At 41.1% G+C, this 144179-nt stretch overlaps 3 protein-coding genes across 5 annotated transcripts in view; 2 read left to right on the top strand and 1 right to left on the bottom strand.

The window, feature by feature from the left end:
* The window catches only part of LOC311601735 (uncharacterized protein), an 18001-nt gene extending 2978 nt beyond the window's left edge, over window positions 1–15023 (top strand). Inside the window, exons 2-8 of the mRNA XM_084789425.1 lie at window positions 136–191; window positions 1572–1714; window positions 3579–3653; window positions 5940–6044; window positions 8079–9516; window positions 11336–11475; window positions 13655–15023. Of these exons, the coding sequence (XP_084645551.1) occupies window positions 1706–1714; window positions 3579–3653; window positions 5940–6044; window positions 8079–9516; window positions 11336–11475; window positions 13655–13804 (1917 nt within the window). The 5' untranslated portion in view covers window positions 136–191; window positions 1572–1705 and the 3' untranslated portion in view covers window positions 13805–15023. The remainder of the gene's footprint in view (window positions 1–135; window positions 192–1571; window positions 1715–3578; window positions 3654–5939; window positions 6045–8078; window positions 9517–11335; window positions 11476–13654) is intronic.
* A 45689-nt stretch (window positions 15024–60712) lies between these two features.
* On the bottom strand, window positions 60713–125979 carry RAI2 (retinoic acid induced 2). 3 transcript variants are annotated; one of them, XM_084788980.1, is made up of 2 exons: window positions 125734–125979; window positions 60713–62677 (listed from the first exon to the last, which is right to left on the bottom strand). In XM_084788980.1, the coding sequence occupies exon 2, from the start codon at window positions 62651–62653 to the stop codon at window positions 61064–61066; it is 1590 nt and encodes a 529-aa protein (XP_084645106.1). In that variant the 5' UTR covers window positions 62654–62677; window positions 125734–125979; the 3' UTR covers window positions 60713–61063. The 3 variants fall into 3 exon arrangements, with proteins under 3 accessions (XP_084645106.1, XP_084645105.1, XP_084645104.1); XM_084788979.1 differs by having other exon boundaries at window positions 125714–125838; XM_084788978.1 differs by lacking the exon at window positions 125734–125979 and adding an exon at window positions 125142–125281.
* Window positions 125156–140476, top strand: LOC311601497 (uncharacterized protein; the record flags this gene model as incomplete). The annotated part of the gene is made up of 2 exons (XM_084788981.1): window positions 125156–125780; window positions 138150–140476. 2 exons carry the CDS (start codon window positions 125156–125158, stop codon window positions 138353–138355), a joined length of 831 nt encoding a protein of 276 aa, XP_084645107.1. The 3' UTR covers window positions 138356–140476.
* Window positions 140477–144179: the final 3703 nt, after the last annotated feature.

Genomic DNA, 144179 nt, shown 5'->3' with positions numbered 1-144179 from the left:
CAACATTGTATTATGTTGTGGAACAATTGGCTGACTTCAACAGTCCTCTTTAGTTGGGCTATTTAGAAACAGTGAAGGACTTTCAAATGAGTAAATTCTGTTTTCTCACTTTTCACCCATTGTTTCTTTTTCTAGGAACTTTTCTTCTAGAACTACTTGTACCAATGCAAGACTGTTCTACATTACTCACTGTAAGAGTAAAACAATGTAGTAGAATTTATATGTCAAATCAAGGTGTATTACAGTTTGAAAATTTTATACAATATTGATCTGCATTTGTCTTACTTGAGAGTTAATGCTTCCATCTTAATCTCCTTTTGAATTTTGTCCTTAGGGCCTCTGGTCACTAATAGGAAGGAGATGAAACCCTGATCCTTTTATTGTTTCTCTCCCTGATGCTCTGTCTCAAGATGGATACAGTTAATTAAATTTTGCACTAGAGTGCCCCTCCAGTGACTATGTGGCAGAAATTCAAAATAGACATCTGATACAAGCTAGAGAATCATACCTAGTTGTAGTTTCATATTAAATGACTCAGAACTGTAATCCAGCCTTGAGAATTCTAGAATGTTCAGCTTATATTCCACATGCATTTATTTAGGTTTAATGTTAAATTCTGACAAATAAAGCAATCGTGATTTGGGGGCTGCTGTGGGCCCCAGAGATATGAACCTCAGAAGGGTTTACAGGGCAGGTGAGGAGGCAGAGTCTCTGTGGTTACTCTGCTCACATTGCAGCAGCTACAATACCACCACCAGTAGCAGCATTGCCAGCTGCAGCAGCAGTAATAGAGGCACCAGAGATGGAGACAAAGTGTCAGTGACAACAGCAGTGGTGGCAAAGACAGTAGTGATCAAGGCAACAGTGGCAGTAGCATTATGTCAAAGGTGGCAGGGGCGGTGTAGTGGCAGCTGCCTTTGGATCAAAACAGATTCTTGGATCAGAGTTCAGCAGCATCATTAGTGTCAAAGGTAGCAGTGCCAGTGTTAGCTGCCTTCACATCAGAACAGATTCTTTTTAAAAAATACTTATTTATTAATTATGTACACAGTGTTCTGTCTACATGTGTGCCTGTGCACCAAAAGAGGGCACCAGGTCGCATTATAGATGGTTGTGAGTCACCATGTGGTTGCTGGGAACTGAACCCGGGACCTCTCGAAGAGCATCCAGTGCTCTTAATCTCTGAGCCATCTCTCTAGCCCCAGAACAGATTCTTGGGGCAGAGTTTGGTGGCATTCTGCCTCCCTAGGCAAAAAGTTCCTTGAAGACCCTTTACAAAGGGTTAGATGTATATTCTTTTGTTCAATGACTTGCATCACTTTCTTTGTAGACTGTACACAGATTGTACTTGCTTTTAACATCATTGTGAGTTCTCAATCATGGATTTTGTTTTTTATAGCTTTTCTATGCATAAAGATTGATTCTAGTGCTGGGATTATAGCTTAGTGGTAAGGCACTTGCCTAGCATGGATAAGATTCTAGGTTCCACGCTTAGCCTCATAAAGTCATCCATGTTAAGTTGATTTAGATATTAGGTGCATTAAGTAACATTTTCATGCATTTCTTTTTAGGTGTAGAAGGTTGCCTCTTAGATGACTAAGCAGTTTCACAAGTAAACCTTCCAGCAAGTCTAATAGTAAAAGACTCAACTGGGAGGAAATAGCGTGTCTCCTGTTGCACAATAAGGACATCTATCACCAGTGAAATGAATAGGGTTTGTATTTTAAATTGATAATCTCTGTTCTTTTAGTTGTGCTATAGATTTTGTGAAACTGAGTTAAATTACATAAAGTGAAATAAAAAGGTAATAAGTGCAATTTTGATAATGCTCTATAAAATTTCTATGAGCATTTGTATATAAATTTAAGAACATACACTTAGCATTTCTCCTGGGTACTCTGAAATTGAATTGCAGAAGTGTAGAGTTTATAGAAAACTCAACTTTATGAGAATCTGACAAACAGCATTTCAAATAATTTGCCTTTTAAAACTTTCCATTGTATTCTGCTTAATCGTTCAAGTTTACACAAATGTAAATTATTAAACTATATACAATTTGGCCTGTCATTGACCACATTTAGCCTTGCTAGGACATGCATATTAATGTCATTGGGTAATCTAAGCAACTTTCAACTTCTATGAACTGTGATATTTTCACCACTGGAGGCAATACTCACTATCAATTATTGAGAGTCATTTTGGGGAATATTTATACGCTACCATATGAAGGCAAACTACTATATTTTTGTAAGGGGTATTATATAATCTATTTCTATGTTATTTTAGTAACCTAATCAGTAGAGGCTAATTTAGGTTATCTGTATCACATATTTTAAAACAAACATGTACAGAGCTACCAAGTTTGTTGACTTTAAATTTTACTCATGTCATAATTTATTCTTAGAATAATTATTTTGAAGAAATATAACAGTTATTTATGATAGCTTATTAATACCCTGTCTTATTTCAATAATGCTTTAAAAATTAATATACCAAGAATAAGAATTGCTTAAGCATTTCCTAATTTAGCCACATGGTGGCACTATTGGATTGCTTAGGAATCAAAACTTGGCCTAATGCTCTGATCATGGTTAGTTTTTGTTATTGTTGGTTTTTTGTTTGTTTGGTTTGGTTTGGTTTTGGCTTTAGAATCAATTTAAATATTGAAGACTAATGCCTCTGCCCTGAAGTACAGAAAATGTTAAAGCTCGATGGAAAAGGAGGGCTCTGATGTAGCTGTACTAATGAGAGCATACTTCTGCAGATGTAGCTGTACTAATGAGAGCATACTTCTGCAAGCATCTGTTTTCCTTTGTTTACTGAGACAATGTCTTTGGCCTACACAAGATGTCTTGAACTCACCATCCTCCTGTCTTAACTTCCTGAGTTTTTGCTATTAAAGGGATGTGTTACCATGCCTGACTTTTCCACATAGGCATGATATTTTAAATATGCAAACCTGATAATTCAGCAGGTTTTTAAAACTTCTGAGAAGTGAAATTAAAGTCCTCAGGGTTTTTTTTTGTTGTTGTTGTTATTTTATCTTTCTTTTTAATTTACTAAGAAGTTTTCTCCTACATGGATATGAATATCTCCTTAGGATGGTAATGCTAATATGCTTTATGGCTATGGACCAAAGACTGCACATTTCAGTAATGTAATATTAAGCAATTTGTTGCCCAGCATATCACTATTTACCATTTTAAAGAAAAAGGTTTAAATTCCAAATGCATTATGGAGTTCCTATAAACTTACACTGAAGATCTTGACTCTCTTTAGACAGTGAGATCTTAACCATTTTACATTTTCCTTTTCCTTAAGTCACCATTCTGGGTGACTTTTTACTGGAATTTTAAGCCTAATCTCTTCTGGTAAAGTCTTTGCTTTCTCCTTCACTTGACTGGAAACCATTTCCATTCCTCATAACTTGAATTTTTATTTCATCTTTGCTTTAATTAAGACTTTTGAAAGATTGGTGAAAAATAAAAATTTAAATAAAGTATGATCACTAATCATACTTATGCGTGGCTATTATGGAAATAAAGTATTAACTACTTGTGTTGTAAAAACTATTCTAGAAACCGCCTTACCCATCTGAAGTTTCTGAAATGGAAGGACCAAAAGCCATTGCGACTATCCTGAACTATTGTCAGGTATGCTACTTCCCTTTTTTCAGTGTGTTTTCCTAGAATGTCAGATTGTGAACACTTCTTATATAAAGGAGAATTGTAAACTTAATTGAAATTTTGCTATATCAGATTACTTTTTATTATTCACCTCACTGTGATTATTTATGACAATATCTCCTTAGAATTGTATTTTCAGTGAAAAAATAAAATATCAATAGGTGTGTTTTAAAACATTATTAATTTAAAAGCTGTATTTATGTCTTTTCCATCTGTATTGTCTAATATTAATTTCTACTATTAAACTTTTTTTGTTTTTGATTTTTGTTTTTTTTTAACTATTAAACTTTTAAAGAAAAATAGGTGATTTGGATATAGTTTTAGTATGTGCCTATATAATTACATATTAAGATAGCCTGCTAATGTTTAACAAGCAATTTATCTTATATAAATTTAAGGAAAAACAGTAAAAATAAACTTATGGTTAGAGACTGATAGAAGTTTGTAATTATTGTGGATTTTGTGAGCTTTATACCCCAGAGGCAATGGAAGTTCATTAAAATGGTTTATTTCCCATAAGGTTTGCAGAATAGAGTGAACTGACACAGTTTGAAAAGTGTGTGTGTGTGTGTGTGTGTGTGTGTGTGTGTGTGTGTGTGTACACGTGATCTTTTGGACTGACACTAGTGAGGACAGAAGCCATACTGACAGATCTTGGTCTTAAGATTGTGTAGGAATCTTAAGAGGAAGCTGGAAAAGGCTTCCTGACCTGCAGTGTCCAAATATTGGCAACCTTGAAGCCTAGGGTGTAGTGTTCAGCTGGGAACCAGTGATTATGCAAGTTGAATGAGATATAGCATTACAAATGAGCAGTGCCTAGGTTCCCAAGCTGCGCCACTAAGGGACGCTTGAAAATCCTCTCACTTCACTTTACTGAATTTGATGACATGCCTTCCTTACCTGCTTAATATATGATAATAGTAATAACAATATATAATATCAGTACTTTTGAAGACAGAGGCAGGAGGATTGCCACCAGTGTAAGGCCAGCTTGATCTATATCGTTAGTTTAAAGCCATCTGGAGCTAAAAACAGAAACAAAGGAGTCTATTACTATTACTATTACTATTCAGTGAAAATGTTAACTCTCTTCCCTGGGGAAGACTATTTTTCAGACTCTCAGCATTCCTTAGTTGCCTGTAGTTCTTTGTGCAGGGTTGAGCCCTCATGAGCTTCCCCGCATCCATTTTGGCATGTCTATTACTGTCCTTTTGCTAGGCTGATGTTTAGGTAGTCATGTTGGTGAGACTTTATGGCTGTAGCTTCTGCCATTACTAGGAGACACAATATCACAACAAACTTGTTGGTCCTCTGGATCTTAAATTTTTTCTGCCTCATTTTTCACACCGTTCCCTGAGCCTTACGTACAGGGGTTATTTTATAGATGTATCTATCTGGACTGGTCTCCCTAGAGCACATTTTGAGAATCACTGTTCCAGATTGTTGGCTCTGCAGAAATGGTCATTGTGCTTTCAGCTCTCTCCAGATAAGATGGGCATTTCTCTAGGACAGTTTTCTTTTGTAGATTTTTTAAACTGATATTTGTTTGTTTGCTTGATTGCTTCTTTTCTGATTTTTTAAGGTTCATGTTCCTAGCACCTAACAAAGCAGTTCTGACAGGAGGAAGGCATTCATACTTGAATGAAAAAATATTTTTGGTCTTTTATAAATATGTTCCCTAAAATTCATGAGCATTTCAAGAAAACCCTCAGCATACTATCAGTGGTGTTTGCCATTTGTATGGTATGTAACGTATACTCAATGACATTGTGAGATCGTTGCTAGCTGTTTAACTTTAGAATAGTTTGGAGCCCAATATCACATGTTTCATTTGACTTTATATTACTCTTAGAGTAGAACACTCACCATTTCTTTGCAAGCTGTGGTGTGGAAGGTAACTCTTACTGTTAGCAGATTTCAATACTTCTCTCCTAAGTTAGTACCCTCTTCAATAGGAAGTGGCTGCAGCACACATGGGTGGGATGTTGTTAGGACCTGTGATGCAATCGCCTTCTGGCTCTGAAGATCCTTCCATTTGTGCATGAATCAGCTTGTGCAGTGGCATGTGGAGATTCAGCATCCCAGCCAGTGTCCTGTATCCTTTAAAACCAGGCTTCAAATAGAAAGCATGATGTTTCTGACTAATGGAGAACTTCCATTTTGCCTAGCAGTTAACTCTTGGCTTCGTGTATTTTCATACCTGTTGTTACTTTATTTTGAAATAGTAACTACTAATACAATTTGTTACAACAGGCACTATATAAAACTGTTGAAAGACTGGAAAAGAAGTTTGACAACATTGATGAAAAAGTAACAAAAATTTGTCACTCTCGTGCCAGATCATACTGGCATTATCCTGTAAGTGTTCAAAGACATTATCACAACTTTGATAAATATAAAGATACTAGTCAGTTCAAAGTGATAAAGAACTAATAAATGTGGGATTAGCAAGGTTTATCTGTACTTGCTGGAGGAGGAGATGGGGAATTCAAGTCTTTTTGAAAGAATTCTCAAGTTTACAATTAATGAATGTAGGACAATGAAGGGTTTGATTCTTCTTTTTCTTTTGTTATTAATTTATTCTTGTTACATCTCAATGGTTATCCCATCCCTTGTATCCTCCCATTCTTCCCTCCCTCCCATTTTCCCCTTATTCCCCTCCCCCTATGACTGTTCCTGAGGGGGATTACCTCCCCCTGTATATGCTCATAGGGTATCAAGTCTCTTCTTGGTAACCTGCTGTCCTTCCTCTGAGTGCCACCAGGTCTCCCCCTCCAGGGGACATGGTCAAATGTGAGGCACCAGAGTATGTGAGAAAGTCATATCCCACTCTCCACTCAACTGTTGAGAATGTTCTGCCCATTGGCTAGATCTGGGTAGGGGTTTAAAGTTTACAGCCTGTATTGTCCTTGGCTGGTGCTTTAGTTTAAGCGGGACCCCTGGGCCCAAATCTGCCTCCAGCACACAACAAGAAAATTTGCTCAACCATGTTCATAGCAGCCTTATTCATAATAGCCAGAACATGGAAACAGCCTAGCTGTCCATCAGTAGAAGAATGGATAAAGAAACTATGGTACATATACACTATGGAATACTATTCAGCTATTAAAAACAAGGAATTCCCGAAATTTGTGGATAAATGGATTGAGCTAGAAATGATCATAATGAGTGAGTTAACCCAGAAGCAGAAAGACTCAAATGGTATATACTCACTTATATCTGCATGTTAGCCCAAGGGGCATGTCCCACGAAAGCCTTCACTTACCAGGAAACTGGGACAGAGGGGAGGACATCCTAATGGGACTCTAGATGAGAGAAACATGGGAGAATGACAAAGTTGAAGGACCCAGAGGATCCTAGAAGGGTTTGATTCTTTGTGAGTTTCACATCATGCACCACAGTCCCACTCATCTCCCTCTTCCTTAGTATCCACCCTCTGCCCTTGCAATCTACCCCTAAGAGAAAATAAAAAACAAAACTAAAAAAGTAAACAAAGCATAGAAAACATTTCATTGTGGAAGCTGTAGTGTGTCACAGTGTACCCCACAGTATACCCCTTTGCCCACACATCTTTACTTGCAAATGTTCTTTGCAATGAGTTATTGGTCTGGTTCCAGGCCTCTGGCTTCTGCTACATCATTAATACTGGATCCTCACCAGGACTTTTCTTGGTTATCCTGTTGTTCTCCTGTGTCTTGGAGATCCCGCAGATTTGGATCTGCAGGACCGACCCTTTCACAAGCTCCAGCTGTTCATAGATGAGGTAGATTTGGGAGGTGGGCCAACTCAGAGCCCTGGATCTAGGTTGATCTCCCTACCAGATCTCTCATACCTGCACTACCAGGGCAAGCTCTCCAGTACTGTCCTAACTAGCTCACTCAATGCTGCTGCTGGAAAGGGGCAGGGTCAGCTCTCTAGTGTTTGTACTCTCTGTGCTGGCTCACCTGCACCTGCACAATTGGTGGCAGGGGTATGGGTAAGCCACCCCTCCAAGTACATGAGCTCAGTAGAGCTGTCCCAGCCACTCATCTGCTGTAAAGTGGCATGGCCATCGGGTTGGTCCCCTCCACACCTCACCCCCTGTTAGTAGATGGGAGAACTAGCCCCAAGGTCTTGAGAGCAGGAGAGGTGTCCCTGTCTCTCACTGGCTGCAGTATTCAGAAGAGTGGGCCCCCACATCTCAACTGGACAGCATAGTAGAGCTTCTGTAGTGACAATGAGTATTTTTATATTTATACCTATAATGTATACATCAAATTAGAATGTAGGTCAGAAAATGAACAAAAAAATCACATGATCAAAATAGAACACCATTTTCCTAACGTAATATAATGTTGCATAGATATTGTAAAATGTCCTCATTTCTTTTTTTTTTTTTTTTTGATTATGCAGCCTTTTGCATCTGTATCCAGAAAATACAATTACCTGATGTTTAAAAGACTTAAACTCCAGAGGCTGAGACAATTTATTCATGAAAATTCCTTCTCTTATCCTCGGAGTCATAGTCCAACTTCACCTGTTCGTGGGGTAGCAGAAAATAGTCAAGATATGGAAAACACCAAGACTAATGATTACACCCAGTCTTACGAGTATGCCAATTCTACTGACAACACCCAGACTTTCCAGTACACAGATGCTAGTGACAACACTCAGTCTTTCCAGTACAATAATACTATTGACAAAACCAGGACTTTCCAGTACAATAATCCTATTGACAATTCCCAGACTTTCCAGTACAATAATACTATTGACAACTCGCGGACTTTCCAGTACAATAATACTATTGACAAAACCAGGACTTTCCAGTACAATAATCCTATTGACAATTCCCAGACTTTCCAGTACAATAATACTATTGACAAAACCAGGACTTTCCAGTACAATAATCCTATTGACAATTCCCAGACTTTCCAGTACAATAATACTATTGACAACTCGCGGACTTTCCAGTACAATAATACTATTGACAAAACCAGGACTTTCCAGTACAATAATCCTATTGACAATTCCCAGACTTTCCAGTACAATAATACTATTGACAACTCGCGGACTTTCCAGTACAATAATACTATTGACAACACCCAGACTTTCCAGTACAATAATACTATTGACAACACCCAGACTTTCCAGTACAATAATACTGTTGACAACTCGCGGACTTTCCAGTACAATAATACTATTGACAACACCCAGACTTTCCAGTACACTGGTACTGTTGACAACACTCAGCCTTTCCAGTACAATAATACTATTGACAACACACAGACTTACCTGTACAATAATACTATCGGCAACATACAGACTTACTACAATAATACTATTAGCAACACACAGACATTCCGGTACAATGATACTATTGACAACACACGGACTGTACAGTACAATAATACTATTGACAATACACAGACTTTACAGTACACTGATACTATCAACAACACACAGGCTTTTCAGTACATGGATTCTATCTACAACACTGAGGGTATCCAGAACACTGAGAACAATGCTGTTTTCCATTCTAAAGATTCCCAGGCAATAGTATTTGCTAGGTCTTCACGAGAGAGGGAGTATCAAGAAACTCCACCAAGTCCTATATATACTGCCCAAACCTACCAGCAGAATTACAAATTTAGAAATGTGCCTGGCTCTTCTACAATGACCTACTACAGTGACTTCGAAAATCCTAATAGGGGCACCATTACTTCTGCCACTTCTGCAAGGGAGACAAGTACACTCCCTCCACAGGAGCGCATCCCCATACAGAATTTCAAAATGAGGCAGTTGGCCTTGCTGGAAGCTCAACGAGCACCTGTGATTAATCATAACACTTTTGGTGAGTTTGGAATGGTACCAATGATTAATATTCTCTAAGCAAGCTAGTGGAAGTTTCTTGTTTCTTATTTTTATGGTGATCTGTAGTTATGTGTATAATGGTGACTATTGTTTATTGAATAGTTATTATGGGTTAGATAGCATGCTAATCAACTTATATGTCTTTTTCTGGTGATCTTTATGATGACACCATTGTGATACTAAAAGTGAGTTCGAGGCCAGCCTGGTCTAGAAAGCGAGTCCGGGACAGCCAAGACTAACACAGAAAGACCCTGTCTCGAAAAACCAAAAATAAAAAATAAATAACTAAATAAATCTATTTTCTTTACCTTTCCCCATTGTAAATACTCAAAATGATGATTATTGTTTTTAAAAAGGTCAAGCATTCAATTTTACCAATAAAGACTCAGGAGACAGATGCTGGGGTGAAAACCTGGTAGTGCAGAAAGGCAGAAAAAATACCCAGCTGACCTTCCTCAGCCGCCCTTTCTCAGCTGATGTCCCAAAAGGAGGAAGCCTCATTCCCCACACCATCTAAAAAACCTTCAACTGGATGTACCTCCCTTCTACTTCCTGTGCATCTCTCTATTCATCCTCTTGGATTTGTCTTACTCTCTATGTTTTTTTTTCCTACGTTCACTCACTGTCAACTGGTTGCTTATTCTGCCTCTTGACCTTTGGTTGACTTTATTTAATCTGTTTACAATAAGCAGAAAGCTTGTTGTAATTTAGAGCAGAAAGCTCTTAGATTAAAGGTGTATGCTAGGGCTGAGCCACACAACAACTAGAAACAGGTTTTTCCAGTAAATAACAATCTTGGCACTCACAGTGTGATCAAATATCCTGCAAGAAATCATGAGGTGATAAGAGAAAAATGATGTACTTTTGCCTAATTAATACACAAACCAAATTTCTATTGCCTCTCTTTGGTTAGAAAAAAGATCCTCCTAGCAAATTACCAAGCCCCTTTTATTGGTCATAATACACTAACAATAGGGAGTCAGACATTCTGCTTAAGGTAATATTTTAACACAAAGAAGATTCTGTATAACTTAGTGAATAGCACAGCTAAAACTGCTGTGATGTGGGCACTTACATTGTTTCATGTATTGTTTATTTAACATATTCAACCAAAACATTTATTGCTACACAGTTAAACATGAAAGAATAATTGCCTAAAATGTCAAAATTACTACTGAGTAGACTAATCAAAAATATTTTTAAATTCAAATTAACTTTTAAGACACAAAGGATGGGAATTTAAAGAGTAAAGGTGAATCTGAAAATGACAATATTTCATTTAAGGGAGAGAGTTGATTCCAAGAACTAAGCTTGTGACCTAGGATAATTGTGATTATTAAAATTTGGTATAACTAAAAAATAAGCAGTTATAAAGTGTAGACTAGAGGGATATATATAGTACTTAGTACAATAAACCTAATTTAGAGAAAGACATTTAAGAGATTTCACTGAACCTCTTAAAGTAAGAAAGAATTCTAAGCTCAGATTGTCTTAATTTAACCCAAATAATACCATTTCCTGCACTTGCTTGTTGCTGAAGAGGCCTTCTCTGTTTCATGAACATTGAAGCTTTAAGGCACCTTCTGAAGCTGCCCCTGCTCTTTGGACGAGGTCTATTGGGACATTATTATGCAGCACTCCTCAGGTAATCTTCATTCAGGCATTTTACAGTTGGAGTGTTGAGTCCTTACATAGATACTTAAGAGAAAGTTCCAGGAATGAGACCCTACCCAGCATCTCTTATTTTTAAGATGCTGATCAAGTTTTTTTTAAATTTTTTCCTCTCATTGTAACTGCAGGTTCATCACCAGAATGTAATAATGCTGTTGTGAGACATCTTGGAAAGCCTATAAACTGGTCTGTGAATGATGTATTAACATTTCTGAACCGTTTAGATCCTCCATTGGCCGACCAACTCTACCCCACCATCAGAAAACATGTAATGTACTTTTAAATCCTGTTTCTCTGCTACCCTAACATCTATGATGTACTCTGCACTTTCAGTTGGATACTGAATTGTATGGATGGCAGAGGAATCCTATTATCTGATTTAATTTTTGTTTGTGAAAAAGGTTGTCTTGGCCATCATTCTATGTTTAAATGGAAGGTTAACTACCTGTTCTTCATATGGGCATCTAAATATATAATACACTAAACAGCCTTAACTTCTCCGAAGACAGTGGCTCAGGATTATAAATCTGAAGATCTCCCTCCTTTCAAGGACAAATACATAAATCCTTCCCAAACTAGCTCCCTGTTCCACTCTAGGACCCTAAGTAGGAGCGGTTTACCCACAATACATACCAGAGTAGCATTATTATAACAAGTTCCTCCTGTTATGAGATCCAAACTTAATTCCAGCTCGGTCACTTCTGTTTACCTTATGTGATTATTGATGATTTGTGATGTTAATGACTATTTACAAAGCAACATCATGTTTAATATTTTTCTTTTTTCCTAGTATTTTCTTAAGTTTCTTTCTTTGGTGACTTAAAATTTTGATTGTCTTCGACTTTTTTTTGCTTGGATTATTCCTAGGTACCTTTAAAATTTTTGTGAACATTTTTTTCCCTTCTGATTCCTTTCTTGCCAAGTTCGTTTTTATTTGTGTATATAGAAAAGCTACCACTTAAAAATGAGAATATAAGTTATTTCTATTCTGATTTGAGAATTTCCCTACAGATGTCTACCTCTTCTGAGTCTTAGATTCACTTTGTCATCTCTTCCAAGATAATTTCAGAGCCTTGGGTGGCAGGGTGGCAGCATGGGGAATTCCTGCGTGTTGAGCAGTTGTGGGTCTCTGTATTACTCAATATGTCCTGGAAAAAGAAGCTTTTCTGTTGAGGGCCAAGAAATGCACTAATCTATTGTATAAAGGTAGGGGCAGATTATTGATATATTCATTTAGAAGAAGAGTAATAGTAAGTTATATCCTAGGGCATATGACATATTCAGCCATAGGTTTTTAGATGAATTCTGTCTTGTGGATCAGGCTTTAAGTCCAATCAGAAAGTGGTTGGCTACTCCCATAGCACATATGCCAAACATATCTATAGTTCAAACTATGTGGGAGGCTGAAGTAGGAGGATCACTTGAATGCTCCTATGCCCACTCGGTGTCCATACTAAGTTGGGTATCAGTATGATGACCTCCTGTGAGTGGGGAATTACTGGTTATCTTAGGAAGAGTGAAGTGACCCAGGTAGAAAGCTACTTGGGTTCGCATGTCAATTTTGTATACTATGACTACTGAAAGTATTTATCAGATCTAAAAGTTTTATGCTGGCATCTCTAGGATTTTTGAGTAAAGGATCATATGACTGAAATAGAGATAATTTAACTTCTCCTTTCTTACTTGTATTCTACTTGAGTTCTTTCTTTTATCTTGTTATCATGAGCTGAATTTTAATCAGTTCTACTTCCTTTCCTTTCTAATTTTACTTACTTTGTAAGAGATTTTGGGTCTTCTTAGACAAGACTGTGTGATTAAATGACTTTTTATTTTATGCTGGAACTTAAAAAAAATAATATGCTTTAGAAGCATAAGGTGATAGTTAAGGCAAAGAACTTTTGTAAAGATGCCCCATGGCTATCAAATAGTAGAGTGTCTACACACCACATGTACTATTTTCAGTACAGAAAGAAAACCAATAATTTTCTTAACATCTAATTAGCTTCAGACAAGTAGCTCTCTTTCATATAAAGATAACACTATTGAGCACATTTATAGTTTGCATTGATGTTGCTATATCCCCAACCTGTGTCTGAATGTTAATAGCCATGAAGTTCATGTCTCTTATTCTTTCTTTTTACTTTCATCATAGATACACAATATTTTATTCTTCACACTCTATTTACAATTTAGGTCATTTGGTTCAGTTAATTTCAAATTATTAAATTAAATTTGGTTTTTCCTAAAAAATGATATGAATATATAAGCTTCAATATGATGAATTGCTATGCAGTGATATTTTTCATAGTTTATTCAGGAGATACATATTCAGGGACTTTATAACTATAATGAGAGGATTTACTTTTACATGTTCTTATATACATAGAAACAACTGCTTATCAAATATAACAGTATTGTTAATTATTTTAAACTTCTTCTCTCTATAGAATATTGATGGGAAGGCCCTGATGATGATCAATAATGATACAATGATAAAATATTTGGGGATGAAGGTGGAAGTAGCCATGAAGTTTGACAACTACATTAGAAAGCTTAAAGAAGAAGTAAACTTTGACCAGCAAACCAATTGTTTGTAGAACTTTAAGTGCTCTCATAAACTCATTATGCTCATTAGTTTTTGTTTTAAGAAGATTCTCCTAAAATATGTTATAAATAGAATTGAAAATATAGTCAACATCTGGTTCAAGATACATTTAACATTAATATTAGCATAAAGAGGCTGGAAGTTTATTCAGTCTTCTTTAGATTTTTAACTTTATAGATTACAAATATGCTTCGTGCAAGAAACAAAAAAGCTACCTTTTATTTTGGTTTACTTTTATACATATTTTAAAGCAACTAAAGAGGAAATATAAGAAACTAATAACTCACATAAGTAAAGTGGTAAAATTTTTTCAGAGAAGATAAGTTAAAGGACAATATATAGTTATCATCCTTGGATATTTTATCTATACAATACTGTAGTATGTTTTTCATGTTCTACCAGTTTTCAGTTAAAATAAAAAACAACCAAAGGCCATATAATTTACTCTCCTCTGTTCAGATTTAGAAGGAGAAAATAAAACTTATAAAGTGTTGGCTGATCTTTAGTCAACTAATGTTCTCACAAATTTTTAGATAAATTTTAGGATATATAGAATGATTATTCATTTTATCTAAGAATTGTACCTGAAGAGTAATTTGGAAGAAGTCTGACTACAGTTTAAGGTGCATATTTACTATTCTAAACCTTTCACATTTTTATCAATGTGTCTCTTTGAAGATACTCATACTGTGTGTGTGCCATTTACTCTTACTAGTCCTCAGTTTAGCCTTCAGAGAGTTAGAAACAGTGCAGAGGATGATTTTTGCATATGGAAATGCTCTGTCTTGTACCATGTTTTCAGACAGCTAGGATGTTCACTATTGAAAGATACACTAGTCTGACATGTTTGGAACTTTATAAAACTTTTTCATAGAAACATGGACCATTACTCTTGTTATTAAATATTGCGTTGTATAACTTATGACATAATATAAACCATGAGGATTGATGCTAATAATATTATTTATTGAAAATAGTAATGAAATGTTTGCCAAAGGCAAGAATTTAATTCTATCTTTAGAAAACAAACTGTACTAGCTACTGAACATAGGCGGTTTAAAGTATTGTTGCATTTGTATTCCTGCTTGTGTGATAAGACATTCTAACTTCATACTTTTCAAATTGAATAAAAATGCTATGCATAGCTGAACATGATTCATATGTTTAAAAAACATCATTCTATAATTTTCAGATTTTAAGATATAATAAAGCTAGATAACTGCAACAATTAATACCAATGTCTCAATTTTAATTGAAAATCCATAGAATATATTCTGATTATGTTTTCCCTTCCCCTCTCCTTCCAGATCCTCTTTGCTTACACACCCATCCAAACCCTTGCCTTCTCTCTCTCTTTAGAAAATAAGTATGTAAATACAAAAGTGAACAAAACAGGATCAGAAACAACAGCAAAAACGTGTACAAAGCGCGCGAGTGCACACACACACACACACACACACACACACACACACACACACACCATAAAAATGGAAACCATATTATACAAGCAAAAGACCAGTGGGATAAAAAAAGAAACCAAACAAAGCAATATTAGGAAAAAGATCTACAGAAACACCATTGAGCTTGTTTTGTGTTAACCATCTACTGCTGGGTATGGGGCCTACCCTTATGTGTGATTTATAAAAACCAGTGAGAAAACTGGAGAAATTTGGAGAAAACTGATTTTCTTTTGCAAGTGGTCGTCAATTGAAGATGCCTTTTTTGGTATTATAACATTTTTATTAATTCATTCATATTGCATCTCAATTGTTATCGCATCCCGTGTATTCCCCCCATTCCTCCCTCCCTCCCACCTTCACCCTATTCCCCTCCCCTATGACTGTGACTGAGGGGGACCTCCTCCCTCCTGTATATGCTCATAGGGTGTCAAGTCTCTTCTTGGTAGCCTGCTATTTTTTTCTCTGAGTGCCACCGGGCCTTCCCACCAAGGGAACATGGTCAAATATGGGGCACCAGAGTACGTCTGAAAGTCAGTCCCCACTCTCCACTTAACTGTGGAGAATGTCCTGTCCATTGACTAGATCTGGGTAGGGGTTCAATGCTCACTGGACATATTGTCATTGGTTGGTGCCATAATTTGAGCAGAATCCCTGGGCCCAGATCCACCTGTCATAGTGTTCTTCTTGTAGGTTTCTAGGACCCTCTGGATCCTTCTATTTCCCCATTATCCCATGCTTCTCTCACCTAGAGTCCCAGTAGGATGTCCTCACCTCTGTCCCACTTTCCTGGTAAGTGAAGACTTTCATAGGACATGCCCCTTGGGCTAGTGTCCTGATATAAGTGAGCATATACCATTTGAGTCTTTCTGCTTCTGGGTTAACTCACTCATTATGATCATTTCTAGTTCAATCCATTTACCCACAAATTTCTAGATTTCCTTGTTTTTAATAGCTGAGTAGTATTCCACAGTGTAAATGTACCACAGTTTCTTTATCCGTTCTTCTACTGGTGGACCCTTAGGCTGTTTCCATGTTCTGGCTATTATGAATAAGGCCGCTATGAACATGGTTGAGTATTTGTCCTTGTGGCATGCTGGAGCAGAAGATGCCTTTTTTAGGGGTGAAAAATTGTCTCCACTTCCCCTTTTCAGCACTGGATCTGTCTGGCTTGAACTTATGCACTCAATGTGCATGCTACCACAGTCTGTATGAGTTCATATACCAGCTCTATTGCGTATAGAAGATACTATTTTCTTCACCCATCTTTTCTGGCTCTTACAATCTTTCTGCTTCTTGTTCCACATAGCTCCCTGGGCATCCCACTTAATACTGTGTTTCCCAAGGTCTCTCACTCTACATATTTTCCAGCTGTGGGTCTCCGTATTAGTTCCTATCTACTGCAAGAGGAAGTTTCTCTGAGGATGGTTGAGCAAGGCACTGGTCTATTGCTACAGCAAAATGTCATTAGGAGTCATTTTATTGTTGTGATGCTTTAGCAGAATAATAGCATTTGGTTTTCCCTTAGAATAATGACCTATCTACTCTCAGGTTCTTGGATACCCAAGCAGTGCCAGGCATAGGTTCCATCTCATGGAGTGGGCCTTAAATCCCATCAGATAGTGGCCGATTACCCCCTACAATGTTTGTGCCACTATTGCACCAGTATATCCTGCAGACAAGTGTTGTACATAGTTTTCTCTAAGATGGAAGCATCTGATTCTAAGTGACAGGGCATCTCAGAAGTAGAAATAGTCTCATATAAAAAGAATCTTGACCATTGTCAGAGTATTACCCTTCTGAGTATCAAAGTCTTCTACCCATATTGAGAAGATGTCTACAAATACTAATAGATACTTATACCTAGCAAGAGGAGGCTTGATTCATCTCTGTGAAGTCATCTTCCCATTACTCATCAGGGTCTAGTTCCTCCATTGACTTGGATTGACCTGCGTGTAGGAGAGACATTGTAAGGCATCCTGAGTGGCCATCTCAGAGCTTTTGAACCTGGTATCTGGAAGACAACAACTCAGTTAGTCTAGTGGTACCCAGATGGATGGTCTGGTGTAGTTGATGCACCCAAAATTAACTGAGAGCTGCAGGGAGTATAATTCATGAATCTGGCAAAATTCACCATCCAGTTGGATCTTGTTTCACCTTTTGAGAGTGGGCTTTACCCTCTTCTTGGGAGTAGGTGAGTTGCCAGGGGATAGAGTACTGTGTGTGTGTGTGTGTGTGTGTGTGTGTGTGTGTGTGTGTGTGTGTGTGTGTGTGTCTATAAACCCGGGAAGGCAATGTACAAGACGGGTTCCCTAGGCATCTCTACTGCTTGATGGGCCACCTGATCTACCCTCCAATTTTTTTTATTATCTTCAGGTGTGTTGACTGCTTGGTGCCCCTTGATGGAAAATATCTACCTCCTTGGGGATCCACATCACTTCAAGGAGAGAGAGTTTCCTTTTTGTGTTTAACAGTTTTCCCCTCAGTAGTTAATAGGCCTCTTTCCTTATACATCATGGCATGGACATGAAAGGCAGTAGGGACATACTTTCTGTCTGTATAAATATTTATTTGTTTGGCCTTTGCCCAGCATAGGGCTTTAGTGAAAGCAATTAACTCTGTCCGTTGTACCCATGTGCTCTGTGGCAAGGCTTGTACCCATATGGTTACCCATTGGGTAGTTACTGCTGCCCTGGTTATCCTGACTCCGGTGACGACAAGTCTGTTTCCAAAGGTAAACAGACAAATCTCTGCCTCAGTCAGGAAAGTGTCCAGGAGGCCCGGGCAATTGGCTGAGAAATATCCAGCAAATCCTCACAGTCATGAACAGGACTCTAGCATCATCACCAGGCATCACTGTCATGGGACTGGGACTCTGTACAGCAGTAAAAATGAGACAGGACTGATCAGGTAACAGACTCTTTATTTGGAATGATGTTGCCATTTGACATCCCCTGGTCATTTTCCCTCATGGGAGGATTTCCACAGAATGGGGAGCCATTAGAGTCAGATCCCAGGGTGAGCTTGTCAGCTTCCCTCAGTATAGTAGTGGTTGTTATGGCATGCAAACAGGATGTCCAATGGGAGGCCATACTTGGACAGATATGTTACAGGTCTCAGCCAAGGTCCCAGAGTCTGAGTTAACATTCATTTTGAAATGCCCTAAAATTTATGGATGAAAAGGTCGAACAGTTTATTAACATCTGGTAGAGCCAAAGCTGGAGCTCTGCTTAGAGCCTGCTTTAGTTCCTGGAAAGCTTGTTCCTCTGCTTTAGTCTAATTTAAAGGCTGGTCTTCCACAACAGGAGAATAATGGGGCTGGAAAGCCAGGAATCCAGAGATATTTCACCACTTCCAGGAAGTCACATAACTGCTTCTTAGTCTGTGGAGTGGGGATGCAGAGGATGGCTTCCTTCCGGACAACATTAAGAGTTCTACCTTGAACAAGCTTTTATTGCAAAGAGGAGACCTCTCTCTGGCAGGGCTAAGCCTGCCAGGTGCAATATTCCAATGTCTGAAGCAGCTGGAGAAAGTCCTTTGTGTCTATGTAGAGTGCTATCAGTAAAAGATCATCAATATACTGGAAGAAAATGGAGTCAGGTTATGGCACCCTAAATATTCTTCAGTCTTTTTTGTTAATGTTTTCCTAAAGGGTGGAAAAGGGAATTTTTGAACCCTTAGGGTAGTCATGTCCAGTTTAGCTGACTAATGTCATTGGGCATTGGATCAGTTCATTCAAAGGCAAATATGGATTGTTTTACTGGTGGCAAGGGAATGAAAAAGAAAGCATCTTTAGGGTCTAGGACTATATAGACCTGGTGCTCCAGCAGGGAGGAAACTCAGCAGAGTATATGTATTTAGAACAGTAGAGTGAATGATGTCAGTCTATTTGCTTCACCGAGATCCGGGACTGGCCAATAATCTGAGGTCTTTATTTTATGGACAGGCAAGAAAGACATATTCCAAGCCAACTAGCATGGGATAAGGATATTACCTCCAATACCGTCTTAATATGAGAATAATTCCAAGTCTAGTCTTTTGGTTCATAGGATGTTGCTAGACCCTTATCTTTGAGGCTGTAGTCAAGAAGCTTAGCACAACTGGTGGATCATTGTAATGGAGGTTTTGGGTTCTTTTTGAACTCAGTTATGTTATGTAAATATGTTTTTTTTCTTTTTTTTTCTCCTTTATTAATTTATTCTTGTTACATCTCAATGGTTATTCCATCCCTTGTATCCTCCCATTCTTCCCTCCCTCCCATTTTCCCCTTATTCCCCTCCCCTATGTCTGTTCCTGAGGGGGATTTCCTCCCCCTGTATATGTTCATAGGGTATCAAGTCTCTTCTTGGTAACCTGCTGTCCTTCCTCTGAGTGCCACCAGGTCTCCCCCTCCAGGGGACATGGTCAAAGGTGAGGCACCAGAGTATGTGAGAAAGTAATATAACTGTGGTACATATACTCTATGGAATACTATTCAGCTATTAAAAACAAGTAAATATGTTTTTGTTTTAATCCCAAGTGTGGGATTTTAGTTGGGGCGCTAGTTGGTTCACAGCTGGTAATTACCTCATGCAGGGGCATGGACTTTGCCAGATGGAGTTAGTTGAATTCTGAAGATTCTGAGAGGTATAAAAAAGAGAGACAATAGGGAGAGTGGCAGCATTTTGAAGGAGACTGGGGAAGACTTTCTACTGCATTTGCTGTTGACAGGTGAGATTGGCATTGCCACTAAAAGAGCCTGATGACCCCACCCAGCCAGAAGAAGAAAAGAGGTCTATGTCCCCTGTTTTCCTCCTTCTAACCTTCATTCTCTCCTACCTAGGGTGGGGGCGGGGGTTGGAAAGGCAGTAAAGGTGTTTAAGAACCCTAATCTAAGCCTACAGGCCACTGGGATTCTACAAAGACTGAAGGATTTGTCTCACCTCATACCTTAGGAGACTGTCATTGCAAATCCTGGAGCAGGATCCCTGGTTCTGGACTTGCTTCCTCTGTAGAGTCTGGAAGAGCTAGACGACATTCTTCAGACAGAGGGGCAGTTAAACTAAGTTGGTAGGCAGCTGCAAAGGAAATTATAGGGTTGTTTTAGGAGTAAAGGTCATAAAGGCCGTGGTGGTTTCTTATTTTAAAAGAGGATCTCTGCCTAGGAGGAGGAGAGGGGAAAAATAGAATGACCATGAAGTAGTGCATCACCTGTCTATAGCCCAAGCTAATCACTCTTTCTCATGTGAGGTGATTGTCCTTAATCATGACCATGTCTTACTGTACTGGCTTATTTTTATTTGTAATCAACCCCATTGGGGTTTTTAAAATAGAAATATCTGCTCAGTGTCTAATAAAAATTTGATTTGGTGTTCCTCTATTGACAATGGTTATGCAAGGGATATTGAAGGAGTAAGAGTGGAGAGCCTCAGGCCCCTCAATTCTGACTCACTATCCATCTCTCTTGTGGTCAAGGAGAGTCATGTCATTGCTCTCCTGGGTTTGGGTTGACTCAAGCGTTCATTCTTTCTGTGTCCTCTTTCCTTACAGTAAGTACATTGATCCCTTTTCAGAAGGGACCTCACCATCCTCCCCACTTTTGATTTGGAGGATCTATCCTCTGGACACAATCAGTAGAGAGCTTACGCTTAGTTGACTGGAAAGCAAGCCACCATAATATTTGTTTATAGCTTAATCAGAAGCCAGGGCAGTTTATATCTGTTTTTTTAAAAGTACCTGTTATTGAAAACCTTCTGGGCCACTTCAGTGAGCTGGAAGGTAATCATTCCAGCAAAAGCCTCTAGCTTTTAGAATTTGTTTTGTGAATATCCTGGGCTTATTGGATGACAAAAGGCATAATTAATTAGTGTCCTAGTCTTTTCCAGAGCCAGTAGGTCAAGAGTGGTAAAGTAAAGTTAGAAAGCTTTTTGTGTGATGGAGTTTATGGCTCCTGGGAAAAAGATCATAGCTTCAATCCAGATTATAATTTGTTACATTTATTATAAAGCTGCTAGCAGAACAACAATCTCTGAGCCAAACTTGAGATTGCCATTCAAAAGGAGGAATGGAGTACATTTTTAAAGACAAAAACCACAAGAGGAATTTTGTATCTGCACAAGCAAGTCAAGAGCTGTTCTGCTTTGCCATAATTAGGTAGTCAAGGTGACCTCAAAATAGTCCTTGAATATCTGCATAATCAAGGTTATGGAAGCCAAAAAAGCAACTAATCATAATGAGTACAGAGTCATAGCCATATATGTCTTTATTAGTTCTTGGATGCATAAATAAATAAAGGCCATTTCTTCTGTTGCCAGCTGCCTGTGCTTGGGGTTCACTTATAGGCTTCCTGGCCAATGGATGTGATAGAATAAGTTCAAATGCAGTTTTAAAGTTATCTTATACTGCTCTACTGTATTGCTAGCTGTGGAATTTGGGATCTATTAATTCTGGAGACATTCATTTGTTTACAGAATTAAAACTTGATTATTACGCCCTACCTTCACTCTCAAAAGGTTAAAAATCACTGCCTTAGCCGGGCATGGAAGTGCATGCCTTTAATCCCAGCACTCAGGAGGCAGAGGCAGGCAGATCTCTGTAAGTTCGAGGCCAGCCTGGTCTACATAGTGAGTCCAGGACAGCCAAGGCTACACAGAGAAACCCTGTCTCAAAAAAAAAAAAAAAACAAAAAAATCACTGCCTTAGAAATATGTGTAGCTTTGTTTTCTAAATATGATAATATTATTAACATTAATATAGCCTTAGACTTTTATTAGCTATGGACTAAAACATATGGGAAACTGGTAATGCTCCATAGTGCTATACATAAGAAGATCAAAAAGTTCCCAATGTTTTTATGGACTATGTTTATGATTTTAAAGTCTCCAGTCTAACAGGGCTGAAACCTACAGTCCTAGTATTTAATGATTAATATGTTATAAATGATCAAATCCTTTAACCTATTTAGAAATATTTTTAGTCATGTTAAGGACCAATGTGATTGATTGTAAGATTAAACTTTATTTACCATCCTGTACGTATCTTCAAAGTTAAACAAAAAGTAACTAAAGAAACAAAGTTCATCTAATTAGATAATCTTGAGATAAACACAGTCTCATTGCCATCTTAACTAAAGGGCTGAGTCTGGTCACTGAACCCCCAAAGAGGACTTGAAAAAATTGGTTCTTAAAGTCTTTAAAGCCCAAGAGGAGCCTTGCTGATAGGCTTAGCTACAGCAGAAAAACTATGCTCCAGGCCCAGGCCTTGGCCATTGCCGTAATGCTATTGGCATTCCCACAGAGGAAACTGAGGTCTGCAATACCCCCTCCCGCCAAGGTCCAGTCTGAGCCAACTCTGCCCAGGACCTATTTCAAATGCAGCAAGAAGAGACACTGGTCCCATGACTGCCTCAAAAAGCCATGCTCTGCATGCTAGCCGACTGGCCTCTGAAAGGTAAAATGCTTCCATGCAGGCTAACCATCCATGCCCAGACAAGGAGGCCTAGTCAGCACAAGCACCATAGACACCTCCACCCTTTGAGTTCCTTGGCCCTGGCAGAGGACTGAGAGCTCCCAGATTCTGAGCCCAGGGTGAAGCTACAGGTCTGTTTTTATTTCATCCTCGGGTCCCACGGTCACATTGCCAACTTCTGTCATGGGAGGCTTCAGATGCCTTCTAAGTACTCTTCATTTTGTCACTCCTAGAGCTATAACTGTGAGGTCTAGATACAGACACCCTTGTTACCAGACTTTTAAAAAAAGACAGGTCTCAGATGCAAAGTTTATCTAAAGGACAGTGAGCAGTCTCACCTGTCTCATGGTGAATAGGAAAAAGGCCTACATATCCAGAAGCTTAAGGTATGAGGACCTAAACAAGTATCTAACTCTGGTAAAAACAAATCACTATCTTATTCATTATCATAGTTTCAAACTCAAGATTTTAAATTTCTTTTGGTTTGTCTTTAAGTATAGACTTTAAATTGTTTCTCATTGAGCTTGACTTCTGTATAGATGGAAAAAAACCCTCTTTCATGATGTGTACTCATGCTGAAAATTAAGATCAAATGAGATTTTGCCCTTCTGCTTGTTTTACAGGAGGTTTCTGTTCTATCCACATTACCATTTCACAGATGTCAGGAAGATCTGTAAGGATTCTGTCTTTCCTAAGCTCACCTTAAAGAGTATTCATGCTTTTAACCCAAGGCTTTTCCCCAAGGCTCTGCTATGCTATAACAGACAAAAAATTGTATGTCTACTACTTTTTTACTGCAATGTATTTCTCCCCCAATACCTAAACCATGGGTCAAAAAGTTTCAAATGTGCACCTAAACATTTTTTCTCTCTAACCTACTCAGTTTTGTCTTCTGACCTCATACATGTCCCAGTACCCTGACAGGTCCAGGTACCTTCTACATCCAGGATAGTACCAAAGCTCCAGTCTAACCTTGCAGACTGTGTCAGCTGGCCCTGGACTTTCTACATCCCCACCTCCATTTTCTTATGGTCCCTTAAAGATGCCTTTGCCCCCAAGTCAACAGGAAGCAACCATTTTTACCTTCAAACACAACGCCCTCACTCTCACCTTGCCACTCCTCCCTTAGCTCCTCTTTTTTTTTTTAATTATCAGAAAATGGAGGAATGTTAGTTCTCAAACTGATCCTCTAGCCCACTCCTAGGTTTCCTAGCAACCTGACATCATCACATGCCACTGCCAGGTGTGTATGCTACAGCAGCACACCAGATATAAAGAACCAACCTGCAACCTGTCACTGTGTTCTCTCACTGCCTGGGTTTCTCTTCCCCTCCCTGTGTCTGGAGTGCCCCTTCCCCATCTCCCTCTCTTTCTGTCTTTCTATGTCTCTCTTTCTCTGTCTGTCTGTCTGTCTGTCTGTCTGTCTCTCTCTCTCTCTCTCTCTCTCTCTCTCTCTCTCTCTCTCTGCCTTTATACAAGAAATTTCTTCATACCAGATCTGTTGTGTGGCCTCTCTCTATATAATAAATAATAGCTTATGAGAATTTCTTTCATTAATATAAAAAATCTAAACTTTTGAAGTCTTAATATAGAATTAAGAGGGAAAGAAATTTTAAAACTTTAAAAAAATTTATTAAATAAAATTAAATCATTTTAGACCTTTACAACTTACATTTACATTATCTTAAATCACTTTCTCAAACCCTCATAACTTACTTAAACTTTCATAGCCTAAGATCTTTATAAATTATGTTTATATACTTTAAACTACCTTTTTTAGATATTAATAACTTAAGTTTCATATCCTTAGATCTTCACAATTTGCACTCTAAATCATTTTTCTAGGCCTTCATAACTTTTATAAACTACAAATATTTTTATAAAGTTATTTACTATGAGATATAGGTGGTTGATTATTGGGGGCAGTCATTGAAAAGTAAGGGGGTTTGGTTTGGTTTGGTTTAAGTAAAGAAATACTAAATGTTACACTGAAACTTGTTTTGTGAGTTTAAAATAAAGCCTGTCAGTTTTGTGAGTTTTAGCATAAAGCCTGTCAGCAAGGTAACCTACCTAAGCCTTCTTTTTTCAGAAAACCTAGTAGCTCTAGAAAAAGCAAGGCCTGATTCTACATATGAAATGTAGTGACAAGGCAGCTGCAGCCATCTGGGGAGAAGCGGAGTATTTGCAGGTGTTAAACTGTTAAAAGCACAGTTAGCCTTCAACACCATCAGAGGTCTGAAAAGGATAAATGTGAATAAGAAATAGAATCCAAATGACTTCTGCATCACTTAAAATGGAAGAGACTTACTTAGTACACAAACAATTACCCTAAGCTCCTCCATGGTAATCTTGATGTTTTTGTTAGGGGAAGAGTTCCTAGAGTGATGTCAGAGGTCAGGGCAGCATCATTCTTCAGTGGTCACACAGAGCAGCATTAATTCTTTGGCTGCCATATAGGGGAGCATTAGCTTTTGGCCACCAGATCCAAAGATCTGAGAGACTTTCTTATGGGTGAGGAACTTGGGAGACTTGCCTACCTTGGCGAGGCAAGTTGATTCTTCAGTGTCCTTCTTGTTGACAGTTCAGGCAGGGTCCTGGTAATAAGTAAGGCATAGGGTCAGTTCTTTTCACAGTGGTTAGCATTACCATCATCCAGGTAGAGTTGTTTGTATTCCATCTTATTCTTTGGAAGAAACATGAGGGCTGTCTCTAGGAGTAGACATTTTATCTAACATGGGAAGCTTTTTAAATTATATCTTTTAAATGCCATATTTAGCAGGTCTATGAGGAGTTTGAAGACCATTATTTAATTTATTAAGCATACCTAGTTTTAAACAAACTCTGTTTTTATTTACTTGTTTCAGGCTTAACCTGACAATAGATAAAAAGAACTATATAAATGGAGGTATAGATTGGTATTTTCTTCCAAGTTTCTTTGTGTAAATGAATTACATTTGTACTTAGCATGACTATAAACATAGTTTTGAGCATATTATAACATTTGATCATTTATAAGCTGATTGATCATTAACTTGCATGACTTATCTTTAATAGTTTACAATAAGTTAGTAGCTTTTAAAGAAATGATTTTTACTGTTTTTTAAATTCTTGCTAAATGTTAGTCTTAAAATTTTGAATTAAAGATTTAATTAAGAATAATTTAATTATTTAATTAATTAGTTATTTAATTAATTGAGAAACATAAACATGTAAACCACAAATACAGTCCATAGAGGGACAGGCAACCTTAGATATCCATAAATACAGCCCACAGGGAGGCTAGAAACCTCCTGATTTTTTCCTGATTCTTTTATAGTGCACCATTACCTACATCCAACAAAGGTCTAATATTCAAAATATATAAAGAACTCAAGAAATTAAACACCAAAAAGTTGAATAACCCAATTAAAAATGGGGTACTGAGATAAACAGAATTCTCAACAGAGGATTATCAAATGGCTAAGAAACACTTAAAAAAATGCTCAATGTCCTTAGTCATCAGAGTGGCTAAGATAAAAAACTCAAATGACACCACATGCTGTCAAGGATGTGGAGAAAGGGGAACACTCCTGCATTGCTAGTGGGAGTGCAAACTTGTACAACCACTTTGGAAATCAATCTGTTGCTTTCTCAGAAAATTGGGGAAAATTCTACCTCAAAGACCTAGCTGGGCATATACCCAAAAGTTGTTCCACCATTTAACAAGGACATTTGCTCAACTATATTTCTAGCAGCTTTATTCATAATAGCCAGAATCTGGAAACAACCTAGATGTCCCTCAATCAAAGAATGGATAAAGAAACGGTGGTACATGTACACAATGAAATACTACTCAGCTATCAAAATCAAGGAAATCTTGAAATCTGCAGGGATGGAACTAGAAAAGATCATCCTGAGTGAGGTAACCCAAACCCAGAAAGACACACATGGTATATACTCACTCATAAGCAGATATTAGCTACATAATACAGGATAACCACACTATAAAACAGAGACTAATGCACCACCTAAGGACCATGTATGATGTGGACCTAGACCCTCTGCTCAGATGTAGCTGATAGGCAGCACAGTCTCCTTGTGAGTCCCACAATTTGGGGAGTAGGGACTACTTCTGACATGGACTCTGACCTCCCGATGTTGATCACTTACCCCTGGCAGGGCTGCCTTGCTAGATCACAGAGGAAGAGGACACAGGTACTACAGATAAGACTTGATAGGCTGAGGTCAGATATTAGGAGAGGTCTCCCCTTTCTGAGGACTAGGGTAAGGAGGAAGAGGGGATGAAGGGGGGGGCCTATAATCTGGATGTAAAGAATTTAAACTGCAGAACAAGCAAGTAACTTATACTGCTAATCCTACTACATGGGAATAGCTCTGAGACTGGCTGAGACATGAATGTCTAGGCATAGACAATGCTTCTTGTTGGCTACAGAATCCATGTGACTTATTATTAAATGCCATTCTTAGTATGGGATGGATGAAGATTAACAGATGTCTTTATTCTGATCATACAAAGAGCAGAGAACCAGCCTTAATTGTTCTGTGCATTCCACACACCTCATACATTTATAATTTTAGGACTGTATAATGCTTGCGAGAAATTATATGTTTTCAGAACAAAAGAACCAGACACTGATGCTGGATCAGATCTGACAGGTTTCATACTTCCTAGCATGCTGGACACTGACATCCTGCATCCTTCATGTTCCAGCCACAAGTGTTTCAGTTGTTTTCTTCATCAGAACAAGACAGCTCCCAGGTCATGTTTGAAGAAAGCTTCCAATCCCAATTGGTCCAGCATTTCAGACAAGCCTGGAATTTCCCAACATTTAGAAACTGGACCACAAATGTTACTCATAGCTTGTTTAACCATTTCCTTCAATTTTATGTGGGCCCCTACAAAGGTATTATTTGCCCCAAATCAGCCAGAAAGATACCTTAATAGAAACCCTATTACCCCTAAGGGGGGTTGGGTAAGTTTTTGGGGCTACAGATGTTTATTTTCATTGGGAGTTGGTTATAAATTATTATTGGTCTTATTCAGAGAGAAAATGAGGTTGGACTCAGGGATGTCACCTCTCTTTTCCTTTTTCTTTTGTAGGTGTGGAGATAGGGGCTGAAAATAAAAAAGGGGGAATATAATAATATATAGGGATGATAGGACAAAAAGTTATTCACAAATAAGGTTATTTTTAATTCATGGTATACAATTTTGCATATTGATGCAAAACAAGTTTAGTTTTGATATGTTGTTATAGAATTCAAATTTAAGATTATTCTTCACATACATTATATATAGTCCTACTCTAGTATGAGGTACTGTACCCATTCATATAGAATACAAGGTTTACTTCCAATACTTTCAAAGTGCTTTTTTCAGGCTATTTAGGGTAGTAAATTATACAACTTAATTGTTAGTTGATCAAATCATGGTCATGTCAATTACTAGTCTATTTTTATCACAAGAATATACATCCTAGGCTTAAAAGATAGATATATTCTATAGATATATAAGGTAAAATAGTTAGATAAGGCCTTCAAAAACCTCAGAGACCTACAGAATATAGCATTTAAATATGGTTTTACTATTATAAAAATTCATTGACAACAAGACAAGTTAACTCCTGGCAACACCCAGCCTACCTCAAAGAAGATGATGAGCATCAAAGAACCTCCTTATGGAGATGGCTCACATATGGCAAACAAGCCACTGGGGAAAATGTCCTTGCTTTGACCACCGACAGAATTCTGCCTAAAAACGGGCAAGCCTGGATGCAGGCAGAGTCGACGGCCAAATTCTGCCAAGACAGACAGGGTAAGCAAGCCCTCAATAGTTTCTGCCTCACAAATATGTCTGTCAGATATACTGGGTCAGAAGGCTGAAGAAGATGCTCCAACATTATAGAGTTTAGGGTGACTGTTCAGGTAGAAAACTGTCTCTGTCATCTTCTCATTTGGGAAGCTGCTAACCTGCACTTCCTGTATATTCAGGTAATTAATTTTATTCCTTTTCAAGTCTCTGATGGGGTTGAAGACCAGATAGTTTAGTTTTACAGTTAAGCTTAGTTTGTTAAGGGTTAAGATGTTTTTAGGTCTAGATAGATGTTTTAAGTTGATAGACATGAGATATGATGATATTGATTTACATTCAGCATTTTAGACTCACCAAAATAGGAAAGATGTTTTTTACAAGGTTGCCAAATTCAAATAGCCAAAATATTATGAATGTAACATTTATATAATTCCTGATTGTTTTGTGGTTCTTCTTGCTGTATGTAGTTAATTGCATAAATGTGTAATAATATAAATGTATATGTTAAAAAGAAAAATAATAGTAAATAAATAAATAAGGAGCAATTAAAAGGAAAAAACCAAACAAACAAATAGTTCAAATATTCTGGAAAAGGGAAGTGGGCTGACAGGATACAGTTTGTATAAGCTAGAGTCTTACATGCTAGAGGCATTTTTGCTTTACAGATCTCTTAAGCAGTGTAATTTAAACTTTAATGTTTACCCTCGCAGTCTTTAAGTCAATTTTTGTTAAGCTGAGCCGACCTTAGGAATTTATAAACCTTATTTACCAAATATGTCTTATTTATTAGATGTATGCTGTTTTTATTTTTTAAAAATTTAGGAAAAAATCATCATATAAAATTTTATCCCAATTCAAAATATCTTAGAGATCTGTTTTTGCCTCCTTAGTTAACAAAAGTTGATTGTAAGTTACATATAGCACACACTAACAAATTAATATTAATTAAGTACAGATTTTTAACTGTTACCTTTTGTTACAAGTTTTATAGATCCTCAGAGGAGGAAAGCTTACATTTCAGCAAGAGCTTTGAATATCCATAACCTTGAGTCGGGAGTACATTGCTTTTTTGGAAGCAAGAACCAAGAAAGGGGGAAGTTAAAGAGTTAGATATCTGTAATTGCATTTAGCTATCTTAATTTTATATAAATCCTTTTTGATTAAAAAAATTTTAAATAACATGAGACATAAAAGTAAGATACACCTACTATTTGCTGTATGAAAAATTTTTAAGTGGCGTTTAGACAATATATGGAATCATTACCCACTATATATAACAGTTTTCCCATTGTTGAATAGGTGGACCCCCCCTTTTATTTTTAACTTTATCCTGTAGTTTTATTTCTACAGAAAACCATGAGGTCTCATGCAATTAGTGCTTAATAGCATAGAAGCAGCTGGGAGGAGTGACTGGGTACTCAGGTAAAGGTCCAAAGACCTTGACTAGCTCTTCCCCTTATTGAAGGAATCGTGGCTTTTATCAAGCTGAGCTCTAAGTATTTTAAGCAGGCATATCTGTGGTTATTATTGAGAGATTTTAGACAGAGATTTCATTTTATTTATAAGCATTTTGTGTGTGCATGTGTGTGCAGGTGGAGGCAGACAACCTGAAAAGCTTAATAAGTATTTTTTTTCTTACAAAATGATTAAGTTGCAGAACAATACACGTATCTATAACCTAGAAGCCATTAGACAGATGACTATAAAAATCAGACATCTATAAGAACTCAGACAATGTTGACATCAAATTGTTTTTATTTTCTTTACAGACTTTTTAACTGTATAACTGTATCTAATAAGGTTACAAATCTTCAGGAACAAAAAGTACATACAATAGCCTTTAAAATCTTGAGATAAGTTTATATCTTAGCAAAAGTTTTAGAGAGTTAAATAAAACCTAGAAAATGAGTATGAGGTAAGCAAAACTATTTCCTGGTGGGAGTAGTCTACATTATTTAGCTGTCTTAAAGCACCTAGTGTCTTTCCTTGGGCTGCTTTGTTTTGCTCTCTTTCTTTCTGTCCTAGAGCTAGATGATCTTTTGACCTAGAAGAGAGATTCTGGGGGAGAGTTTTAAACAATCATGCTTGGGTTGGGGGAGGAGAGGCCATAAACCAACTCCAGAGGCAGATTTTTAATTAAGTAGAACAGCATAAAACAATATTTCAATTTTATCCATACCCCAAAGATACTTGAATCCTTGCAACACTGAATCCAGTGACCAGAGGCAGGGGACAGAGCAAGTAGAGAACAAAGAAAGCTCAGAGATAACAATCTGTGAGAAACCATCCTGGACTTAATCAGCAGGCTCCAGTGAGCCAATGAAAGATCCAGCGAGGAACTAGCCGGGAGGCAGCCAGGAGAAGTCTGCCTTGCCTGGCAGGGGACCAGACAAGCACAGACATGTCCACCTTCATTCATAAACCAGAACCAGGACAGAAGGATGCCTACTTTGTCCCTGATACCGGGTCTATGAATGCGTCTGATGTCCTCCATGTTTCTCTAAATGTTCAGACTCCAAAACAGAACAGAACAACTCGCAAATCGGTCTGAGTTTCAGATGCATGTTGGCCAGCAAATCTTTCATTTTATTTTCAACTTGCAAATTTATGCTGGTTGCAGTCTGGGTTCTCCAGGGCCTCTCAAATCCGTGTTGGCCTTGCTCCCACTTGGTACCCTAACTAGTGACCATTAATCTGTGGCAGCCATGATCTCAGGCTCCCCAGGGGTATCAAATCAACCTTGGGTTTGCTCAAATGTGGGGCCTATTCTAGACCCCTTGGCCCTGAGTCTGGGGTCTCCCAGGGATCACTCTGGGGCCTCCAAATGTTATGGGATTTGTGACCCTTGAGAAAAAAGCCTCATTATAATTACATCCAGATTATAATTAGTTAAACTTATTAAATCTGCTAACCAGCAATCATCTCTGAGCCAGACTTAAGATTGCCATGCAAAAGGGGAAAGGGAGGCTGTTTGAGTCAGGGCTTTACTGCTGTCAAGGGACAACATGACCATGACAACTCTTATAAAGGAAAACGTTTAATTGGGCCTGGCTTACAGTTTCAGAGGTTTATTTCATTGTCATCATAGCAGGAAGCATGGTAGCATGCAGGTAAACATGTTGCTAGAGAGGTAACTGAGAATTCTACACATTGATCTACAGGTATCAGGAAAAGACTGAGCTACTAGGCCTTACTTGAGCTTCTGAGACCTCAAAAGCCACCCTACTAGCGACACACTTCTTCCAACAAGGCCACACCTACTTCAACAAGGCCATATGTTTGAATAGTGCCATTCCTTATGGGCCAAGCATTCAAGTACATGAGTCCATGGTGGCCATTCCTGTTCAGACCACCTCAGGGGCATTTTAAAAGGCAAACACCACAAGAAGGCCTTGAGTATCTTCACAAGCAAGCCAAGAGCTGTTCTACTCTAGGATGAGATAGACAAGGTGACCTTAAAATAGTCCTTGAATGTCTGCATAAGCAGGTTACAGAAGCTAAAAAGCAGTTAGTCATATTATAAGGAGCAGATGTCACAGCTGTATAGTTTTGGGTGGGGTCACGGTGTCAGGGTTACTGGGAACTTGTGTTCCAGGGACTGGAGTCAGAGACAAATGCCTAGTGGGTACCAGGATGGATGTGTAGCATGAAATGGAATTCTTATAGCCATCTATCATGCACTCACTCAAGAAATGCCTTGGGCCTCCTCTGGGTCCTGGAGAACATCAGTAGTATTAGACAAATTAGTGAATGTTCAAGCTGTGCCCCAAATTGCAGTCATAAGGTACTGGTAGTTCCCAGAGCCTAAAACCTGGGGAATGAATTGGGGTCCCAATCAGGGCACTTACATGCTTCAGCAATCTGTACCAGTGGCTGAGGTCAAAAAGGCCTTTTCTGCCTCTGCCTCAGTATGTTTCCTTTCTTCTGCAGTAAACAGAATCAGAAGCAGTTCTGACAGTCATCTCAGGAGGGGTGATGGCTATGAAGGACAGATTCCAGGAGGGTGGTTAGAGCTTGGGGCTTGGTAGAAAAGGGAGGACTGGCTTTCCAGTTATACAAATCTGAAGGAGAGAAAGAGGAGTTAGACTAAGAAAAGATGGTGCCCCTTCCCTAAGTTTCTGCCCCCACCTCCAGGAGGGAGTGGCCTCTAGCAAGGGGAAGACAGAAGCTGGCACCTGATTCAAATCTGGAGCATGGGAGGCCCTCAAGCAGGATACCAAATGTGTCAAAGGAAGTACAGAGGAGGGGGACAAGAGGGGGTCTCCATCAGGAGGCATTGTGATAGCTGCAGAGGGAAAGGGGGAAGAAAGTGGAGGTATAGAGCCAGATGGGAAGTAGGGATGGAGTAGAAGGCAGAGAAGGATGCAGTAGGGTCGGTCAAAATAGAGGAGCCTCAAGTCAGGGGAATTTTTTTAGAAACCAAAACAATAGGCTAATTGCTAAAGATCCTGTGACCTTGAGCCAGACCTTTTTTTTTTTTTTTAAACAAAGGCTGGGCCTATAGGAGGGCCAGTTAATCTCATAAAAAGCACACAGCTTTTCCTTCAAGAGTGAACCCCTATAGTCTTCCTCCAAATACTTGAGAGACATTCTTTACCATACTTCAAAGAAGAGAGAGTTTAGATTTTGTGGTTGCCCATGTTAGAAGGAAAATTTACATGACTCAGTGAAGTAGAAGATTTCACAGGACCAACACAGAAGCACTGGCAATGAAGAGAAGACAAAGCAGTGGAAGACTTGTCAGAGGTCCCATGTAGGAGCAAGTGAGAAGCCTAGTCAAGAAGGCAGTTCCAAGAGCAGTTCAGTATGATGGGATTTCCTATTTTAGAGGGGAAAGGGGACAAAGACCAAAGAAACAGTGACATACAAAGGATGTTGCCATGTGGTGGAATCTAGAGAAGCTTTTAGGAGCCCCTGGGAGAGTTTTTTTATTAAATCAGAGTGAATGTGGGGAACAGTTCTGCTCCCCTCTTCCTAGGACCAACAAAAGAAGAGGGGCAGGGCAGCATGAAAAGACAAAATAGAAACACCAACAGCAATAAATAAATAAATAAATAAATAAATAAATAAATAAATAAATTAAATAAGCCCCTGGGCCAAACTTGTCCAGTATGCCTTCAATCTCTCACACAGCTGGCTGGTCATTCTTTGAAACAAACTGAAACCAGATCTCTCATAAAAGGCAGAACTAGAAAACTGTATCTTTTGCTATTGGAGTCCCAACTTAGTGTGAGAAGACTGGGGAAAACTCTTCATCAGGCAAATCCTCCATTCAGAAAAGGGCTCCACCAAAAGTTAACCCTCTTATCCAGAAGAAGGCTCTCCAGAAAGGGCCTATCCATCTTAATTAGAAGGCTCCTCATGGGGTTTGTCCTCCTCGAACAGAACCAGAACTGAATTCAGTATACATACTTACCCCTTAGGAGAGTCAGAAGGGCTCTCTTTTGATGTCCAGGGACATGGAAGTCATTCCAGACCTTTCTGGACTCAGAGAGAGGAGCGGGGCCCTGGACCATTTGTCATGGGGCACCTGTCCTGTTAGCCCTCTCTGGCCAGAAAGGCCCAGAGCAAGGCTGAGTTCAGGAGGCATGGGACATCTTACTGACCTCCAAGTGAAGTGATCCACAAGAGATAGCTACACAGAGCCACACTAATTAAGCCAATTGTGAGTATAAGTATCCTTCAATAGTGGCCAAAGAATAGGCTAATACATTTTGTTGTTGTAGTGTGGACTTTCCCTCTCTTTTCATTTACTGGTTTTGGATTATTTCTTGTGTTCTCTGGGATGACCTCTTCAGATTGAAGTTTTTCTTCTAGCACCTTTTGTAGATAGGAACTTGTAGATGGATACTGTTTAATTTTCATTTTATTATGGAATTTTTTTTCTTTCTCTCACTTTTATGATTAAAATTTTTCTGTATAGTAACGTAGTAAAGTAGTCAGGGCTGGCATCCTTGGTCTCTTAGAGTCTGTACAATATCTGTCCAGATCCTTCTGGGCTTTAGAGTCTCTATCACGAAGTTAGGTGTTATTCTAATGGGTCTGCCTTTTTATGTTACTTGGTCTTCTTCATTTGTAGCCTTTAATATTTTTCTTTGCTCCTTACATTTAGTGTTTTGATTATTATGTATCATGACATACTTCTGGTACCTTGATAAACACCTCCTTTAGGTTTGGGAAATCTACTTCTATGATTCTGTTTACTATAATTTCTGTGCTTCTGACCTGTGTTTTTTGGTTTTGACCATCATTAATCTAATAGTTATATAATACTCAAAGTAATTGATTTTGTTATATCATTTTATATACTTTTTGTTGATTCTCTTCCTCTACTCTTCATCTTCACCCCCATCTCCTCTTACTGGTCCCCTTCTTCCAATAGTTTCCCTTTTGCTTTCAAGTCACATGTACTTTATTACTGTTTTCCATTCCCTACTTACAATCTCATTTTCCCTCTCATGATCCTGTACCTTTTCTAGTTTCATACCACCCCCACACAAATATAAGATCCTGTCTGATGGTTTTGACTACTGTGATAAAACAACATGTCCAAAGCAACTTAGGGAGGACGAGCTTTGTTTCAACTTACAGTTGTAGTCCAGTATGAAGGGATGTCATGTTAGGAATTTACAATAGAAACCTGAAGGCAGAATCTGAAGCGGAAGGTATGGAGAAACACTGCTTATTGGCTTGTAGCACCTTGATTTCTTTCTTTCTTTCTTTCTTTCTTTCTTTCTTTCTTTCTTTCTTTCTTTTTTAAGATTTCCTAATTTATTATTATGTATACAGAACTCTGCCTGCATATACACATGCATGCCAGAAGAGGGCAGCAGATCCCATTATAAATGGTCGTCAGCCACCATTGATTGTGGGGAATTGAACTCCTGACCTCTGGAAGAGCAGGCAGTGCTCTTAACCACTGAGCTCTCTCTCCAGCCCCAGGCACCTTGATTTCTTATATAGACCAGGGCTACCTTCTCAGTGTTTGTAACAATCAACTCTGTCCTAGGCCCTTCCATATCAATCATTAATCAAGAAAATGCCTGGCAGATTTGCCTATAGACCAATCTTATGGATGTATTTTCTTAATTAATGTTCTGTCTTTTCAAGTGACCCTAGTTTGTGTTAACATAAAACTAAGCAGCATAGGTCTCTGCATATTAAAATAACACACAGTGTTTGTATTTCTGTGTAATACAATTTCTAGTTTCATCTCTTTTCTTACAAATATCATGATTGCATTTTTCTTTATAGCTCTCTGAAGAAATAGAAATGTCTAATAAATACTTGGAAAAGTGTCCAACATACTTAGTTCTCAGAGAGGTTCAAATTAAAATTATTTAGAGTGTTATCTCAGCCCAATAAGAATGACTAATATAAAAAAAAAATAAAATGACAACGAATGCTGTTCAGGATGTGTTGAAAAAGGAACCTTGTTTGCTGGAGGTATAAACTATTGTAGTCCCTACTGTGGAGTTTTCTCACAAAAACTCAAGAAAGAATTAATTGTTTATGACTCATATATACCACTCCTGGGTAAATATCTAATGATATTTGCAGATCCATGTTTAATGTTTCACTGTTCATCAGAACTATGATATGGAAATAGCCTAGATAGCTGTAAACAAATGAATAATGAAAATATCGTCTACATGAACAACTAATTCAGTTTTAAAGCATGTTAAGATTCTACTGGTAGATGCCTTGGAGAAAAGCATGATAGTCTTTTACCTCATCTAATGTTGCACTATACTGCTTATTTTTTGTTAGAGTCCAGGAGGCTCACAATAAAAAGAGAGTGTTATTTGTGTTCAGAATACTTGTTGCTAACAATAGAAGGTATTTTTGAGGATGTTATAAAATGGCAGTGTCTACCACATGCCCTATCCTGTATAAATTCGTGTGTTTGCCAGCAGCTTTTTCACCACTGTGGCCAAAAGCCACATCCTTGATACACCTGCTGTCCTCTCTGCTTTCAGATGGTCCCACTTACCACTGAGTAGCCATTAGCCTGTCCATATTCATGCCACCACACACCCCAACAGATAGTGTCATTGCTGCTTCTTCCAGAAAACATGACCTGTTAGTTGGGGACAAGTTGTTGGAGATAAGGGAGCCCTGCTAGAGGATCCATTGTCCATGTTTAATGGGCTGAAATGGGGCTATCTACTTGAATGTCTGTCCTGAAGCTTGAGTTACACTTGTTTTTTTTTTTTTAATCTGTTTGCACAATTTCATTCAGGGACTAGTTTTCAGTGGTTTTCAGACTTCTACAAATTATCTTTTCTATATCTTTGTATCTCAGTCCATCATTTGAACACATAGACAAAAGAATTATGAAACCTAAGCTCTGATCATTCTAAGAGCATCAAGAGTTTGCTTTCATTTGTCATTGGGATGGTTTCTAATAATTAGAATGTCTTATAGATCAGGTTCTAAAGTGGGATTGGCCTAACTTCTAAATTTAGGCCTCCCCTTGTAAGCATATAAGCATTATGCTCTTCTGAAATATTCAAAATTAAAACCAAACCTCAAACTGCTCACACTGTGGCTATTACATGTGTAGTTTGGAAGATACCCATTGTATTTTCATGCTATCAAAGAGGCTATAGTTCCTGAGTAAATGAAGCAAGTGGGGGGGCAGATCTTTCTACAGGCCAATACTGTTGCTTTCTTAAAATTCCCTCTAGGTTGATCTAGGCAACAAGGAACACCATACAGTAGTAAGTACCCGCAACAAATGCCCCACTTTAGAATGCATGGCAGTTCTTTGAGATGGAACATGAAGCATATGCATTTACTTCATAGGCAGGTAATGCACCCAAAGTAGACGCTGAAGGGGGGAAAAATCCCTGATAGGAGCAATGAATGCACTGTGTAATTTTTTACTATGTCAAAGAACTAGAGCAGGATAGGAAAAAAAAAGCTCCAGAAAAGCATTAACTAATCTCACACAGTCAACATCTAGGAGTAAAGTTATGGAAGCTGGAAGCAACTGACCTCTGGAAGCATACAGTCTGTCTGGGAAGACAACAATAAAACCAGACACCTAATCCTTTGTAAGTATGCAAAATAAGACAAAAGTGAAGTGACCATGAAAGACACAGTAGGCAGCTTTTGCCTGGAGAGAGGATTGCAAGAGAACTGCTTCCACTAAGCCCTGGAGGATGACAAGCAAAGAAAGTATGCATAAAAGGTGCTGAGCAAGAGTGTGTTTCTCTTAGAACACCTTGAATCTCCTGTAAAAGGCATGTGGGCTTATTTTTAAGATATCATAAATACACTTACTTATTACTTTATTAGAAATATGTTGCTTTCCCTATGCTTAACTGACGTCATTAATCAAATAATCCATCTTGCTCTAATGGATAAAATGAATCCCCTTTATTACATATCAATTCACATATTTATTATTTGTATGGAAGAATTGTCCCCAAACTTTGCAGCTTAAAGCAACAGGTATTTGTGATTTCACAATATTTCCGATGGTTAGAAATCTTTGAAAGCCTTAGTTGGGTGGTTATTCTTTGGGATCTTTATAAAAAGTCACATATAAGATGTTAGCTAGTACTGCAGTCACCTAAAGGCTTGACTAGGACTGATGATCTACCTAAACTATAAGTCCTTCACAATTTGCCTAGGATGGTTACTGGTATTAAGCACAATAAAATAAGATAAAATAAAATAAAATAAAATAAAATAAAATAAAATAAATTGCATGCCTTAGCTAACCTTTCTGTCTCAGGGTGGATGGTCATCCTGCACACACATATGCAAGTTGATGAAAATCTCAGCATTCCACTCATGGATGGCATTCTTCTCATAGAACTGCTCCTAGGCTGAAAGCCGATTCACTCAACAATTGAGGCAGAAAGGAATCAGAAGTAACCCCAAAGAGAATTAAAACATTAATGAATTTTTTATAAAGATGAGTGTACATTCAATTACAAAGAACATACAATTTACACAGATTGAAATTGTCTTCTATAATTTCATATCAGGAGCAATAGATGGTTACATCTGCTGTGTTCTATTGACCATACAGACCAGATCTGATATACTTTAGAAGAAAATTACATGGGGTATAGCTACGAGGGATCAGGAGCTATTGGGAATTAGCTTGGTTGCTGATGTCACAGATAACAAATGTTGAACTTGGACTGGCGAGAAAAATCAGCAAGTAAAGGTACTGGCTGATAAGCCAGGAGACCTGAGTTTAATCCTCACTCAGGACCCACATTGTAGAAGGAGAGAGTCGACTCCTAGTGGTTGTTCTCTAACCTCTACAGGCACACTGTTCTGTGCATAACTTCCTACAACATGCACACAAAATATAAATAATATGAAATTTTAAGTGGTAAATTTAAGCAGTAAACAAAGTAAAGCTGGTAAAATAGCTCAGCTCAGTGTTTAATATGCTTGTCTTGTAAACACAAGAAATTGACTTGAATATCCAGACATCCCCCCCCCCCACTATGTATGTGTGCAGAATAAGGTGAATGTGGTGGCACACACCTATAGTTCTAGGGGCTGAGTGACAGATAGATGGATTGTGATCGCTGTGACTTATTGGAAAGCAAACATGGGGTGTATTCAAAGTCTTGAGAAACCTTGTTGCAAGACAAGGTCAATGGCACATGAGGACTAACTTTCAAGGTTGTCCTGTGACCTCCGTATACATATGCATGCCCCCTCACATACACAGACATATGCAAATGCATGCACACGCCCAAAGAAATTCAAAGTAAAACAAGATTGTTCTTTCCCATCGATACCTTTCACGAAGACTCAAAACTATAGTAAATATTCTTTGTGATGTGACATAAATTTGGTGTAACACATCCAGAAGTGAATTTGTCATTACATGTAAGCACCTGATGAAAATGCTTATTGACTTACCAATTTCACTTTTTAAATTTTATCCCCCACCCAAAATACTCACCTGCTTAGAGATTAAAGTTATAACAGGCCTATACATCACAGTAGTGTTCATAATAACAAAGAGTTCATACAGGGGGTTCACAATAGAGAAACTGTTATATATAGTAAAAAAAAACTTGTATAGAGAAAAGTTACTTACATGGGATGGGGGGAAGGGATATTCAGATGATGTAAAGTTCCAAACAGGTCACAGATGAGAATTTTAGCCTTATTCTATAAGGATGTATGCTGTATATTTATGAACAGATACATCAACATCTCTTGAAGAGGTTCTGGAAGATACACCCAAACCTGTTTATTATATGTGCCCTGGATGAGTGGTATTCTGGCATTTTGCTTATCTCTATGTTCTCATTTCTCAGCAGCATATTTTTTATAATAAAGGTTTAGTTGGAAGAACAGCCACATCATGTCCAGATCATAATGAGAGATAAAAGGATAAAAAACACGGCCAATTAGCAGGCATCAGAAAGAGTAGAAACATAAGGAAAACAATATAGCATGTAATAGAAGACTAATTTGATGATGATTTTATATATATAATATATTATGAACATGAAAGCAATTTCAAGGTTGCTTTCTAAAAACAATCATTTTACCAGTTGTTTTAAACACAGAACAATTCTGCAAAATGGTCAGCAGTCAAGCAAAAAATAGGGCACACTAATACTATTGATCTAAACAAGGTAGAACGGCAGGCAGAAAAGCACTTAGTACATCAGAACTGATTACATGATAAAAGTCTCAAGTGCATATCATGAGGTCGTGCATGAAGGCACACATAGAATCAGAAAGTAAAAAGCAAAATCAAGGAGACCATATGGAGAATTTAATATAAATACAAGAGCTCATGGAAGAGTTTATCTTTCAGCATCTGATGGTAGCAAAATTAAACAATAGATATTAATATAAATGAGAAGCACCTCCAAGATGCTAGAGCAGGGTGGGGGTGGTCACTGGTTCTGAGCCCATCTAGACTACAAGCTGAGTCCATGCCTTCCTAAAAGGAAATGACTCTTTTCCACGAATCCATCAAACTTACACAAAATTGAGAATCGAGAGCTTATTTTTTAAATGCCACTCTGGATTACAGAACACTCAGTTAATATAGGGTGCAGTCTAGGACATACAGTTAGAATCTAATGAAGGTCAGCTGAGATACAAACAACAAATTGATAGTGACCACCACTACTTTTCTAGCCTCAGATCCCTTCCTGAGCCTCTACCTTAGGCTTACTCATTGACTTATATATCTACCCACATGCCTTCAGGTGTTTCATAGACACCATCGTTTAGTTATTTCCTGTCTTCACTTTGATAGCCTATCCTCTTGCCAGTTCCTGTTCTGTTAATTAATAGTACCCTCAATCACTCAGAAACCCAGTCTTCCTCTGCCCCCCAAAAGTACTTTGGGCAGCTCCCACTCCATAGTATTGAGGTTTTCAGGGTACAGGCATTCCTCCTATCACGGATTCTTCCTGATTTCCATCTCTGGTTGGTTCTTACTAGAGCTTGCAGCTAGGTCAACTTCAGAAATGCCAGGCCCTTTCTTGTGAGCACTCTCAGTTTTCAGGTTCTATTGCTTTATTCTCCTGGGAGCAACCATTTGTCCTTATTGTTTTATAGTCTACTCCAAGATATTACACATTATAAACCTAAAACTATTTTATGTCATCTGAATACCATATTTTTTGGACCATAAGATGTACTTCCCTCCCCAAAAAGTATGTGTGGGGGGAATTAGGGTGCACCTTATAATTTGATTACTGTTTTTACTGTTTTTCTTGTGTTACTGCTCTAAAAATTAGGTGTGACTTGCCAGGCGTGGTGGCACATGCCTTTAATCCCAGCACTAGGGAGGCACAGGCAGGCGGATCACTGTGAGTTTGAGGCCAGCCTGGTCTACAGAGTGAGTCCAGGACAGCCAAGGCTACACAAAGAAACCCTGTCTCAAAAAACTGAAAAAAAAAATGGGAGCATCTTATAGTCCAAAAAATATGGTACATAGTTTTAACCATGGTACTTTGGTACTCTAAGATGACATCTTAGTTCCTGAGATGACCCTGATTCTTTTTCATTTCCTGCTGCATGACAGCCCAACAAATGACAAGAGATCTTTCCATATTCTTTTTTTAAATTTTATTAATTTATTCAGATTATAACTAAATTGTTATCCCATCACTTGTATGTTCCCATTCCTCCCTCCCTCCTGCTTTCACCCTATTCCCCTCCTCTAGCTCTAAGACCGAGGGGGACCTCCTCCCCCTCTATATGGTCATAGGATATCAAGTCTCACCTTGGTAGCCTGCTTATTCTTTCTTTGTGTGCCTCCAGGCCTCCCCACCAAGGGGAGGTGGTCAAATATGGGGCACCAGAGTTCATGTCAGAGTCAGTCCCAGCTCTCCACATAACTATGGAGAATGTCCTGTCCATTGGGTAGATCAGAGTAGAGGTTTGATGTTTACTGCTTGTATTGTCCTTGGTTGGTGCAATAGTTTGTACAGACACTCCCTGGGCCTCAATCCATCCATCACGATGTTCTTCTTTTCTTGTATGACCTCAAATCCTTTCCATTTTCTAAACTCAGATCTTCCTCTCACTTAAAAACACACGAGCTCTTTTCTCCCATTTTAAAGATGCCCCCAATGCCTCCCTGGTGTCCACACCCCTGAATAATTCCCTCTATTGAGTGTGAGCTGAACTTACTAATTTCTTTTAATGGACAAAGTCATGAGATAGAAATTTTAGATTAGGCTTCAAAAGCTTTAGATCTGTCTTGGTAATTCTTTCAAATTGTTTTCTCAAGGAGAAGCCAGCTGCCATGCCATGATGCAGTCTTTGAAAGGCCACACATAAGAGGTTGCTGGTCTGCCTACAACATCTGAATTGTGCTTGGAAGTGGATTCCTACTTTACCCATTCACTGTAAATTTGTGAAAGTTCCTGTACTAGGATAATCTAGCTGCATCAGAGTTAGATTCCTGACATTGAAAAGTTTATTGATACATAGCAATGTATAACTGAAACAATGGGCTTCTGATTTTTCTGCCTTGTTTTTAAAGGCAAACTTATTATATGATTATCACTTTCTTTTCTCTAAACATCACTGCCAAATCATTTACCCTGCTTACTTCTCTCACTGGTAATAACCACAAAATCTTGTGGACAGCTATCTGTTGCTTATGTAGAATGAGAAATTCTTGACAACTGGATCATGGTTAAAGTCTTGATCTCTCAAGTCTGAACTTCGGGCATCTTTACCTAAAATTTCAATGGTCTTTGGAAGATGTGAATGTATTTACTTGAAAAGAAAACTATACAAATGTTCTAGCACTTGTTTTTAAATCTCTGTTCCTAGGGAGTGCCTAGACTGTGTTTTCACCTTCCAAACTTTACCTATGACTGAATGAGATAATTTCCAAGGAAGAATAGAATGGGAGAGAGTTACATGGACATGTGTTGTCTTTTCTTCATTCTTTAAAAATATTTTTTCTTACTGTTCACTTTTTCTACTCATGAATGAAATGAAATTGATAATTTCTGCAGGGAAAGATTCTATATAATTTATAATTAGTTTATGAGTGTTAGAAGTATTCATTGATCAAGCATTCCTAGCTGTTAATATTGTGTCTAGTTTTATGAGCTGATATACATCTCAGAAGTTAGCATACACACTTGTGAAACCAACAGCGATGATTCTTTTAGAAAAATTGCAAATACCGAAGAAATTACTGTAGTCAGAAAATAATGCCTTGGTATAAGACTTTTCTGAGATCTTTGAGGAAGCTAGTGTTGTGTTAATATCTTTCTACTGGGACAGTGTTAAAAGGCACAGTTTGAGGTGGGTATTTCCACTCCAGATATTGCCAAATATTTGTATTATCTGTTAAATTTATACATTCATAATGACATTGTAAAAGACATTCAGTCTTAATATTATGTAATAGTAAGTTAAACTTCCTGACAAAAGTGAGCTAGCTGTTGGTCAACATGCTAATATTAGGTAGGATAAACTATGCTATGCTTCAGTAACAAACCCTGAAGTCTCCATGGCTTTGTTCCTTCTCTCAAGAAAAATCTTTCTACCTACTACTTCTTTTTTTGTGCCTCTAAATTTCTGTAGCTCCCAATATCATTACATGAAGGGAAGTGAGAAGTTGGAAAGCAGGTCAGAGACTTTTTGTTGCTTCAGTCTTGAGCTCTTTGTAGAATTAGTTACATACTTAGATAAAGTCTAGAGAGTTGGTAAGGCTCACTGCCAAAAGAAGAAAGAAATCACCGTATCTAATGATGGACACATCTAGTTTCTGCTAAAAGGCTTGACATCTTTTTCAGTTTAAAGTGATTGCAGACATGGCTTTTTGTTTGTCTACTTTTGATTTTCTTTCTGTTTTGTGTTTTTGGTTTGCTTGGTGCTATGTATTATATCCAGAGCCTTGTATACAGTAAGCATATGTTCTATCATTGATTGCCTCAAGCCTGGTAGACAAGCTTCTGAGGTGTGCCAGTTTGGTGGCTTGAGGAAAGCTATGTGTAGTGCATAGGTGTGCACAGGTGTCTAGAGGAGACTGGGCCTAGTTGGAGTTCATCTTTTGTGCCTAAAGAAGGTAATAATCCTTCTACTTTTTGCCATGCAAGATTTTGAGCCTTATGTTACTGATCTTTCAAATTTTCAAAAGAAAGTAGAACTGTACATTTAAATGTCAAACTCCTCAATTTAAAATTTTATCTTAAACATATGAAAAATATATACCAAACGAAATATTCTTGCAAGACCAACTTACCCTTTATAACACCTATGTGAGCTTTGTAGCCGAGGAACTTGAGGTCTTGAATGGCACTTTATCAGTGAAATGAAACAAACATAAGATTTCTCAGCAGAACCTCGGATCTTCCTAAGATTCCATCAGTCTACCTTGGTTCAGGTTCAAGTACATAAGGACAATACATACAATTCAACACAGACTTGCCATATTCCAGACCACTGTCAGGATTTGAAATCTAGAAGCATTTGGGAGACTAGAAAGTGTTAAGAGTAATTAGAACGTAGGGTGGTGGGAGCTTATGACTTAGAGAGCTTAACAAGGCTTTGACCTGGAAGGATCTTCTCTTCCTTTTGAATGGAGCTGCAAACACTATGGGAAGCAGTTAAAGAATTATAAGAGCTGCCTACTGTACCGATCATTCTGGTAATGGCTGAAGTATGGGCTGTGTGACAGCTATTCTTGGTTGTCAACTTAACTACATCTGTAATTAACTAAAAATATAATTTAAAAAGCACACTTTTAGTTAATTGGACCATTTGAGGTACGAAGACCCAATTTAAATCTCTATCACTTGAGGTCAGAAGACTCGCCTTTAATCTAGGTCATACCTTCTCTTGGTGGTCTATATAAAGGACAAGGAAGAAAGCTTTTGTTCTCTGACTGGATTGCTCTCACTCTCACATCATTGATATTAGAACCTATTTTGGGATTCCAACGTATAGCTAAGTATAAATGAGACACTCACCCTCATAGATTCTTGGACTTTCCATTGAGAGACAGCATTATTAGGGTGGCTAGACCACAGCCTATAAGTCATTCTAATAAAGCTCACCTCATACACATTACTCATTCTGTCAGTTCTCCAGAGAACCCTGACTAATACAGATTTTGGTACCAGGAGTGGTGTCTTACCCTGAGGGTACAATTCAATTTATTCCAGTTTGAATCAGGCCCTTTCTTTAAACTTTTTATGTCCTTGAGCACAGGACTTGGCTTCAACATAACATTTCCTGATGCTCACTTTTTCCCTCAAACTATACATTTTGGATTTCTCTTTGTATTGTTTGCTTTTTTTTTTTTTCATTGTGATCTTCATAAGAGTGGTTTAAACTGTCAATACTAGGCTCTATTGAAATCTCCTCTGCTGACACCGCTAATTCAAAACTCTTAAAATTAGCCTCCAGAAATTTTTTAGGAAAAGGACAAGAAGTAGTCACATTCTTGACAAAATATCACAAGAATCATCTCTAGGCCACTTAATAATATTTTCTCCTCTGAAGCCATTATTTTCCCAGCCTCGTAATGTATATACTTATAACTAGGCAGAATTCTCACATTGGTCCCCTGACCTGTGGAATAAGGACAATTATGGTTGGAATGGCTAAATGGAAGCCTTTAAAGTTGTCTCTGCTAAGGAAAATGGTAAATCAAAACCAGTATCGCATCCACGGGAAAAAAATGCAGAAATTCGTGTTGCCACGAAAGATCTGAAAGATGCAGGGGTGGTTTTTCCCACCACATCTTCTTTTGACTTTCCTATCTGGCCAGTGTAGGAGACAGATATATAGTAGGGAATGACAGTTGACTATTCAAAACTTATTTAAGTAGTCACTCTGATTGCAGATGCTGTACCAGATATAATGTCCTTATTTGAGCAGATTAACACATCCCCTGCTATGCTGTATATAGCTGTTAATCTAGTAAATGCAAATCAAGGAGAGACCCAGGCTCCAACCCCAGAAAGTAGAACTTGGCAGCTTGGGCCATGTGATTCTGAATTTAGAATCAAGAAGGATGTAGGAAAGAGATTATGGAATCTTCCTCCACGTTTAATGCAAGGCCCTGAAGCCAGTTGTTTAGTGGGGTAGTCAGTACCTGTATGGAATTACAGAGAGGCCATTGTGTGAAGCTGTAAAGGCGAAGCCTGGATTGCACTGGAGACCACAAGATGTTGGAAATGTCAGGGTCATGGAATACCTTCCCAGGAGAGCCACTAATGGGATGTAGAACCAGTCCAAGAGAGAGAAGTAAGTCACTTTCAACAAAGCTGAAAGGAGTTGGAGACTTGGAAAGTGCTTTAATATCAGGCATGTAGTTACAGAATTTGAAGATTGCCTTACTGGGTCTTGGTCTTGTTTTGGTACAGTATTTGCTCACTATCTTCCCTTTCCTCTTTTTTGGGATGGAAATACATATTCTATGCCATTGTGTGTTGGAAGTATGTGATCTGCTTCCTGCTTTTGATTTTATAGAGGGTTACAGTTACAGTTAAGGGATTGCCTTGAGTGTCAAAAGAGTGTTGAGATTGTGAATGACTATGTGGACTTGTCAAGTAGGGCTAAATGCATTTTGCACTGTGATATGGCTACAAGCCTATGGAGGCCAGGGAGTGGAATGTAGTAGTTTTGATGAAAATGGCCCCCACGGGCTCAAATATTTGCTTGCTTAGTCCCCAGTTGATGAACTGTTTGGAAAGGATTAGTAGGTGTGGCATAGTGGAGAAGGTGTGTCACTGGGAGTGGACTTTGATGTTTCAAAAGCCCATTCAGTCTCTCTCTCTCTCTCTCTCTCTCTCTCTCTCTCTCTCTCTCTCTCTCTCTCTCTCTCTCTCTCTCTCTCTCTGCCTGTTGCCTGTGGAACAAGATGTAAAGCTCTCAGCTACTGTTCTAGCATCATGCCTGTCTCCTTCCCACCATAATAATAATGAACTAAACTTCTAAAACTCTAAGCAAGTTCTCACTCTAAATACTTTGTCTTATAACAGTTGACTTGGTCCTAGTGTCTCTTTACAGCTATAAAATAGTAACTGAGATAGGCTGCAAGCTCTCAGGAAGCAGGAGCCGATCAGTAGCTTGATGCAGTACCTGGGATGCACACTCCTCTTATTTTCCTTGAGATCATCCTTGGGTTTTTTTTTTGTTGTTGTTGTTGTTGTTGTTTTTGGTGCAGATTTGTCCTCTGATGTTAGTGCAGGTTGTGGTACTGATCCCAGTAAGCAAACAATTCCTTGTTAACTTCCTCTTCCTTTTACAATGAGAGAATAAATTGAAGATTGTTTGAGGTGTGACATGCTTAGCTTTTTGCAATGGTCTTCCTGTAGGAGTTGGGCAGATATTTTTGATGACTACCTTTCTTGTTTTCTTTCCCAGGATGGAAATATCTAGGTTAAAGATCCACAAAGGTATCAGAAGCCTGTGCTGCTTGCTATCTGGATTTGGGCCCGCAGAGTCCCTGGTTACAGATCAGAATGTTCTGGGCCTGGCAAGATGCCAGAGTTCTGGGAAGCTTGCATTTTGGGAGATTCAAAAAGGTAGGGATGAAGACTGTCCCCCACCTAGACTCCTGAGGAGATTGGACACACAGTCAGGAAGCCAAGTGAGGTATATATACTTCCCCTCCAGAAACAAAATAAGTGAGAAGCTGGTTTAGGAGATGTGTGCCTGGGAGCCATTAATGTTGTCTGATACTATAGGAGGGCATGACAGTCATCTTTGAGCCTCAGATCTCTCCTGATCCTGTCTCCTGAGGCCACATGTGGCACTCTCTATAAGGTGTTCAGCACTAGATTTACCTGGGACAAATGGCAATTTACATGCAAGTTGTCTTCCACCAGAGGCCATCTGTAGGTAAAACAAAAATGGGGAGGTAGCATCCCAGCCTCATCACAAAGGCACTGCTCCACCAGTCCCTCCATACTCCTCTTGTTGGTGAAGCAATGTGACTCAGTTTCACAGACCCTAGGACACAGTTTCAATGTGTACTTTGACCTCTTCTAGGCCTTTCCCTGTTTTGGCAAAGAAAATGTAAGCTTGTTCAAGTTTTTCCCTTGCTTACCCTGTTTCCAGTTTCCTCTCTACCTTAGATAGGCCCTTTGACCCATTCCACTTCCTCAAAGCCGACAAAGCTCCTGAACCCAAAACTTAAAACAAAATAAAGCAAAAATCTCAACAACAAAAACAAAAACAAAACCCCAAATCCCAAACGCCTCAAACAGAAAACCAGAGAGCAGCAATACAGAGAGAATACTGGTGAGGGAGTGTGGCCAAGTGCAGGGGTTGTTAATTTATCTGTGGGCTTCACAGCATCAGGTCAAGGACTACCTGGTGGCAGGTGGTGACTCTTAGTGCCTAGCACAATCGACACCCACCCCTTGATTGCTGTTGTTTGGTTTGGTTGTTGTTGGTTGGCTTGGTGCTTTCTGTGCCAGGGTCTATCTTTGTGGACCATGTTAGTCCCAAATTCCCTAAGATCCACCTGCCTTTTGCCTTTAGAACTGGAATAAAAAGTGAGCTGCCACCATGTTCAGATCTGATGTGATATTTTTGTTGCAGGAAGCAGAAGCAGTGGCAGCTCTGCCCCTGTGGTTGGCGGGACCAGGGCTTTGTGGGCCCACAGCCCTGGTACAAACTCTGCCTTGCTATGCTGCCTGCACATTTCAAAGACACTGCACCCTCTTCTGGCCTTCTCACCTCAGCAACAGACAGCCTGGTTTGTCTGGACTTACCTGGCTGCTGGGGCACAGAGCGCCTTGACATGCAAATGCTCTTTTGCAGCATAAAGTGACTGAAAGACAGCTCTTGGCCTGGCTGTCTGGGACTGTCTATCCCTTGAGCATTTTAGTGCTGGTGCCCAGCTTCTCCACCTAGGGCCTCAGGAGTTGCATGGCCAATGCCTGACATCGCGGGTTTTCACAGCCTCCCCAGTGATCTCGTGCAACCAATGTGGAAAAGCAGCCATCAGACAATAACTGCTGCCAATTGTGGTCCACCTCTCCAGGCAAGGTCAGTAACACCAGTCTGGACTGGTGCTCCCAGGAGCTGCCTGTGCTCCTCCAGCTCCTCCAAGGCCCTATTGTCCCTAGATGCCTATGCCTTTTACCCATCCTTGCTTCCTTGGCCTCAGAAACCTGGATGCCCTGTCTGGAGCGATACATACTTCAGTGTGAGATGTCCCCAGCTTGTACTTTAAGCCAAGGGGAGAAGGCATCGCAGCAACAAACCAGCAAGCCTATCTCCAAAGCATAGTCTGCCTGGCTTTACTTTAATAATAGATGAAGGACTTCATTGCTAAACACTGGGATTTTCTGTCTGGATGGGTTGTCTTAAGATGCAGATTAGCTTCTTTTAGGGGGTCAAAGTCACTGGCCTCCTGTCTGTGTCAGGACCACTAAACTGGAAAGTTTCCAGTGGCTGTTGCTGAGTTCTACCAGCATGGGGCACTGTCTGCCAGCACAGATCAAGCTGACAGAGAAAGCTTTCTCCCTGGCTGCTGAGTAGAGAGAGGAGTGGCTGGTTTGACTTTTGGAGAATTCCTTTGCTGCCAAGGGGCATCCTCTTTCCGTGGTGGAGAGGTTGGTGGCTCTTCAACGAGATGGGCAAGGCTCATTTCACCAACGGTTTTGTAGTTATTTCAAGTACAGGCACCTCCCATTTCCAGAGCTCGTGTGTTCCCACGGAACTACCCATAGAACAGAGGTGTGTTAAAACTGCATTTGAGAGGCTTCCTCATTAAAAAAGAAGAAGAAGAAGAAAGAAAGAAAGAAAGAAAGAAAGAAAGAAAGAAAGAAAGAAAGAAAGAAAAATACCTCTCTCCCATGTAAAGCAGACTTTATATGTCTAGTTCAAATAACTTTGTATGTGTTAAGATACTAGATTCTTCTAAGAAGGGTTTGGTGAAAGGGAGTTCTGTGTAGTCGGCTTCCAGGAGAGCTCCAGGGTCTTTAGTCACTAGGCTGCAGGCTTCTGAGAATGAGGAGCATCCCAATGCCTCAAGAGTGCTGTCCTTAGGGATGAGGGAGCACTAAAATAGGGCCCCGAGGTAGTCAGTAGCTTGTGGACAAGCTCCTGCCCCTGGCTTTGGAAGCCAGAAGGTTCTACCCGTGGTTGGGGCCTACCCACCATCCACAAAGGGTAGTGGGTGGAACACGTCCTGCTTCCAGTCCTGCTTCATGTGCTTGTCTCACCAGTCTCACTGAGGGAGATCATAGTGGGCTTCGAGATCATGCATGACCAATGAGTTTCTTCACCCCCTTTTCCAATTAGCCCATTTTCTTTCTTTCTTTCTTTCTTTCTTTCTTTCTTTCTTCCTTCCTTCCTTTCTTTCTTTCTTTCTTTCTTTCTTTCTTTCTTTTTTTCTTCCCATTTTCTTTCTGATGGCCCAGTGATCAACCTCAGGCCAACAAGAAAGAAAGAAAGTAAAATGACATTTACGTGGTAAATGAAAGGTGGGCATGAAAGAGGCAGGCTGGAAAGTCACCTTGGTGGAGCCAAGAGGAATCTAATAGTCTACTGGCTAGGATGAAACCTTTTTGAAAATCATAGATTTGGCTGGCCTTTCTTGACCTTGCCCACTAGTGCTATCTATAAACAAAGTATAATTTGGTATGAACAGAGTTGCTCAACATACATCATGGACTTAAATTTTGAGTCCTCTGTTTCTGGTATCCCAGATAAATTAACCCACGGTCCTAATGTTATTTTATTACCTCTGTTGTATAGATGAGGAAACAGAGGCAGAGAAATTAAATGACTGGCACAAGCTCACCCAATTAGAAAGAAGCAAAGATGATAAGCTGAGATTCCTGTAGCACTGGTTCTCTTAACTTGCACTCATGGTCTCTCAGCCACCTCTTTGTCGGGTGGAGTGGGCAAAATGGCTTTTGACGCAGGAACATCTCCTGCATCTGTACTGTCTGTACTTTAAAACAAAAGAATGCTTCCCTCTATATGAGGTTCTAAATTTATATTCAGCTGCTTGAAAGATTTAGAATACTTTCATTTCATTGTTACCTCATGGGATGCATAAGATGATGGACCGGAGTACAGAAAGAAAATATTGAACCTATTTAATACTGGGTTCATCCTTTCAAATTTTTGATTTTGCATATATTTTATAATGTATATATTTGCTCTGGAGTCCATGCATGTAATTTATTTTTTAAAAATTCACAAACTCTGGAAAGGCAAATATTCAAACACTTTCTTTGTGTTCCAGTGACAAGATTTTCCCACTATTTCTTGCTTGGTTTTTTTTAATGTATATTCTTGTTTAAGAATTCAGAAATAGATGGGTGGTTGGTTGTGCTGCGTGCTTATAATCCCAGCACCTGAGAATTGGAGGTAGCAGGCTCAAGAGTTTAAGGAGCCTCCTATGGCTGCAACAGTATGCTCACGGTCAGTCTGAACTGGAAGAGAGCTTTTCCAAAGAAGCCAATAAAGATGCAGGAGACATATTTGAAAAATGCCTTCTGTTTAGAAAGCACTGTGATGTATCTCTTTCGTATGGATGGATTGCCATGTACTGAATTGTATGCGTACAAGGGGTACTTTCTCCATTGGTTCAGTTGAGCCAACATTTAACAAGGGTCTCCCGAATTCCAGTTCTCTGCTAGACATGTAAGATACAATAATTGTGCCTTTCACCCTAGAGGGTGCCATGCTTTGACTTGAATGACTTTGGAAAGGTGATATCATTGGGCACATGTTTCAATGGGTGAAAATGCTTTTACCGTATCCTGAAATGTCCATGGAAGGTCTCTAGAGGAGGAATTATTTTTGAACTACACCCGGAGGGAGTGGCCAGATTAAGGAGGTGGGAAAGGGTGTTGGGAAAAGGGCACTCAGGAGTGAGAGACATATCCTGGGAACACATAACCATTCTGTATTCCTGGAGTTTACCCATGAGGAAAGAAGAGAATTGTGAACACAAGCCTGGGTTGGGGCCTGACCTTAGAATGCCTGCCCGCACATGAGGCCACAGAGTATGGGTCAAGCACAACCACATGGTAAGAATTATCGATCACCAGAAGGATTCTGGTGCCAGTATGTAGAAAAGAGGCAGGAAGAGTTGAGGTACTGCCCTCATTTCCTCTCTGAGCTTAATGTAACAGTCTTGGCAGGGACTGGTATGGGCTGGGTCAAGAAAAGTATGAAAAAAAAAGATAGATTTGAGGAAAATTGAAGAGTCTACATAAGGAAGGAAGAGCCTAAGAAATGGAGATGAAAGTGAAACATGGGGAACAGATCTATGTGTCCTCTTGGGTAACAAGGAAGAAGGTGACAGGAGCATGTGAATACTGAAGCTGGGAAGGGACGATAAGGGGAGCTGTCTGGGCTGGGTTTAGCTTAGCTTATGACGAATATGAAGTCCTACCCTGTGGAGAGAGCGGGTTGGAAGGCCTGTAGGAGAGAAGCCAGAAGTGAGCAAACATAGCAAAGATGTTGATGGCTGTTATGAGAGTGTATGAGGTCGCCTGAAAGGAACATACAGTATGGGAGTGAGTACGGGTGTGTATGAGTGTGGGTAGAGTGTGAGTATGGGTGTGTATGAGTGTGGGTAGAGTGTGAGCATGGGTGTGTATGAGTGTGGGTAGAGTGTGAGCATGGGTGTGTATGAGTGTGGGTAGAGTGTGAGCATGGGTGTGTATGAGTGTGGGTAGAGTGTGAGCATGGGTGTGTATGAGTGTGGGTAGAGTGTGAGCATGGGTGTGTATGAGTGTGGGTAGAGTGTGAGCATGGGTGTGTATGAGTGTGGGTAGAGTGTGAGCATGGGTGTGTATGAGTGTGGGTAGAGTGTGAGCATGGGTGTGTATGAGTGTGGGTAGAGTGTGAGTATGGGTGTGTATGAGTGTGGGTAGAGTGTGAGTATGGGTGTGCATGAGTGTGGGTAGAGTGTGAGTATGGGTGTGTATGAGTGTGGGTAGAGTGTGAGTATGGATAGAGCCTACAAGGGAAAGAGGGAAAGAAAATAGAGGAAGAGCTATGGCATTAGCATCACATTTGAAGAGGGCAAAGCAATGAGAAGAGAGATATGGTCAGAAAGGTACAACCTGTCTGAGAGAAAATCAGGACGCCTTTAAGTAACTATTGTCATTTTTTAAAAATTAAGTAGTAGCAGTGTTGGGGGTGTTTGCAGCATACTAAAAATAAACAGGGAAGTAAGAGAAAAAGAAGAGGTAAGAGAGAGAGACTTTATTCAATGAACCACTAACAAAACATATATAATTTGGAATTTTTATTGATTTTTTTAACCCTGGTGTTTTCGTCAAGGAAAATAGAAAGGATGAGCTATGAATGAAACGTGTAAAGTACAGCATGCCTTTCATCTGGTGCTTGTACAGATACCTTTGACCTGGATTCAGAACAAGCCCAAATTAGAAAGGCCAGACAGAGCCTAGGGCAGGGCTGATATAGCTATGTGACACCTTTGAAAGCAGAGAAGGGGCTGTGCTCAGCAATTCTTGAGGCTTAAGCAGCTACTGTGAACTGTGGAGCAAGAGTCGAAGACACAGAGCTCAGTCTTACTGTGCAGGCTTACTGTAGGGAGTTTTACCACCTAAGGGACAGACACTGGCTCAGTAAAATGGAAGATGCTATCCTTTGTCATGCCCACCCCAGAGAAAGTGAGGGAAGAGGCCCTTAGCCTCAGCAGACCTCCCACATACTGAGTGAAGAGGAGGTACTCACAAGGGAACAAGGGCCATTTCATGCTGTGGGTCAACCTGTGGATAAGAGCCAGTTGGTTAGTGATGACAGTCGTGGAAGTTGAGAAGGGGGTGATGCAAAGAGAGTTTTGAAACAACATATGCACACACACACACACACACACACACACAGAGAGAGAGAGAGAGAGAGAGAGAGAGAGAGAGAGAGAGAGAGAGAGAGAGAGAGAGGGAGGGAGGGAGGGAGAGAGAGAGAGAGAGAGAGAGAGAGAGAGAGAGAGAGAGAGAGAGAGAAAGACAGAGACAGAGACAGAGACAGAGACAGAGAAGAAAAACACTAGTGGGGAATGGGCACTGGGGTCAGAGACCCCACCTGGAGACAGCACCCCACCGCATGTAGCTTGGAGGGCATCATGTCCTCACCGCATGTAGCTTGGAGGGCATCATGTCCTCACCACATGTAGCTTGGAGGGCATCATGTCCTCTCAGCTTAGACCTATCTTCACTGTCCATAACAATGGCTGAGTTTAAAAAAAAAAAAGGTTCCCCATGCCAAAACATTAATGCATCTTTGAAAAGATTCTCATTGAAAACAGTTGCAATAAAAGGGTTCAGAGCTTAAAGAATTAGCCCTCCATTATCTAGGTCTCCCACGGCTTAGTGAGTAGCATTTCCCAGCCACACAAAGAAAATAGAGTGTTCTCACCCACTGTCAAGTACCTCAGGAGTACCCATTCATTCAAGCATAGTTGATACCCTCTTTCCAAATAATGTTATCTCTGTGTTAATACAATTCCCACAAGGGCTTCTGTCAAGCAAGACCTTGTTAGTCTGTTTCCATCAGTACTTGAAATCATAAAGATGTGTTAAAAAAAAAAACATCACTTGCTAACAAGAAATTGTTAACCTTGTATGCTGGCCCTGGCAACCCAAGCACTGAATTCTTGACACACTGAAGACTTTTCAATGCCCTGCAATGCTAGCGCAACTACCTTCTAGAATGATAGCTGCTAAAGTCGCATAATTGATATAGGGCAATGTCCTTTGTTTTGTGGGAACAGTACTTCACCTTTGATTGTTATTCCGTGTCCCAGACTACATTCAGGGCAGGGAAAATGGTGATGGGAACCCGTTCCTAATTCTGAGCCTCTAAGTTGTTAGGACTTACATGCCCAAAATGGTTCTTTTATGACTGTGACAAATTAGAAAAAGTGCATGCCCATGAGCCCTAATAGAGACATTGCCTACAAGGTGGCATAAAACGTGAGTGTCTGGGTAAGTATAATGCCATTATCATGAGGGAACTTTTCTCAACCACACGTGCAGACGTTACAGGATGCGGAGCAGACTGTGAGACTCCATTGCAGTCTCGTTTTGGCTTCACAACTTCTTTAATACAGTCTTCTTCTTCATGATGATTTGCTTCAGTTGGGAAACCTGTGGCCACATGCAATTTTAATCCTGATAAACACATGGGAGGGCCCAAGCTGAAACTCTGTAAAGGTCTGCTTAGGGAAAACCACCTAGGCAAGATGATTCCAAATGCCAAGAAATGAGGTATGGGGGAGGATATGCAAAGTTAAATTCATCTGTGTGGAGTCCAAAGAAAAGTGAGAGAATAAGTAGTTAAAGATTGTGGGACCCCATGGAATGTAAGGGTATGCTAACATGTTTGTTACTGACCAAAGACAGAGAGCCACTGTGCAGTTCCAGGAGGCTTTGCTGGAAGCCATAATCAGTTCTCGATTTCTCTCTGGGGATATTTTAGTGATTTTTTTAAAATTATAACTTTATTGAAATATAATTAACATACCATACATTTAACCCATTTGACAGTGTACAATTCAAAGATTTTAAAAGTATTTTCACAGAATTGTACAAATATCACCACAATCGACTTCAGACCATTTCATCCCTTGCCTGGAGTTCTTGATTCTATATAGTGGCTGGAGGAACTGGGGTAAGGCAATCTGGATGGTATTATAAGGTAGAAACTCAAAGGAAAAGAAAGATGGGACTCCTGCATCTAAGAGGAAAAGGCTACAAAACTATCTGGTGCTTACAGCATAGACAAAAAAAGAGAGACAGAATTGGCTTTGGTTTCCATTAAAGACAGATCAGTAGGCTCAATGACAGCAAAAAAGGACTTAGGGAAATTAAAATAGGTAAACAACTAACTTCCTTGTAGTGCTTGTGAATTCCTGGGTTACATTATCATTGGGAAACACATGGTGAGCTTCAAAAACTGGATCCCTCTAGGTTCAAGCTGAGAGTAAAATACTGTTTCCCATGAGGATTGGCGGAGTCAGCTCTGTCAAGTGGAGTACTCCTGCTGAGCCTTCTTTGCCTGGGAGAAGCTTCATTTCTAGTATGCTTGGTGAGTGACAACTCTTTGGGTAGGAAAACAATTATACCAAGTAATAGTTGCTGTTTAGATCAGCCTCATAGTACGAAGCCAGAAAATATGAGCGGGATGTCAGAGAACATCTCCCTGACTGATTGAGTACACTCAGTAAGGGTGATCTGAGCTTCCAATATGGGTCAGGTGTCAGACAGACCTATCTCACCCTGTGAGTCATAGCTCTGTTGGATATTGAAGGACCCTTTCACATGGGTCACGTGTCAGATATCTTGTGTATCAGAGATTTACATTGTGAACCATACCAAGCAGAAACATTAGTTATGAAGTAACAATGAAAATAATTTTATGGTTGGGAGTCACCACAACATGAGGAGCTGTACTAAAGGGTCCCTGCATTAGGAAGGTTGAGGAAAAGCAGAGGTTCTAGATTGGGGGTGGCTTTATCCTCTAGGAAACACTTGGCAGTGTCTGGAGAGCTTTTTGTAATCTGGTGGGAAGGGGTCAAAAACACTGCTGAATAAATATCCTGCAAGTCACCATTTCCCCTCCTTCTGCCTCCTCAACAACAGGAAGACATAAAGCCGTGACAGTTCCAAGGTTGAGAACCCTTAGTAAGACTCAGTGTCTGCTCCCTAGAACTTGAGTTTGCCCACTGTAGTACTTCTTCCTCTCTCCTGAAATGTGTCCTAGAGAAAAATCAAGGGCTGTATCTGAGGAGACCATAAAGAAAAACCCATGGCATCATTAGTGTAGTAAGGACATGTTATGTTATTAGTTGCCTGGGCTGGTAAACCTTAGCTTTGAAAATTTAGCAGAGGAGGGAGTGTTTCCAGGTGACCTTCACAGTCTTTGTCAGTAGAGGGAGCCTAGTTTTGTCTGTATGTGCATAAAGAACAGAATTGAGGGAGAAATAGTCTACAAATTCATTTAATATGGTAATCCTCAGCAGTTTATCTTTTTTTGAATTAGAATTACTCATAAGCTTAGCAACACATAACTAATATCTCAGTCGGCTTGGAAATCCCTGGGTCTATAACAACGGAAGGTGGATTTGCAATGTTTGGGAATTAGCTCTTCCAAGCATTTACATGTTCTACTCATATCAAACCAACCAATATGTTTAATAAGTGATAGATTTATTAGGGTGGCATCCTAAGGCTTTCCAATACACCCTGTTTTGTCTCACTGATGTGGGAGGTCAGTTATTTGACCTGGTGGAAGTGAGTGTTGTGGAAAACTGCCTTTTTCATTTAATGAGGAGTAAAGTCTGCCAGAATGACCTCTATCATTTTTTGCCTGCTGTAAACGTTTTCAGCTTAGCAGCTTTTAAGTGTGGCTTTTACAGGCTTGGCATCTACACCCTTCAGCTTGAAGTCTCCCCTTAAATATTGTGCCAAGAGCTCTGAGCATTCCAGCTAGATGGATTGGTCTCTAGAATGATTGAAAAAGAATCTTTAACTCAGAATCATCACTAATTCATACTGGGTTTTGCCCCCAGAGTCCAAATTCCTGTGGTTTCATTGGGTTTAAGACCCAATATTTAAGAATAACCCAAAGTACATATTTTTGAGTTGTTGATGCCTAAAAACTAAAAGCAGAAAGCTCATTTGAGCCTCGATTTCCTCTCTTGTAAAATGGAGTCTAAATCATTTCCTGCTGTTCTATTAATTATGCTGTTTATGAAGATAATGAGGGTATTGACATATTCTCTCAGTAATATTCTCTCCTTTCCCTCTCACCTTCCCTCCCTTTCCTCATTTACTCCTTCTTCCCTTTCTGCTCCCCACCGCACACTTTTGGTTTGGATTTTTGAGCATTGCAGACTTATCATCCTGCTTAAATTGTGATAGTTTTGCCTTTAAGTCTTAACAAAACTTTTTTTTACCACATTTTTGAATTTTCTATTTATTGGCAAGGACTTCCTTGGGTAAGATAATAGGTGTATCTTACTCCTGTATTTTCTTTAAATAAATGAGGGTTTACACTACAAGAGGATTTCTGCCTCAAAAATATGGACCTTTGTGATCTTCTTTTAAAAAGAAATCAGTTCTGAACTGAAGCCAGCTGAAGCCTTCTTTATAAGTATTAGCAAATATCGACATTCCCAAAGACTAATCATGTTTTTTTTAACAAACCACAAAACCCCAAAAGCTGAAAAGCTGATCTTTCTCCTAGTTGGTTCAAAACATGTGTGAGAAGAGACAGAAAATGAAGTCAGTAGGGAAGCTGATGGAAATCTTTCATGGCTGAAACCTCAAAGTAGGTTACCTGGATGCTGTAGTGATGCTGCACACCCAACACTGACTGTAGGGCTAAACTGAACAGGAAAAAATGACGTGGCTGAAGAGTTTGCTGGCTTTCCACTCGGGAATCCCCATGGGGATCATAGTCCTCAGACAAGGAACCAGAGTCCAGGCCACTAGCCCTAAAGGATGGTGTGAAAATTTGCCAACTTCTGACTTGGGAAGGGATATTGAATTAAATTAATGGGCTTACTCCATCCACAACAATGGATCCTGTCCTTTTTCCTGATTTTCTGGCTATCAGGTACCAAAATGGATTAGATTCCAGTTTTCATCAAAGGCTGGGAAGAGAAAACAGGTAGAGCGTTCCTGCTGCAGTAGTAGAGCACAATAAATATTCTGTGCAAGGATCTCAATGGGCAGGTCTTCCAGTGCTACCACAATGTACACAAGCACCCATAACAACACACACTTCCCCCACCTCTGCTCACCCCCCCCCCAATTGAACAGCAAGGACCACACACCAGGTATGGCTCAATTGGGGAAGGCCTGTTCCAGGAATTGAACCAGGGCTCCCGTTGTCTCAGCATCTAGAGATGGAGTTGCCCTCCTCACCAAAGCAGAGCTTCTATTTGAAGACAGAAGAGGTTCCCTTCCAACCATGAGAAATGTGTGGTTTGAGGTTTTTAAGGTAATTGCAGTCTACAAATGCCATCCTTTGCACTTGTATGTCTATCACTTGTTTCTAACAGCAAATTGTAAGCTTTGATCCCCAAATCTAGATAACCAGTTGAAATCCATTGAATACCTGGGCCCCCCTGGGTGGAAGAGAAAGCCTATGCAGTGCTGCATGGCAGCAAAAATGACCCAAAGCCTAGGGAGAAACAATTGCAAACAAATGGGCAACATTAGTCCCCAAGCACACTTCTGTTTTATTTGAAACTATAATGCATACTGTGCTTAGAAAACATGGCCAGAAATTCATTCTGGGAAGAAGAACAGAGGGTGGGGCGATTGTGCCATGTAAATCCTGAAAAGACAGTGTCAGCTGAGAAACAGCTAATTGGTCATACTTTGTAAAAATAAATGTCAATGGCAAAGAAAAATGATGCAGGACAAAAAAAAAAATCTACTCTAGTTGTATGGTACAGGACCAGCTAAAACTGTAACCTTTTCCACAGAGGGATTGGTAATAAAAGAACAGTCTTACAACTGTTTATCCTCCTGTTCGTGTTCACAGTAACAGCTGGATACATACTAATTGCAAGAAGTGAAAGAAAGAGCTTTAAGTTTTAAAGCATGCGTGCTCTAATCGGTCTCTCGCCAGCACAGTTTCAGACACAAGTGTGATGTGCCACCTAGCAGGTCTATTTTAGACACTCGCTCACAGTTCCTCATTTGTGTGGGTGGCTTTATGTTGTCACAGAAGAGCAACACACTGTTCTCTCCTTCCAAATGCATTGCTTAGCCAGGGCTTCACAGCCTCGGCATAGTTGTCATTGCGGCTCAGGCTATTCTTTGTTGGGAGTGGGGTTATCTTGTGCATCCTAAGTTGTGCAGATGTAACAGTGTGCCTGGTCTACCTCCTAGATGACAGTAAGAAGACCCTCCCCCAGTTGTGACAAGCCAAAGTCATCCTTAAGCATTGCCAGACATTGCCAGATGTCTCCTGGTCGGGCGTGGGGGCAACACACAATCACCCTCATTTGAGAACTACTGAGTTTATCCAACAAAGACTGGCTTTCTCTTCCTTGCGGTCTTAATTCATATGAAGTCGACCTCCCTCTGGTTTTGAGTGGCCTGCAATAACACTTGATTCACAAGATTTTTCAAGTGGTTAAAAACAATGCGGGTATTGCCTTGCCAAAAGGGCAGCCATTCCCAGCTGAACTCTGAGGTTCCAGGAGAGAAGTAGGCTACTTTTGCCTTTTTTTTTAATGACAAGGTCCAGCTATAGGGTCCAGCTATGAAGCTCAGGCCAGCCTTCAGCTTACAACCCTCTAGCCTTAGCCTCCAGACTACAGGAAAGGACCGCCATGCTAGGCAAAGGCACTTTTTTTTTCTTTTACAGCCATTTGTTTTTAGCATGTGGGAAGTCTAAGAAGAAAATTCAACACACTTAAGAACTAAGTGAGCTGAGAGATGCCTTAAGTATTGGAAACTCATTTCTCTGCACCCCTGCCCACAGTTCCTTTGCCACATTAAAAAACAAAACAAAACAAAACAAAACAAGGCCCATAGAAAAAAGTGATTTTCTAGAGACCATACACACTCTGAATCCTCCTTCTGTGGGGCACAAGGCAATATTTCCCAACATGCTTGAAGAGCTTAGGTCTCTAAACAGTCATAAATTAGACACTTTACAAGCAAGAGTTTAGGCCAACCATGCCGGTTGAGAAATGTAAATTTTACAAATGACAGAATACTGCAACTAATTAGTGCAAACAAACATTTATTGTGAAATATTCATCCTACCCTTTATTAGGTATTACATCATCAAAGCACTTTGTGGCAATGAAAATAGCTTTTACCCCTCTGATTCACCCAATATTCCATTAAAGCTGCAAAAAAATGTGCAATCTGCTTGAAAAATAGGTTGCTCTTATTTACTCATTTGTGAAAATTCAAAAATTAAAAAAGAAAATGATACTAGCTAATTTGCCTTTCTGCCTCCCACTTATGCCCCCAAAATAATTAACAAAGATAATTTGTTTTAGATGCCTTTTTAAAAAAACCAATGCACCTTTCCCCATGTCATAATCATAAAAATGTTTTAAAGTCCTTATTTACTTTCGTGGGAAAAAGGTGGCCAGCCGTTGTTTTTTAATTGGGAGCATGTGTATTTCCTGGGAGTTCACTTTCTTTAACTTTATGCTCCGGTTTTTGATGGGTTTCCTAAGGGGCTCAGCATTTCCCAGGGAGTCTTCTCCTTGGCTGTTGATGTCATAACCCTGAAGCACAGAGTCTTCTCTTTTGAAGGAGAAGTTTTTGGTGGACACCCCTGAGAGGCCTTTAATCTTGCCACAGAAGATGGTAGGCACGGCGTCTTCAACTGAGACAATAACCTTGGCTGCCTGGGACTCACTCACAATCTCAATGTTATTTTCAGCCTTCATTTCACCGCTGGGGTGGCTTGGCTGGCTGACCATCTCTGTGCCATGGTTGCCACTGATGTGGCTATCCATCATGGCCGAGGCCTCGCGAGACTTGGCCGGGGCAAAGGACATTTCCATACCACTGGGAAGTTTCTCCAGCACAGTGTGACCCTGGCTGTCTGCCGACCCACTGCTGTCATACAGTGTCTCTGGGGGAGCCTCAGCTTTTCGGTGGGCTGCCAGAGACAGGTCTAGGGCTGCATCCTCTTGGAAGAGCGGGGGACTAGCTTCGCCAGCTTTGAGCCAGGGCATTGACTTCATGGAGAGATCCAGGGCCTCATTTTCACTCCCCATCTTGATGACTGTGTGGCGGCTAAGCTGGAAATACTCCTTTGGCGGGAGGATGTCTAAGGGCTTCAGTCCGTCCTTTTCCAGAGTGTTCTGGGTGCCTTTAAAGGAGTGCAGGCTGAAGGAAGATGGTGCCTTGGGGAAACCGGGGCTCAGCTTGGACTCCGAACTCTGAGGCACTGGGACAGGGATGGGGATGGGCACTGGCACTGGCAAGGGGACGATCACAGGATAGGGCACCAAGAGGGTAGCTGGTGGGACTAGAGGGGACAAGGGAGAGTTAAAGGGCTGGGGAGGCACTGGAGCATAGGCAGGAGGAGGCTGGCAGGGTGGAGGGCCCAGAGAGCCTTGGGTAGGAAATAAATTCTGAAGTACAGCTTCAAATGGCAATGTGGGCTCCTGTGGCTGGCTTGGGATCCTCAGGTCCAGGAGCTGAGGCTGGGCCTCAGAGTCCTCAGCCCCCTGGAAGAGGTTGTTGTGGATAGCATTAGAGGAGCAGGGGGCCTCCGGTGGCAGGACCAGAGGGGAGTTGAGGTGCTGGAAAACATGCTGCTCCAATACCACCGGCAGCTGCACAGGGCCTTGTGTCGTCATAACATAGGTAGCATTGCCGTTGGGGTTTAGCTCTGGCGCGGAGCTTCCCTCCACCTGCATGTGAATGGGCATCACCACCGGGCTTTCCCCAAGGCACAGGGGCTGCAACACGGTGGCGGCAACCTTCAGAGCCATGCCACTCTGAGACTCAGCTGGGGGGTTCAGAATGGATGGGGCCGGCACGGTCACCAGGGCCTTCTTTACCAGGTCAGTGGAGTTGATGTTCCAGGCCTCGGTAGTTATCAGCTGGGCCATGCCATTCTCCAGTCTGTTATTGGCCAAAGTGGGAGGGGAGTCAGTCATGTCCATGGAAAGGTTCTGGGACTGCAGGTCATCCATCACTTGGCTCTGGTGCCACGTGGCCTGCAACACAGAACACACGATATGAATCTTTCTTAAGGGGCTATTTATAACTGCCTTACGAGATCTCTCCAGTCCCAAAATAGTTTCCATAGCTTAGTTAACTGGGCAGCACAACGCAGCTCTCTATGTATACATATGCATTATAGATATTTCCTAATATACACGAACACACCCACATCATCAGCTGTGCTTATAAAGACCCAATTTAACAGGCGATTAAGTTATAAACACACATGATGTAATCTCTAAATAGCCAAGTGATGTTAAACAGGCTATTTTTAAGCCTAATGCTCAGCTTATATCTTCAGCCTTCAACAAAAACAAAGTTTCATTCCACATTGCTCTGTCAGACAGTTAAGAAAGGCAGAGATTTGAACTAGTTCACATTCGAAAACGCAGTAGACTTCCTTTCCCTTAAGGAAAAACAAAGCCTTGTCGCATTTGAACATTCTGTAACTATGGAATGGGGCATTAAAAACACTTCCTAGATGTAATTATGAAATTATAGAATTTTGAAATTATGGGAAATTTTAGAAAGCATTTAAAAAAAACTCTATAGCAATAATTTTCCCAAGAAGTTTGGAGATTGAAAGAGCACTGTCTCCTGCTAGCCAATCACATTCCCTTTCCTGTGATAATAGAAAACCCACTCCTCAGAGCAAACAGAAGATGGAATGGTCTCCACGGATGGTCATCAAGGCCATCAGGCTCACTTGTCTAACTTTCTGACGTGTGGCCCCTCTCGTCATCCAGTTACTGAGAGGAAGGAGTGCTGATGGGTCTAGGTCTGGGGGAAACAAAATATATGTTGGAAACAAAAATTTTCAACGGTGAAAGACATGGTCTTGATGTCTTAGATACCTCCTGAACACTGAAGGCCACTTCCTAAGGGGCCAAAGAAGCCCAGAGAGGATGCTTCCTGGAGGAAGCAGGGCTGCAGCTGTGGTGTGGCTCTCCATGGAAACGCTTCCATATTTAGCCTTGTTACCATGGAGAAAGCAGGCAGGCCCTGGAGTGTGGTTGGGCTCGATAATAATTCAATAATCCTCCATTTCACTGGAAAAGCCTGAGGCAAAACAAGGTTCTTGACCTCACCTGTCTTACCTATGTGAACTTTCGTGGTCACTATGTCCTTATCCTCTCACCATTAAACTGTCATCATAATCTCTCAAACAAAAGAGTCAGGTGGCCCAGCACAGCATGGTGTTAGATATATAGTCTCCCTATAGGAATTCAGCTGGAATAAATGAGCATTTCCATGACATTTTCAAGCCATCAAAATGTGTCAAATGCACAAAACAAGGAATTGCTTTGAGAAAGGAGGGGGTGGGGGAAAGTGAAGGATGCTGTGCAAACAGCTCTCTGGAGTAAAACTGGTGTGTCATGCCTTTGTCAAGACACATTGCAGTCATTCCAAGGAAGGACCCTAGAGCCTGTGTCCCTGTGTACAACATTCCCTCTGGAAACTACAAGTTGACCCAGTATGCTGGCAAGAAACTACTTAGGGCAGTTGGGAAGCAGCCTGCTTCTAGAAAGGCTGAGGGCACTCACCCTAGCCAAAGGGTCTAGTTTTTCCTGAGGAGATTGGTCCTTATTTCAGCCCAGAAAACATCATGCTTTCAAAATGACAGTCATTCTCACACGCACACATTAATTCACTCATGTAACCAATTTATTCTATAAACACTTACTGCATTCTGAGGACTAGAGTTTAAGCCATAAGTGAGAGACGATGCTCCTATTTTCACAGAGATTATAGTCTAGTGAAGCTATGTGTCTTCCATCAGACAAGACTGAAGCATGAACAGGGTGAAGAGCACACCAGAAGGGGCAGCAACAACAGAAAGATAAATATCTGTGCTACAGTAATACCGTCTGTGGAGACTCTATGAATCTAAGATTTTTTCACAAGGCTACAACTTGTCCCTCCCATGAAAAGATGAGGAAAAGATGAAGAGAAGCTTAGGTGGGATTGATAAAGACAAAGACAACAACTATCAGAGAGGCCATCCATGGTCACCCATCCAAGAAACTCTGATGACTAAGAGGCCACTCAGCAGAAATCAAGACATGGTCTGTGCCATCTTTGCATGTTCTGTACTTCCTAATGATGACTGCATCTAGTTACACTTACACTTCCGCAAGTGGGAGTCTCCCTCCCCGTGCCCTACCCTCTTTCAGCTGCCCTCCACACACTCCCAAAGGAAAAAGACAATTTTTTGGTAACCCTTCCTTCACCTGTTACTTGCACAAATCTTCAGCTCAATTGCTAGCCCTCACTGTTTCCTGGGAAACCTCCCCTGCTCCCTCTACCTGGCCCTGATCTAGGCCTGCTACCTCTTCCAGAATGCTCCTGATCAAGGTACGAGGAGGTGGACTTTGCCAGGGTAAGGTACTTCGCAGAGGCCTCTCTCGAGCATATTCCTGATCAGGACACCTGGAAGGGACCTTTTGAGGATTGGGTGCCTCCCTTTCTACTCCTCCCAAGGACAGAAAGATAGGACTGCTTGCACATTTGCTTTGTTTCACCCAATCAATGCATGGCTGTCTGTTCAGCCCTTGGGATGACCTTTTCAGAGGATTAAAAGTACACTAATTTTGTCAACAGGGAGATTAATTGCACAGTGAAATCAAATAGCTAGCTTAAGGGTACACCGAGACTAGAATTAGAATTCCAGGCCAGTCCTAGGTATCCTCCTTGTATTCTGATCTCTGGCAAGAATCATCCCTGTACCGTTCACTTCAACATGGAGTAGTATAGCACATGGTTTGCTGAGGAGTGCTGCAGCAAAGACTACATGAGAATAGGACCTAGTCAAAGTAGAGGCCAGGTGTTTCCCAACGAATTTATAAATCTGTCATCGGGCTAGTTTCTCCACTGGGGCTCTGCTCTAGTGCCTCCTTACTGGAGTTTCTGCCCTTGGGGAGTGAGCCTGAAATGGCTATGATGATGCTACTAGAGGACTAGAGGACCGATGGCAGGGCACCTTTCAGTCTACTACCCAATAGCCACCTGTCCTCAGGTCACAGAAGTGATGGGGTGGGGGAGGCATTCGCAGGTCCCTTTCCATAGTCTGCTTATTTCTGAAAACAGATATGACAAGCTAAATGTCATGCAGGCCTTGCCAGAATGCAGGCTCCTCCTGCACTTTCCTCCAGGAAGAAATATGCAGTAATGCAGGAGCAGAAAGAAAGAAGAGAAAGAAAGGACGAAAAAAAGGAAAGAAAGAAAGAAAGAGAAAAGAAAGAAAGACCACTGGCCAAAGTCTTCCACCCTGTCCATAAGAGCTCTCAGCCAAAGATCGCCTGGGGATAACTCCATCTGCCTCTCTGAAGGGCTGTTTCTTCCACTTCATCTCTACTAGGTATAACACTGTTCTCAGGGATGTCCAGATTAAGAAACTACAAAGACTCTCCACCAAACACCTTTCCACATTCTAGAAAGGCTCTTTCCCTTGTATTTCCCTCCCCCTATCCATCCTGCCAACTGACACCATCCTACAGCTCTGGGTCAGCAGTGGACAAGGCCTGGGTGATAAAGTGTGATGCCTGGGGCATTGCTGCTACAGGAGATTGTATTAGGAGCCCTGGCCATGCAGGCAGGGAGAATAAAAATAGCAGCTCACCAATTGAGGGTTCAAAGGGCAAGTCCTTGCCCCCCTCCCCCCTCCGGGGACAGCCCAGAAGGTAGTTAATGACTTTGGAGAAGGCAGAGGCCCATCCTCCCCACTCAGCTAAGCCGCTGATTAGTGTGGACAGAGGGCTTTTCTAAATCAAAGAGTATCACAGCAGCCACCAACTTCAGCTCAAGCAGACCAGGCAAGGGGTCCTTCAGAGGTAGCAGGGAACGCTGTCTTGTGTTTGGGTTTTGTAAAACTTCACTTTCAAATGGGTTTAAATGAAGCCACCAATCATTTTGCTTATGCCCATTATCACTGTGGTGGGGGTGGAAGGTGAGAAATAAAGAAAAGACACACATACACACACAGACACACAGACACACACACACACACACACACACACAGAGAGAGAGAGAGAGAGAGAGAGAGAGAGAGAGAGAGAGAGAGAGAGAGAGAGAGAGAAAGAGACAGACAGACAGACAGACAGACAGACAGACAGACAGACTGACTGACTGACACAGAGACAGAGACAGGGACAGAGAGACACAGAGAGGAATGGGGGGAAAGAGATATCAAACTCTAGTAAATAATGGCTGTATGGGCTGGTAGAACATGGACAATCTGTACCTACCTGTTGTTAAAGGCTTTCATTCTCTCCACCCTCAGCCAGTTGCTAGGGCCTCAACTCTAGTCCACATGTCTCTCAGATGTAGACTTTGGGAGAAATGGGATACAAGGTGGTGGGAAAGGAAGGTATGAGATCATAGCTGGGCCAAAATACTTCTAGAGCCACAGACTTGCTATATTGCAAACATCAAAAGACTGGTTCTGCCCCTCAGCCCAGAGCCCTCTCTTGCCTTTGTCTTCACCCAGTTTACTTCTGCTTATGGGTTAGATGTTGGGGGCTCAGCTAAAAAGTAACTTCCTCCATTCTCACTGATATTCCACAGGACTCTGATTTAACTTTGTCTATTCGACTCCGCCCTCATACTGGCCTTGTTTCTCCTTGGAGCTGGCACTGTACCTTGTGAATAGTAGGTACTTAGGAAATGCTTTCTGGATGAATTGGTACATAAATGAATATTCAAGCCTTTCTAGGCCTGGTATTGTTATCCTTGTCTTCTGACCACAAGCCAGTCATTCGTAGAATCATCGTGAAGTGGGGCATTAAACTTTATAACCATTTCTTTACCCAATGGTTCTCAGCCTTCCTTATGCTGTGACACATTAATACAGCCCCTCATGTTGTGGTGACTCCCAACCATAAAATGATTTTTGTTGCTACTTCAGAACTGTAATTTGCTACTACTATAAATCATAATGTAAATATCTGTGTTTTCCCATGGTTAGGTGACCCTTGTAAAAGGGTTGCTTGACCCCCAAGAAGGTCAAAACCCACAGGTTGAGAATCTTTGCTCTAGCCTGTTCCAGACACTCTGGCAGGTGGAGAGACTAGGACCTAGAGTGGCCAATGTTCCTTAAGACCAGTTACTAGCACTCATAATGGCCAACATTCACCATGACCAATTACTACAGAGGTATCTGAACTTTGGGGAAGAGTACAAGGTAGGGCCATTAGTGTTATAGGATAGCATAATGGTGGTCACTGCCTCCACTGTAAGGGAATCCCATGAGACAGCATATTTGTGAAAGTATTTTTTGGACTAAGGATATGGAGTCATCCTCTGTTTCCCTGTCACAGTCAGAAAAAGAAACTCATAATGACTACTTACTTTATAAGGAACTTCATATATGAAGAAGGTGGTCTCAGGCACATCTCCCAGAAGGTTAGTCAGTGACCTGAACCACACTTATACCCTGCTGGGTATCCATAGAAGCCATCTTGTTTCTCTGGCTGTCTCTTCTATAACTTTGCACAAGAATCTACATTAAGCTGACATACTTGGATACAAATAATACCTTTATGAGGAGGCTTCATTTATGGCTTAATTTAAAAAGCAAACTACTTAATTACCACTGCTCAGATAATTTAGACATTCTCCAGGTATTAAAACTTCATCTATTTCCTAATATTGCAGTTATTTAGCACTAAGTCACACACACACACACACACACACACACACACACACACACACACACACAATATCCCACTACTTTCACCTAATGTCCTCAGCCAACATCCTAACTCATATCATTGAGAGCACTCCTGCAGACCCTACACCAGTTCAAACTAAAGGAATCTAAGCACATGCTATGAATTTTAGTGACAAAGTCCCTGACTCTGGCCAAGCCTGACTTTTGAGCCAAGAATTTAGATGGTAAACTAGGAGCCCAGATCACCATCTAGATAAAGGGTTAATTGTATTTTGTGAATTAAAAGCATCTTCACCACAGAAACTAGTCTAAAGATTTTCACAGGGTGCCAGGTCTGACGAATCAAGCAACTCTAAGCGAAGACTATAGGAGTGGCTACTTCTGTGTGGAAAGCAAGCAGAGAGAGATTTATTTCAAAGCAACTTGAGCCAAAAACGGCTGTTACTTTGAAGGCCCTGCAAAGCCCTTGAGGTTACTGGACTGAGGTCACTCAGAAAGTACACTTAGCTTCAGGGAAAACAATTTTAATGATCTGCACTAGTCTCGGGGCATATTCTGGGGTAAGGGACTTAAGCAAAGGTTTAAAAGTTCCCTTCGAGCCTATGGCCCTTTTGAGGTGTTCTGGAGGAACCAAAGCCTATTGCTACTCCTGGTGATGCTCTCTTCATCACAACCAGGCTGCAAATGTGACTCAATCTCCTGTTCTACCAAGTTAAGTCTCATCTAGATTCTCTTCCCTAATCAACACAAGTTTCCTCCTTAAAGCAATCATTCTGTAAATGATTGCCATGTGCCACTTAATGGCAGTGACACACACTGAGATCCATAGTGTTGGTCAATTTTGTCAGTTGTAAGCACAACAGTGTGACTGTCAAATGGAATGTGGTTATGATATTACTTGGTGATACGATCATGTGGAATAACCATTGTACTGCATGCAGTCCATCATCGATTGGAACATTGTTACGTGGCACGTGGCTGTACGTTCTGCAAGTTTCCTAAGAAATATTTTTCCCAGTGGTAACATATCAACAGTCTCAGTTTATATGGTGCATGTACCAGCTATCAATTATGCCTGGTTTGCAGGACTGTCTACATCCTTGTTGCAAGCGAAGCCCTTGGAACAGTTACAGCAGCAGCACTCACAAAGCTTGTTTGTAATAATGAATCTTAAGCCATAACTCAGACCCACCGATTCAGGATCTGCATGTCAACAAGATCCTTGGGTGAGGGGTTGGAGAGGTGGCTCAGCAGTTAAGGACATTGGCTGCTCCTTCAGAGGACTGGGGTTCAATTCCTATCACCTATAAGGCAGCTCACAACTTTGTAATTTCAGTTCCAGGTAATCTAATGCCCTCACACAGGCATACATGCAGGCAAAACTAAGGCACATGAAATAAAAATAAAGATTCTTGGGCAATCTGTGTGCATATTAAGGATTGAAAAGCCCTGGCTTCTTACTCGTTCTCAAATTGAGCTGTGCATTGGAATTGCTTGAGATCTATTTAAAAAATACAATACCTGTCCTACTGCCAAGACTGATTCAGCTTGTCTAGGATGCAGCTTGGGCCCTGTAGTATATAAAGTTCACCAGGTGATTCTAATATGCAATCAGGTTTGTGACCCTAAACCTGAACACAATTAATAATTTGCCTTTGCTAGTGGCTGACTTCCCTTTTTTATGTCACAGAAAATCCTGAAACCATTATCACCCCAAACTCTCTCAACCTCCACCTGGCCCTCATATTGTCTTCCTATGTACTCCAGTCCCATAAATAGTTGAGAAGTCCTTCCCTCTTGCAAGGCTGGTTTGCTAGAGACCTCTATTATAATTCTGCTCCCTTTCTTATTCTTAGTCTATTTTGCGCTTTTGACTAGGGCTTACATGACATCCTCAATGAATGACCTAATTTTGTTTTTAAAATCAGTCGCCATTAACTGTGAGTCAGAAGAGAAAATCATATTGTGTCTTTTAATACTGTATACACATATGGCTTCATCATTTAGGACCCAGGGTGCACTATCTAAGAAGCAACCCCAACTGGGATCACAAATGGGTTTTCTCTCCCCACAGGGTGTAGTAATTGTCAATTATTTGCCCCAGCAATTGAATTTTCTGAGCTTTAAACATCAGCAAAAGGCCCTTTTATTTTCACAAAGCTGTGAACATAATTACTACTTGAATGTATTCCCAAATTGGTTACAATATAAAAAATAACACAAAATAATCACTCACCTCACATTTGGTTGTACTCTACATGCAGAGACTTATACAGTATTCCAAAAGGCACGCGATAATCCAAATTAATTTTGGAAATAAGTTATCCAACCCACTACTTAAGTTATTAAGACTGTGGTGGTCATACAAATTTCAGCAGAGATCAACCTTGCTGAGGTTAGGCATTAGCTATGGAAAATCCTATGGTCCCATCAGAAAGGAAGTCAAATCATGAAATCTTCTGTCATGTTGGTTTAAAAAAATACAGAAGGGGCTGGAAAGATGGCTCAGAGGTTAAGAGCTCTGACTGCTCTGCTGTTCTTCCGAAGGTCCTGAGTTCAATTCCCAGTAACCACATGGTGGCTTACAACCATCTATAATGGGATCTGATACCCTCTTCTGGTCTGCAGGCATACAGGCAGGCAGAGTACTGTATACATAATCTTTAAAAAAGAAATACAGAGGAGGCCAAGATACAGTGCCATTAACTGGCAATTGCTGGCAACAGTTTGAAAATCATCTTGAGGAAAGGAGAGAAATGCATGTCCTGGGATGCTACAAAAGTTATGGTATATTCAGCTTATCATCTCATCCTTTGTATTCTTGTTTTCTTCTTTTTGAGGTGCATGTAATACCAAAACATAAGAACACACACACACTGTGTGTGTGTGTGTGTGTGTGTGTGTGTGTGTGTGTGTGTGTGTGTGCCCAATATTCTCTGGTAGGAGCATAAGATTGAAATGATACCACTCAGCAAGAGAGATAAATCTCTTAGGCAGGGCCCAACTCGATTTCTAGAGCACTTCTGTCTAAATAAGTTTAGATTGCTTACCAGCCCAATCCACCCTTCCTGTGTTACACTCAGAGGTCAAGTGGCTTGTTCAAGTTCCCACAGCAGAGTGTACCCTGACTCTCAAAACTGTGCTTTCCACCCCAAGCCCAAATGCTAAAGGACACCTAGGAACATGTAGGTCAAACATAATTGAAGAGAGGGAACCTCCAAGTTCTCAGGCCTGATTTTTCAAGTCTTTTATTGACTCTAGAAAGCTCAATCGGTTTCTAGGACCTTCTGGATCCTTCTATTTCCCCATTCTCCCATGCTTCTCTCACCTAGAGACCCAATAGGATGTCCTCCCCTCTGACCCACTTTCCTGATAAGTGAAGACATTCATGGGACATGCCCCTTGGGCTAATGTCTAGATATAAGTGGGTATATACCATTTGACTCTTTCTGCTTCTGGGTGAACTCACTCATTATGATCAGTTGTAGTTGAATCCATTTATCCACAAATTTCTGGAATTCCTTGTTTTTAATAGGTGAGTAGCATTCCATAGTGTAAATGTACCACAGTTTCTTTATCTATTCTTCTACTGAGGGACACTTAGGCTGTTTCCAGGTTCTGGCTATTATGAATGAGGCTGCTATGAACATGGTTGAGCAAATGTTCTTACTGTGTGCTGGAGCAGATCTAGCCAATGGACAGGACATTCTCCACAGTTGAGTGGAGAGTGAGGACTGACTTTCACACGAACTCTGGTGCCCCATATTTGACCATGTCCCCTGGATGGGGAGACCTGGTGGCACTCAGAGGAAGGATAGCAGGCTACCAAGAAGAGACTTGATACCCTATGAGCACATACAGGGGGAGGAAGTCCCCCTCAGTTACAGTCATAGGGGAGGGGAATAAGGGGAAAATGGGAGGGAGGGAGGAATGGGAGGATACAAGGGAGGGGATAACCATTGAGATGTAATATGAATAAATTAACAAAATATTTTTAAAAAGAAAGCTTGATCGGAATCTGGGGGGGGGGTCATTCTGCCTCCTTTCTCTTTCTGGTAAATAATGCTATATGCTTCTGCATTTATTTTCTCATTTACTATCCTAACAGTCTTCAGCCTGCCTCGTAAGGACTGCAGATGGCCCTTGGAGTCATAAGGCAGGAGTAGGAAACCAGATTTGTGTCCATGTATTTATTCATTCTTTCAAAAATGAACTGGATACCTAATGTGTGCTAGGCCTGTATTTCCTATTCCTTTACTTTCTCTAAAAGGACATTGCCTTCTTTATTGGTGTAGTTCTTAAGACAGAAACCAAATGCTCCTTCTCCCTGGGTTATCTGCTTTTTCCAGGACTCTTTTTTTAAATATTTATTTTTATTTTATATGCATTGGTGCTTTGACTGCATGTATGGCTGTGTGAGAGTGTCAGATCTTGGAGTTACAGACAGTTGCAAGCTTCCATGTGGGTGCTGGGAACTGAACTCTGGTCCTCTGGGAGGACAGTCACTGTTTTTAACCACTGACACATTTCTCCAGCCCCAGTTATGGCTCTTTCAAGGCTCGTTTTTCTTTTTCTTTTTTTTTTCATATTTTTTATTTAATTAATTTATTCAGATGATATCTCAATTGTTTTCCCTCACTTGTATCCCTCACTTTTTCTTAGTGCCACTATGCCTCCCCACCACAGGGAAGTGCTTAAATAGGGGGCACCAGAATTCATGTCAGAGTCAGTCCCTGCTCTCCATACAACTATGGAGAATGTCCTGTCCCTTGGCTAGATCTGAAAAGGGGTTTGATGTTTACTGCATGTATTGTCCTTGGCTGATGCAGTAGTTTGACCAGACACCCCTGGGTCCAGATCCGCCCATCATGATGTTCTAGGACCCTCTGGATTCTTCTAGAGATAAAGGCCTACATTTCTAATGGATAAATGCCAGTCCCTGGAAACTGTGGGAACTGCCATATAAGGGCAAGGACCTATCTAAGGTAGAGGGTAGGGTTTATTTTATAAAGAGGACTGCCCCTGACATCGAAAGGAAAGACATGTTCTCCTCACATCACGATGAGCTACAGTAGAAGGTCAGCAGAGTGCCTCGGCATCCCAGGAAACAATAAGGAAGAACTGTTGGGGTGCCAAGTGGACAGTGGACTTCCATGAACTACCAACTACTGATCCCTGAATTCAGCTTTCCACCAGACACCTAGTCTCTAAATATCCTCAGATACCTGAGCTATAAGGGAAGTTTTCACAGAAGCACAAGTCACATACATCTAGACCCTCAGGCCAGGTCTATCATCTTGAAGAACAATGGTTTGAAAACATTTTGTGGCAACAAAGAAACCTTTTAAATTTGGAACGAAGATGGGGGAAAACCTGCCTTCCGGAAGAGAAAATATTTCTAGTCAGATTGAGATACAAAGGTTAAATTTTGTTCTGGGAAAAAAGATTGTTTATAATCCTGTGTCATTAGAAGGACATTTTCCAGAAACCACTATGCCAGAAATAGACCCTCTGAGGGGTCACTAGACGAAAGGGGGTACAGAATTCTAAAGTACTTGGGTTCAGACTCTTCGCTTTTTTAAAGGCCTGTGATCCCGTCATCAACCACTGGTGTGGAGGCAGTGTCAGTTCATTCTGGGTGCTGTGCCCTCCTGAGAATGATAAGGACGAAAACCTTTGAGCTGAATCCCAGGTTCAAACTTCAACTTTTACTACCTGCCTGTTGTAGTACATTGGGCACATTAGTTCTAAGCCTCAGTTTCCCTCTATGCATGATAATGAGTGAAAAGTAAAGACCTCTCACATGGGCCAGTTGTAATGAAGAAGAGGTTCATTTAAGTAAAATACTTGCTGCAATGCCTGGCACTTGGAAGGCTCAATCAAGACTATCGTTGTCTTCATTGTCTCCATCATCACTTGTTATCCTCGCCATCTTCACCTGCATTACAATCATCACTGCAATTGCCACTGTCTTCTTAGTTACTATTCTTATTGTTATTGTTATCATCATTGTCAGGGCCATCATCTTTGTTGCCACCTTGTCACAGTATCATTGTCTTTCTTTCTTACCGTACCCACCGTCCACATTTTCTCCAAGCCTCTGAAGTAGCATCATCACAGCTTCTCTGGCATATGAACAGGTTTGCTAATCTAAAAACCCATTTGGTCAAAGGTTATCTTGAAAATTAGCTGCTAAGAACAGGGAAGGAATGTATCATAAAATGAGTATCCCACCTGATGGAGAAGTTTTCGGGGGGAAACCCCTAGCTCATGTCACCTCAACATCACTTGAATAGCAAGCACTTCCGGCAAAAAGAGAAGTCACTACTATCACAATACTAGAAACAGAAGATAATAGGAAAAGATGTAGCAAATATAAAAATCTATTTGTCATCTGACAGGAAGACTAGGGTTGAAAGAACAAGAGCAAAATTTTCGATATCTTGCACATGTGGATTCATGCTAACTTTCACGGATTCTGAAGTTTCTGCCATTTATCTATGCCTGACTTCACTTAGGATCCTTCAGTTCTCCTTCTTTGCCCAAGGACCTAAGCAGCTTTCTTTCCTCACTTATCAGTGCTAATAGGATCATCTTCTCCCTCACAAAAACGAATAATTCTCAGGAGAAGAGGAAGATAAAGAAAAGGACAACAGGGCAGCAGAAAGCAAAGAGAGATTCTGGGCCAACTAGGCCAAAGTGAAAGAAAAGAACATTCTGAAGTTTGTAGGCATAAAGGAAAATGAGCTTGCTGGGGCAGAAGGATTGTGCCACAAAAACTGTGGGAGCCTGTGAGGAAAAAACAAAACAAAACAGAATGGGAGTTCTTCAGTCAGCCACAAGGGGGTGGGGTCAAGGTGCAAGGCTGCAGCAGTTTGGCTGCTTCTGAGTGTGGTGGGAGGAGACCTAAGTAGGACCAGAGCTTTGGGGCACAGTTCACAAGGACAAGTACCACAAGAGCATAGGAAACACTGTCCTTATTTGGGCAGAACTTCTCTCCTGCTTTTAAAATGACCAAGCACACTCACTCGGCACTTGCTGTGCTCATAGTCGTAGGAAAAAGGACATACTTGTGCCTTCTTATCATGTCTGATCTTTATTTCCATTGATCCATACATCTGGCACCTTCTGCCCCACCTTGGTCAGTTAGAATTGAGTTTCTCCCATCAAAATGTGAATTTTTGGAAAGAAGCTGATAAACTCATCTACAATACAGTATTTGACTGTCTTGGTTAGGTGTATGACTAATAAAGATCAAATATTATGTTTCTCTTATTGACATAATAAATGTAATCCATGGATGACAAAGCTATGGACAAAGAAATAGGACACTAATTGAGGAACTTCAAGACAATAATAATCAGGAGGAACCGTCTGTCTATCTTGACATCTTTCCATAGAGACAAGACTTTACAACTACTGTAGCTGGCAGTATTAGAGAGATAACTAATTACACCATGGCCTCCACCTTTAGGCACTCGAAACTAAGAAAAGATATGAAAGTGACTCAGTTGTTCATCTCTTTATAGACTCAATTACTAAAAACTTATTCCCCATCCAAAAGGAAATTGCTAATTTTGTGCTTTCCAGTATGGAACTTTTCTCAGTATCCAGACATGCTTTTTCCTCATGGGACTGGGTAACTGAACTGGCTGCTTCCAGAAATTCTTGTTTCTGCCTTACCACAGAAGAAGTCCAGGACTATATCCCACATATAACATACAAAGCTACAGCCAAAATGTAAATCCAATGGGTCATTACCAATAGCGAATAGCATGGTGAGGAAGTCTGGAGGAAGGCTGTTACTTTTGAGTGAGCCCAGCTATCGATCTTCGGTTCCTCCATAGACCTTAAGACAGAGATTTGGGTGAAGATTTGACGGCTGGGGGGAGGGGAGGGAAGATTCTAGAAAATAGCAGAGGAGGAATAAAGCAGAGAGACTGAAAGGAAGAAAGCCAAATTATCAAGCAAAGTTATCACTGTGAACAAGAAGAGCTCAGCTCCATTAGGGAATGGCAAGAGACAGTGAAGAGCACATTTCCCAGAGCTATGTCAACTGAGAAGCTAGGAGTTTGGGATTCACTCACTGACCCTAACAATCCCTGGTCAAAGGCTAGTGGAAGATGTGCTCATTCTTTGGCATTTCCAGTTAGTCCAGCATTCAGGCCAGGTCTAGTGTACCCAAGAGACCAAAGCAAATAAGTAAACCTTTAGGGAGTCACAGGTATTTGAAGTAAGTAACCTCTAGTAAGAGGTAAGGGGGAGAGGCCATGGCAGGGTACCAACAGTATCTCTTATGTCAACCATACCATGAAGATGCCAATGATTATTATGTAATAATATTGTTACTAATTTAGGCCACTATATAGGGTCATGTGTTTCCCCAATGGGAGGAACACATATGTAGTTAGTTCTAGAACTGTGAGCACAGAAAGTCCCATGTGAGTGTGCCTGGTTGTTTTAAAAGCAGGAAAGACACATGTGAAGAACACATCATGCTCGAATAACAATGCCCATACCTTAGAGGAATCAGCTCATTAGTAGCATGACTTGAGATTTCATAAAAAGGAAGGCTGGCAAGTAGGCCAGAGATGACTAGCTAAGCAAAATTTTTAAGAGATGGTCAGTTTAGCTGATGTGCTCTTTTGCTGAAATGTATCTGGATCCCTACAGAAAGTTCTTTTAATATTATTTGTGTCTGCTGGAATGAAAGATGTTCCTGGGATAACACAGAGGAAGTCTCTCCTCTAGTAATCCTGTGCTCCAACTCAGGGACCAAAACCAAATAAACACTACTTCATAGTGCATCCTGCCTGATGATAATGATGATGATGACGACAACGATGACGGCAATGATAATGACCACAACTTTGACCTGGAAAGCATTCAAACAATGCGCGGATGTGGTAGGGACAACTGCTTTCCAGAATTGTTTTCTCAGAAGAATCCTCTGCTTGGGGGCAACTCTCTTAAGAACAATACACATGGCAGAATCTTTAGGAGGTCAAGTTGTTTCAAGTCACTAAAATTTCATTGTATTTATCTTAAAGGAAGTATTATAGTTGAAGATAATGTAAAACAAAAAACACAGAGTTGGGGTGGGGAAGGAAAAAGATCAGCTCTATAACATCTGCCTAGTTAATGGAGAGTATAGGTGTTAGTTCTTATTTTCTTTAGGGGAAGAGTTCCTTTAGAATTGATGTGACTTAAAAAAAAGAATTGATGTGATTACACACACAGACACACAGACACACACACACGAAAGAGAGAGAGACACACACAGACACAGACAGACAGACAGATGGTGGTCAAGTAGGAATGAAACAAAGGCTCAAGGTTTATGTTGATTCCTCTTCTTTCACACCTGCATTATGCACAGTGTTTTTACACAAGATGAAAGGGACCTTTATAGCATGCAACAGAAGGAATAGGAAAATGAGGGGGGGGGTGTTCCTACAAGTACAGGACTGGAGGAAAGGCACAAGAGGACAGGTATATCCAGGAGATTCAGCTGGCTGGGCATCTGAAGGCCAGGACTTGTGAGAACTTGGGAAAGAGACAAGGAAGCGTGAAACATTAGACAATTGTCCAGCTTTTCCATTGGTTCTCAGAATCACTCCTAAACAATTAGCCTCATACCCTAAAGGATCACCAACTCTACCAATACGATTTTTGTATCCTCATACTTTTCAATGAGTAGGAGGCTTCTGCTAAATAATGAGACCCTTAGGTGGGGAGGACAGGAAGAAGCAATTTAGTTCCCAGGACCTTGCTAGCTCCTCAATACTGCTTCTTTACAGACTTTATTTCATACAATCATGGGAAGATAATGATAAACTATTTACTGAGCTCTGATTTATCATGTACCAGGCACCCTGCAAAGTACTCAACATTCGTTTTCTCATTTGTTTCTCAGCAACCCCGGCAGATTGGTACCACCTTGGTGCGATTTGATTTGTTGAATTGTTGTTTCCTACCTCCTTCCACTCTTGTGAATCCCCAGGAAATGGTTGTTTTGATGGGAGAGAGGACTAAAGCTTTCAAGAACTTGAACAACATTCACTGCAGGCAGGACTGGGGTAGGGGGAGAGGAAGGCAAAATGGAGATTCTTGTTAGCAAGCATGGGGACAGGGAGAGTAGGGAAGGGTGCAAAGTACGTAATGGCTCCTGGTTTAGAGCTTGGAATGGTTTGGCCTTCTTCTGAACCTTGGGCAGGCTTGCTTAGCTTTGGTTTCCTGACCAATGCCTGCCTTAGTTGCTTTTTCTCCCATCACTGTCACTAGTGTTTACTGGGCCCAGAAGGGCCCAGCCTAAATCAGCTTGTTCCCTTTCTTTTTAGGGGTGAATTCTTGTTTATTATGTAATGTAGTTTGGATAGGCATACCTCAGAGGTCCATATGTTAAAAGGCTTAATTTTTGGTCTAGTGAGGTGGGGCTTTATAGAAGATCTTCAGACCATTGGAAATATGTTCTTGAAGGAGATAAAGGCACTTCAGGCCCTATTCCTCATTTTTACTTACTGGTTATGAAGTGAAGACTTTTTGCTTCTTTGTGTAATCCATGCCACAATGTGCTACCTTGCCACTGGCAATAAAGTAACAGGAACAACCAACCATGTTGCTGTTTGAAGCTTCCAAAGCCAAGTGCCAAAATAAACCATTTTTAATAAGGTGATTGTCTCAGATATAATATAGTAATGGAAAGGTGACTATGCCTCAGAACTAGCCTGCATCCCATGCAGGGGCTCATTGTCAGCCCATCCAAGGACATTTCATCTATACTTGGCTGCCTGGCCAAATTTATCTCCCCTTCTTCCTGGTCTACAGTTTCCTGTCTTTCTTGCAGTTACTGGTGGTCATATGTCTGAGTGTTAGCCAATTAACTGGGAATAAAGGTGGCGTGAGGCACTCCATGCCTGATTACTATAAACCTTCCTTTCATATGTGATGCTCCAATCCCTTTCACACAAGGGCCTTTGAGAATCCACCTGATAAAGAGAGTTGAGCAGAAGGTGTGAAAGACTCTGTGCCCTTATTTTGTCTTGGAGGTAGGGTATTTTTCATCAGGAACATCCTTTGGAGGCTTTGCATGATTGAAAAAGGGATGTTCACTGTGTTTAAGCTTTAGTGTATTTTCAGTGTGTTGCTACAACTCATTGTAACAATTGGCAGTTTCATACAGTACTTCCTGAGACCCACTGTCATGTGCTCACAATACTAAGTAGGGAGCCGGCAGACTGTCTTCACCATCTGGAAAAATCTACTCAGTTGCTTCCTTATGTTTGGAGCCTGCAAGACCCACTGGCTGAAAGAGAGAACTATGAGAATAGCTCAAATGCCTCGAGCCAGACCCTGTGCTCTTCCATCATACTAATTTTCTTGGTGTCAAAGGACCAAACTGCCTTGGTTCTTCTTCGTGATTGGAGTTGGTATATTAAAGTGGGTTCTGAACTATTCTTTACATGGTTACTACATACATGATCCACTGAAAGTGTGTGTTTCATCAGCATTAGCAGAGGCAAAGGAGTTGCCTCTAGGGTGCAGAGAGAGAGGCAGAGCTGTGAATGGTTTGGTTCCCTGAGCCCTTGAAGCTCTTAGGTGGCCAGGCCCATGCTAGTCAGTAGAGGAGGTAGAAGACAAAGTAGGAGGATCCTGTTATAACGCAGGTGTGCATAGCTGGAGAACCAACACTTCTGGCTTCTCATTAGAGGAAGCTGTAAGAAGATTTGTTTTGCTCCTTAGACCTTTTGTTGGTTTGTGATAAGTAGCACAGGGAAGCTTGGATCTGCTGTCATTTTTCCTGCACCAGACCCTTGATAGTAAGGTCTTGGTGGTTATCCTCTGAAGGAGTTCACCATCTATAGCTCCATGGTATAACACCCTTTCCCAATTGGTATCCTATATATTGATTTTTTTTAAGGCAAAGATTGCCATTCAAGAGTTTTTCCCTGACCATCTCCCAGAGGACTGTCACCATTAGCAACCCTTGTTGTTGTTGTTTTTTAAAATATTATTGCATTCTTTCTGAGTTCCTCTCCAAAAACAATGGTTCATCTAAGGATGCAAGGAGTCCTTGGCACACTGGAATGACCAAACTGATCAGAACATTTGCTATACAAGTGGGGCTTACATCTTTAAAGAGTGCATCCAAATATATTTTGTAACTTTAACTATCATCTCAAAAGTATGCAGGGATCATTCCTACTTTATAGACTGGACCCTTGACTTATCCTTGCCTCTCTGCCCCCAAATCCAAGGTTAGTAAAAATTCTCAGTAGATATAAGCTCCCTGGGTCTCTAGGCACTTGAATGGAAGTTGTGGTGTCTCTCCTTCCAGAAGGACATATTGTGCTTTCCACTCAGGTGAAGCCTTCGCTCTGTTACCCACAGCTCTCACACTGGGGGCTCAGCAGCTGCCATCTTAAGCCTGCCATTGAAGCCCCAGTCATTTCTTCATGCCCATCAATATTTGAGACTTAGGCAGCTCACTTGGTAGAGTGTTTGTTTACTATGCACAGAGCCCTGGGTTCAATCCCCAGCACTACATAAATGGGGCATGGTGGTGCATATCTGTAATCCTAGCACTCTGGAAATGGAGACAAGGAGGATTAGGACTTCAAGACCACCAGCTACATAGCAAGCACAAGGCCAGCCTGGGCTACATGAGCTCTTACATCAAAATAATAATAATCATTATTATTAATGATAATAATCTAAAACCACAGCTGGATGGTTCTCTCTGAAAGGCCTTGCGAACTATGCTGTGCCTGCTAGCCAGTTATGTGTCAGACTCTTAATATCTGTGTGTGTGTGTGTGTGTGTGTGTGTGTGTGTGTGTGTGTGTGTGTGTGTGTGTGTGTGTGCATGCGTGATACCATTTTCCCTCGAGACTTGTCCTGTGGCTGCTGTGGTGTGGCTCTGGACTTCCTGTACACAAGCCTTCTCTATTGTGGCTTTCTCTGCCTCTTTCTTCTTTCTTATTTACCCACCTCCACCCCCCACCCGCCCCACTTTGACCTAAAGCTGGCCCTGAGGCAGCCCAAAGACACTCCTTAGGGCTAAAAGACTGCTTTAGGGATGGAGATCATGAATAGAAACCTCATGTCCATAAAAATTTAACACCCAGTTTCCCTCCCACAGGATCTTCTCTCAGTGCCTGAGCTGGCAGTGATAGACACTTTTGAAAATTCTTTAAACTGCCCCTAAAGCAAGCAAACAAACAACAACAAGACACCAAGTGGGTCGGAACGGTGGGTTAATGAGTAAAGGTGTTTGCTGCACCAGCTTGAGAACCTAAGTGCAGATTTCCAAAACCCATGTCAAAACCAGACACAGTAAAACAATAACCCCAGCAGGGCCTTCACAGGCCAGGAAGAGACTTTGATTCACAATACGGTGGAGTGGTGAGGACTGACACCAGAAGCCTGTCCTCTGAGTGGCACACATTTGCTTTTGGTATGCATCTGTACCTACACTCACCCCCCCCTCTCTCTCACACACACACACACATACACACACACACACACAGAGCAGACACACAATCCCAAATGATCAGTACTAGCCTCCTCTGTTCTTGTGATTCTACTCACGTGTTTCATTTCTCTCCAAATCCAAATACACAGCAGACAACTACCTATAACAGACATTCATAGTAATTCTACCCGCAGGTTCTGCACACTGGGCTCAGCCCACATGTTTGTCAACAGATGAATGGATAACTAGGCTATGCCACGCTTGTGCAATAGACTACTGCTCGGCAGTTTAGAGCAATGAACTGCTGCTACCTGCAATGATACAGCTGTAGCTCAAAAGGCTGTTTTGAGCAAAAGCCAGGTACAGAAGCATACATATTATAGGATTTTGTTGATACAAATGAGAAAAACAATCCAAAATATTTATACTGAGATATTGGAAATCAGAAAGTGTTTGTTATGGGAAGGAAGGAGGGGCAATGGGTTGGAAATGGGCCTGGAGTGCTTTCCTGTGTGGGTGGAATGGTTTTTTAAAAAATTGTCTTTCTGGTGGTAGTTACACAGGTGCTTGTCAGTTGTCAATACAGACCATCTGACCACTTATGAATCATTGTATTTCATGCTGTGTCCCCCTTGATTTAAAGATAAAGACATTTCAGATATCATGGAAATATTCCAGAAAGAGAAAAACCCCCGTGGCTCTCTGTACATGCGCTGTGGGTTCTGCTCACTCCTGAACCATGTGTGAGGAGGGTATACAGAGCAGAGGCTTCCAGTGGCAAGGAAAAGGACACCTTATCTTGCACCTGCCAGGGGCCCTTTACCACAGACACAAAGGAAGCAGCAACACAAAGCCCCAAATATAAGTACTCAGTGAAAATAGAATAACAGAAGCCCCAAAGCAAAGCTGGTCTCACACTGGGCTAGATAGCAGGTTCTGAACCAAAACTGTTTCCCAAGAAATGCCAATATTGCATCTGGGAAAGGAGGGGGGAGAGAGGGAGGAAATGAGGGAGGGAGGGAGGGAGGGAGGGAGGGAGGGAGGGAGGAAGGGAGGGAGGGAAGAAAGGAAGGAAGGAGATAGCATTAGGAATCCAGCTAGGGACAAAATATGTTGTCAGTTTGACAGTGGATGCTGTTCCATCAAAAGGTTCCATGCCAGGGACATCACACCACTGGTACTGAGCCTTCTGCACAGGCCTCACGATGTGCAGTAGAAAGGCAGTTAGAAATTCTTAATTCCTTAAAGGCAAAGGTCTCCTCTTCTACCTTACATGGTGGAGAAGAATATTCTGTATGTCTCCTAAAAGCCTAGGCACAGTCACTTGCACTCACTCAGCCCTCAAATAGCAAACATAAAAGAAGTGTGATCTGTTAGCACAGAGGTAAAGCTTGTAAGTTTAGCCTGCACAAAGATCTCGGTACTACCTGGTGAAAACTGCGTGTCTTTAGGGAAATGACCTAGCTCTTCTGAGCTACTTTTCCTTGCCTGTAAATTTGTAAAAAAAAAAAAAAAAAAGATACCTACTAGTGAAGTGGAAACTTCCTATTGCTTGTCAAATGTTCAATATAGAATCATGTCTAGGTTCTAAGGAACTTTCTAGATATCTATGCCAACCTGCCAGTAGCAGCATCATTCAACCAGATTAAGTTTCTTTTTTTTTTTTAAATTTTTGAGCCTCATGTACACAAAGTTTGCATAATTGTAATCCAAGTTCATGACATTGTTCCATGCGTGGCTCACTTTGTTGTTGTTGGCTTTATGTTACTTATAATAATATAAAACTTAAACTGAATAAATTAATGTTAATGGATTCAGCTACCAACTGAGCAATATCTGAGTATATCTCTGGACTTTCTATTCTGTACCATCAGCTCCTTATCTTTGCCTTATTAGCCTTTCTAATGCTGCTAAGCACCAAGAAGAAAGGAAATAAGTGAAAGTAGATTGGGAGTTGTAGGAAGCTAGGATGTAGAACTGACTATTTCAGAAGGGATAGTCAGGGAATAGCAAAGACCTAAAACAAAAAGAAACACCTTGGCGTGATAGCAGTCCTGAGCCCAAGAAGTTGAGGAGAGGGATGTGCAAGGCCATGAGTATGTGTATGTGCATATGTCTGTATGTGTGTGTGTGTGTGTGTGTGTGTGTGTGTGTGTGTGTGTGTGTGTGAAAGAATGGAACTGGCAAATTACACAGTAGGAAAGAAAGGAAGAGGTTATCACATACATTCTTCTGATTTTCATCTTACAAAAAGTGCAATCCATTTCACAGAAAAGGAAATAAAAGGCACAGGATAGGTGGCCTGTCTCAAGCCACGTAGCTAGTTAGCAACAGGGATGGAGTTAGAAATCAAAGTTCTGTATATCTTCTGTGACACCATACAGCCCCTTTGTTCCCTCTAATGACTTGAATTCCACAAAATGCCTCTGAGCAGCCTTTAGGTAATGAGGTGACAAATAGTATATTGAAATGGTGTCCTTCCAAGCAGAAGTGCTTTGCCATGAAAAAGATTACTTGAAGGCTAATTAGGATTCTGACATTCTTTAATGACTAACTCCTTAGGGCTATGTCAAAACCCATGTGAATATTTCTAACTTATTTTCTTATCATAGGTACTATTTATTCTCAGGAGGAAAAATACAAAGGTATGCTACTGACATTCTTTGAAATTTGAGTTGAGTGCTATGATCACAAAGCAGAAATGGAAATCTGTCTTAATAAGCTGAAAACAGTTGAGAAATATACAAGTAGAATAATGTTTTTGCACATATTTTAATAATACCCTTTCAGTTTAGAAATTGAAAAGAATTCTGACTTCTACAGATGTGGAGGGAACTACTAAAGGCATAGGTATAAAGGTTCACCTTTGACCTCTCTTTTGAAACTCTGACTTGGGTGTAAGATAAAAACAGGGGAGAGAACCGTGACTAAAGACATTTGGGTAAATCTGACCTGCATTCCATATTGAACCTTCAGGGTAAATGCATTTCTCCAATCTATTTTCTTCTCAAGCTGGCTAATTCCTTCCTTCCAAGAGGCAGGTTCTGTTCACCCCTCTCCCCACTGAATTGTCTATGGCACGTGCTGTCTTGCAACACCACACTGGGCTCTGCTACATCCTCAAAACTCATGACTCACAAGATCACAATTACTAACTTCCGAGAGCCTCTGATTTCTTCCAGGAAAATAAACAGACGAGAAGCCCTTCGTGTTTTCAAAGACAGACAGATCCAAGCTGTTTCTGAATCATGCCCAGCCTTTTCTCTGCCTCTCATTTTCCCCTGGGGACTATTCTAAAAGTATGCAGATATGACAGTGCAAATAGCAGGAAAGCCTGACATCCCTTGGCATAGGTAATATTCATCTGGTTTTACTTAGTTGAGCTGTTTCTCCACAAGACCAAGACAAGTCAGTCCAGTGAATACAACAAAAGTGACTCAAACTATTGACTCCTAAGCAGTGCAATGACTGAGTCTCTTCCAAAATTCTGTCTGAAGGCCCATGACATAGAGATAGCCTAGGGGCACCCTGGGAGCTCACAAGTGCGTACTCACTCATTCCCTATAGTTCTAACTTAAGAAGAAAGCTACAATGTAAAGACACAAGTCAGAGAGAAAACCTTCTGATTTGTGCAACAGAGACAGCACTTCACTAAATCAGATAGACGTATGGCTCAGTGGCTGGCTATGTGAATATGAGCAAACCCCATAACCTCTGTATACCTCAGTTTCCTCACAGGTACAAGGAGTAATAATGCTATGTGGATGTCACAGAGTTGTTAGTGGGAAGGGAGCAACAGATTCAAACTACTTAAAATTAATTGTTCCTGACATGTGGTAAGCATGTTATAGGGTTGAGTATTGTTATTACAATAAAAGATAGAATCTCAAAAGACCTTTTTTGTGGAGTGCTAAATAAATTGAGACCTATATTTGAAACTATAAAAAGAAATAAGTATAATGAAAAGGAGATGGTTTCTTTTTCTTCAACAGTTTTCCATGACTGGTTAATCTATTCAAACATAAGCCTAGGATAGGCTGATTTCTCATGGTCCCTGATGGGCAAAATGATCAGGAAACAACAGTTAACATCCCATCAAAAGTGACAAATTAGGGCTGAAGAGATGGCTTAGAGGTTAAGCTCACTGACTGCTCTTCTGGAAGTCCTGAGTTCAATTCCCAGCAACCACATGGTGGCTCACAACCATCCATAATGTGATCTAATGCCCTCTTCTGACCTGCAGGTGTACATGCAGGCAGAACACTGCATACATAATAAATAAATAAATAAATAAATAAATAAATAAATAAATAAATCTTTTAAAAAGTGACAAGTTGTAAGGTCAAGAACAGAGGTAGTAGATGAAGGCCCAATGGAGAGTGTTTGCTAAGCCAGAGTCCTCTAGAAAAAGAGTGGGGAGGGGGTATCAACCTTGGTGATTACAGAGACTAGATGAGGTAGCTTTGAAGGATCAGGATGCCTAAGTCACAGCAAAGATCAGTGAAATCTGAGTCTTCCACAGTGGAACCCAGAAGTCAGGATGTAGGAAAGCACCACAGGTGATTCCTAGGAGCAGACAGGACCTAAGGACTCTTCTGTGTTCTGGCCACCCCACAACCCCAACCTCATAAATGGAGCTCTTATCCTGCCTGGTCAGTCCCTGGACAACCCAGATCCAGGCCCAGTGCTCTTAAGAGAGGCTTAAAAAAAGAACTTCAAGCCCCAGCCTAGCATTTGTTTCTGAGTTGCCATTACCTGGTACACACAGTCTTCGTGTTGAGTCAACACGTAAATGAATAGATAAATGAGTAAGCGAATGAAGAACACACTGTAACAAATGCATGTTGATAAGGAAGTAAAGTGGTTAAAGAACTTTCTAGAGGCCAATTTGAAAGCATTCATATCTACTGACCCAGAAAATCTGCTTGTTGGAATCATCCCAAGGAAATGTAGTCCATAACTGGCTTTCTTCCTAAGTACCTGAAGTCCTAGTTAAAGACAAAGCCACTGGCTCTGGAGGGGGGACGTCAGCACTCCAGGGTGACAATGGTCTTACAAGCTCACTTCCATTTGAACACAAGAGAAAGGGACTTCAGGCAAGTCCCACAGTTGCCTTTCTGCCTTTGAGGCATTACAGTTTGGGATTTGTGGACATTCAGATAAGGACAGTATAATAAAAATAGGAGAGGACAAGCAGGGAAGAAGAGATGTGGATGGAGCAGAAGGATTGGAGAGGGCAATGTGAAGGTATGACTCAAACACATGACATACATGTATAAAATGTCAAAGACTAAATAAGAAATATTTTTTAAAAAAACCTCAGTGATCCAGGTGCAATGGCATACACTTTTAATTCTAGCACTCAAGGAAGCAGAGGCAGGCAGATCGCTGTGAGTTTGAGGCCAGCCTGGTCTACAAAGAGAGTCCAGGACAGCCAGGACTGTTGGAGAGAGAAACCCTGTCTCATAGAAACAAACCAAACCAAACCCAATAAAAACAACAACAACAAAAAAAAAAACCTGGAGTTTGATGACCCAAGACACAAGATCCTTCTAGATAGAAGAAAGCTTACAGGAAGACCCTGCCAGTTAACCTTGTAAACATCACAAGAACCCAGAGAAGGCTTCATGTTTGATTTTTAGCAGAACAGCTATCAGTTCCACACAATGAGCTAACTGCAAAAAGAAGGTGCTTCTGTGTGGTTAATGGCATGACTCAAGTTTGCCAGCTAAGAGGAACAAAAGTGTCAGCTTTTTGAACTCTTAGTCAGCACATTGAAGATGGGTATTTTACTGGGAGGGCCTGACAGGCTTTGCTTTCTAAAATGGGAAGGATTCACCTTTGAGTATACCTCAAAGGCACAATGTGTTAGTGTGAAGCTCTCAGGGCCAATCCTCTCTCCAGCATGCAGGCAGATGGAGGCTCTTCACTGTGTATGCAACAGCACTAAAATAATGGGACGTTAAATGTGAAGCTAGAGTCAAGAAGAAGAAATTTGGAGGCTATGCCTTTAAAAAAAGCTAGCTAGCTCATCTGAACATATTAGATATTTGTGTACATTTTCTCAGTGCTTATGAGAAAATAGAATCATCTTTAAAGTTGAAAACACCTCTCCCCTCAGTCACAGACATAGGGAGGGGAAGTAGGGGGAAAGTGGAAGGGAGGGAGGAATGGGAGGATACAAGGGATGTAATATGAATAAATTAATAAAATATTTTTTAAAAGTTAAAAACACCTCCTGGGTAGGGCTACTTACAAGAAGTTTAATCTAGAATAATATTATCCTTGTACTACAAAATCAAAGCAGTAGATAAAAAAAAAAATCAAAGGGAATGATCAGTCGGGGAAAATATCTGGGTTCCAAGATGCTGTGGAAGACCACATAAAAAGCATGGCTAATATTTAAGCTTGTGCTAAACATGTTTTTCTCTCCAGTCACTTTCCACCAAGAATGAGTTTCTATATGCTTTGTCAAATGTCCCTTTAAGGATTTATACCGAGGGATTTCCTACCATTCATGGACTTAAAAGTTCACACAAGGTTATGAGGCTGGGTGAACTTCGGAAATAAAACCTCACACAGAGGACAAGAATCAGATCACAGCTCTGAGGAGAGTGAGGTAACCCCTCTGTGTCTTACATAGCCCATTTATATGGAGTGTGGATTGTTAGTCTAAGTCACAGGCAGCACTTAGCACCAGGCAACCATTCTATAACATGGAGGTCGTGTGTGTGTGTGTGTGTGTGTGTGTGTGTGTGTGTGTGTGCGCGCGCGCGCGCATGCGTGCATGCATTCATGCTTGCGTGCATTAGAAATGAGCCAGTGCTGACATGCTGGCAAACTACCAAACATCTAATAGTCACATCATCGTGCATACCAAGGACAGCATCATCACTATCGTTGTGACCATTACCATGTCTTTTTTTTTTTCTGGAGAGAATAAACTGAATTCATTCCTTTAAAACTGACCAAATTAATATTTTTTCTTTTTATTTTTTAAATAATTTATTCAGATCACATCCCGATTGTTATCCCCTCACTTGTATCTTCCCGTTCACCCCCTCCCCACCTCTTTCACCCTATTCCCCTCCCTAGACCTGTGACAGAAGGGGACCTCCTCTCCCGGTATTGACATATCAGTCCTATCGCATGTAAATGCCTGCAGCTTCATAGTAAAACTGCGTTCTGAAATCAAAAGGCAAAGCGAGAAGCTGCTCTCCACTTCTGCTTTGTAATTGTTCTTGCTAAGGTGAAGTTGACCTCCATGTGGACTGAGAGAATCTCTTCTCCCTCAGCTTGGCTCAGCAGTGTTCAACATTCTTACCCACTTCCTTCTTTTTGTAAAATGTAAATCAAGGCTTGAAGAGATGGCTCAGCACTTAAGAACATATTACTCTTACAGAAGACTTGAGTTTGGTTCCCAGCAGCCATGTCAGACAGCTCACAATGCCTGTAACTCTAACTGCAGCAGATCTGATACTACCTTCTGCTCTCCTTGGATACACACACACACACACACACACACACACACACACACACACACACACACACACACACACACACTAAAAACAAATCCTTAAAAATGTCAACAATACAGAGTTTTTAATAAACATAAAGCTCTCCAACAGCACCTTATTGTACTTTAGAAGAGATGCCTAGCCCTAAAGAGCCTTTTCTGATCTGAAGTCACTTTAACTCTTTCCAGCTTCATTCCCAATGGCTTTCCCCCTTGCTAAGAATATATCTTTCTTTATAAGACAGCAAGCTTTTCCTGTGTTGGGGCTTGTTCATAGATTACTCAACTTGTAATGTCCTCACCATGTCTGGATCCCCCTCAGACTTTACATCTGAAATCCAAACAGCCCCTTGCTTCAAGAAGGTTCTGTAACCATCTCCATCCCAGTTATTTTGTCTCATATCAGTCTCTGCATGGATTTTTCTCCAGGGCCTATCACATTGATAAACTATTGTTTTTCCTTTGATTTCTGTTTATAGCCCATCTTTCCTGCTTTATTTGGAATGAGAGCTCCATTGCCATGTTCATTACTGTGTCTCCAGTGTCTAGAATAGCAGCTGGTGCATAGATGGTACTCAATGAATACTTGTCTGGAGAAAAGAAGGACGTAGGAAGGGAAAGAGAGAGGTTATACTACTTCCAATCAATATACTCAAAATATACATTGAATTCGTCACAGAAGTGGCATGAAATGGTAAACAATGGGCTCAATATATCTTAAATATAACTGAAGGGCTACAGAGTTGAGTCATTATTGTGTGGGATGTTGAACCTGTGCAGTGTAAACTAGCAGTCACCTTTGGATGAGTAAGAAGCACTGCATGTGGTCCTAAAGCCATGTGGCATGTCCACTGGGATATGGAGCATTTGACGTTGGCACTATGTAGGAAAGCATAAGCCCACCATGGGCTCCGCTCCCACAGTAGCTCCTAGTCCTGAGAATGAGATAGCAAAGCCTGTAATCGCCTTTAAAATGTAAAATAATGACCCAGAGTTCTACTTAACTTACTCTGAGACCATGGCCGAACTCAGAGGAACTACAAGATAACAGTGGAGCTGTGTTCAGCACCCAATAAACAATTGTTGAATGATTGTGTTTATCAGATCTTTTTCATCCAGATTCTTTATGTTTTATTTACAAAACACTTAAACACATGCTTATTACATGCCAAGAACTCTACTAAATGCTTATAAATAATTACACCACACAAACAACCACAATACAAAGAGAATACTATTGTTACCACAACTTTACAGGCAAAGACATTGAGTCATAAAAATAATAAGGAACTTGCTCTCTAGTGGCAGAATTGGGATTTGAACTTATTGCCGCCTTAGCTCCAAAGTCTATTATCATAACCACTGGCTTGGGCTACTTACAGCCACAAAACTATGTACCAAGGATATCTGAGGAAGAGAACAACATGGAAAAGTGTAAATGGAGACACTAGATATCACATTGGGTAGTGGCATTTCATAAATGTTTACATATTATTTCCTAGTGGTATCGCTGCTGGCTGATAAAAAGGAGCTGAGGGTTTTGGGGGAATCCTACCAGTACAGATGGGAAATTTTTACTATAAATCTAAGCCAGTGGTATGCAGTCTGATGCAACACTGATGCAACACCAAAGTGACATTTTTCATTATCATTGCTGGGTGTAGAAGAGTTCTACAGCATCTGGTAGGTAGGGGAGACCAGAGAAGTTCTTATGGATAGATCCTCCACAAACTTATGCCACCTACAGAAAAAAATCATCCAATTTCAAATGTCAGTCCTGTGAAGAGGAGTCAGCCTGGTCTTGATGCAGAGACCACCTTTCAGAAAAGGTATGAAAAGGGTGGTGAAGTCATCCATGAACCTCTGAGAAGTTCCAGACTACAACTTGCTGCTCATCTATAAATATCTCTAAAGAAGAAGCAAGGACTAGTTCCTGCTGCCTGTCTCCCTCTCTTCCAATTTCTGGAACCATAGCTATTCTTTCCTGCCCACAGGCTGACAACAACCCTCGCCAAAATGGTTGAAGCTGCCAATACCTATGTCTTTTGGCAGCTTCTTAATGCTGCCGGCTTGGAATTTAGGATTCCTGAAATCCCTTTGCCTAATTCCACTCTAGAAATGAAGGAAATTTATTTATAATTCTGAAACAAATGGTCCCACCTTTGATTTATTTTATCATGCTTTTATTTCTCTAAAGCAGAGAAGAACTGTGCATACAGTACCTCCAAACAGATTTCCAAGGTCTTTGGAGAAAAGACCTGGGTGAGTTCAGCAAGAGCCAAAGCAGATCTCTAAGCAAGACCCAAGATTTTTTTTTTGGTTGTTGTTGTTTTGTTGGGGGTAGGGGAGAGGTTGGGGGAGGGGGAAAAGAAGAAGTAAAGAAGACGAATTAAGTGGTATGATAAACGCAAAGGCCTAGCCTTGATGGTTGGCTCCATTTCTGAGCCATGACTGTGACCATCACTCTTCTTCTGTGTGAAATGGAGTTCCAGACACCTAAATAAAGATGCTGTGATGGTCAGTGGGTACTTTGTAGAAGGTCCTCACAATGCATATGAATTAGAGTAGAACCTTATAGAATTTTTGTTTGCTAATTCACTAACATTCAACTTTTTATTCATTTATCACTATTTATCCTTTCAAACATTTTGATAACAAAGGGATCCAAAAAGTTATTTATGTCTTTGGTTCCCCAACCAAGGAGAGTCTGCATGTCTTAAGCACTCAGTAGTATAATAATGAACACAAATAATATCAACAAGCATTGTGTGTGACTTGATTTGGAGTCCTTTGAAGGAATTATTAAGTCGATTCCGATTTAAAATTGGTCTTGAGCTAATGAATATATGTATAATCTAGTCAATGGCATGTGTTAAGATGCTGTTTTATGCTCCTTTGTCTTGAAGACTAAATGATCTAAAATGATATAGATAGGATATTTTCCAGTAAAATGGGCTAAGACAATAAGCAGTTCTCAAATTCAAAGTACCCTGGAATGTTCTCTGGGCACACAGATTCTCTATAAGACACTCAAAAGTCTGACCCAATAGATCTGATGCTGTTAATAATTTCAATCTGAAATGTCTTGCACAGCACCTTGTCTTGAATGTTTCTTCACCAGCTGAAAACATTGCATTAGGAAGCTGTAGCTCCTTTAGGATGTGGGGTAGGAAGAAACCTTAGCTAGCAGAAGTAGGATACTTGGCGTAGGCATTTGAAAATAATAGCCCTGCTCCTTGTTCCAATGATGTCTCTGCTTCAGGCTCTACTGTGATGCAAGGAGCCTCTGCCACATGCTCCCTGCAGTGAATTCCACCATGCCTCCTCCTCCATGGGGGACTGAAACCATGAACTCAAACAAATCTTTTCTCCTTTCAGTTGTTTCTGTAAGGCATGGTCAGAGTTAGTTGTGTTTTTTTTTTTTTTTTTTTTTTTTTTTTTATTGCTGTGACAAAGACAGTTTTATCTCACCATATCACTTGTTCACGAGGTGGGAACCTGGAGGCATGAACTGAAACAGAAGCTACAGAAGAGTACTGCTCACTGCATTGCCCTCCATTACTTTCTCAGCCTGCTTTCTTATACCACCAGGACCACCTGCTCCTAAGGGGTTCTTCCCACAGTGGTCTCAAGGCAGAAAATCGCCCACAGACTTGTCTCTATACCAATCTTCTTCTGGAGGCCTTTTCTCAGTTGAAGTTCTCTCTACCCAGATGAATCTAGCTTGTGTCAAGATAAAACAAAACAAATCTAACTAGGACAGGCACTGTTGTCACAGCAAGACAAAAGCCGACCTATCCCATACAGATTGGTCTCAGGAATATGCAGGTCCAAACACTCTCTAAAGGTATTTATACAGTAAGACTGATTTGGGAATCTCTGTACAGGGTTTCCAAATTGTGTGGAGCAGCTTATCGAGTGACAGCTACTAACCCATGAGCCTTAACTTCCTTCCAAAATCTTTAACTAAGATGATTTGCAAGCATTGTTTGAAGCTCCACTTTCTGTTACATCTAAGAGAATATTTTTATATATGAGATTTGTTTTCCCTCCAGCAATATGCTCTACATCATTACTACCAATTAAGCAAGTTAGTTTTAAAGTATTGAATCCATACTTATAAAATTCCCTTTTGCTCACTCAATCTGCTATCCAGGCAGTGCAACTGATGTCTGTACAGTTCCATTTCTGAATTCCACTCTTATAAATGTATTTCCCAAATTGTTTCAGAATTGTTTTTGTCTGAGAAAGCCAGGCCTGATGGTTTTAATAAGAGCATGGTTTAAATGTAGCTATTCAGATCACTGATAGTTCATGGCTTCCCAGAACACAGACAACACCCAGTGCCCAAGGAGTCCCTTCTCCAAACAAACCCACCTTTCGGCCTCTAGAAGAGTCCCTTCCCTGCTTCATTCTTGCCTTTGCTTTCAGATAGAGTGAAATGGCTTCCTTCACGGGCTAAAATCTGAGCCCAGGCCAAGGGAAAAGAAAATCTTGGCCTGGTTGAAACTCACCAACATCACAAAGTGTCTAGCAGCATTCCTTGCACCCAGTGGGTGCTCAGCCACTGAAGGAGTGAAATCAGTTATTCACAGAACTACTGGATCTCCCTTGAAGGAAGCCCAGGAAAGAATTCTGGAACAACAACTGCTACATTCCACCGCACTCACATGTGAGACTGCGCTCTATTGCATAATCAACAAAGTAAAAGGAACTTTATTTTTAGCTACTGGACTCCACAGGGGTGATCGGAGTCCTATTTAAACTTCTCTTTCATCCCTAACCTTCAGATGACACTCTTATGATTTGCTTTTGTAATTTGTATTGAGAGAGAGAGAGAGAGAGAGAGAGAGAGAGAGAGTCAGTTGGAGATGGCCTCAAGCAGATTTAAAACAATACAAAACATCAAGAGAAATAAACCAGATGGCAAAAAAATCATAAATCAGGCCAAGCCGTGCTGAACAAGCTACAAAGAAAGAGAGGCATCATGAAACTGTAAAGGGAAGAGGCACGGCGTTCCTCACGGATAAGCCTTCGTTATTGCTTCTTTGCGGAGGAAAGCTGGGAGGTCATCCAGGGGAGGCTGGTGAGCTTCCTCCACCACCTGTCACAGACTAACTGCAAAGAGCTGCATGAGAGCTGCAACCGAGGAAGGATCAGTTCTCAGAGAAGTGTAGTGTGACACTTCATTCTCAGATGACACTCAGTCAAAGGAAAAAAATGTTTGGGAGGATTTTTGTTTTCCTTGCACGGTGGTCAAGGTAGAGAAAGATGATGACCTTGGCCCAATATATCTGCACTGTTTCTAACAATTAATGAAAACAACAGAAATTCCTTGGTGGAAAAAAAACCCACTCATCCCTATCCTTATATTTTCAACAAATCTCAATAGAAGGAAACACTCTTTTAGGAAAACATTAGTAGTACCAGCTGGGTTGAAGAAGCCAAGAAAGAGAGGCTGAGGTATCAGACTTGCTCTACTTGTTTGTGCCTCTGCTACTGAACTAAACATCTGGACCTGCCTATCCAGATAAGGGCTTTATTTTCTGTTGTGTACTTATTGAGTGGAAAGTAAACTATTCAAAAGTTAGTCTCTGTCACTGTCTCATCTATCTATCTATCTATCTATCTATCTATCTATCTATCTATCCCTCTATCTATCTATATCCTTCCTTCTCTTTCTCTCTCTCCCCCATCTCTCCCCCATCCCCCCCCTCTCTCTCTGTGTTTAACTGCCAGCTTGCATTAGGCTGGCATTGTAGCCTGTATAACAACTGCCATATATTTCAAGTGCATTAAAAAGATTTTTTAAGTCAACAATAACTAGACCTCTTAAGCAGGAGTACATCTCCATTAACTTTAAGATATCTAGAAAGACATGTTCTGTTGTAACACAGCACGTAGAAAAGCTGGCACTAGAATTTTGGCCCTGGAGCCCTGTTTACAAATAGACTGAATCATTAGATGCAGTACATCATCCATGCCCCTATCCACTTTATGTGTATGACCTGAAAAGATGTAGGTTTGCCAGGGCATGCTTGTCAAGCAGAATTTATGGGCATAGACAATGCCAAAGACTCCTGTTCACTAGACACCACCACCCAACTGGGTCTCTCAAAGCACAAAAAGAACCACTGATTCATGCCTGAGGCCTAAACAGCACAAAGGGATTGCACCCACAGGCCTAAATTTGTGAGCTTCTTTATCTTCCTACCCTCATCTTCCAAAGTCACCATGAGAGCACCGAGACTGCAGTGAGTTGCTTTTCTCTCAGCTGTAATAATCTGTGACTGCACTTAGGAGATAAAGGACTGGTTGTGTTGATTCCCTGTGTCCACAACCTTTGGTATTGTTTTTTCCAAGTAAAGCCATCCTTGCCTTATTATTCCTATTAAGGCAAGCATTGCATTGTCTTACACTGACTTCTTTAAGTCCCACCTTTTTCTCCCCAGAGAAAAGCTTCTAGAATGGAGACAGGAATCATTGTGGCCTTGCCAAGTACCATTCTATCTTCTCAAACTTGCAGAGTGCATAGTCTGTAATGGGAGTGCAGTAGCATTTGCCCTCCTGAATGCACAAATCAATGCATGAAAATGACTTCCTCTTCTAAAGTGATGAGCTATCTTTCTTTGCCTTGGAATGGGGGGGAGGGGGCTTCCCTTGGAAGGCTCTGGGGCTTTTCAGTATTTGAACCAGGAAAATCCCAAACGAAGTGGCATAGCTAAATGATTCACCTTCTTACATAGCTGGCCTTCCCCTCCCAGGAGTTTCTTGATCTGCATACTCTCAGCTTCTGTCCTTATCATATTCTGTGCCCAATTATGCCAAATGAATAATGCCTATCTGAGTCATATCACCTTGCCAATGGTTTGTTTTCATATGAGATTCAGGAAGAATTTATTTCTAGGATTCAGAAAATGGGAAGTGTCCGAATGGTCAGTGAAGATAACCAAAATCAAGTCTGTCCTTGCGTGTACCCAAAGGCAGGCACAGTGCCAGATACTTGAGCATTCCAGATGAGAAACTGCTCCTCTTTCTTTCTTCCTGGGTGCCTGCAGACCCTCTCCATGTCTCAGCTGCCATCTGTTCCTTAAGCTCATCTGCCTTTTCCCATGTCAGGGTTAGAGGAGATGAATCACTGACGTGTGCAATCCCCAACACTCCTTTCAGATATGTGACAATGTACCCCGAGCTGGCTGGAAGTCTTGGAAAAACAAAAACTAATTCAGTCTCACCACTCCAGGTCTAGAACACATCTTTATGCCATGGTGAGCAGAGTCGCCTATTAATTTGGAGCAAGTTGACTCACAGTCATATCATCCTTGCTTATTTCTAAGAGTTCGTCTATGTAGACTGCAGTGAGAATTTTGGTTTCTTTACAAACCCAGTTATGTGGAAATGTTTTTGTTTTAATCCCAGGTATAGGATATGGAGCTACTTCCGAATGTCCACAGCTATTTCACAGGATGTGACTATGATTTACCTGGTGCTTTCAGGCAGGTGCATGGTTTTGCCAGCTGCAAATAGTTTCTGCCAGGGTGTGACATTTGGAATTCTGGGAACTTTTCAGAGAGGATAAATGCCAGAGCCCAAAGAGGGGCTGGTGGCACTCCAAAGAGAGGCTACTGTTCCTCCTGCTATTGTTGTGGCTACTGTTACTGTTTCTGCTGTTAGCTGGTTGCAGCTTGTTGTGGATGGTTGCAGTTTGTTAATTAGTCATGCACAAAGAGACAACAAGAAGAAATTAAATATCCTGACGGTGAAAGGCAAACTTGCCCCAAGGAACCGGATGCCCCTGATCAGAAGGAAGTAGTCTAAAGAAGTATATGTTCCCTTTTCACTCTAACCTTCTTTCTCACCTACTTAGTGTTGGGAGGTTGGAAGGGGTTAGGGTGGAGAAGGATGGTAGATATAGGAACGCAATAAAATAGCCAAAAAAGCCAGCCAGCAATAGATTGTCTAGGAAATGTGGAGAGGATGAAAATGGCTGGAAAGACCAGGGCGAGCAGAAGGTGCTGTATACATGTATGAAATTGTCAAAGAACAAATTAATAAAACATGAACCATGGAGGTATAAGCCAACCCAGAAATAGTCCAGCTGCCCACTGGTAACTGCTATGTCATACAAGGAGAAGCAATGACTGAGAATGAATTACTGATACACTCAATAGTGTGGATAAGCCTACAAAACATTACTCTGAGCAAAAACCAAAACAAAACAAAGAAGCAAATACTGTTCAATGCAATTTATGTGAAGTCCAAATTCAGGTAAAATCCATCTTTTCTATTACAAGTCAATATACTGGCTACCTCGAGGATAGGACAATGGAAATGTATTAATTAGGAAGTGAACTTTTGCATTTTGGCAGACATGAATGCTGTATATTTTGATTTGGAGGATATTTTTTACAAATGTATATATTAGCAAAAAATAAAATAAATAAACTTGCACACTTAAGATCGGCTCACTTTACTGACTTGATACTTTAAAAGTCAGACAAAAATAAAGAAGCCATAGAGGAGATACTTGCTGTAGCCCTGATCCAGGAAGTTATGTCACTTAATCTCAAGGAAAGCACTCTTGCCCCCTCTGGAAATGCATTATTCTATCTACCTGCCTTGGATGTCAAATTGAATTAGATGAAACTGAGTGGGATAGTTGTTTAATCTCATTTGTTAAATGCATGCTCGACAAAGGCAATGCTGTCAATCCCAATGAAATTAGAGTTTGTCAACTGAGGGAAATTGAGTGTGTGTGTGTGTGTGTGTGTGTGTGTGTGTGTGTGTGTGTTTGTGTTTTTATAAAAGTCAGATTTCAAATATCTCTCTAGCAGCTGTATCTCTCAGCATATTAGTCAAGGGCAGGCACTGGGCCACATATTTATTTGCTGGATTCAGCTTTTGTATACATGGTCATTTCAAAGGTCATGTATATGTTAATTTACTAACTGGTTGTTATTTTAAAAGATTTTTATTACATCATTTTATGTTGACTTATTCTTTCTCTTCCTTTCGTATCCTAGTCCACCCAGCGGCAGAGTATGTCTGAATGAATAGGGAATTACTGTTGGCAGGTTTCAAGTTAAACATGAACACACATAGGCTTGGGTCACATATGATTATGATCACCATTTGTGGAGCTAAAAGAAAGAAGTGGTTTAAGCAAAATTGTGGTTTTACAAAGAAGAGAAGACAGCAAGTAAGAGAACTACCCACAGCTGCTCTATATAAATAACTACTGGCAAGAACTACGCCCATATGATGAATTTGACAATGTGTAGGTCTTTATCACTTGACTCAATTTCCTTTTTGTCCTGGGGAAACCTAAAGGCTCAGTTATTTAATTATAAATGAGTGTGGCTTCACTTTCCATGCATGGTGTGAAGACAACAGTAAGGGTAGAGGATAAGACACAAAGAAGAGCAAGGGAAGAGGTTCAGGAGTAGAGCAAGCAAGAGATGCCCCACACTATGCAATGTGGAAGATTCAATGTGGTGGCCTGGAGCTGGAGAGGGGGATGAGATGTGAAAGGAGATCATCCAATGTGCCCTGCCAGTTCATTGGGCAGTAGGCCAGGGGTGGTGGGGTGAAGGAGGAGGGGGAGGGGAGGAGTTGTGATGGAAGAGAGCAGCAATGAGAGTGGTGAATGGAGGAAAGGTGTACAGCCACAGGAAGAGGGAGCTAGACAGATAAAGCCTGATGCTTTCAGATGAACATCTCAATGCCTCATTCATTTCCCCCCCCCAGCACCTGTAATCTATGAGTCCTCCCCCACACATGTTAAAGTTGGAGAAAAGGATGACTCAAGCGCAAAATCATCAGTGAGTGATCACCATTGTTCTTCTGCTCAAATGTCACATCCAGGCATCTCTGTACTGCCACTCAGAATCTATTAGCAGGATAGCAGAGTCAGGAACTCCTGTGACCTACTTTTACCAGACAGTGGATGCTTCTAATTCTGTAATCAGTGAAACAGCAAAAAAACCGATTAAAATGTGTGTGTGGTGGTGGTGTGCTAGATCAGATCAGGCAAGTACAGTCACTGGGAAAGGGTAATAGAATATAACTTAAACAGCGTGTATGCTTCCAAATTTGCCCCAGGTGATAAGGAACAGCAGGCAAATGAGAGCCCCTGGACATTCTACAGTCTGAGGTTATCTTTGTCCTCAGATGCATCCTCCATTGCCCTCCTGTTCCAGCTGTGCCCTGAATATGCATAAAACAAACTTCATGTCTGCAGTTTGACATCTTGCAATCTCCAAAGGCTGCAGGCCTCCACTGCCCCAGTCCCACACTGAGATAGGTCCGTGTGTTTTACCTTGCAGAACCATGAACTCAGACTCCAATCATTGAAACACGTGGTTAATTATATCCCTCTTCCTTGAGCCCCACCATCCTCCTCTGGTCCCTTACTTAAATTATGTGGAAAAAAAAATCCACCACCAAGGAAAGATTTAAAAGGAACCAGACAAACCGCTTTGTGTGTTATGATTATTCTCCTCAAAAGGTTCATATCTACATTATAGCTGCATTTTGGAAAAAATGAAAGAGAAAAAAGCCATTCTAGAGTTCCCTGTGCTGTGGTTGGGTATGGTGGTAACATACTTGGAATCCTGGCCATTGGGGAGTAGAGATAGGAAACATTAGAGGTTTGAGGGCAGCCTTGGCTACATAGCACAAAGTGAGTTACAGGCGAGTCGGGCTTATATTATAACCTGCCTCAAAAAACAAACTAGAGAAAGACAGAAATCAGGGAGGCAGGAAGGTAGAGAGGAAAGGAGGAAGGGAAGGACAGGGGGATGGAGAGAGGGAGGGAGGGATAGGGTGATAGAAGGGATGAAGATTTCTGCCTTCAACAAATCAGATTGTGTTTGCTTCATTTTTCTAAGGAAATGCTTATCATGGCAGAGATACAATTCTTGTTCTGGATTTAATAAGGTATTTTTGCTAGGTTTAGAATCTTGAGTAGCAGGACCCATGCCCAACCTCCACTCTTCCTATTCCTTTCTAACCCCCCCCCCCCATTTCTTAAGTGATTCCATTTCCCCACACTTTCCTGTGGTCACGCATCCATTGTGCACAGTATTGGCAGTGACAGTGACAAGGAGCAGTGGGACCAAACCTGTCTGCCTTCATTGCAGCTTGTAAATTAAATAGTATTTATTATTGGCCTCCCTGGGCCAGTCACCAATCACGAACTTCACCACATCAAAGGATACCTGGCTGTGACTTAACCCTAGAGCAGGTGCCATGCTAGAGAACATTTCTCCTTGGAAATGGAGTATAGTTGTACTTGGAAGAGATCCCCCAAATCAAATGCTGACACTAAGATCCAAGTGTATAGTGTACATGAGACTATCAAGAAGTGCCTGTGGAAGAGTGGGGACACACGCCAGGAAAGGAAGGTAGCCAATGAAGGCGTCAATGAGTAGCTAAGTGCTATAGGCAATAAGGCTCCAGGCCACTGGGAATTAACCTCAGGCTTCTTTGATCTGAGGAGTAAGAAACTAGGGCATTTGTCTTACAGTTCCATTACAATGTTGGATGAGGGCTGCTCCTGGGGTCATAAGCTACCAGTGAGCTTGCTTGTCCTACGCATGGACCAAGCATGCCTCAGGGCCAGTCCTGAAGTGTAATGGTAGAGCTGCAAGAGTAACCATCATCCAATAAGCAAATATTGGCATCAGCACCCAAATCACAACGCATGGATTTTGAAGCAACCACTGGCTCTTTCAAAGACCCCAGTGTTCACCCAAGGAGTAATTAATCACCGTATGTTCTGGTTCCTTAACTACGGAAATCCCCAGAGATGGTGTCTACTTTGCAGAGGAGCTCTGTATCCTAAAGAGGCTGTAATCTTTCCCTCTGCAATGTCCTTGTCTCCCAAGGGAGAGATATAGTCAGTTTCAAGACAATCAACTGCTTCATTCTTTCTGGGAAGGCTGCTGGGGTATTCAGGGGTTTTGTTGTTGTTGCTGTTTGATTTTTGGCAAGGTTTTTTTTCAAGCTCTATATTTGTCAAATGCTATCACAGGGTACATTAAAACAGCTCTACATATGGCTACCAAAAGACATGTTCAAGAATATTCATAGCAGCTTTATTCCCAGTTGCCCCAAACTGGAGACCACCCAGATGTCCATCAGCAGGAGAATGGATAAACAAACTGTGAAGCATCCATATAATACACTATGCAGTAATAAAAAAAAAGAAACTCTGAACACAAGCAACACTCGGCCTCGCATGCATTATCTAAGTGAAAACAGCCAGCTACAAAAGGCTGCACACTTCATGATCCCACTTATGCGAAAATATAGAAGAGACAAAACTAACGCAGGGAGACAGAAATCAGAATAATGTCTGCTTTCCCAAGATCTTGACTAGCGTGGGGTTCAGGGAAGCTTTGGGGAGTTCTGGAACTAGACTCTTTTGATTTGGGGGTGTTTAGATGGGCACTCAGAAGCCCTCAGTTCTCAACAGTTGTGTACTCAAGTGGTAGAATACTTGCCTCGCATATGCAAAGGCCTAGGTTAGATTACTACCAAACCCCACCATATTTTATGTATTAAGTACATCTCAACAAGAAAATAAAATGGCATAATAAGTTAAAAGAATGGTTGGGTAAAATCAGGCCACTCTGGAGGATGCTCTGATTCCCTCTCTCTAACTGTGATCAAAGGGAAATTAAGCCCTTCGCTATATCTTGACCTTCTGAGGAAGAACCTGGCTAAAAGGGTTCTCTTGGGTGAAGCTAGCATCTTTTTGTTACCACAGACAACAGTAAAGGCAGAAGAAAAATCTTCAAAATGAACACATATTTGGCAAGTACCACAAGTGGTGTAGGAGACTGAATCTACTCCCCTTTAAAAAGATATATAGGGTGAAAGTGGAAGGGAGGGAGGAATGGGAGGATACAAGTGATGGGATAACAATTGAGTTATAATCTGAATAAATTAATAAAATTAAAATTAAAAAAAGATATACATATTCATACCTCATTCCATCCACAGGCATTCTACCCCACATTCTACACTAGCCTACAATGCCACATAGACTCACTCTCCATTCTACTACTGTGGCACACCTTAAGTGGACACAAACAGCATGTACTCATTACATATACAGAACAAAGAACATTTGGATGTACAGCCCTTGTACATGGTGCTCTCTCTCTCTCCCTCCCTCCATCTCTCTCTCTCTCTCTCTCTCTCTCTCTCTCCCTCTCCCTCTCCCTCTCCCTCCCTCCCTCCCTCCCCCCTCTCTCTCTCTGATACACAACACACACACACACACACACACACACACACACACACACACACACACACATACTTACTTACACATAACAGAGGCAAGGCCTGCTCCTCCTCCCAGAGTCCACTCTGAGCTGTCACAGCATTGTCTGAATAATCATCTCCTTCCGCTCTCAGCAACAATGACCACTGTCATCATCACTATCATCACCATCACCATAGTTCCAGGAATAACCCTCATGGACCAGGACACCTCAGAGCACACCCAGCCGGGCACATAAAACCATCTGCCTGGAGCTACCTACCAACCATGAAATCTGTCCAGACACATCAGGTTTATGCCTTCTTCTGAGAAGTGAGTGTGCTGCAACTCTCAGCTTCAGCTTCAACAGGAATCTTGTAGCAACAGCTAACCTAGACACTCTCCTCCCTCCCTCTCCATCCTGTAGGCTATTGCCAGTAAGAAGACTTGCTTCACATCCATGTACCTAGGTCAGCCCTGACCTTCCGGACAATGGTGGCTGGATTGCCAGAAGTATGCAAAGAAGCCAACAAATATATGAAAGGTGCATTTTCTCCCTTTGGGATATCCGTGTCTCCTCACTGTTATTCTATAGCATGCGCTTTGAGCATGGCTGCAGCCCTCATATATTTTGGACACCCTTTCTCCCAGTGTCCTAAGTTACTATATCTTGGAGAACTAAATCCACTGATTCCATATCTACAACTGTTGCCTATCTGGTTCTTCTGAATAAATAGAGGGTAATAAAATAGAGTTCTCAGAGTACCCACAATGTCCTAGTTAGTTTTATCACCAACTTCACACACCAGGGAACAGGGAACCTCAGCTGAAGAATTGTCTTGATTAGACTGGCCCAGGAGCCATGTCCATAGGACATTTTCTTTATTGGTAATTGGTGCAGGTGGGTGGAGCCTACTTTGGTTAGCTCCTTTGGGGCTATATAAGAAAAGCAGGTGAGCAAACTCTGGGGATCAAGCCAGTAAGCCGCATTCTTCCACGGTTACTGCTTTTAAGCTCCTGTCCTGAGTTCTTGCTGTGGCTGGCCTTTGCGATGGACGGTAACGTGTAAGCCAAATAAAACCTTTTCTCCTCCAAGTTGCTTTTGATGAGAATGTTTTGTCACAGCAACAGAAACCAAACAGAATACACCATTTCTCTTTGGAGAATCTACCCCCAAGTATTCGTACAAACACATTTGTCACAGTGCTTTTACATTAGGAGGATTAGAAACAATCTCGATGTCAATCAAGATATACTGGATCAAATATGACACAGGTTGGTTAGTCTTAACAGAGGAAAATGTCCAAGGAGATTATTAAAGCCCCAAAATGTTACTTTCTCCCATCAGAAATATACAATAAATGCCAGGCTTGCTGGTACTGTAGTTCTAGTGCTTATTTTTCTAAAGCAGCTTGATCCCTGAGTTCCAGGCTAGCCTGGAAAACTCAGCAAGACTCCTTTTCAAAAGGATGAAAGAAAAGAACTTGGCACGGCATCATACACCTACAATCCCATCCCTTGGCAAGTGGAGGGAGGAGGATTAGGAGTACAAAGTCAGATTTGGTTACATAGTGAGTTCAAGGATAGCCTGGGCTAAATGAGATTTCCATCTCAAGGAAAGGAAAAAGGAAAGGAGTGAGTGAGGAAATAAGAGAGAAAGGGAGGGAGGGAGGGAGGGAGGGAGAGAGGAAGAAAGGCAGGCAGGCAAGCATTTATTCTAAGAGTTCCCCACACAGTCCCCACCCATTTTTAAATGTCTATGTTTATTGGTTCTCAGAGGCAACTGTACTCTGAAGTCAGGCAGAAGATTCAAAAGTGGGTACCACTATTTACTAGCTGTGGCGCATGGTAATGTGACAAAGTGTTCCCCTTTCCTCCATTGTTAATATGCCTCATCAAAGAGCCTCTTCAGTTCCACTTCTCTGTGCTAACTGTGGTGGGCGATATTTAGCCACTTGGAGTTGTATCTACAGCTATAAAATGAGGGAGGGTACCTTTGCATAATTTGTGAAAGGATTATTACTGTTATAACAATTCTTGATATATGCATACATACAATTCCTAGTAAAGGCCTTTGCCCTTAAAAACAGGCTGCCACTTTAAAACAAAACCCAATAAGGCCTTAGTAAAGACAGGGAAAGCTATCTCACAAATAGATGCAAACTTGTAATGGCTCAATTATGGAAATTTATTTCATGCTTTGTGACAGTCCAGGATGAGCACTCCACATCAGGCAGTTATGTCATAAAATGACACTCCCTAGTCAGAGAAGGCACAAGTATTTTTGAAAGTAGTTTCCAAGATGTTCATGAGACTTCCCCGCCCCCCCCCCCATCTTTGACAGCCATCAGATAAGGAAAGGAAAGAGCTTAGAAGAAAACCTAGAAAATGCTTATGGTTGAACCAGAGGTGCACATATGATCCCCATTTCCATTCTTTTGGTCAGAACTCAGGCACACATTATACATGCAACTACATGGGAGGATGGGAAATGTAGTCTAACTGAGTGTCAAGGGAGATGGGCAAAATATGCTTTGGCACCTAACCAGCAATCACTACCATAGTGAATAAGGGAAGAAACCTACCTCAATGACTGTGTGTTTATTTGTGGCCAGTCTCAGAAAGGTTGATAATATAAGAAAGCCTTTGCTCTGAGAAGCTTGGCTCTTTTCTTTACTGATATATTATTATTATTATTATTATTATTATTATTATTATTATTATTATTATTATTATTATTGAAGAACTCTAAGAAAGCATCTCTTAAAGACTCTCTTTATTATGAAGGTTGTCCTGCCACTATCTGAGATGAATGCAAAGATAATGTGAGCCCCCAACTCTGCCTTTCGTAAGATTTGTGAAGCTGTCAAAAATAAATGCCAGCTCATCAGATTTTGTATGAGAGATGCCAGCATGCATGTAACTCAAGCTAAAAGTGCAGACAAGAAACAACTGCACACACGTTGCCACTCCTCCATCAAAAGCACTTCATATACTACCCAGTGAATCCATGGACTTAATCATCAAAACTAAGAGGATGTGTCATTTTTTCTCCTTAAGCCAGCACTTGGCAGAAACAATACTTCTGTGTCTGTGTGTCAGAGGCTTACACTATAGATTCATGTACTTAGGATATAATTCCAAGCTTTGATTGTTTTTATTTTTTTTTCTCTTTATTTAGAAAATCCCACAAAGGCCATATGAGTAGTTGATATCAGGGAAGGATGTGTACAATATGGTCCATGCATTCATTCCCTTACCTACTGAATCAGTATATATGAAATAATTCTGTAGAAACAGGCACTGTGGGTCCCAGACTGAGGACAGCATGATGGAAGGCACATGTACTAACTGGTAAGAGATTTACTTACAGGAGCACACAGGTGCAATGTAGCTGATAGCTTGCTGTGGAGGAAGCATGTGTAATCACAACAGAAGGTCATTAAACAGATTATTGGAAAGACTCCTCAGTTCTTTGCTATTTCTCTGATTTATTTGTCAAGGAGAACCAAAGTTGATCACCAGAAATCACCAGATTAAATGAGTGGCCATGTTGAAAAAAAGGTAATGTTCCAGGATCTCCAGCACTCTTTACGCTGTTATTAGAAAGAAAGTAGGCAAAATACTAGTAGCTTTAGATGTTGGATCCTTCCTGTAAACCAGGCATTGCGCATACTTGTCAGTCATCCTGCCAGACAGAAATCACCACTGCCTGTTGGATAGAGGCATATTGAGGCCCAGAGGAAGACACTTGTTCCCTTATGTACTGATCTGAGAGTTGGATCTGTCAAGCTCCAAAAATTGGGCTTTGCCTCCTTTTACTACTTTCTGACATAGAAAATAAGAGGGAGCAGAACCAGTCTGTCAAGAGATAGTTCCAGCTCAATTTGACTCCTATGGAGAGGTAGCAAAGGTGGTGAGAAGAAGTTAGCCTAGGGAGACAATGTGCACATTCTGAGAGTACGGTGAGGGTGAACTGTCATTTTCCATTCATTAATTCAACAGTATTTACTAAGAAGCTGCTAGGTGCCAGGCGCTGTTCAAGGTGCTGAGGGATTGGACAGTCAACAATACTGAGGTATGGGTGATAGAAAAGGGAGAATTCATTTGCTAAATATTTTGGTCATACAGGAAAGGCAATAGGCCAGGTACAGATTCATTTGTCATGCTGATGATTAAGAAAATGTGTGTGTGTGTGTGTGTGTGTGTGTGTGTGTGTGTGTGTGTGTGTGTGTGTGTTAGCAGAATTTTCAAGTACATCCATTTAATTACAAGGAGACTTTGAAATGTAGGATATAATTTTCAAGCTCTGGGAGAAGGTAAAGGATATATGTGTAGAGGAAAAAGACTGCGAGGACATAAAACAAAAATGATTGAGACACTCTTTTGGTGGCAGGACTATGACTGATAATCTCCTCCTATTATCTTTCTATATTTAACTTTTTAAAAGTATATCTTAACCTTATAATCATAAAATTACTGAGAGGTTAAAGAGACTAGCAACTGCAAAGAAACAGAGGAGACTTCCTTGCATTCATCCTTTCCTTTCCTGGTACTTAGGCAACCATTGGCAAGTCAGGCACACAGGATGATGTGTTGCTGTGTAGTCACATTGAATGATATCTTATTTGAACACGCTGCCTGATCATTTCAGAATTCTCACTCACAGGGGTAGCCGCGGGAGGAGATATGGGAGACTGAATCCCGAGCCTGGCTTTTCATTAGGGCATTCTGCCAGTTTTCAATTAAGACAGGGTCACCTCTTTGTTTTTAAAGTGCTGATGTGTAAAACCTCATTTTCCTTCCTTAGAACACCTACCTGTGCATTTTATTCTAATTTATTTCTACGGGCTCGGTAGAGTAGCAAAGAAACTAAATTGGTGAGCTGTGTTGCCACAGCGTTCTCGGTGCTGAAATGGAGCTGCGTCTCTGGGAGGACAATGCTGTGGAAAGGCTCCGAAACCCAGTTGAACACACTGAGGGTTTGGATGGAAGGGCAGACATTACTCATGGTGGCTTGACAGAGTGAGAAAGAAGACAGAAAAGCCATGCAGCCCTTCAGCAATGAACAAGCCTCGATGCATCAGTCAGGTTTAATCTCAAAGGCGAGGGATGAACTGTCTAGTGTCTCCATATACTGCATTCCTTGGATTTGCTTTTTATTAAAGTGTTTTCCATGCTGTTGAATAAAAAGTGAGTCCCACCCCAGTTTCTTAAGTATTATACCTAAAAATGAAAATATCCTTATTCAAACCAACAGAGTCTGTGAGGGGCCTAGGTTCTTAACATAAGATTCTGTTTCCTGCTTGGAATATTGTTTTAGGACAAATAGCAGCTATAACAGAAAGACCACAGGAAACATCTGTATATACAAACAGGCCAGCTCACTAGGAATAAAAATGCATTATGCATCACAAAAGTCTAAATATTTTTATTAACAGTGTGTTAACCAAGAACTAAAAAAAATAAGGTTGCCTAATAGCCTGTCCCCCTCTCCACCATCAAATGCTTGCCTCAATATTTCTTTTTATTCTTAGGAGAGAAGTAACTCTGAAATCTTATCTTAGATTTTAGCAATGAGTTTTCTATTAAAAGTTATTTCTTTTCCATCTCAGACTGAGCAAAGCTCTGGGCCAAGGGGGGTTAGGGAATTTGTTTCATAAAACTGACAGCTTGGCGAGCGTTCAATCACTCGGCACTCCACAGCCCAGGAGAACAAATAAGTCCTTTTCTGATGCTGCTCCAGACACATTACGATGTATGTTCCATTGCTTTATTCTTGCCTCCGTGCTGTTTGCCTCCTGCAGCAAAAAGAAAAAGGAGCAGAAAGCACACAGAGAAATATGACGAGACCTGTGAGGATGGGAAATTAATCAATCATAATCTCATTTGGAAGTTGGAGAAAAATGTCCACATCAGACATGTAATTTTAGTGACTGGGCCTGGCCTTGCTTTTGAAAGGGCCAATACATTTGGGTTTTCATCGCCATTTTGTTGTTGTCCCGTGCTCAGTGCTTCCGGCCATGTAGCTTTGAAAGATCTGACAGTAGCTTTGATAAGGCGGATAAAGAAAGCTTGGTGGCTGCCTTTGATAGAGGTGTGGCCAAGAGCAGGTGACTAGCTTATAGCCTGGCTGTAATCCCAGGCATTAGAGGCTGTTCACCCACAAATCCTATACCAGTAAGAGCCCAGTTTGGAAACTTGTAGCTTAATAGCCTTGATTCAGAGCAGCCTCAGAAAACAAAGCATTGCAAAAATGTCTTTCCTCTTCTCCTCTTTAAAGAAATTGTAAGGCCTTTGCTTTCGGTTAGTACTCATGTCCCAAATTACAATTACAAGTTGAGTGTGGTGGCTCATGCCTGTAAATCCAGCACCAAAGATACCAAGGCAAGGGAACTGCCACAAGTCTGCGACCGGTCTGAGCTTTGTAGTGAGTTCCAGGCAAGCCAGGCCTGTGATGTGAGGCCTGGCTATAAAACACAACACTTCATAACAAACAATAAAAAAAATTCTGGAGGCTGGTGCAGCCCTTGTCTCCACTGGGAGTGATGGTGACATTGGTATGTTCTATGTGGAACTTCTTCAAGGTGTAGACTTAGTAATATGTTTTTTTTTAAATCTCTCAGGATTTTAGACAAAAACCTGAAAATAAACATGCAGGATGGATTGTTTTGAGGGCTTTCCCCATCTATATAGCCAATGTATCCCACATGAAGCATTATCCAGGGAGGAGGGAGCTCTGTTACCCCACTACTTCAAACCTTTGACCTCTTTAAATTATATGTGAACTAGAAAACCGTTGTAAAATGCTGACGCTGTGATTTAAGGTTTCACTCACTATGTCCTTTATGCTTGGGGAAGAATACACTGTAGGCAATTTTGCCCTGACTAATGTCCATTCCTCACAGGGTGATATAGAAGGGAGAACACAGATAAATGAAAAAGCTCATTGTCACCCACAGGCTCATGTTAAGCCACTATAGTGCCCTGAAAGATTGTGTCTTGCCAAAGACCTGAGTCCCACTGCGGCTTTTGTCACCCCTTTGCTATCTGAGGCATGTGAGCAGGAGGATCTTATTCCTTTTCCTATTTTCTTCTTTTTCATATTCCTCAGAACCGAATTGCTCTAGATTGCCTGCCCCATTAATTCCTACTGTGGAGAGTTTAGATAGCACCAGGAGAAGGAACTGGAATTCTGAGATGAGTATGTTGCCTCCCTCTGATGTATATTTTAATTTTAAATTTTCTTTTTCTGATGTTTAACTGATACACACACACACACACACACACACACACACACACACACACACACACACACACACTGTTCTCATACAACGGAGTATATGATACTCCTTTCTTCCAGTATTTTCCTGGTATTCTAAATGTAGTTGAAGGCTTATACCAGGCCTCCAAGGGGAAAAATCTATTTCATTAGCTTCCTATTTCAAGTGTTCCCCTCACCCTACCATTTACAACATGTTTTCTGTTTATTTACTGAGGTTCATTTTGCAGGAGAAATACTTGTGATGGGGTGGAGAATGGAGGCTTTTGAAGACTTCAAAATTGTAATTTGGTTTCAGGAGAGTTGTGAATAGTGGAGAGCTACAGCCACTTTAGAAATAAAGGTCTGAATGGTTGAATGCTGATAATGATCCAGCTTTTTGGTGCTCTTATAAAGATAAGTCTTTTCTAAGAACAGTTTCAAAGATGTAGAAACATACTATCTAATGAAACTTGTTTTTCTCAGTCAGGGCTCAGCTTAAAATAGTTCCATGTCCATTAAAAATCTGCAAGCCCTAGATTCTGGTAGGCTCCAAAGGATTTGTTCACTCAACCCGAAATCCACCTGAAATGTCCAAACAAGGCCTCAGAAGGGCAGGCTAATGACAAGGACTCTAGGTTCTGGAGAAGAAGAATGGACTTTTCAGACTCCTATTCCAGGAGAAGCATTTCACTTGAAACCAAGAAGACAGATGAAAGGGTTTGAAATATGTTCCTGCATTTCCTACTCCCTAACTCCCTTTCTGCTTTGTGGTGACATCCCTATGCCAAATCTCCAGACAGAACTGTCTCAATTCCTTGGACCCCACTCAGTTCAGTTGTTGAGGTTGCAGTGCTTCCCTTGGGAAAAGTGAGGGATGAGCCACTCTTCCTGGTCTGCTTGGGACTATCTGGATTTTGAAACTGAAAGTCTCATGTCTTAGGTATCATTCTCAATCAGAGGGGAAAAATATAGGACAGATGGCCAGTCATGCTAGTGGTAGGCCATCAGCCAACTCCCTCTTATTAGCTGGGCCTGTTCAAAGACTGAATCAGCAAGATCATTTACATGTCTGCACTTTTAAAGGGGCTGAAAAATATATGTATTTGTAAAGTCTATTTGAGGCTGCCAAAGACAGGTGTTCTTGGTTATGTCCATGTCTGTCCAATTTGGTTATGACCCAGAGTATTTTTAAAGGACTCTTCTGACCCATAAATTTATTTTTATCCTATCTTATTCAAAACTTGGGGCTCAAAGGATGATATGAGTCACCCCAAGACTTTATGACCAACCTAAGACTAGGCTTCCATTACTCCTCACTGTAAAAGGAAGGTGGTGTTGCACAAGCACACACTATCTCGCTTCTGAGTTCCTTAGACCACCAAAGGGCCTACAAGATAGAAGTCAGAATGTTGTAACTTGTTCTAGAACCCCAACTATTCCCAAGGCCCAGAGATAGCCTATTAAATATTTTTCTGGATTCAACCCTCACCCCACCACCTTGAGTGATTTTGTTTCTATTATTTTTTGTCTCCCTTCTTGGATCACAGAAATGGGACCTATTTGTTACACACACACACATACACACACGCACGCATGCACGCACGCACGCACGCACAAACACACACACACACACCTTTGCCCTGGTTCATTCCCTACCACAGTAAAGATCAAATACACAAGTTCATGTCATTGGCCTCCTTGAAACTGCTCAGGATGAAGTCCAAGTTTTTGATCAACACTAACAAGAACCATTATGATCTGGGCCTGGCCATCTTTTCTTTGCATAGCTCTGAAGCTACCCTTTGGCCACCTTGGTTTCCTTATCCACAAAAGAAAATGTTCCTAGCAAATAAGATATCATCTAAGTAGAAGGGCATATATTAGATTCTGGTCAGGTGCTTTCAATCCACCTTAGATTTAGAGAATGTAAAATCCTTCACCTCTAGTTTCAGAAGTGTTGGAAAGAGATAAAGGAGAGAGTAGAACATTGCTGCTGGTCATCCATAGAAAGAGGTAAGAGCGCATTTGAAGCAAGCACAGAAAAGCCCTGTATTGATGAAAGGTGAAGAACTTTATGCTTCAAATCCCATAAAGGAGCTGAAAGCAGATGGTGTTCACTAATCAAGGCCTTGGTGAATGACAGTGACAGATTAGAGAGGTCCAGGCTGTGGGATTCATAGGTGTGTCCTCATTGGCTGAGCCTGTTTATGGGTAGGAAGCTCAGAATTAAATGGTAGGAAGATGGAATTACTCAAAAGCACATGAACTTCACATTTTACCATTAATGGGGATAGGCACCCTATGAGAGTGGAAAGGAGGCCTTGAGGATTTACATACTATCTGCATCTAGCTGCTAGGGGTCCACTGTCAGGAGCCAGGAAAAGCTGGATTGTCAGAGATTGTGATTCAAGCGGGCTTTGGGAAGTGCTGCCTGGCTCAAGAGAATGAATGTTGGTATGAGACCAAGCCACAGGAATGACACATGAGTTCTGCTCTCAAAACACAAAAACCAGAATCAAAAAAGAAAGGAAAAAACAGGGCAAGACACAGAGAGGAAAGAAAGAAACTGAACATAGATTCTTTTGGGGGGAAAAAAAAGCAGATTTGTTCACACTTAGGAAAATGATGGTTCCACATTACTGCATTAGTCCTAAGAAAACTGCATTAGCCCTTAGTTTTATAAGAAATTGTAACTATTTCTTTCCACCTGTTGTTTCTAAACAAGAGAAGCCTTACCAATTCAAACTAGTATCATTCAAAATATAGTTGATAAAAAGTCAACACAGGCCACATCTGCCTTTTCAGCCCTGGGGCTTGTAGCTTCTGCCCTCCAAAATGGAGACTGTCATTAAAGAGAAGTACTAAGGGGGAGGGGAGGAGAACCCATGTTCCTTTTCTGTCTTACTGGCTTCACTCTTCTTTTCTAGCTCTCTGTTGTGTCCCCATTTGATCACAGACAGCAGCAGATGGGACAGCAAATGGGCCACTCTGGCAAAGTGTGTCCTCATTTACCAGGGTGCTCAGACCATTCCTAGAGACTCTCCTCCTCCACCCAGTGCCTGGCTTTCCACAACATGCGTACCACCACCCCACCACTACCCCGTCCCTGCCAACTGTCCACAGCAAGGCCAATACTTTCTAGAACAGTTGTCAAAGGGAGTCACCAAATTCAGCTGCTGTGCCAACAAAGGTGGGGCTGGGCTGAGGGATCAGCTCCCTAGCACAACAGCAGGAAGGAAGCTCTGAGCCAGGGACCATCACCATCTGCAGCATGCAGATGAGGATGGGGTGATTTAAATGAACACTAGAGTGCACTGGGCTCCCAAGAAAGGATGAGCTGTTCTGGATCAGGAGGGAGGAAGACTCCACATGGTACATAAAGCAGAGAGCAGAGAGGTAGAGTATGGCCATGGAATCAGTGCCCTGCAGTATTGCAGTGTCCAGTGCAGTTGTTCCTAGCCACACAAAGTGAGGAGAATTAACACTTCAGGCCTTAGTCACATTAGCCACCTTTCTAGTGCTCATGGGTAACAGCTACTAGAATGAGCAGTGCAGCGTCCTTCCATTGCTAAAGACAATTCTATTGAGCAAACGTCCTAAGATCCAAGCTCTACTGTCTGTGAGCAGTATGAACTTGTGCCATTTACTAGCCCTATCTGAACCCCGAGCACAACTCTTTGAAATGGGCCTTCAAATATCCACCTCGCAGAAATGATGTAACGTGGAAATCACTTGGTGCCACTGTCCAGCCTGTAGCAGGAATTTGGAAGGTGACAGGGAACACCCCGACTCCTGTGATTTGCTGAGTAATCATCGGAGCTATTTTGTAAAGAGCTGGACAAACTACACTACTTAAAGGCGGGTTTTAGCTTCAGCACTTCTGTCACAAATTTCAGAGCTTCTGTAAGCAGCTGCTATTGACAGGACAAGGCAAGAGTGTTGTGCTAAGGTAGTATTTACTTCTTGCTAGCAGGCCCAAGATGAGGCATCCCGACTCAGAACAATGAGAGGTTTGCAGTTAGTTATTCTTAAAGCCAGAAAACCTCATCGTTTCCTCCTTTTCTTCCTCCTCTTCCATATCCTCCTCCTCTCTCTTCTTCGCCCCATCTCCTTTTCTCCCTCCCCCCATTTCTGTGTCTATCAATCTTTCTTTGTCACTAAACTCCACAATGCCTGGAGCAGCCAATGTAATGACATTAGACTTAGGACTTCAGGGGTTTTTCCCACTAGAAATATGCCCAAGAATTCTTGAGACCTTCTTGTTAACCCTTATCACCCTGGCTTGTATATATGATAAATATAACCCAGCCCAAGCCAGTTGTACAACATGGAGATAGCCTATTAGGACATCTGATTGAAGGCTAGTCAGGAATCTACGAGGAGAAGGAAAATGGAGGAAGAGCTTCATGTGTGAAGTCTTACTTTTTCTCCCTAGGAACATGGCTTCAGCTGCGATGATGCTACTTGATAAGCCCTTTAGCAAAAGGAAGCTGGCACCAGCCCATGGAACAGCAGTTAAGAGAGCAAGCACTAATCAGTCAGAGCAAGACGGAGGCTAGGGCCAGGCCATGGGGCGTGCTTTTGAAGTTTGTATTCATAGCAGTGGTGGGCAGAGCTGAAGAGAAGGTGAAGGGCATCTAAGCCCATGGGAACTGGCAGCAATTCTGGCATTTAGACCAAAGATAAGGGTGAAAGCTGCATGCTCAGATGTCACTGTGTGACGGGCCAACTGTGCCCTCAAATTCATCTGGTAACTCCATCTTTCACATGGGATTTAGGCAGAACCAGCTCTCTATGGGTCAGAGATCAGGAGAGATGAGTAATGGACTTCCAGGAGCAGCCCCAGGCCCCTTGCTCATGTTTTTATTTATTTTCTTTTTCCTTTCCAGTTTAGGAAGTTTAACAAAGGCTTCCTGATACACTGTCTCCTTGGAAGAATCCTTAACTTCTTAATATTGTGGATAAGCAACATGTTTTTATAAGAAGGATGGGGGCTAGAGAGATGGCCCAGTGGTTAAGAGAGTGTGTTGTTCTTGCAGAGGACCAGAATTCGATTCCCAGCACCCACATTAGGCAGTTTACACTGCCTGTAACTCTAGATCCAGGGGATCCAATGCCTCTGGCTTCTGTGGGCACATTTACTTACATACACACACACACACACACCACACACACACACACACACACACACACACACGATTAAACATAAAATACAACCATTTTTAAAATGTGCTATATAGGTTGGAGAGAGCGCTCACTCAGTAAAGTACCTGTACACAAGGACTTCAGTGTGATCCCCAAAAGCCACATTCTAAAGAAGCAGAGCATGGTGGGGTGTTCTTGTATTCCCAGTGCTGTGGAGGTGAAGACAGGGGAGGGGGGTTTCTAAGGCTCACTGTCCACCTAGCTTAGCTTGCTTGGTTAGTGCAAATCAGTAAGCAAGTATGTCTCAAAACCCAAAGTGGGTGGTACCTGAGCCCAGGTTGTCTTCTGACCTCTACATACATACACATGTAAGGACAATAACATGCATGCACATGCACATTCAAATGCCCAATCATCTGTATGTATGAACACAGATACACATATACACAAAAATAGGCGACAGAAGAATGGGATAACTTTTGACTTTGTTAACTAAAGATATTGAAACCTAAATGTCATTGGCTATCTTGATCCACCACAAAGAGATTTTAACACTAAGAAAAATAGCCAGATAGTTCTGCTGACCTCAGGTCCAGCTACTCAGCTATAAAAAAAAAAATGTACACCAAGCTGGAGGTCCTGGAATGGGTGTGTCCCATCTGGAAAGACAGAAAATAACCCTGTTTCTCTCCTTAAAAAAATCAAGTGATAAGCCACAAAAGATCTTAAGACAAATGATCTCACACTGGTATTTTCATATTTAATAATTTCCTATTCAGTGTTGAAGGGTTAGTGGAGTTTGTTTTTCATGAAGAGAAATTGCAGCCAGAGCTAATTGCTCAATCTGAAATGTATCCATGCATTTCTTAGATGCTGGAAAGGAAACAGTGATGTTGCTGAGTTTTAGCAAAGAGGAGAGCATTGTGTTAGAAAAAATAAATACAAATTTATAGGAAATATAGATCTGTATGGTCTTCAAAGCCCTGCTATATATAATTACAAGAGCACCCACACTTTGAGTTTCCTTGACATTTGTCTCATTTATAAAATCATAAAGGAAATTTATCAGCACAGGTTCAGCCCATTCCTATCCATTGATTTGTTAGCCAATCAATGGCTTCTGTGATCTGAAAAAAACAATAATAACACAGGTTTCTATGACCCTTCCCAAGTGAGGCGTGTTCAGCTAAGCTTAATAAAGAAAAAAACATCAAGGACCATCTGGAAAACACTCTTCTGGAGTCACAAAAGATAGTGGCAGCCTTTGCCTAACCTGCTATAAATAAGTGTCTCAAAAAAAGAAAAAAAAACCCGCTATTTTCAAATCTGTTTCTACTTAATACAGCTGCAATAGAGTTTATTTAGCCTTTTCCTATAGCAGGAAGACTGTTTGCATTTTTATGACAAGGGTCTAAATGTTTTTCACAGCCATTTCCATTGCCATTATTTTGAGGAACAGCACACCACTCAGACCTGTCTGTTTGCTTCTGCAGCACACACCAGTGGCCCTAGTGGCCTCTGCACCATGCCACTGGCCTCCAAAGCCCAGATTTATGATCCTGCTTCCTCTCCCAGAGTTGCTACCATCACCCTGATCTGCAAGAGGCTGGCAACTCAGAATGACCAAGTGTCTCCTGCTGCAAATCAATTATTTATCTGCCTGGGTCCAGCACATTATGGATCGCTGCCAGCTTATTGCTTTTCTTTTTCTAACAATAGAGAAGACTCTAGACACTCTTTAATTGAGGCTAGAACTCACCAAGGAAGGAGGTCTGCTGCCTTGGCCAGTCACTAAATGTTCACTTTTCCACCCTCTCTCACTGGCTAAGTCTGCCAGGGCGTCCTTCGGTGTATACCTCTCTGAATAGCATAGACAATCCCTGGAAAAGATCAGCCTGATTGGAGTGGCTACAAAATGCGCCTTCCTCCACTGATTTCCTTTCTGAACACCTGCCCCTCTACAAGCATCCCTATGCATGCATTCCACTCTGAGAGACTGTACAGCCAGAGTAAGCTGGGAAGCTTTTCCGTGTACAGAGGAGAATTCACAATTCTGTCTTTCCCTTTCTGCATATGGACAAGACATGGATTATCCCCACAATTCTTTTCTGGAACATGCATTACTCCTACTTGTAGTCTTTCAAGGGACCACCAGATAAAAGAATGTGGCTCAAAGTTTGCCCTGGTGATAATTTGTCATGTTTTCCTGTTACTCAAACACCTCTGCTGGCATCTCCTCCTCGAATGGAGGTGTTGCTGCACAAAAATAAACATGTCAGGGTTAGGAGCACCTCAATCTGAAGGCATAATAATTGCAGCATATGCATTGCCTATCCAACACTGGCTTTTGTTTTCAAGAGTACCAGAAAACACAGAATGCCGTGGTGGGCAAAAGGGATGCTGCAGCCTGAGATGTGTCTGTTGGGAGCAGAGTGTTCCTAAATTCAGTAAAGGGCTAAATCCATTGGTTTTGAAAAGGACAGTGGAGGGAATGGTGGTGGAAGAAGATGTTTACAGGCTTTGATGTCATATCTGGAATCAGGTATATATAAAAAAGAAATTAGGAGTAGGGCGTGCTGGTGCATTCTAGCAGTCAGGGAGGTGGAGACAGGCAGATCTCTGTGAGTTCAAGGCCAACCTAGTCTACAAAGCAAGTCCAGGACAACTACACAAAGACACCTTGTCTCAAAAAAACCAACCAAACAAACAAACAAACAAAAACAGGAAAGAAAAGAAAGAAAAAAAGCTTTGAGTTTCCACAACATGTCCTCCAATTAACTATGACCTGTTCAATTGACTGCCTTAAATGTTAAAAAACAAAACAAAAAAACCCCTCAATGACTAGAAATCTTATAGATCCTTCCATAATTAAAATCAGGCACATGACCTACTTCCAACTGCTAATTAATTACCCCCTATGAATTATACATATTTATATAATTCTGAGGGGGGACATTGTGTCTTTGATTATTTCAAATTGAATTTTCTGAAAATCACAGATTACTTATTAAATTTTGCTCTAGACCCATGGTTCTCAACTGTAGTGATTTTGTCACAAATGGGCCATTTGGCAGGGTTGATGATAGGGGAAAGGGTGATGCTACTGGTCTTTGGTGAATAGATGTCAGGAAGATTTCTGAACATCCTACAGTACACAGAGCAGTCTCCCATAACAAAGACTGGCCTGGCACCAAATGTCAATAGGTCCAATATGGAGAAACTACTCCAAATAAAGCCAAAGATATTTAACTTTTAACACACATAATCTTGGCAGCCAACAAAAGGGAGATATCTTACTTTCTTCAAAATACAAGCTTAGTTTATATGTGTTCACTAAGGACATATGTACTGTTTTTCCACATACATGAAAAAGATTCTCAGCCAGTATCTTGGAACAGTAAAGAAACACCATGACAATGGGACATTTAAAATGCACATTTCACCAGTCTAAACAGATGGAAATTAGTATCTCATAAAATAAAATAATTGTCTAGTTGTGTTCCATACAAAACCAAAATCAATATATTGTGTCTCACTTAAACTGCAATTAGGGTTGTTTCGTTTCAAGCAACTAAAACAAGGAAATGCCATTCTTTCTGATGTTTTTGCTAGCTGGGTACACCCTTCTGAGCGTGAGGCATCAAAAATAAACACATAGACAAAACCCTTTTTATAAAAGCAGATTTTCTAGAACATAATAAGCTTCCGGAATAATTTTATTTTATTTATATAGATTCAGTTATTCTTTGGTGAACAAAACATGTGGCCAGTTCTCTTGGTTATGCTTGCCTGGCTGTCCAAATACCCTCAAAACTGCCATGATGAATAATATACTTTAGCCCACTGTACCAGTTAATAGTAAGCAAAAGAATTCCATAAAGCCAACCTAGGAGTTGTGCCTGGTGTGTGTGGTGGTGGGAAGGTAGAAGAGGATCTTTTAGTCAGTTTGTTTCCAATGGATTGTAAGAGCAGGTGTTGTGATTCCTTGGGACTCCTTTAGTTCTAGAACATTCTATGTGGATGTGCAGTGCCCTCAGCTTGGGAGGTGGGGAATGATTAGTGGGGGTGGGGGGAGCCTATGCTCTTCAAGTCAGCTTAGATTTGTGGGGCTGAATCTGTAAAGACAGGCAGGGAGACAGATACTCCCAGACCTCTGTTTCTTTCTCTGAATTATAAGGCAACAGTGGCCATACATATAAAAGCAAAAATACAATCGACAACAAAAAACCGCCCCCAACACACCCAGTCTTGGCTGCCAACAAGGCTTGCTCTGTTGCTGAAAAAGAACAGTTGCTCTAGTGCAGCTGGAGGAGCTTTTCCAGGGAACTGGTAATACCCTGGCTGTTAATGAATTATTTTTCGCCAGAATGTCGGATTCTTCCTGCGCTCCAGTAAACAGTCTGCTTCTGCCATGGGAAACAAAAGCAGCTCCTTCCGAGGAGCCTGAGGAGGTCAGCCAAGGGTTCCCTGTGGGGGCAGCGCCCTCAGGAGCCAGAGCCACAGGCGCCTGACCTATAAATCACCACAGTCCCAAGTTCATTATTCTATCCCTTTCTCATCTATTCATGCCTTGCCTAGCACCCAGGGAAGAGGCCAGGAATGCATGGCCATGGCTGAGATGATCCCACCGTGCCAGCTGAAATCCTTCTCCCAGCCCTGGGGTTCCTTTCCTCCAGGTAGCCTTATCTGTGGTACTATTGGGCTGTGTGATACTGGGTTTCTTTGAAAACATTCTGTGTTCCTTACAGAAATGGCATGTCTTTGTTGTTGCTTGCCTGAAGCTGTCAGAAAATGACTAAGTGTACATCTTCTTTTCTTTTCTTTAAGGATGGTCCCAGCTCCAAATAACCCACTCTCAGCATGACAGTATCTACTTGGTACATTATTTGCCAAGCACAAATCCCTGAGAAAGATATTACTTTAAGCTGTTACTAGGGCAGGTGTGAAAGAAATCAGTGGTGTGGGCAGGAGCTAACTCTCCAAAGGATGAGAGCATACGCTGGGTGTTCTGGAGAAGCGAAGGATAAAAAAAAGGGAAGAAGCCATTTTGTTCAAGCTAGTCTACCCTTTAGCCCCCTCCCCTGACTTGATTTCTGCAGTACATTTTGCAGCCCACACTTCTCAGAACAGGATCACAGGCATGCCTTGTGGAGAACTCCCCAAATGGCACCTTAGTTACTGAAAATCACGATCGACTACTGTCAGCCATTGTGCATACTGAGTCAGGACAAGACCTCCCATCTGTCATGGAGACAAGCTTCCCATCCCCCCAGCATATTTTCAGGTGCTATGACCTCACAAATTTGGCAGGTAGTGTGCTCCAGAGCGCTGGTGTCTGATAGAACTAGATATGTAATCTAAGATGTACTAGTAGTCACATTAAAATTTTGAAATCAACAAATACTATTAACTTTAATTCTATTCCATTTGGCCAATGTATTCAAAATATCATTTCACCACAACATCACAATATAATTTCAAATGATGAATGAGCTGTATTGCACTCTTTTTGTGTACTCTTAAAAATCCATTGCATACATTACACTTACAGCATACCTTATTTGGGACAAGCTGCCTTTTAAGCCCTCCATAGCCCTATGTACCAATAATGGCTTTTGTATGGTACAGTATTCATATAAAATATTTCCATGACTATTAAAAATTTCTATTAGTGCTGAAGTGAAAGGCTAAAAAGCTATGGGAAGGGGAGTAACAGGCATATAAAGGGTGTGCTCAATAATTCTCATAAGTACAGAATTGTTAAAGCTGATAATAACAATACAAATGGAAACTCTGAAGATTGGCATGTTCTAGAAGCCCAGTAGAGATTAACATGGGCATTTAAGAAATGCACAGAAAAGATATATTATCTGAAGGTTTGTGTGCTACCCCCGAAATTCATTTGTTAAAATCTTAATCCCCAAGGTAATAGGATCAAGGGGTGGGGGGCCTCCAAGAAATGATTAGATCATAAGAACAGAACCCTCATCAAAGGGATTAGTGCCTTTATAAAAGGAATCCCAGAGGAGATGTAGATCAGTGGTAGAACACTTTTCTAACATATACAAGGCCCTGATTCAGTCTCTAGCACGAGAGAGAGAGAGACAGACAGACAGACAGACAGACAGAGACAGACAGAGAGACACAAAGACAGAGACAGAGACAGCGACACACACACAGAAAAACATCCAGAGAATTCACTTGTGCCTTTTGTGATGGGAGTGTGCAATGAGGCCCTCAGCAGATACATGGTTTGATAGCAAGCTGATCCTAGATCTCCCAGTCTCTGGAACTGTAATAAATTTCCATTGCTCAAAGGCATGTAGCTTAGCCAGTTTGGTAACGGCAGCCCAAACAAACTAAAACAGATCATGTCTCTATTGCAGGGGCGGCTCCATAGGTGTGTGGAAACCAGTAAGAACCACAAGCATTTCTTTAGGCAGCTGCCGGTTGAGCTACCTCCACCATAAATGTTTTGGTTTGTTCAAGGAAAGAGATGTGATAGAAAAATCACTAAACCCAAGGTCATCTTTCAATAACAATTGTGGGTTAACAATCTAATTTGGTGACTCAGATACAGAAACATGATCAAATTACATGTGCCTGTGTCTGTGCCTGTGCACGCATATGTGGTTTTGTGTGTTCTTGGCAAGAAAGAGAAGGGTCGTGTGTGAAATCCGGAAGTACTAATGTGGCTGCCAAAATGCCCTTTTCAGCAGCTGCCATCAAAGGACAGAGGAGCAGTAGACTCAAGAGGCTCATCAAAAATTGTGAGTCACAAAGGAGAGGCCATGAGTGCAGAAAGAATGAGATGATGGGCACCCAGGCAGATGATCAGGTGGGAGGGAGAAGTGGCAATCAGAGGCATTCTCCAAAGACAAAGAGCTTCCAACTCAACAGCAAGGATGTCGCCCTGATCCCCAAATCAAGCTTAATTCAGAAGCCCACACAGGCTTTTGTGCATAGGAAAAGTGCAATTAGCCATTTTTCCCCTCATAGAAAGCCTCATTCTCTGAGATCATCCTCATATTCTGATCAGAGAGGCCACAGTCTGAAGCCCCTCATTTATGGATTGAAATCCTGGCTCTTTGGTAGCTCTGGAATTGCTAGGGTCTAAAGGTTATCATTGGATTGGAAGGAGATCCAGAGACGTAATAAATCTCTTCCTCATATGTATTTAGTACTTGTCAGAGAGTAAAGAATCAAAACTCTTTCACCTCGCATTTGGTCTCACGTGGTTGTTTTAAGGATTAAACCTGGGCTTGTCAGAATGGGCCACAAACTGGGGCATGCCACTAAAATCTGAGTCTCCATCAAACATATACACCTCTGGATTTCTCCTCCTAGGTCCCTCTTGACAATGATTGATGGCTCCCTCTCCACCATTGTTCACTCCATCGGCTCCATCATTTGGTCACTCAACTTTCATTTATCTACTAACAAGAGGTTTTTTTGGGGGAGGGGTATTCTTAAATGAAAGAGCACCATCTGCAATAGTTAGGATCTGGTTTGGATCTACTTGGTATGCATATGCATCATAGGTGAACAGGATGCCTCCACTGGTTGGTTCCCCCCCCCCACACACACACATACACAGACACCACACTAATTAGGCACCATATTTTATGAAGGGGGTATGGGTTGAGGATGCTGGCCTTTGGGAGAAATAAATAAGGGGCTTTGAGCAGGGGCAGAAGAGACATATTGCTGCTTTAAATCATAACCACCGAAGTCTGGAATCAGATCAGGACTGACAATTTCTCTGAGAATTATCTGTAAAATAATGTTTCATCGGGGTGCCAGGGTCACTGAGAAGGTTTGCCACATATCCAGTGCCTGGCAGACAGGGCAAGAACAAATGTTAGCTTCCTTTCCAATTTATTTTCCTCCTCTCCACTAATCTAGGGTTAGAGGAAGAGCCAGAGAACATATACTTGCTATTTTCTTCCTGTGGCTTCTGAATAGACCATGTGTGTGTTTGTCTGCACATACGGAATAGCTCCATTCCGAGTCAAGAGATTTAGGAAGCCAGTGTCTCTCCCTAGTTCCTGGGTCATTGGAGCTAGAATCTTCTTGCCTCTGGCACTGGAGCTCTCCAGGCCACACCCTCGCATACCTCCAAACTTACAGGTTTGGGGTTTTTGTTTGCTTGTTTGTTTAATTGGTTGGTTGTTATTGTTGTTTTTCCTTTTTCGCTGCCTTTTTCTTTTGCCTCTGTTTTCTGGATAAAAGATGTAGTTGATTTTATACTTCTTGCCTACGTGTTCATCAACCTGCTTTCAAGCAAGCAACTGGCACCACCTGGGAAACAGTTTTCTCATTTGCTCCTGAGATGAGCAGGTTTTCTAGAGCCAAGCCTCCCTGCAGGTGGTCTTGGATTCTTTGAATCATAAAGGAGCCCCGCTGGGTAGGCTGAATGGTCCTCTGAGTTGATGCCAAACAGTCTTCACCTCCCTGCACCACAAGTTTCAGTGTGACTTGGCTCAAAGTGCCAGGGCCACCTTGGGCATCCACCCAGTTGGCATCTGTCAGGCTGAGAAGGGAATAGCCATTTGTAGAATACAGTGTGTCTGCGGGGAGGGGGTTGGGCTGTCTGAAACTGGGCAGTAGCTTCCCTGAGCTCCTAAGGGTCAGAGAAACTGGGATGCTACCAGGCTTATGGCTTATGATTCTGTGTCTTCGGATCCACCCTTGATTCTGAAAGTGGCATAGCTCCCCACGTTTCTCTTCTGGGAAAAAAATAAAGAAAATTCACGGGGTGGGTGCATAGCCCCTAGGGAGGGGCTCCTTGCCCACTAGCCTCTCTACTGTCTCCCTGCTATACCCCTGTAACAAAGGCTCTGCCACAACACGTTTTCAAAGTTAGCTAAAGTCTCTTGGTCTACCAGACACAGATACGATGATTCAAAAGGAGGGAAGGAAAGAAGGCTAGAAAACGATGGGAAAGAGACCTTAGGAAAGCAAAGAAAATTTTGCCCGATGCAAGAGAGGCTAAGAACTATTTTCTCTCTGCTGGCTGCTTTTCTCTGGGTTCTAAAGAGAAGCTTCCAAGAATTGGCTAAATAAAGGGCTCTCACACCAGAGGATGCAAGATAATGCTAAACCAACAAAAACAAAGACCAAACGAAACAGAGCAAGCCACGAGACTATGCGGTTATCAAAACTTTGTTTGGCTGCATCTATTTATCATCGCTGCACACCCGGGGTCTGCAGAATATCATTCTGTTGATGTCACTTATCCTCAGCAAAATATTTACACAGCCTTAAAAAACGCCAGATGAGGGAGGCTGTCCCTCTCGCTGCCGCAAGCCGCCTCTAAGGCCATTGCCAGGTCCAGGCAGCCCAGAGGCGAGGGCACAAGGGCGGGTGGTACTAGTCAATACAGGTAAGAGCTACCAAAAGCTGTAGGAAGGCGGCCACCCAGGAGCTGAGCCCTGCCCAGCCCTGCCCACTTCTCTACCTGACTCTGCAAGAACCAGCCACATCCCGCTATGGTGTAGGCGCCGTCTCCTCCCCTCCCTTTTTCATTGATTAAGTTCCCAAACCATTGTTAAAGCTGGACTGCCTCCTTTTTAAACGGGCTAAATTCATTAGGCTTCTCTCTTCCACAAGAGAAATATTCATAAAAGTTTGGCAGTCAGAAGGGAGACTGACTGAGTGCCATGGGGTGGGTGACAAGCCGCTCTTTCTAAAGCCACCGTCTTCCTTCATGCCCTATCTGTCTCTTCACCCATACATCGTGCCCCAAATCTACTCCACTGACTTCGGAAAGGGAAAACACAAAGCAGCAGCTGTTTGGCAACATTTCGACCCCTCGCCAACAACTGTGATGGGATGCCATTTCCCCACCCAGGCGGAGCTTATCCTGAACAATAGTCGGGGTTTAAAAGGCAAACAAGCAAACACACAGAACACAATCCCAATCCCGAAAAAGCCAATGCGCAGGGAGGCATAACTCCTTCCGCAGCAAAAGGCGCCACTGAAACGCACGCATTAAAAAAAAAAATGCAAAGAGAATGCTGCTTGGTGCCTAACATGGCAGAAAGCTGGGGCTGGTGCGGCCACCCCAAGTCTGGGCGCTGTGGGGCACCGGGGCTCCCAGGGCGCCAACACGCACTCACCCTGCTCCAGCGGGATGCGGGACTTGCTGAGCGGCACAAAGAGGATCCCAGAACGATCTGGCAAAACCCAACTTTCCACCCTGCTCGCCAGGGCCGCCAGATACGTCAACAGAATCCATCTTCCGAAGGGCCTGGAAGGCGCTCGGTTTTCCAGGCTGGGGCAGAATGGCAGATACGGAGACAAACCCGGTGAGGTGCCCCAGCACGGAGCGCACTGTGCGCTACCCTCTGTGCCCAGTGCCAGCGCGGGTGGCGGCCTGAAACCCACTTATGGGGCTCCCGCCCCACCGGCGCCTCCTTCCGGACTGTCCCTGGCCGGGTCAGCCAGTGCGTGGCGCCGGCCAACAGGAGCCTGGCCTGGGCGAGCCGCACAAGTGGTAGCCTGGGCCTGCGTCCCCGCCCCCGCCCAGCCCTCCCCGCTGGTCCCGTCCTCTGGGCGCCGTCCTGCCTCCGGGAGCAGGCAGGCCCCTCCCTGGGCGCCGGGCCCCGCCAGGCGCGCCCAGCTCAGCGCGCCCTCTGCGTCCCGTTGGCAAGTCCGCCTTAGGAAGGCGGGGGTTGACCCCTACCCGCACCAGAGAGCTGCAGCTGCTACCTCGCGATCGGGGCCGCCGCCTCCAGGAAGCCGCGGGGTGGTCTCCGGTGAGGAAATTCTCTTGGTCTGGCCTCGCTGCCTGCTGCCTGAAGGGGGTGTACAGTGGTGGGAGCCTCTGCTGTCGCTGTCACCAAGCCACTGTCGCTGTCGCTGCTGCTGGTTTTGTGTGTGTGCGTATGTGCCTGTGTCCCGGAGAGTATGTGTCTGCGTGCAGCGCCTGGCCTTTACTATATACACCAAGGGGTGGGAGGAGGCGGGGAAGGGGAGGGCTTGGAGGAGGTGGCGGAGGAAGGAGAGCAGGAGGGGGTAGCGAAAGGGTACCCAAGGAGGCGGCGGCAGAGGAGGGACAGGTGATCTCGCCCACGGGGAGGGCGTGGTTGTGGGCGGTGCGGGGTGACAGAAGGCTGAGTAGCTGGAGGCAAGAGTGTGTGTGTGTGAGAGAGAGAGAGAGAGAGAGAGAGAGAGAGAGAGAGAGAGAGAGAGAGAGAGAGAGAGAGAGAGAGAGAGAGAGAGAGAGAGAGAGAGAAGAAGAAGAAGAAGAAGAAGAAGAAGAAGAAGAAGAAGAAGAAGAAGAGAAGAGAAGAGAAGAGAAGAGAAGAGAAGAGAAGAGAAGAGAAGAGAAGAGAAGAGAAGGGAAGGGGCGCACACCCGTGCACGAGTTGGCAAGACCCAAGGAGTGGGTACCCTGCTGCTTCCAGGAAAGCTGGAGACCATTCTAGACCTTAGGATGAAAAGAAGTGCAGAGCCCTGAAAGGAAAAGTGTTTGGCTGATGGAAACAGGGGCATTAGGAAGAAGCAGCTACCTCCCTAATATGCCCCAGGAGATCGCGGTCTAGGTTTAGGTCAGAGATGGTGCTGACAAGGTAGGACATTAGCAAAGACAAAATTAGTCCAGAAGCAGAATATCATTTCCAATCAAGATGTGAGTTACATATTAATCTAACATTTATTATGCAGCTCGTGTTTGCCAGATACTGGGCTGTGTAAGAGCTGGAGCTACAGACATGATGAATACGTGGTTGGTGACCCATAAATGAATAGTACAAATCAATAGTATACTGGTCATCAAAATTCTTTTAAATCTAAATCCTTTAAAAAATGTTTTAAGAAGGCAAAGGAAGGAACTGCATTGGTTTGATGAATCCTTAAAGACATAGAAGGGGTTTTCCTATTGATCAAAACAGGATGACATTATTTGAGAGAGAATGGTATAGTAGGAACTACTTTAACCAGATCAGAGAACAGTATGAATCTTACAGTCCTTTGTACACTCAAACCCCTTCAGGCCTCGACATTGTGGCTGTTAACCATGGCTTTTCTCTAATAGAATTTTGGGTGACCATCAGAAAACAAAATCCTTAGAGAGCTCCCATCGTACCCACCTATTCCAAACCATGATGGGATGCAAACTTAATGTGGTAGTATCCAGGGCCAAACTATGAACTCTGTGGGCACTTTGTGGACTGCCTCCATAACAAGATATCAAAAGTTACACTCCAATTGCATTTGTGTAAAGATATAATAACATGTATTCAGTTTCAACTAAAATATTGTTTTGCACTGATTTTAAATCTTTAGATTATTTCTGTATGTACCCCCAAAATACTGTAACCCCACTAACAGTGCAGTAGTAGTGGAAGTCACCCTTGTAGTACCCATCCTTCATACTATATTTTCCTTTTTTGAAAGAGTTCATTTAATGAAAAGTCAGTTGCTACGGGCATAGAAAGATACATAACCAAATTTTGAGATAATCATTATTACTGACATCACATACATCCTCTTGCTTTTTTTTTTCAGACAGGATTTGGGAGTTTAAATCACTCAAGGGTCCACAATACCTGTGGAAAAATGTACCTACAAAAATGTCCTCAGCCATTTAGCTGAGGACTTTCTCTGTTCATACTCCTTGGATAAGATATTTGAAGTCTCAGTTGCCAGAACCTGTCTTGAATACAACTAAAGACACAACTGGACAGTTATAATTGAGAAAGTTCATGGATGAAAGACCCATAAAAGTTTTGTGTGTGTTATGGGGGAATGTGTGTACAAGGTAGAGGCTTGATATATATCCTGCAAGGCAATCACTAGCCTGATTTTTTTTGTTGGCTTCATCACAATGCACTGGTAGCTGTGATTCATATAGCTGCCCTCTGAGGTATGTATACTCTCAAGAATGATTGTATTGATTCAGACCAATGTATAATAAGCAGGTATCTTGACTCCTATTCTCAAAGAAATGTACAGTAGCATCTTTCTGCTGAGATTGTCCTGAGAGAGGAGGGGGGGAGAGAAAGGGGTCTGGTCTGGTTTGGAGGGGGTTTGGAGGTTAGACAGTATTTTAGGGGAAGAAGTGGGGCATTAATATGGAAGAAGTGCTTAAGAAAGTGGGAGGAAGAAAGGGAATGCAAAACAGCAGAAAAAAAGTAGTAACAGTCTTCCAGGGTAAGTCAAGGGTGGTTTTTGAGATCTATGATTTTAAGATTTGATGACTCTAAATAACAAATATTAATTTATATAAATGTAACATAAATTACTTATGCAAGCATATTATTGAAATTAAATAATGAATATATATCAATATTTATTTAAACATCTTCACTCATTACCCAGTCGCTGAGTTTAAAATGTCAATTATGGAGATGGTTAATACATGGTGGCTGATCCCATTTTGCACACTGATGTTAAAGTTTAATACACCATGATAGAATATGATATACAATAAGCTATGAAATAGGCTAGGTAACATCAGTTAGGAAGAGTGGGGATTGGTGTAGGGCAGGAAAGTCAAGAACAGTTGAACAGACATGATGACAGCTACGGAATGCTGAGAGATGAACAGGAGGTCTTCAAAGTAAGGGGAAGGCATTTTAAATGGAAGGTACAACAGGTATTAATGATCTAGACACTGTCAATATTTTGTGAATTTGGAATGTTGGCTATGTAAAATAGCAGAGGAGGGGGCTAGGTGTCACGTGAGGTCCCTGGTCTGTTCTATAGAGGAGTTTTTCAAGTGAAAACCATTAAAGAGTATTAAAAAATGAAGTGATAAAGGGAGGTGTAGATTGAGGACTGAATGGGGTGGTGTTTGATGTTAAGCGATGATTGAGGGGGTAGGTGAGATTGGCAGCTGGGAGGCAAAGTGAGACTTTCTATTTTTGCAATAATGGAGGATGGAGTCCAGAAGGGTAGGCACCGACTAAGAGTAGGAATTGGAGGCAAGTTTTCAGCATATAGAATCAACTAATAATTGGAGAGAGGAGAAAGTGGGGTGGCTGGTGCATATGTCAGGGTGGGTGGGTTGTACTCAGTGAGACAGAAGACCCTGGGAAACAGATCTGACACTAGAGATGATAAATGCATTGCAATCCTGTGGCAAGGACTGGAATGTAAAAAGTCGATTTGGAGATGAGCAGAATACTAGTAGAGAAGTAAGGAAGGCCAAATGAGATGCCAGTGCAAGAGTGCAAGGCAGGGTGTTACCGAAGCCAATTTCCACCCTGGGAGACTAGAATTTAAAGTCCTGAGAGAACTCTTGGGCACTCTATGGAGAAGGGTGCTGGTTTCCTGGCAGATTGAGAGAGTTCTTGTCAAGTATAGAGAGATCTTGGTCGCTGCATGTAGGAAGAGCACATGGAAATATTAACAGCTAAAAGCTGGGTGAAATGCCAACCAGAATCTTTCTCAGGGAATTCTGGGTAACTTGGTTTCAGTCACGAGTCTGTTGGGTAGCCACATAGATAGGTCTAGAGTTCAAAACCTAAGAAGGAGAGCAAGATTATAATGTTGTTAGACCCTGGGTATAGTGTGAGACAGTGTGAACTGGTGACTTTGCTACAGATGTATAGTCACATTTATCTGTGGGTAATATGTGGAATTGGTTTGGTAACACACAGTATGACTTGTATGAGTCCACATGAAATTTTCAAGGGGTTAATGGAAGTCCTGAAGTTACAGATGACAGAATTTTGGTGGGTGGGAGTACAGTACTAATTCTTACTGACTGAGGGCAAATAACGTACCTAATGCTGAAATTTTGTTTTCAAATCATTTGGTGGGTTGAATAATGTTTGCTAGGTGCGCGAATTGAACGAGGCATGTATTTGACAGCATAATCACAATGGAAAGTGATAAATGGTGAAATACTCAAGAGTCAATTGAAGCACAAGGGTTGAAATCAAATACAGGATTAGGGAAAGTAGATAGAAACCATTCACAGAAATAGTCCAGGGCAAATGACAATTTTACATGAGCAACAGATGGAGCTCATGGATGAAAGAGAACAGATTTTACATTTGCGGGGATGGCAATGGTGACAGAATGGTGAGGTCTAAGGTGGTTTTACGGGGTAGAGGTGAGGGCTCCAGTGTGCATCTGTATTATGCACTTTGGATCGAATTATTAAAGACTAGATCAAAGGATTTATGACTTTGTCCTTCAGTTAGGTAACTGGTAAGCATACCCTCCACAACAGTGACTTTATAACACTAAACCGTATTAGAACACAAAGAATAATAACGTAACATTCTTGTGCAGTATTGAAATCTCTCAGAGTTCAGGTAGAGCTGTGTCTAATCCCACAAGCAGCATAGCATCTTCTTCCAGTTCACTGAGATTTGTGAGAAAGTACCATGAATAAGAATCAAGCTCATTGTAGAGGGCTTTGCTTATGGAAGTGCCGTTCTGTAGTCCCTGTTTCTATTGACTAACAGAACATTAAGGTTCAGGTGCCCATTCCTGTCCTGTGAAACTTCGTTGCTTTAGAATTTGATCCCAGCTTTAGGGTCAATCTGTTTTATCTAAGAAAAACTGTATCCCTCCTGCTATAGGATGGACCAGGTAGATAATAGGAGGAATTTGCTAGGGGCTCATGGGTACTTACTCTCCAGGAAATGATCTCTCCCTCTCCAAAAGGATGTGAGAATAGTGTAACCCCATTTGCAACTGGCAGCCAAAATGTAACACAATCACAGACTTGAGCATCTAGGCCATATTGCTACTCACTGTGAAGGGAGCTATTATTAATAATCATACTAGGGCCAAACTTGGGTCTTGAGAAGTAGGTCCAGGAGGAAGTGATGCTGAACTTAATACACTCAAGATAGAGAAAGATCTGAGAGCCATGACTATTACTAAGCTAGAACAGTTAACTTTGGAGTAGGGGCTTGTATATTCTTTTATGTAAATGAGTACATGGCGTTTTCAGTTAAGTTTCTTTGGGCCAAATCTCTATTGCTGGCATACTGAAAGCATCCTAAAATCTATTCCCTATACTAGGATCATCTTTGTTTTGTTTTAGTCCTATCTTAAAAATAAGGGCTATTCTTGAGATATATCTAATAAAAAAAGTATAGAGAAGAAATAGATTAGGAATGGCTGGCATAATCTGACCTTGAAACATTCATAAACAGGAATGTGGTTATGATCTATGGCTCTGCTGAATTTGGCAGGCTATATGTACACCTGGTGGTTTTCACTCCCTCAGCACATTCAAAGCATGTTTTTGTACCTGACAAAGCAGGGAGAGTCTTGTTCCAGGGGCTAGAAGAGTTTGTTTCTGTCTGATGTTGTCATTGCTCCATTTGGCTTTGAACAGCTTCTCTGTTGAGGTTGTCGTCTCTCTCAAGGTTGTTAATCCCTTATACCAATAATAGCCATCTTTCCCCTCATGCCTTTCTCACTTAATTTTAAACATCACTGGGGGATGCAGTGCTTATGTCTTCCCTCAACTCTACTTTAGCTCTCTCAGGTGTGAGGCTTTCAGTTTGTGACTGTCAGATTCATTATTATCTTTTTTCACACTTGTGCTTGCTCTCCTGTTCCGAAGGAGCCTTGATATCCACATCTTCCTACATGTATTATAACCAAATGTGCTATCCTTTCTAAGAGAAGATGAGGTGTAAACAGAGAGAGCTTGGGGCTGGAATTCTATGGCTGTCTTCTGAGGCTATGAGGGTTTGCCTCATCAGCAGAGAGCTCTGTACAAGCCAAACAAGAAGGCAGATTGTTTGAGGCATAGTAGATTCCATATAAAGTCACCAACAAATCACCAGAAAATTATAGCCAAGACAGAAATATGGAGTCAGATATGTGAACTAATAAGGCAATGGATTTTATTTGAGTGGGAAATGGACCCATATTTGCTTTGAAGAAGTTATTTTCTTTGCTTGATGTATCTGTGCTGACTATGGCATGGGTGCCATGCATGGAGGAGCAATGACAAGCTAGCTCTGAAATAACTCCATAGAGCCCAAACTCCAGAGAGGAAGATGAGGCTCAGAAGAGAACTGCATATACATGCACACATATGCACACATGCACATACATATATACACACATGTGCATCCATATGTATGCACATACACATGCACACACACATATCTTCATATGTATCTTTTTTCAATTAATGCATTTATTTATTCACTTTACATCCAAGATCATAGCCCCCTCCATTCTCTCCTCCCTGACCCACCCTCCCTCTCTCTTCCCACCTCCCCATGTCCTCAGAAAATGGGGAGCCCCTGTACCCACCCACCCCAGCTCATCAAGTCACATCAGGACTGACCACATTCTCTGTGCTCTGGTGAGGCAGCCATGCAAGGGGAGAGTGATCAAAAGCCAGGCAGAGACAGTCCCCTGCTCCCCTTATTAGGGGACCCACATGAAGCCTGAGCTTCCCATCTGCTACATCTGTATAGGGGGCCTAGGTCTAGTCTATGCATGGTTCTTGGTTGGTGTTTCATTCTCAGCAAGCCCCTCTGGGCCCTGGTTAGTTGGCTCTGTTGGTCTTCTTGTGGAGCTCCTGTCACCTCCAGGTTCTTCTATCCATCTACCATTTCCCTCCAAGACTCCCTGTGCTTCAGCAAATGTTTGGCTTTGAGTCTCTGAATCTGTTTGGGTCCACTGCTCAGTGTGGCCTCTCAGAGGACAGTTATGCTAGGCTCTTGTCTGTGAGCATAGCAGAGTATTGTTAATAGTGTCAGGGGTTGGCTCTCTCCCATGGAATGGGTCTCAGGTTGGGCCAACCATTGGTTGGATATTCCCTCAATCTCTTCTCTATCTTTATCCCTGCACATCTTGCAGGCAGGATAAGTTTTGGGTCCATGTTTTTGTGGGTAGGTTGGTGTTCCCCTCTCTCCACTTGGAGTCCTGTCGAGTTAGAGGGTGTCCTCTTCAGTCTCCATGACCCATGCTAGAGTCACCCCCATATCCTCCCAGAAGCCTACTGTGTCTTAGATCTCCAGCTTGTCCCAGAGATGCCTCTGCCCATGGTTTCTTTTCTCTCTGCAGGTCCTCTGTCTTCCTGGCCCCACTCTACCCAGGTCTTATCTCCCCCCTCATTTCTCTCAGCATTCACGCTGCTACCTTGTTCCCTCTGTTCAGCACTTCTGCTGTCTATTCTTTTTGCCCTTCTGAGTGAGATTTAATCATCCTCCTTGGGTTTTCCTTATTACTTATCTTCTTTGAGTCTGTGACTTGTAGTTTGTTTATCCTGTACTATATGGCTAAAATCTACTTATAAGTGAGTACATACATGTGTATCTTTCTAGGTCTGTGTCACCTCACTCAGGATGATCTTTTCCAGTTCCATCCATTTGCCTGTAAATTGCACTATGTCTTTGTTTTTAATAGCTGAGTAGTATTCCATTATGTAAATGTACCACAGTTTCTTTATCTATTCTTTGGTTGAGGGACATCTAGGTTGTTTCTAGATTCTGTCTACTACAAATAAATCTGCTATGAACATAATTGAGCAAATGTCCTTGTATGTTGGAGCATCTTTAAGGTATATGCCCAGGAGTGGTATAGCTGAGTCTTGAGGGTATATGTGTTAAATTCTATTTTTTCCAAGTGTTTCATTTATCTTTCCTTTCTTAAAAATTCATTCACAGATGAGTCAGATTAATCTCTAAGAAGAGAAAAATTAGGGAAAGTACCCTTAGTAATGAGTATTAGAATAGCCAATATGAATATCCAAAACTGATCATTAAAAACTAGCTGCTAAGAGTCTCCAATGCAACAGTGTTATTGTTAAAGGGGGTAACAAGTTATTTCCCATAAATAACCTCAATCAGCCACAAACCACAGCCCTCTAGTGCTTAGCACAAGATTCTGCCTCTCCAGTAGTCTTGAAAGAAGGACTGTTGAGGACTGAGGACTTTCTCAGCTACCAACCAAACTGGCTGTTGGAAGTGTTTAGTACTCCCACAGAAATGTCCTGTTTGATCTTGCTAGCATGTTTATCATAAAGAGAATGTGGTAACCAGTTTTCCAGATGGTCCCAGCCACAAAATACATGTCATATATCATTCTACTATCCCTTATGTGTGTCCTGCTTCATTAATGAAAAATCTTTCCAATGTAACCAGTAGTGTTTCTGTGGCTGTAATTTTAAGAGATGAAAGGAATTGCAACGTTTTACTGTTCAGTGTTTTAAAATATTTATTTATTTTTATGTTATGCATATGAGTGTTTTGTTTGCATGCATGTAAGTGCACTGCAGAGGCCAGAAGAGGACACTTGATCCTGACATAGAATTGAAGACCAGTGTCAGCCCCCTGATGTAGATTTTGGGAACTGAACCTGGGTCCTCTGTAACAACTATTCTACAGCACTGTCATTTGATTTTTTTTTTTAACAAAAGAGCAATATGCAATACAAAAGAGTTTTGTGACTATCTTTGCCTTCAGGGATCCTTGGCAGATATCTGTCCATGGGGGCAATGAGAGCAGGGGCCACGGATGGGCAATTCGGAAGCCCCACAAGTACAGACAGAAATGACCACTCCAGGACCAGTTTTCGGGAGGCAGATCAATTTTATTCGGGGTGAAGAAGGATTATACAGAACTTTGGGGAGAGGGTAGGGATCTGAGGGTGGGTGTAGATCTTTGGCTGGAGGGCTAAGGTACTGAGATGCCTCATTTACATGGAGAGGCATTCCAGGAATCGCAGGTGCTTGCTGAACTGGTTCTTATCAGGGGAAAGGGAGTTGGACCTGTAAATTCCCTAAGGACCATGACACATTCCTTAGGTAGAAGGTGTGGGGATTCCATTTCGTCCTGAGCTCAAGGCTTTCCGGTCATCCTCAGCATCAGGGGTTCCTGACAGGGTTTAATTATTTTCCTTCTTTCACCCTGAAGAACTTCTCATATAATTATTTTTTACATATAAAATTATTTAGAGGGGTGCTTCTGGGTACTGAAGTACGGACCAAGGTATTCTAAGCATGAGCTTTACCACTGACCTATACTCTAGGCATTAAATTGAAGAGTTTTAACAGGAAAAGAGCACAAGTGTAAAACATGTCTTGCTCATCCCGGTTGGCATTTTTAATTGCGAAGTCTCACTTTTGTGGCCTTTATGACAGATCAACATCTAGTTGCTTTTACAAGCACCTTCACCCCTCTCAAGCAACATCTCTTATACTCTTTACTGTTAAGGTTATATTGGCTTGATTCTTGAACCACAATATCTGTCTTAGGGTTTCTATTGTAACAAAACACAATGACCAAAAAGCAAGTTGGAGAAGAAAAGGTTTCATTCGGCTTACACTTCCACAGCAATGCTCACAATTAAAGGAAATAAGGACAAGACCAAAACTGGGCAGGGACCTTGAGGCAGGAGCTGATGCAGAGGTCATTAAGGGATTCTGTCTACTGGCTCAATGCCCTGGCTTGTGCAGCCTGCTTTCTTATAGAAACCAGGACCACCATCCCAGGGATGGCATAATCTGCAACAGGCTGGGCCCTTCCCATAAATCACTAATTAAGAAAATACCCTATGGGTTTGCCTACAGCCCCATCCTATGGAGGCATTTTCTCAATTGAGTTTCCCTACTTTGAGATCATTCTAGTTTGTGTGTCAAGTAGACAAAAGACTAGCCAGCACAGAGTGTTGGGGCTGAACTGAGGCTCACTTTTCTCACAAAGGCATCTCATGCTCATGGGGAAAATACACCAGGCATCACTCAGGCACAAAACTACAGCCTTTTGCCAATCATCACCTCTTTAACTTCTTCCTACATTGGCCTAAGACATAAAACTAGGCTTCTGGGCTTGAATATTTCCAGGGCTCTCAGGCTTTCCTTCAGCTATGTCGATCTATAAAGTGTCCCCACCTGTCTTTTATGTTGCATGGCTGCAAACATATCGTATAGAGTTGCTTCTCATTCACAGATATCTTTTCTTAAATGAAGGCCCCAGACTTAGTGGACATGCTGCAGACACTGTGAACCACCATCATCTGAGTTCATATTCTCCCTCCTGCTCTCTCTCTCTCTCCTTCTCTATTGTGCCTTCTGTTAGACAGTCTTTGTTTTTATGAAAACAAAACATTTTAAAATAAAATAGAGATGACCTTTGGAAAATACATTACTGCTTTAAAAATTCATAATTAATATAACAGTACTGTGGAATATATAAAATGTATTCCTTAAATTGGATTGTTTATTATAATGCATGCTTAAAAATTACATGTAAGTGTAAAAGGCTATTCTAGCTTTAGTATAAACATTCAATCACAAGAACCTCAAATGACCTATATGTTTTGTTCAAGTGTTCCTGTTTATAGTTTTTTTGTCACATGAAATAACATTCAAGATAATTTTAGTCCTGCTCATGTCTCTTTGTACATTCAAATAATAAGTATTTTAATAATTTTACCTAATCATAACAAACATTCTCAACAGTCATATTAGATTTTCTTAAGTGGATTCATTAGCATATACTTATTTTCTCTTTCTTCTGGGAGGAGGTACTTGCAAATTCTGTTGTTAGAAAGAACATTTTAACTCCATGTATATAAATAGTCCCTCATTAAAAGGTAGTTCTCAGAAGAAGTACACTGCTAAAGTCTTCTGGGGACTGACACAGAAACATTTGTGTGCTGCCAAGCTGATTTTAAAAAGAAGATTCTGCTTACCCTTTGAAACACTAGGTCTTCAGAGCAATGCATCATGAGAATACTACATTAATATATCTTTCTCTACTAGACAGTGGGGCTTTTTGTTTGCTCATGATCTTGATACTTTTACATATAATGACTCAGTTTATTTTCTTTATTTCATCCTTTGTGAAATCATAGTAGTTGTATCTTATTAGTACATACATGTTCTTTATTTAACACAAGTACATGTTCATGATAACAACAAATATCCTGCTTTCTCTTTGTTCTGTGAGTTTGTGGTGTTATTTTAAATAGACAAAATTAATTTTTGGTAAAATTAAGTATGTCCCTCATCTGTATGATAATTCCTTCTGTTGTTTGGATAAAACCTAATCCAGTTTTGGATATTTTGTAAGGTAGAATTAATATTGTGAAAATGACCATCTTACAAATGCTATTTATAGTTCAATGAAATCTCAATAAAAATTTCCCTCTTGTTCTTCACAGAAATAGAAAAAAAATCCTCCTTGAGTTCATATAGAATCACAAAACCCCAGGATATCCAAAGGAATCCTGAACAGAAGAACAATACCAATTCTTAAAATATGTTACAGGACCATAATAATAAAAACAATATGGTATTGGCACAGAAACAGACATTTAGACCAATGGAACAAAGTCAAGGACCCAACATAAGTGCCCACAATTTCAGCCACTTAATATTTGACAAAGATGCCAAAAAAAAAAAAACAAAAAAAAAGGTATACTGGAATATAGAAAGAATTTTCAAGAAGTGATGTTGGGAAAACTGGATGTCTACATGCAGAATGAAATTGGACCTGTCTATCACCTTGCACAAAAACTAACTCGAAGATCCAAACCAAAACCTGAAACATTGAAACTGCTAGAAGAAAACACAGGCAGTACCCTATATAAAAATGTATAGGGAGGGACTTTCTGCACAGAGCTATATTTACCCAAGAATTAAGGCCAACAAGTTAGAAAGTAGGACTTCATGAAACTGAATAGCTTCTGTGCAGCAAAAGAAAAAGAAAGCCTACAGAATGGGCAAGAATCTTTGCCAGCTATAGATTTGGAAGAGGATTGATATCCAGAATATATAAAGAACTAAAACAAACACACAAACAACAAACAAAAACAAAAAACCCAAGAAGGTAAAAACAAAAAACAAAAAACCCCAAGACCCATTAAAAAAAATGTGCCAGTGACCTGAACACGGAGTTCTCAGTAGAAGAAAATAAACTAGCTAAAAAATATCTAACAAAATGTTTGTCATCTTTAGCAAATAGAGACATGAAAATCAAAACCATTTGGGGATTTTAATTGTATACGTTTGCTCAAGCAGTTGTCGAAGTGTCTCTATGTTTTAAATATAAAATCCCTTCTTCACTGATTTGTACTTTCTTTTTAAGCAAATACTAAGTTGATATTTAATAGATTCTATTTCTGGGCTGTCAGTTATGTTTTTTGTTCTCTTTTTAACAAAATACTTTATTTTGACATATGTATAGATGCAGATGAAGCTGTAAGAAATAATAAAGTGGAGATGACGCCGACTGTAGATGAGATGTTTCCTGAGGGTGAGGGGCCCTATGTGGACCTGAATGATGCTGGAGATAGGACGAGGCTCTTGATGGACTTGGCAGCCCATGAAAAGGCAGTACTTGAAGACTTCTTAAATGACTTTGAAAATCTCTTTGATGATGATATCCAGTGAGGCTGCCAGGTCATATATACTCCTCATTTGTGATCAGCTGATTGTAGAGACCTTGTGAAGATCACTACAAATCAGGACCTGGCCAACCAGGGAGGGGTACTGTGTGAACCAACAGGGTGCTGATGTCTTTGAGAACACCAGACTTTTGTACTTGTTTAAAATTTTTAAAAGTGCACAAACTGATGCATCAACCAAGGACAATGCAGAGAACCTAGGTCCCCTGTTTAGATGTAGCCAATGGACAACTCATTCTCCACATGTGTGTGTGTGTGTGTGTGTGTGTGTGTGTATGAGTGGGAACTGCCTCTGACATGAACTCTGGTGCCCCGGATTTGATCACATCCCCTTGATGGGGAGGCCTAGAGGAAGGGGGTGGAGGCTATCCAGAAGATAGCTGATAGAATGTAGTCAGACTGTGGGGGAGGAGGTCCCCACCCCCATCAGAGGTCTAGGGGGGAAGGGAATAGTGCAGAAGAGAGGAGAGTGGGAACAGTGAGATATGAATAAGAGAATAACAATTGGGATGTAATGTGAATAAATTATGATAAATACATAATTTAAAATAATAAAAAATAGCACCATAACATTCAGGGTAAAGTTTTTTTATTATTTATTTTTTCTGATTTATTTACATTACATCCGGATTGATTCTCCCTAGCTTGCATCCTCCAGTTCCCATCCTCCCTCTATTGTTCCCCATATTTCCCTCCCCTAATCCTCTGAAAGGCAGGGCCTTCTCCTCCACCATATGACCCAAGCCTATCAAGTCTCATTAGAATAGTCTGCATCCTCTTCCTCTGTGGCCCCCTGCAAGGCTGCCCTGCCAAGTGGAAGTGATCAAATCATGGGTACCAGAGGTCCTTGTCAGAGGTAGTCCTTGTTCCCTTTACTAGGAGATCCATGTGGGGAAAGAGTTGTCCATAGGCTAAGAATTTACAATATTGAATAAACTCAAAGTAATCCTAAGCTTATCCATGATTACTGTGGAACTGTCATAATAGTAAAGTCAAGAAACCAGATTTTGCTCTATGACCATTAACAGATGGACAAATAAAGAAAGTAGGTATATATCCCCAGTGAAGCTTAAGGATGTGTGTGATAGTGTGAGTTCACCACGGTGTGTGTGGAGCATCGAGGTCGGAGGACATCCTTGAGAGGTTGGTCCTCTCCTTCCAACATGTGGGCTCAGGGTAATTTAAAAAAAAAAAAAAGAAATAATATAGTGAGGTCTCTGTACCCTTTCCCCAATTTCATTCAAATGTAACATCTTAGAAAATTAGAGTGTGGTATCATAACCAGAACACTGACACTGATATAATTATCAGTCTTATTCAGATTTCCCATATTTTTTTTTGTGTGTGTATGTTTGGTTTTATGCAGTTGTACACACAACAATCAAGATATGTAACATTTCTATGACCATAAGGATCCCTCCTCCTGCCTCTTCATCATCACAGCTACTTCTGTACCACCCTGTCCTTAACAACTGGCAAACACCACCATTTCCTATCTCTGCAATGTTGTCATTTCAAAAAGTTTTGTATACATGGTATCACACAACACGTATCCTTAGAGGTGGTTGTTTTTTTCCTCAGCGTAATTCACTGGTGAGTCATCATGTTGCTTATCAATACATTCTCTTTTTTGCTGGATAGCACTCCATGCAATGTGCATATGCCATGGTTTATTTCTCTATTCATGTTTGAGTACATCTGGAGTGTATTTCTCTAGGATAAATTCTGAAAAGTTCAACTGCTGAGACATAAGGTAATTGGATGCTTGCCATTTTTATACACTGTTTTAAGGAGTGACCCTAGCAATTTATATTGCTCTTAGAAATGGATGATGGATCCCATTTCTCTGCATACTTATCATTGTTGGTATCAGATTATATATATCTCCATTCTAATTGGTGTGTAGTGACAGTCAGTTGTGTTTTAAATTTATATCCATAATAACCAGCAATATGGAACACTTTTTCATGTGATTACTTGATTCTGTGTCCTTCTCAATGAAATATATATCCCATTTTATAATTAAATTATTTGTTTTCTTATTGTTAAATTTTGAAAATTATTTATATAGATTAGCTATTAATCATTTGCTGGTTTTCTAAATGGTTCCTCTATGTCTTGTCTTTTCACTTTCCTAATGTGATCTTCATGGAGCAAAAGATTTTATTTAGATTTATTTTGATTTTACCTATGGAAGTCCATTTGCTTGGACACCATTTATTGAAAAGGCTACCCTTCCTCTTGTCAGTAATTTCTGTGTCTCTTCAACACTTAGTTGGCCATGTGTGTGGATCTAGTCCTGGATTCTGCACTGGATCTATGTGCCTATTCATCTCCCCTAGACTCTCATAGGTACTGTGACTGTCTAGCAAACATTAATACCAGGTAGACTGATTTCCTACAAATCCCTTATCCAGATAGTTATAGTTATTCTAGTTCCTCTTTTTTCTTCATTCCTTTCTCCCTCCCTCCCTCCCTCCCTCCCTTCTTTCCTACCTTTCTTTCTCTTTTAAATTTCTATTTTTAATTTGTTTACTTACATCTCTATTGTAGCCCCCTCCTTCATCTCCTCCTGATCTCACCCTTCTCCCTCATCTTTGCTCCACTAATCCTCAGAAAGCGGGAGCCCTCCTCCCCTATCATCTGACTCCAACCTGTCAAGTCTCATCTGGACTGTCTGTATCCTCTTCCTCTGTGACCTGGCAAGGCCACCCCACGAGGGGGATGTGATCAACGTGTGGGGGCTAGAGCCCATGTCAGAAGCAGTCCCTACTCCCCATATTGTGGGACCCACAAAAAGACTGTGCTGTCTGTCTACTACACCTGAGCACAGGGTCTAGGTCCACACCATGCATAGTCCTTGGTTGGTACATCAGTCTCTGCAGTGGCCCCCTCCTCTGCCTGGACTTGTTGGCTCCATTAGTCTCCTTGTAGAGCTTTTTTTCTTTTTCGTTTTTTGAGACACAGTTTCTCTTTGAAGGAGCCGTGGCTGTCCCAGACTCACTTTGTAGACCAGGCTGGCTTTGAACTCACAGAGATCCACCTGCTTCTGCCTCCTGAGTGGTGAGGTTAAAGTTTCCTTCCTTCCTTCCTTCCTTCTTTCCTTCCTTCCTTCCTTCCTTCCTTCTCTCTCTCTCTGTCTCTCTGTCTCCCCTCTCTCTGCTGTGTGTGTGTGCGTGTGTGTGTGTGTGTGTGTGTGTGTGTGTGTATGAGTGAGAGAGAGAGAGGGGGGGGAGGGAGGGAGAGAGAGAGAGAGAGAGGGGGGGGGGCGGGGAGGGAGACAGAGAGAGAGGGAGAGAGAGTCCTGGCTGTCCTAGAAGTCACTATATAGAACAGGTTCATGGACATTCTCCTGTCTCTGCCTTTTGAGTGCTGAGAATAAAGGTATATACATCACCAATACCTGGCTCCTTTGTCTTTTTATATAAAATTTTAGAATAGTATTTTCTATGCCTATAGAAAAAAATTGTGAGAATTTTGGTAAAACTTGCTTTATTTATTTAAGTACTGTATTTAGATAAATTTGGGCAAAACTAAAATCCTTGCTATGCTGAGTTTTATGATCCATAATTGTGAATGTATCATCATTTATTAAGTTCTTGCATCTCTTTCATTATCACATGGCAATTTTCAGTTTTCCGATCCTGTATGTAACTTGTTAAGGCTTGGCTTATTTCATTTTTAAAAAATAATTGAAAATGATATTGTGTTTACGTTTCTACTGTGTGCTGATTTTCAGTACATAGAAATAGATTGATATTTTGTGTTATTATTGCTGTTAGTTTTCTATATAGAGAGTGATATCATCTGCAAATATGGACAGTTTCTTTTTCATTTTTGCAAAATTTATGTATTTCTTTCCATTGCTTTATTGCAATAACAACTGAAATTTCTCATACTGTGTTGAGCATGAATGTTTTCAGTAGGTATCCTTACTTCATTCCTAATGTTATGTGAGGTGAAAGCATTCACTCTTTAAGTAGTAAACATGATGTTACCTACAGATTAAATGTACGTATTATTTGTCAATTGAAGATGATAATTTCTCTATATTGAATTTGGTTAAACGGATTTTCCAAATCAGTTAATATTGATTACTTGTTTATTCTTACTGGTATAAAGGATTGTAATTTATTGTTGAACTTTTATATCTTAAATTCCATTTAGTTATGGTGTATTAATTTTGCATCTTACTAGTTTGTAGAACACATTATTTTAAAAAATATTCATGAACAATATAGATGTTTATCTGGTATTCATTTATTATACTTCCAATTTCTGTGAGGTTTATAGTGATAATTTTCTAATCATTTTTATATTGATTACTTCTTTTCTATCTTTCACTAAAACGTTATCTATTTTTGGTTTGTTTGTTTCTTTGAGACAGGTTTTCTCTGTGTATAGCCCTGGCTTTCCTGCATTTGCTTTGTAGACCAGGCTGGCCTTGAACTCACAGAGATCTGCCTGCCTCTGCCTCCCTGAATGCTGGGATTAAAGGTGTACACCACCATACCCAGCTCCCCCTCCTTCTTTCTTCTATAAAGAGGCCATTTTGCTTTTCTGAAGTAAGATATACCTGCTTGCTCTTTCTTCTTTTGGTTGGTTTTTCTAGACAGGGTTTCTTGTGTAGCAGCCTTAACTGTCCTGAAACTCTCTCTGTAGACTAGGCTGGCCTCAAACTCACAGAGATCTGCTTATCTCTGACTCCCAAGTGCTGAGATTAAAGGCATATGCCACCGCCATCCAGCCCTTATCTATTTTTTAATGAGCTATTTTTTTATTTTGCTAATTCCTGCTATATTGTCTTACTTTCAAATTTATTGATTACTTGACTTTTATTATTTCCTTCTTTCTGCTGACTTGTTTTTCTATTTCTAGCTTTCAGGTTATGATTTATAACATTTACTTTTTTTCATGTAACTTTTGGTGATGTAAATTTCCTTGTCCACACTACTTGTATCTCACATATCTTACTATTTCTGTATTTTCCTTTTCATTCATTTCTATGTGGTTTGTAAAGGGATTTTTTTCCTTCAACACATTCTCCTAGGCACATAGATTATTTAGAAGTGTTGCTTATTTTCCAGATATTTATTTTTTCCTTTGGTTTTTAGTTTTTCGAGACAGGGTTTCTCTGTGTAACAGACCTCTAGCTATCCTGAACTCACATTGTAGACCAGGCTGGCCTTGAACTCACAGAGATCTTCCTGCCTCTCTCTCCAGAGTGCTGGGATTAAAGGCATGCACCACGATGCCTGGCCCTAATAGTTTAAAATTACTGACTTGTAGTTTCAGTCCTTTATTGGCAGAGGGCATGTATAGATTCAGCCTTTTCAAGTTTACTAAAATTGACTTTATGGCTCAAGAATGTCTATTTTAGTGACTATTACATGAATGCCTGAGGAATGTGTGTGTTTGCTGTTGCTAGATGTGTTTTGTAGTGTGTCATGGAGCTCTCACTGGTTGAATCTGTTGTTCAGCTTTTCTACATCCTTTCTGATTTTCTGTTTAATAATTGTATCCCTTGCTTAATCATAAAAGTTATGTACTTCTCCTTTCATCTCACTTAGTTTATGCTTCATTAACTTTGTGGTTCTTTTGTAGCTACACACATATTCTTGGTATTTTTCCCATTAGCATTAATGCAATATCATTCTCTGTCTCTAGCAATTTTCCTTTCTATGAATTCTTTAATATTGATATTGCTTCTATTAGTGTTACAACCAATGTTTCTTTGGTTTATCTCTTCTCATCCTTTTATGTTAAATTTACTTATGTCACTGGATTTGAGGAGACATTTTCTGAACAAC

The sequence above is a fragment of the Acomys minous genome (assembly GCF_964271855.1).
Source record: "Acomys minous genome assembly, chromosome: 7".
In the NCBI taxonomy this organism is placed as follows: Eukaryota; Metazoa; Chordata; class Mammalia; order Rodentia; family Muridae; genus Acomys; species Acomys minous.
The sequence above is the reverse complement of the archived record's forward strand: the minus strand, read 5'-3'. Positions and strand labels throughout refer to the sequence as shown.

Bases quoted from the DNA above. Each gene is read 5' to 3' on its own strand.
- RAI2 (XM_084788980.1), bottom strand. From the start codon at position 62,653: ATGGATGACCTGCAGTCCCAGAACCTTTCCATGGACATGACTGACTCC.